The 121,896-nt window shown below is 41.6% G+C and overlaps 4 protein-coding genes and 3 non-coding genes across 12 annotated transcripts in view; 3 read left to right on the forward strand and 4 right to left on the reverse strand.

The window, feature by feature from the left end:
- LOC119729821 (platelet glycoprotein Ib alpha chain-like) overlaps positions 1-581 on the reverse strand; it is a gene marked incomplete at both ends in the record, with an annotated part of 4,020 nt that extends 3,439 nt beyond the window's left edge. The window contains one exon of the mRNA XM_038202610.1: positions 267-581. Within this exon, the coding sequence (XP_038058538.1) occupies positions 267-581 (315 nt within the window). The remainder of the gene's footprint in view (positions 1-266) is intronic.
- A 58,364-nt stretch (positions 582-58,945) lies between these two features.
- Positions 58,946-95,353, forward strand: LOC119729498 (telomerase protein component 1-like). Of its 6 annotated transcripts, XM_038202075.1 has the most exons (50): positions 58,951-59,099; positions 59,998-60,758; positions 61,866-62,000; positions 62,341-62,502; positions 63,524-63,620; positions 63,924-64,052; positions 64,092-64,257; positions 64,937-65,094; positions 65,574-65,783; positions 66,373-66,544; positions 67,103-67,271; positions 67,981-68,133; positions 69,018-69,256; positions 70,311-70,467; positions 71,144-71,232; positions 71,742-71,918; positions 72,379-72,621; positions 73,382-73,495; positions 74,037-74,157; positions 74,588-74,770; positions 75,486-75,661; positions 75,840-75,990; positions 76,539-76,715; positions 77,455-77,547; positions 78,166-78,298; positions 78,642-78,822; positions 79,081-79,190; positions 79,753-80,033; positions 80,468-80,689; positions 81,404-81,499; positions 82,142-82,266; positions 82,660-82,915; positions 83,435-83,554; positions 83,855-83,953; positions 84,359-84,622; positions 85,470-85,636; positions 85,983-86,085; positions 86,501-86,638; positions 87,486-87,593; positions 88,189-88,327; positions 88,868-89,061; positions 89,358-89,477; positions 89,604-89,695; positions 90,207-90,288; positions 90,619-90,749; positions 90,974-91,129; positions 91,720-91,825; positions 92,361-92,597; positions 93,193-93,297; positions 93,898-95,353. In XM_038202075.1, the coding sequence occupies exons 2-50, from the start codon at positions 60,051-60,053 to the stop codon at positions 94,036-94,038; spliced, it is 8,085 nt and encodes a 2,694-aa protein (XP_038058003.1). In that variant the 5' UTR covers positions 58,951-59,099; positions 59,998-60,050; the 3' UTR covers positions 94,039-95,353. The 6 variants fall into 6 exon arrangements, with proteins under 6 accessions (XP_038058002.1, XP_038058003.1, XP_038057999.1 ...); XM_038202074.1 differs by having other exon boundaries at positions 58,946-59,031; positions 63,924-64,257; XM_038202071.1 differs by having other exon boundaries at positions 58,951-59,143; positions 63,924-64,257.
- Positions 95,354-95,551: 198 nt separating this feature from the next.
- LOC119729905 lies at positions 95,552-95,743 on the reverse strand. Its single transcript, XR_005271305.1, has one exon. It is a non-coding gene; the product is annotated as a U2 spliceosomal RNA (small nuclear RNA).
- Positions 95,744-96,963: 1,220 nt separating this feature from the next.
- On the reverse strand, positions 96,964-97,156 carry LOC119729900. Its single transcript, XR_005271299.1, has one exon. It is a non-coding gene; the product is annotated as a U2 spliceosomal RNA (small nuclear RNA).
- A 1,370-nt stretch (positions 97,157-98,526) lies between these two features.
- On the forward strand, positions 98,527-98,719 carry LOC119729904. Its single transcript, XR_005271304.1, has one exon. It is a non-coding gene; the product is annotated as a U2 spliceosomal RNA (small nuclear RNA).
- Positions 98,720-100,636: 1,917 nt separating this feature from the next.
- Positions 100,637-107,368, reverse strand: LOC119729897 (solute carrier family 49 member 4 homolog). Its single transcript, XM_038202695.1, has 12 exons — positions 107,267-107,368; positions 105,807-106,533; positions 105,359-105,469; positions 104,747-104,837; positions 104,236-104,436; positions 103,673-103,746; positions 103,033-103,162; positions 102,536-102,647; positions 102,301-102,368; positions 101,754-101,872; positions 101,239-101,421; positions 100,637-101,027 (listed from the first exon to the last, which is right to left on the reverse strand). Exons 2-12 carry the CDS (start codon positions 106,051-106,053, stop codon positions 100,894-100,896), a joined length of 1,470 nt encoding a protein of 489 aa, XP_038058623.1. The 5' UTR covers positions 106,054-106,533; positions 107,267-107,368; the 3' UTR covers positions 100,637-100,893.
- A 2,149-nt stretch (positions 107,369-109,517) lies between these two features.
- LOC119729761 (solute carrier family 49 member 4 homolog) lies at positions 109,518-119,484 on the forward strand. Its single transcript, XM_038202496.1, has 12 exons — positions 109,518-109,728; positions 111,067-111,562; positions 112,026-112,136; positions 112,591-112,681; positions 112,944-113,144; positions 113,403-113,476; positions 114,018-114,147; positions 114,318-114,429; positions 114,603-114,670; positions 115,128-115,246; positions 115,612-115,794; positions 118,824-119,484. The coding sequence occupies exons 2-12, from the start codon at positions 111,298-111,300 to the stop codon at positions 118,952-118,954; spliced, it is 1,485 nt and encodes a 494-aa protein (XP_038058424.1). The 5' UTR covers positions 109,518-109,728; positions 111,067-111,297; the 3' UTR covers positions 118,955-119,484.
- The last annotated feature ends 2,412 nt before the right edge of the window (positions 119,485-121,896 follow it).

Here is a 121,896-nt window from a genome sequence, read left to right on the forward strand (position 1 = left end):
AGATCCTCTGTTGAAGATTCCAGAGTTGTACCAGATTTCTCCGTTGTCTCGAAAACTGTTGTTCCATCTGCTTGAGATGTAGGATACAATGTAGTGTCTTCCTCCTCTGTTGTAGCTGCAATATTGGTCGTTTGTGCCTCAGTTGTCGGTTCAACGGTTGATGGAATGATACTTGTAGCATCCTGATTCGTGGTAGCCTCCTCTGTCGACGCTTCTTTGGATGTTACCGGATTGGCCGTAGTACCAACCTCCGTAGTGCCTTCTATCGTGGATAACAAGTCTTGTGTTGTTTGATCGATAGTAGTTGCTTCTTGTTCAGTGCTTGTTATGACAGTGGAGGCGAGATCCTCTGTTGAAGATTCCAGAGTTGTACCAGATTTCTCCGTTGTCTCGAAAACTGTTGTTGCATCTTCTTGAGATGTAGGATACAATGTAGTGTCTTCCTCCTCTGTTGTAGCTGCAATATAGGTCGTTTGTGTCTCAGTTGTCGGTTCAAGGGTTGATGGAATGAGACTTGTAGCATCCTCATTCGTGGTGGCCACCTCTGTCGACGCTTCTTTGGATGTTACCGGATTGGCCGTAGTACCAACCTCCGTAGTGCCTTCTATCGTGGATAACAAGTCTGGTGTTGTTTGATCGATACTAGTTGCTGCTTGTTCAGTGCTTGTTATGACAGTGGAGGCAAGATCCTCTGTTGAAGATTCCAGAGTTGTAACATCCGTTGTCTCGAAAACAGTTGTTACAGCTGCTTGAGATGTAGGATACAATGTAGATCCTTCCTTCTCTGTTGTAAGTGGAACATTTGTCGTTTGTGCCTCTGTTGTCGGTTCAAGGGTTGATGGAATGATACTTGTAGCATCCTGATTCGTGGTAGCCACCTCTGTTGACGCTTCTTTGGAAGTTACCGGATTGGCCGTAGTACCAACCTCCGTAGTGCCTGCTGCTGTGGATAACAAGTCCTGTGTTGTTTGATCGATAGTAGTTGCTTCTTGTTCAGTGCTTGTTATGACAGTGGAGGCGAGATCCTCTGTTGAAGATTCCAGAGTTGTACCAGATTTCTCCGTTGTCTCGAAAACTGTTGTTGCATCTGCTTGAGATGTAGGATACAATGTAGTGTCTTCCTCCTCTGTTGTAGCTGCAATATAGGTCGTTTGTGCCTCAGTTGTCGGTTCAAGGGTTGATGGAATGAGACTTGTAGCATCCTCATTCGTGGTGGCCAGCTCTGTCGACGCTTCTTTGGATGTTACCGGATTGGCCGTAGTACCAACCTCCGTAGTGCCTTCTATCGTGGATAACAAGTCTGGTGTTGTTTGATCGATACTAGTTGCTGCTTGTTCAGTGCTTGTTATGACAGTGGAGGCGAGATCCTCTGTTGAAGATTCCAGAGTTGTAACATCCGTTGTCTGGAAAACAGTTGTAACAGCTGCTTGAGATGTAGGATACAATGTAGTGCCTTCCTTGTCTGTTGTAAGTGGAATATTTGTCGTTTGTGCCTCTGTTGTCGGTTCAAGGGTTGATGGAATGATACTTGTAGCATCCTGATTCGTGGTAGCCACCTCTGTTGACGCTTCTTTGGATGTTGCCTGATTGGTCGTACTACCAACCTCCGTAGTGGGCTCTATCGTGGATAATAAGTCTGGTGTTGTTTTATCGATTGTAGTTGCTGCTTGTTCAGTGCTTGTTATGACAGTGGAGGTGAGATCCTCTGTTGAAGATTCCAGAGTTGTAACATCCGTTGTCTCGAAAACAGTTGTTACCGCTGCTTGAGATGTAGGATACAATGTAGTGCCTTCCTTTTCTGTTGTAAGTGGAATATTTGTCGTTTTTGCCTCTGTTGTCGGTTCAAGGGTTGATGGAATGATACTTGTAGCATCCTGATTCGTGGTAGCCACCTCTGTTGACGCTTCTTTGGAAGTTACCAGATTGGCCGTAGTACCAACCTCCGTAGTGCCTCCTGCTGTGGATAACATGTCTTGTGTTGTTTGATCGATAGTAGTTGCTTCTTGTTCAGTGCTTGTTATGACAGTGGAGGCGAGATCCTCTGTTGAAGATTCCAGAGTTGTACCAGATTTCTCCGTTCTCTCGAAAACTGTTGTTGCATCTGCTTGAGATGTAGGATACAATGTAGTGTCTTCCTCCTCTGTTGAAGCTGCAATATAGGTCGTTAGTGCCTCAGTTGTCGGTTCAAGGGTTGATGGAATGAGACTTGTAGCATCCTCATTCGTGGTGGCCACCTCTGTTGACGCTTCTTTGGATGTTGCCTGATTGGTCGTACTACCAACCTCCGTAGTGGGCTCTATCGTGGATAACAAGTCTTGTGTTGATTTATCGATTGTAGTTGCTGCTTGTTCAGTGCTTGTTATGACAGTGGAGGTGAGATCCTCTGTTGAGGATTCCAGAGTTGTAACATCCGTTGTCTCGAAAACAGTTGTTACAGCTGCTTGAGGTGTAGGATACAATGTAGTGCCTTCCTTCTCTGTTGTAAGTGGAATATTGGTCGTTTGTGCCTCAGTTGTCGGTTCAAGGGTTGATGGAATGATACTTGTAGCATCCTGATTCGTGGTACCCACCTCTGTCGACGCTTCTTTGGATGTTACCGGATTGGCCGTAGTACCAACCTCCGTAGTGCCTCCTGCTGTGGATAACAAGTCTTGTGTTGTTTGATCGATACTAGTTGCTGCTTGTTCAGTGCTTGTTATGACAGTGGAGGCGAGATCCTCTGTTGAAGATTCCAGAGTTGTAACATCCGTTGTCTCGAAAACAGTTGTTACAGCTGCTTGAGATGTAGGATACAATGTAGTGCCTTCCTTCTCTGTTGTAAGTGGAATATTTGTCGTTTGTGCCTCTGTTGTCGGTTCAAGGGTTGATGGAATGATACTTGTAGCATCCTGATTCGTGGTAGCCACCTCTGTTGACGCTTCTTTGGATGTTGCCTGATTGGTCGTACTACCAACCTCCGTAGTGGGCTCTATTGTGGATAACAAGTCTTGTGTTGTTTGATCGGTAGTAGTTGCTGCTTGTTCAGTGCTTGTTATGACAGTGGAGGCGAGATCCTCTGATGAAGGTTCCAGAGTTGTAACATCCGTTGTCTCGAAAACAGTTGTTACAGCTGCTTGAGATGTAGGATACATTGTAGTGCCTTCCTTCTCTGTTGTAAATGGAATATTTGTCGTTTGTGCCTCTGTTGTCGGTTCAAGGGTTGATGGAATGTGACTTGTATCATCCTGATTCGTGGTAGCCACCTCTGTTGACGTTTCTTTGGATGTTGCCTGATTGGTCGTACTACCAACCTCCGTAGTGGGCTCTATCGTGGATAACAAGTCTTGTGTTGTTTTATCGATTGCAGTTGCTGCTTGTTCAGTGCTTGTTATGACAGTGGAGGTGAGATCCTCTGTTGAGGATTCCAGAGTTGTAACATCCGTTGTCTCGAAAACAGTTGTTACAGCTGCTTGAGATGTAGGATACAATGTAGTGCCTTCCTTCTCTGTTGTAAGTGGAATATTTGTCGTTTGTGCCTCTGTTGTCGGTTCAAGGGTTGATGGAATGATACTTGTAGCATCCTGATTCGTGGTAGATACCTCTGTTGACGCTTCTTTGGAAGTTACCGGATTGGCCGTAGTACCAACCTCCGTAGTGCCTCCTGCTGTGTATAACATGTCTTGTGTTGTTTGATCGATAGTAGTTGCTTCTTGTTCAGTGCTTGTTATGACAGTGGAGGCGAGATCCTCTGTTGAAGATTCCAGAGTTGTACCAGATTTCTCCGTTGTCTCGAAAACTGTTGTTGCATCTGCTTGAGATGTAGGATACAATGTAGTGTCTTCCTCCTCTGTTGTAGCTGCAATATAGGTCGTTAGTGCCTCAGTTGTCGGTTCAAGGGTTGATGGAATGAGACTTGTAGCATCCTCATTCGTGGTGGCCACCTCTGTTGACGCTTCTTTGGATGTTGCCTGATTGGTCGTACTACCAACCTCCGTAGTGGGCTCTATCGTGGATAACAAGTCTTGTGTTGATTTATCGATTGTAGTTGCTGCTTGTTCAGTGCTTGTTATGACAGTGGAGGTGAGATCCTCTGTTGAGGATTCCAGAGTTGTAACATCCGTTGTCTCGAAAACAGTTGTTACAGCTGCTTGAGATGTAGGATACAATGTAGTGCCTTCCTTCTCTGTTGTAAGTGGAATATTTGTCGTTTGTGCCTCTGTTGTCGGTTCAAGGGTTGATGGAATGATACTTGTAGTATCCTGATTCGTGGTAGCCACCTCTGTTGACGCTTCTTTGGATGTTGCCAGGTTGGTCGTACTACCAACCTCCGTAGTGGGCTCTATCGTGGATAATAAGTCTGGTGTTGTTTTATCGATTGTAGTTGCTGCTTGTTCAGTGCTTGTTATGACAGTGGAGGCGAGATCCTCTGTTGAAGGTTCCAGAGTTGTAACATCCGTTGTCTCGAAAAAAGTTGTTACAGCTGCTTGAGATGTAGGATACAATGTAGTGCCTTCCTTCTCTGTTGTAGCTGCAATATTTGTCGTTTGTGCCTCTGTTGTCGGTTCAAGTGTTGATGGAATGATACTTGTAGCATCCTGATTCGTGGTAGCCACCTCTGTTGACGCTTCTTTGGATGTTACTGGATTGACCGTAGTACCAACCTCCGTAGTACCTCCCACTGTGGATAACAAGTCTTGTGTTGTTTGATCCATTGTAGTTGCTCCTTTTCAGTGCTTGTTTTGAGAGTGGAGGCGAGATCCTCTGTTGAAGGTTCCAGAGTTGTACCAGATTTCTCTGTTGTCTCGAAAACAGTTGTTACAACTGCTTTTTCCGTTGTCTCGAAAACAGTTGTTACAACTGATTGAGATGTAGGATGCAATGTAGTGTCTTCCTTCTCTGTTGAAGGTGGAATATTTGTCGTTTGTGCCTCTGTTGTCGGCTCAAGGGTTGATGGAATGATACTTGTAGCATCCTGATTCGTGGTAGCCACCTCTGTTGACGCTTCTTTGGATGTTGCCTGAATGGTCGTACTACCAACCTCCGTAGTGGGCTCTATCGTGGATAACAAGTCTTGTGTTGTTTTATCGATTGTAGTTGCTGCTTGTTCAGTGCTTGTTATGACAGTGGAGGCGAGATCCTCTGTTGAAGATTCCAGAGTTGTAACATCCGTTGTCTCGAAAACAGTTGTTACAGCTGCTTGAGATGTAGGATACAATGTAGATCCTTCCTTCTCTGTTGTAAGTGGAATATTTGTCGTTTGTGCCTCTGTTGTCGGTTCAAGGGTTGATGGAATGATACTTGTAGCATCCTGATTCGTGGTAGCCACCTCTGTTGACGCTTCTTTGGATGTTACCGGATTGGCCGTAGTACCAACCTCCGTAGTGCCTTCTATCGTGGATAACAAGTCTTGTGTTGTTTGATCGATTGTAGTTGCTTCTTGTTCAGTGCTTGTTATGACAGTGGAGGCGAGATCCTCTGTTGAAGATTCCAGAGTTGTACCAGATTTCTCCGTTGTCTCGAAAACTGTTGTTACATCTGCTTGAGATGTAGGATACAATGTAGTGTCTTCCTCCTCTGTTGTAGCTGCAATATTTGTCGTTTGTGCCTCAGTTGTCGGTTCAAGGGTTGATGGAATGATACTTGTAGCATCCTGATTCGTGGTAGCCACCTCTGTCGACGCTTCTTTGGATGTTACCGGATTGGCCGTAGTACCAACCTCCGTAGTGCCTTCTATCGTGGATAACAAGTCTTGTGTTGTTTGATCGATAGTAGTTGCTTCTTGTTCAGTGCTTGTTATGACAGTGGAGGCGAGATCCTCTGTTGAAGATTCCAGAGTTGTACCAGATTTCTCCGTTGTCTCGAAAACTGTTGTTGCATCTTCTTGAGATGTAGGATACAATGTAGTGTCTTCCTCCTCTGTTGTAGCTGCAATATAGGTCGTTTGTGCCTCAGTTGTCGGTTCAAGGGTTGATGGAATGAGACTTGTAGCATCCTCATTCGTGGTGGCCACCTCTGTTGACGCTTCTTTGGATGTTACCGGATTGGCCGTAGTACCAACCTCCGTAGTGCCTTTTATCGTGGATAACAAGTCTGGTGTTGTTTGATCGATACTAGTTGCTGCTTGTTCAGTGCTTGTTATGACAGTGGAGGCGAGATCCTCTGTTGAAGATTCCAGAGTTGTAACATCCGTTGTCTCGAAAACAGTTGTTACAGCTGCTTGAGATGTAGGATACAATGTAGTGCCTTCCTTCTCTGTTGTAAGTGGAATATTTGTCGTTTGTGCCTCTGTTGTCGGTTCAAGGGTTGATGGAATGATACTTGTAGCATCCTGATTCGTGGTAGCCACCTCTGTTGACGCTTCTTTGGAAGTTACCGGATTGGCCGTAGTACCAACCTCCGTAGTGCCTCCTGCTGTGGATAACAAGTCTGTGTTGTTTGATCGATTGTAGTTGCTTCTTGTTCAGTGCTTGTTATGACAGTGGAGGCGAGATCCTCTGTTGAAGATTCCAGAGTTGTAACAGATTTCTCGTTGTCTCGAAAACTGTTGTTACATCTGCTTGAGATGTAGGATACAATGTAGTGTCTTCCTCCTCTGTTGTAGTGCAATATTTGTCGTTTGTGCCTCTGTTGTCGGTTCAAGGGTTGATGGAATGAGACTTGTAGCATCCTGATTCGTGGTAGCCACCTCTGTCGACGCTTCTTTGGATGTTACCGGATTGGCCGTAGTACCAACCTCCGTAGTGCCTTCTATCGTGGATAACAAGTCTGGTGTTGTTTGATCGATACTAGTTGCTGCTTGTTCAGTGCTTGTTATGACAGTGGAGGCGAGATCCTCTGTTGAAGATTCCAGAGTTGTAACATCCGTTGTCTCGAAAACAGTTGTAACAGCTGCTTGAGATGTAGGATACAATGTAGTGCCTTCCTCCTCTGTTGTAAGTGGAATATTTGTCGTTTGTGCCTCTGTTGTCGGTTCAAGGGTTGATGGAATGATACTTGTAGCATCCTGATTCGTGGTAGCCACCTCTGTTGACGCTTCTTTGGATGTTGCCTGATTGGTCGTACTACCAACCTCCGTAGTGGGCTCTATCGTGGATAATAAGTCTGGTGTTGTTTTATCGATTGTAGTTGCTGCTTGTTCAGTGCTTGTTATGACAGTGGAGGTGAGATCCTCTGTTGAAGATTCCAGAGTTGTAACATCCGTTGTCTCGAAAACAGTTGTTACAGCTGCTTGAGATGTAGGATACAATGTAGTGCCTTCCTTCTCTGTTGTAAGTGGAATATTTGTCGTTTGTGCCTCTGTTGTCGGTTCAAGGGTTGATGGAATGATACTTGTAGCATCCTGATTCGTGGTAGCCACCTCTGTTGACGCTTCTTTGGAAGTTACCGGATTGGCCGTAGTACCAACCTCCGTAGTGCCTCCTGCTGTGGATAACAAGTCTTGTGTTGTTTGATCGATAGTAGTTGCTTCTTGTTCAGTGCTTGTTATGACAGTGGAGGCGAGATCCTCTGTTGAAGATTCCAGAGTTGTACCAGATTTCTCCGTTGTCTCGAAAACTGTTGTTACAGCTGCTTGAGATGTAGGATACAATGTAGTGCCTTCCTTCTCTGTTGTAAGTGGAATATTTGTCGTTTGTGCCTCTGTTGTCGGTTCAAGGGTTGATGGAATGATACTTGTAGCATCCTGATTCGTGGTAGCCACCTCTGTTGACGCTTCTTTGGATGTTGCCTGATTGGTCGTACTACCAACCTCCGTAGTGGGCTCTATCGTGGATAACAAGTCTTGTGTTGTTTGATCGATAGTAGTTGCTGCTTGTTCAGTGCTTGTTATGACAGTGGAGGCGAGATCCTCTGTTGAGGATTCCAGAGTTGTAACATCCGTTGTCTCGAAAACAGTTGTTACAGCTGCTTGAGATGTAGGATACAATGTAGTGCCTTCCTTCTCTGTTGTAAGTGGAATATTGTCGTTTGTGCCTCTGTTGTCGGTTCAAGGGTTGATGGAATGATACTTGTAGCATCCTGATTCGTGGTAGCCACCTCTGTTGACGCTTCTTTGGATGTTGCCTGATTGGTCGTACTACCAACCTCCGTAGTGGGCTCTATCGTGGATAACAAGTCTTGTGTTGTTTGATCGATACTAGTTGCTGCTTGTTCAGTGCTTGTTATGACAGTGGAGGCGAGATCCTCTGTTGAAGATTCCAGAGTTGTAACATCCGTTGTCTCGAAAACAGTTGTTACAGCTGCTTGAGATGTAGGATACAATGTAGTGCCTTCCTTCTCTGTTGTAAGTGGAATATTTGTCGTTTGTGCCTCTGTTGTCGGTTCAAGGGTTGATGGAATGATACTTGTAGCATCCTGATTCGTGGTAGCCACCTCTGTTGACGCTTCTTTGGAAGTTACCGGATTGGCCGTAGTACCAACCTCCGTAGTGCCTCCTGCTGTGGATAACAAGTCTTGTGTTGTTTGATCGATAGTAGTTGCTTCTTGTTCAGTGCTTGTTATGACAGTGGAGGCGAGATCCTCTGTTGAAGATTCCAGAGTTGTACCAGATTTCTCCGTTGTCTCGAAAACAGTTGTTGCATCTGCTTGAGATGTAGGATACAATGTAGTGTCTTCCTCCTCTGTTGTAGCTGCAATATAGGTCGTTTGTGCCTCAGTTGTCGGTTCAAGGGTTGATGGAATGAGACTTGTAGCATCCTGATTCGTGGTAGCCACCTCTGTTGACGCTTCTTTGGATGTTGCCTGATTGGTCGTACTACCAACCTCCGTAGTGGGCTCTATCGTGGATAACAAGTCTTGTGTTGTTTATCGATTGTAGTTGCTGCTTGTTCAGTGCTTGTTATGACAGTGGAGGTGAGATCCTCTGTTGAGGATTCCAGAGTTGTAACATCCGTTGTCTCGAAAACAGTTGTTACAGCTGCTTGAGATGTAGGATACAATGTAGTGCCTTCCTTCTCTGTTGTAAGTGGAATATTTGTCGTTTGTGCCTCTGTTGTCGGTTCAAGGGTTGATGGAATGATACTTGTAGCATCCTGATTCGTGGTAGCCACCTCTGTTGACGCTTCTTTGGATGTTGCCAGGTTGGTCGTACTACCAACCTCCGTAGTGGGCTCTATCGTGGATAATAAGTCTTGGTGTTGTTTTATCGATTGTAGTTGCTGCTTGTTCAGTGCTTGTTATGACAGTGGAGGCGAGATCCTCTGTTGAAGGTTCCAGAGTTGTAACATCCGTTGTCTCGAAAAAAGTTGTTACAGCTGCTTGAGATGTAGGATACAATGTAGTGCCTTCCTTCTCTGTTGTAGCTGCAATATTTGTCGTTTGTGCCTCTGTTGTCGGTTCAAGTGTTGATGGAATGATACTTGTAGCATCCTGATTCGTGGTAGCCACCTCTGTTGACGCTTCTTTGGATGTTACTGGATTGACCGTAGTACCAACCTCCGTAGTACCTCCCACTGTGGATAACAAGTCTTGTGTTGTTTGATCGATTGTAGTTGCTCCTTTTTCAGTGCTTGTTATGACAGTGGAGGCGAGATCCTCTGTTGAAGGTTCCAGAGTTGTACCAGATTTCTCTGTTGTCTCGAAAACAGTTGTTACAACTGCTTTTTCCGTTGTCTCGAAAACAGTTGTTACAACTGATTGAGATGTAGGATGCAATGTAGTGTCTTCCTTCTCTGTTGAAGGTGGAATATTTGTCGTTTGTGCCTCTGTTGTCGGCTCAAGGGTTGATGGAATGATACTTGTAGCATCCTGATTCGTGGTAGCCACCTCTGTTGACGCTTCTTTGGATGTTGCCTGATTGGTCGTACTACCAACCTCCGTAGTGGGCTCTATCGTGGATAACAAGTCTTGTGTTGTTTATCGATTGTAGTTGCTGCTTGTTCAGTGCTTGTTATGACAGTGGAGGCGAGATCCTCTGTTGAAGATTCCAGAGTTGTAACATCCGTTGTCTCGAAAACAGTTGTTACAGCTGCTTGAGATGTAGGATACAATGTAGTGCCTTCCTTCTCTGTTGTAAGTGGAATATTTGTCGTTTGTGCCTCTGTTGTCGGTTCAAGGGTTGATGGAATGATACTTGTAGCATCCTGATTCGTGGTAGCCACCTCTGTTGACGCTTCTTTGGATGTTACCGGATTGGCCGTAGTACCAACCTCCGTAGTGCCTCCTGCTGTGGATAACAAGTCTTGTGTTGTTTGATCGATTGTAGTTGCTTCTTGTTCAGTGCTTGTTATGACAGTGGAGGCGAGATCCTCTGTTGAAGATTCCAGAGTTGTACCAGATTTCTCCGTTGTCTCGAAAACTGTTGTTGCATCTGCTTGAGATGTAGGATACAATGTAGTGTCTTCCTCCTCTGTTGTAGCTGCAATATTGGTCGTTTGTGCCTCAGTTGTCGGTTCAAGGGTTGATGGAATGAGACTTGTAGCATCCTGATTCGTGGTAGCCACCTCTGTCGACGCTTCTTTGGATGTTACCGGATTGGCCGTAGTACCAACCTCCGTAGTGCCTCCTGCTGTGGATAACAAGTCTTGTGTTGTTTGATCGATACTAGTTGCTGCTTGTTCAGTGCTTGTTATGACAGTGGAGGCGAGATCCTCTGTTGAAGATTCCAGAGTTGTAACATCCGTTGTCTCGAAAACAGTTGTTACAGCTGCTTGAGATGTAGGATACAATGTAGTGCCTTCCTTCTCTGTTGTAAGTGGAATATTTGTCGTTTGTGCCTCTGTTGTCGGTTCAAGGGTTGATGGAATGATACTTGTAGCATCCTGATTCGTGGTAGCCACCTCTGTTGACGCTTCTTTGGAAGTTGCCTGGTTGGTCGTACTACCAACCTCCGTAGTGGGCTCTATCGTGGATAACAAGTCTTGTGTTGTTTGATCGATAGTAGTTGCTGCTTGTTCAGTGCTTGTTATGACAGTGGAGGCGAGATCCTCTGTTGAAGATTCCAGAGTTGTAACATCCGTTGTCTCGAAAACAGTTGTTACAGCTGCTTGAGATGTAGGATACAATGTAGTGCCTTCCTTCTCTGTTGTAAGTGGAATATTTGTCGTTTGTGCCTCTGTTGTCGGTTCAAGGGTTGATGGAATGATACTTGTAGCATCCTGATTCGTGGTAGCCACCTCTGTTGACGCTTCTTTGGAAGTTACCGGATTGGCCGTAGTACCAACCTCCGTAGTGCCTCCTGCTGTGGATAACAAGTCTTGTGTTGTTTGATCGATTGTAGTTGCTTCTTGTTCAGTGCTTGTTATGACAGTGGAGGCGAGATCCTCTGTTGAAGATTCCAGAGTTGTACCAGATTTCTCCGTTGTCTCGAAAACTGTTGTTACAGCTGCTTGAGATGTAGGATACAATGTAGTGCCTTCCTTCTCTGTTGTAGTGGAATATTTGTCGTTTGTGCCTCTGTTGTCGGTTCAAGGGTTGATGGAATGAGACTTGTAGCATCCTGATTCGTGGTAGCCACCTCTGTCGACGCTTCTTTGGATGTTACCGGATTGGCCGTAGTACCAACCTCCGTAGTGCCTCCTGCTGTGGATAACAAGTCTTGTGTTGTTTGATCGATACTAGTTGCTGCTTGTTCAGTGCTTGTTATGACAGTGGAGGCGAGATCCTCTGTTGAAGATTCCAGAGTTGTAACATCCGTTGTCTCGAAAACAGTTGTTACAGCTGCTTGAGATGTAGGATACAATGTAGTGCCTTCCTTCTCTGTTGTAAGTGGAATATTTGTCGTTTGTGCCTCTGTTGTCGGTTCAAGGGTTGATGGAATGATACTTGTAGCATCCTGATTCGTGGTAGCCACCTCTGTTGACGCTTCTTTGGATGTTGCCTGATTGGTCGTACTACCAACCTCCGTAGTGGGCTCTATCGTGGATAACAAGTCTTGTGTTGTTTGATCGATAGTAGTTGCTGCTTGTTCAGTGCTTGTTATGACAGTGGAGGCGAGATCCTCTGTTGAAGATTCCAGAGTTGTAACATCCGTTGTCTCGAAAACAGTTGTTACAGCTGCTTGAGATGTAGGATACAATGTAGTGCCTTCCTTCTCTGTTGTAAGTGGAATATTTGTCGTTTGTGCCTCTGTTGTCGGTTCAAGGGTTGATGGAATGATACTTGTAGCATCCTGATTCGTGGTAGCCACCTCTGTTGACGCTTCTTTGGATGTTACCGGATTGGCCGTAGTACCAACCTCCGTAGTGCCTCCTGCTGTGGATAACAAGTCTTGTGTTGTTTGATCGATAGTAGTTGCTGCTTGTTCAGTGCTTGTTATGACAGTGGAGGCGAGATCCTCTGTTGAAGATTCCAGAGTTGTACCATCTCCGTTGTCTCGAAAACAGTTGTTACATCTGCTTGAGATGTAGGATACAATGTAGTGTCTTCCTTCTCTGTTGTAAGTGGAATATTTGTCGTTTGTGCCTCTGTTGTCGGTTCAAGGGTTGATGGAATGATACTTGTAGCATCCTGATTCGTGGTAGCCACCTCTGTTGACGCTTCTTTGGATGTTACCGGATTGGCCGTAGTACCAACCTCCGTAGTGCCTTCTATCGTGGATAACAAGTCTTGTGTTGTTTGATCGATAGTAGTTGCTGCTTGTTCAGTGCTTGTTATGACAGTGGAGGCGAGATCCTCTGTTGAAGATTCCAGAGTTGTAACATCCGTTGTCTCGAAAACAGTTGTTACAGCTGCTTGAGATGTAGGATACAATGTAGTGCCTTCCTTCTCTGTTGTAAGTGGAATATTTGTCGTTTGTGCCTCTGTTGTCGGTTCAAGGGTTGATGGAATGATACTTGTAGCATCCTGATTCGTGGTAGCCACCTCTGTCGACGCTTCTTTGGATGTTACCGGATTGGCCGTAGTACCAACCTCCGTAGTGCCTCCTGCTGTGGATAACAAGTCTTGTGTTGTTTGATCGATACTAGTTGCTGCTTGTTCAGTGCTTGTTATGACAGTGGAGGCGAGATCCTCTGTTGAAGATTCCAGAGTTGTAACATCCGTTGTCTCGAAAACAGTTGTTACAGCTGCTTGAGATGTAGGATACAATGTAGTGCCTTCCTTCTCTGTTGTAAGTGGAATATTTGTCGTTTGTGCCTCTGTTGTCGGTTCAAGGGTTGATGGAATGATACTTGTAGCATCCTGATTCGTGGTAGCCACCTCTGTTGACGCTTCTTTGGATGTTGCCTGATTGGTCGTACTACCAACCTCCGTAGTGGGCTCTATCGTGGATAACAAGTCTTGTGTTGTTTGATCGATAGTAGTTGCTGCTTGTTCAGTGCTTGTTATGACAGTGGAGGCGAGATCCTCTGTTGAAGATTCCAGAGTTGTAACATCCGTTGTCTCGAAAACAGTTGTTACAGCTGCTTGAGATGTAGGATACAATGTAGTGCCTTCCTTCTCTGTTGTAAGTGGAATATTTGTCGTTTGTGCCTCTGTTGTCGGTTCAAGGGTTGATGGAATGATACTTGTAGCATCCTGATTCGTGGTAGCCACCTCTGTTGACGCTTCTTTGGATGTTACCGGATTGGCCGTAGTACCAACCTCCGTAGTGCCTCCTGCTGTGGATAACAAGTCTTGTGTTGTTTGATCGATTGTAGTTGCTTCTTGTTCAGTGCTTGTTATGACAGTGGAGGCGAGATCCTCTGTTGAAGATTCCAGAGTTGTACCAGATCTCGTTGTCTCGAAAACAGTTGTTACAGCTGCTTGAGATGTAGGATACAATGTAGTGCCTTCCTTCTCTGTTGTAGTGGAATATTTGTCGTTTGTGCCTCTGTTGTCGGTTCAAGGGTTGATGGAATGAGACTTGTAGCATCCTGATTCGTGGTAGCCACCTCTGTCGACGCTTCTTTGGATGTTACCGGATTGGCCGTAGTACCAACCTCCGTAGTGCCTCCTGCTGTGGATAACAAGTCTTGTGTTGTTTGATCGATACTAGTTGCTGCTTGTTCAGTGCTTGTTATGACAGTGGAGGCGAGATCCTCTGTTGAAGATTCCAGAGTTGTAACATCCGTTGTCTCGAAAACAGTTGTTACAGCTGCTTGAGATGTAGGATACAATGTAGTGCCTTCCTTCTCTGTTGTAAGTGGAATATTTGTCGTTTGTGCCTCTGTTGTCGGTTCAAGGGTTGATGGAATGATACTTGTAGCATCCTGATTCGTGGTAGCCACCTCTGTTGACGCTTCTTTGGATGTTGCCTGGTTGGTCGTACTACCAACCTCCGTAGTGGGCTCTATCGTGGATAACAAGTCTTGTGTTGTTTGATCGATTGTAGTTGCTGCTTGTTCAGTGCTTGTTATGACAGTGGAGGCGAGATCCTCTGTTGAGGATTCCAGAGTTGTAACATCCGTTGTCTCGAAAACAGTTGTTACAGCTGCTTGAGATGTAGGATACAATGTAGTGCCTTCCTTCTCTGTTGTAAGTGGAATATTTGTCGTTTGTGCCTCTGTTGTCGGTTCAAGGGTTGATGGAATGATACTTGTAGCATCCTGATTCGTGGTAGCCACCTCTGTTGACGCTTCTTTGGATGTTACCGGATTGGCCGTAGTACCAACCTCCGTAGTGCCTCTGCTGTGGATAACAAGTCTTGTGTTGTTTGATCGATAGTAGTTGCTTCTTGTTCAGTGCTTGTTATGACAGTGGAGGCGAGATCCTCTGTTGAAGATTCCAGAGTTGTACCATCTCCGTTGTCTCGAAAACAGTTGTTACATCTGCTTGAGATGTAGGATACAATGTAGTGTCTTCCTTCTCTGTTGTAAGTGGAATATTTGTCGTTTGTGCCTCTGTTGTCGGTTCAAGGGTTGATGGAATGAGACTTGTAGCATCCTGATTCGTGGTAGCCACCTCTGTCGACGCTTCTTTGGATGTTACCGGATTGGCCGTAGTACCAACCTCCGTAGTGCCTCCTGCTGTGGATAACAAGTCTTGTGTTGTTTGATCGATACTAGTTGCTGCTTGTTCAGTGCTTGTTATGACAGTGGAGGCGAGATCCTCTGTTGAAGATTCCAGAGTTGTAACATCCGTTGTCTCGAAAACAGTTGTTACAGCTGCTTGAGATGTAGGATACAATGTAGTGCCTTCCTTCTCTGTTGTAAGTGGAATATTTGTCGTTTGTGCCTCTGTTGTCGGTTCAAGGGTTGATGGAATGATACTTGTAGCATCCTGATTCGTGGTAGCCACCTCTGTTGACGCTTCTTTGGATGTTGCCTGATTGGTCGTACTACCAACCTCCGTAGTGGGCTCTATCGTGGATAACAAGTCTTGTGTTGTTTTATCGATTGTAGTTGCTGCTTGTTCAGTGCTTGTTATGACAGTGGAGGCGAGATCCTCTGTTGAAGATTCCAGAGTTGTACCAGATTTCTCCGTTGTCTCGAAAACTGTTGTTGCATCTGCTTGAGATGTAGGATACAATGTAGTGTCTTCCTCCTCTGTTGTAGCTGCAATATTGGTCGTTTGTGCCTCAGTTGTCGGTTCAAGGGTTGATGGAATGAGACTTGTAGCATCCTGATTCGTGGTAGCCACCTCTGTCGACGCTTCTTTGGATGTTACCGGATTGGCCGTAGTACCAACCTCCGTAGTGCCTCCTGCTGTGGATAACAAGTCTTGTGTTGTTTGATCGATACTAGTTGCTGCTTGTTCAGTGCTTGTTATGACAGTGGAGGCGAGATCCTCTGTTGAAGATTCCAGAGTTGTAACATCCGTTGTCTCGAAAACAGTTGTTACAGCTGCTTGAGATGTAGGATACAATGTAGTGCCTTCCTTCTCTGTTGTAAGTGGAATATTTGTCGTTTGTGCCTCTGTTGTCGGTTCAAGGGTTGATGGAATGATACTTGTAGCATCCTGATTCGTGGTAGCCACCTCTGTTGACGCTTCTTTGGATGTTGCCTGATTGGCCGTACTACCAACCTCCGTAGTGGGCTCTATCGTGGATAACAAGTCTTGTGTTGTTTGATCGATAGTAGTTGCTGCTTGTTCAGTGCTTGTTATGACAGTGGAGGCGAGATCCTCTGTTGAAGATTCCAGAGTTGTAACATCCGTTGTCTCGAAAACAGTTGTTACAGCTGCTTGAGATGTAGGATACAATGTAGTGCCTTCCTTCTCTGTTGTAAGTGGAATATTTGTCGTTTGTGCCTCTGTTGTCGGTTCAAGGGTTGATGGAATGATACTTGTAGCATCCTGATTCGTGGTAGCCACCTCTGTTGACGCTTCTTTGGAAGTTACCGGATTGGCCGTAGTACCAACCTCCGTAGTGCCTCCTGCTGTGGATAACAAGTCTTGTGTTGTTTGATCGATAGTAGTTGCTTCTTGTTCAGTGCTTGTTATGACAGTGGAGGCGAGATCCTCTGTTGAAGATTCCAGAGTTGTACCAGATTTCTCCGTTGTCTCGAAAACAGTTGTTGCATCTGCTTGAGATGTAGGATACAATGTAGTGTCTTCCTCCTCTGTTGTAGCTGCAATATTGGTCGTTTGTGCCTCAGTTGTCGGTTCAAGGGTTGATGGAATGAGACTTGTAGCATCCTGATTCGTGGTAGCCACCTCTGTTGACGCTTCTTTGGATGTTACCGGATTGGCCGTAGTACCAACCTCCGTAGTGCCTCCTGCTGTGGATAACAAGTCTTGTGTTGTTTGATCGATTGTAGTTGCTGCTTGTTCAGTGCTTGTTATGACAGTGGAGGCGAGATCCTCTGTTGAGGATTCCAGAGTTGTAACATCCGTTGTCTCGAAAACAGTTGTTACAGCTGCTTGAGATGTAGGATACAATGTAGTGCCTTCCTTCTCTGTTGTAAGTGGAATATTTGTCGTTTGTGCCTCTGTTGTCGGTTCAAGGGTTGATGGAATGATACTTGTAGCATCCTGATTCGTGGTAGCCACCTCTGTTGACGCTTCTTTGGATGTTGCCGGATTGGTCGTACTACCAACCTCCGTAGTGGGCTCTATCGTGGATAACAAGTCTTGTGTTGTTTTATCGATTGTAGTTGCTGCTTGTTCAGTGCTTGTTATGACAGTGGAGGCGAGATCCTCTGTTGAAGATTCCAGAGTTGTAACATCCGTTGTCTCGAAAACAGTTGTTACAGCTGCTTGAGATGTAGGATACAATGTAGTGCCTTCCTTCTCTGTTGTAAGTGGAATATTTGTCGTTTGTGCCTCTGTTGTCGGTTCAAGGGTTGATGGAATGATACTTGTAGCATCCTGATTCGTGGTAGCCACCTCTGTCGACGCTTCTTTGGATGTTACTGGATTGGCCGTAGTACCAACCTCCGTAGTGCCTCTACTGTGGATAACAAGTCTTGTGTTGTTTGATCGATTGTAGTTGCTGCTTGTTCAGTGCTTGTTATGACAGTGGAGGCGAGATCCTCTGTTGAAGATTCCAGAGTTGTAACATCCGTTGTCTCGAAAACAGTTGTTACAGCTGCTTGAGATGTAGGATACAATGTAGTGCCTTCCTTCTCTGTTGTAAGTGGAATATTTGTCGTTTGTGCCTCTGTTGTCGGTTCAAGGGTTGATGGAATGATACTTGTAGCATCCTGATTCGTGGTAGCCACCTCTGTTGACGCTTCTTTGGATGTTGCCTGATTGGTCGTACTACCAACCTCCGTAGTGGGCTCTATCGTGGATAACAAGTCTTGTGTTGTTTGATCGATAGTAGTTGCTGCTTGTTCAGTGCTTGTTATGACAGTGGAGGCGAGATCCTCTGTTGAGGATTCCAGAGTTGTAACATCCGTTGTCTCGAAAACAGTTGTTACAGCTGCTTGAGATGTAGGATACAATGTAGTGCCTTCCTTCTCTGTTGTAAGTGGAATATTTGTCGTTTGTGCCTCTGTTGTCGGTTCAAGGGTTGATGGAATGATACTTGTAGCATCCTGATTCGTGGTAGCCACCTCTGTTGACGCTTCTTTGGAAGTTACCGGATTGGCCGTAGTACCAACCTCCGTAGTGCCTCCTGCTGTGGATAACAAGTCTTGTGTTGTTTGATCGATAGTAGTTGCTTCTTGTTCAGTGCTTGTTATGACAGTGGAGGCGAGATCCTCTGTTGAAGATTCCAGAGTTGTACCAGATTTCTCCGTTGTCTCGAAAACAGTTGTTGCATCTGCTTGAGATGTAGGATACAATGTAGTGTCTTCCTCCTCTGTTGTAGCTGCAATATTTGTCGTTTGTGCCTCAGTTGTCGGTTCAAGGGTTGATGGAATGAGACTTGTAGCATCCTGATTCGTGGTAGCCACCTCTGTCGACGCTTCTTTGGATGTTACCGGATTGGCCGTAGTACCAACCTCCGTAGTGCCTCCTGCTGTGGATAACAAGTCTTGTGTTGTTTGATCGATTGTAGTTGCTGCTTGTTCAGTGCTTGTTATGACAGTGGAGGCGAGATCCTCTGTTGAAGATTCCAGAGTTGTAACATCCGTTGTCTCGAAAACAGTTGTTACAGCTGCTTGAGATGTAGGATACAATGTAGTGCCTTCCTTCTCTGTTGTAAGTGGAATATTTGTCGTTTGTGCCTCTGTTGTCGGTTCAAGGGTTGATGGAATGATACTTGTAGCATCCTGATTCGTGGTAGCCACCTCTGTTGACGCTTCTTTGGATGTTGCCAGATTGGTCGTACTACCAACCTCCGTAGTGGGCTCTATCGTGGATAACAAGTCTGTGTTGTTTTATCGATTGTAGTTGCTGCTTGTTCAGTGCTTGTTATGACAGTGGAGGCGAGATCCTCTGTTGAAGATTCCAGAGTTGTAACATCCGTTGTCTCGAAAACAGTTGTTACAGCTGCTTGAGATGTAGGATACAATGTAGTGCCTTCCTTCTCTGTTGTAGTGGAATATTTGTCGTTTGTGCCTCTGTTGTCGGTTCAAGGGTTGATGGAATGATACTTGTAGCATCCTGATTCGTGGTAGCCACCTCTGTCGACGCTTCTTTGGATGTTACTGGATTGACCGTAGTACCAACCTCCGTAGTGCCTCCTACTGTGGATAACAAGTCTTGTGTTGTTTGATCGATTGTAGTTGCTGCTTGTTCAGTGCTTGTTATGACAGTGGAGGCGAGATCCTCTGTTGAAGGTTCCAGAGTTGTAACATCCGTTGTCTCGAAAACAGTTGTTACAGCTGCTTGAGATGTAGGATACAATGTAGTGCCTTCCTTCTCTGTTGTAAGTGGAATATTTGTCGTTTGTGCCTCTGTTGTCGGTTCAAGGGTTGATGGAATGATACTTGTAGCATCCTGATTCGTGGTAGCCACCTCTGTTGACGCTTCTTTGGATGTTGCCTGATTGGTCGTACTACCAACCTCCGTAGTGGGCTCTATCGTGGATAACAAGTCTGGTGTTGTTTTATCGATTGTAGTTGCTGCTTGTTCAGTGCTTGTTATGACAGTGGAGGCGAGATCCTCTGTTGAAGATTCCAGAGTTGTAACATCCGTTGTCTCGAAAACAGTTGTTACAGCTGCTTGAGATGTAGGATACAATGTAGTGCCTTCCTTCTCTGTTGTAAGTGGAATATTTGTCGTTTGTGCCTCTGTTGTCGGTTCAAGGGTTGATGGAATGATACTTGTAGCATCCTGATTCGTGGTAGCCACCTCTGTTGACGCTTCTTTGGATGTTACTGGATTGACCGTAGTACCAACCTCCGTAGTGCCTCCTACTGTGGATAACAAGTCTTGTGTTGTTTGATCGATTGTAGTTGCTCCTTGTTCAGTGCTTGTTATGACAGTGGAGGCGAGATCCTCTGTTGAAGGTTCCAGAGTTGTACCAGATTTCTCGTTGTCTCGAAAACAGTTGTTAAACTGCTTGTTGTCTCGAAAACAGTGTTACAACTGATTGAGATGTAGGATACAATGTAGTGTCTTCTTTCTCTGTTGAAGGTGGAATATTTGTCGTTTGTGCCTCTGTTGTCGGTTCAAGGGTTGATGGAATGATACTTGTAGCATCCTGATTCGTGGTAGCCACCTCTGTTGACGCTTCTTTGGATGTTGCCTGATTGGTCGTACTACCAACCTCCGTAGTGGGCTCTATCGTGGATAACAAGTCTTGTGTTGTTTTATCGATTGTAGTTGCTGCTTGTTCAGTGCTTGTTATGACAGTGGAGGCGAGATCCTCTGTTGAAGATTCCAGAGTTGTAACATCCGTTGTCTCGAAAACAGTTGTTACAGCTGCTTGAGATGTAGGATACAATGTAGTGCCTTCCTTCTCTGTTGTAAGTGGAATATTTGTCGTTTGTGCCTCTGTTGTCGGTTCAAGGGTTGATGGAATGATACTTGTAGCATCCTGATTCGTGGTAGCCACCTCTGTTGACGCTTCTTTGGATGTTACCGGATTGGCCGTAGTACCAACCTCCGTAGTGCCTCCTGCTGTGGATAACAAGTCTTGTGTTGTTTGATCGATTGTAGTTGCTTCTTGTTCAGTGCTTGTTATGACAGTGGAGGCGAGATCCTCTGTTGAAGATTCCAGAGTTGTAACAGATTTCTCGTTGTCTCGAAAACAGTTGTTACAGCTGCTTGAGATGTAGGATACAATGTAGTGTCTTCCTTCTCTGTTGTAGCTGGAATATTGTCGTTTGTGCCTCTGTTGTCGGTTCAAGGGTTGATGGAATGATACTTGTAGCATCCTGATTCGTGGTAGCCACCTCTGTTGACGCTTCTTTGGATGTTACCTGATTGGTCGTACTACCAACCTCCGTAGTGGGCTCTATCGTGGATAACAAGTCTTGTGTTGTTTGATCGATAGTAGTTGCTGCTTGTTCAGTGCTTGTTATGACAGTGGAGGCGAGATCCTCTGTTGAAGATTCCAGAGTTGTAACATCCGTTGTCTCGAAAACAGTTGTTACAGCTGCTTGAGATGTAGGATACAATGTAGTGCCTTCCTTCTCTGTTGTAAGTGGAATATTTGTCGTTTGTGCCTCTGTTGTCGGTTCAAGGGTTGATGGAATGAGACTTGTAGCATCCTGATTCGTGGTAGCCACCTCTGTTGACGCTTCTTTGGATGTTGCCTGATTGGTCGTACTACCAACCTCCGTAGTGGGCTCTATCGTGGATAACAAGTCTTGTGTTGTTTTATCGATTGTAGTTGCTGCTTGTTCAGTGCTTGTTATGACAGTGGAGGCGAGATCCTCTGTTGAGGATTCCAGAGTTGTAACATCCGTTGTCTCGAAAACAGTTGTTACAGCTGCTTGAGATGTAGGATACAATGTAGTGCCTTCCTCTCTGTTGTAAGTGGAATATTTGTCGTTTGTGCCTCTGTTGTCGGTTCAAGGGTTGATGGAATGATACTTGTAGCATCCTGATTCGTGGTAGATACCTCTGTTGACGCTTCTTTGGAAGTTACCGATTGGCCGTAGTACCAACCTCCGTAGTGCCTCTTGCTGTGGATAACAAGTCTTGTGTTGTTTGATCGATAGTAGTTGCTTCTTGTTCAGTGCTTGTTATGACAGTGGAGGCGAGATCCTCTGTTGAAGATTCCAGAGTTGTACCAGATTTCTCCGTTGTCTCGAAAACAGTTGTTACATCTGCTTGAGATGTAGGATACAATGTAGTGTCTTCCTCCTTTGTTGTAGCTGCAATATTGGTCGTTTGTGCCTCAGTTGTCGGTTCAAGGGTTGATGGAATGATACTTGTAGCATCCTGATTCGTGGTAGCCACCTCTGTTGACGCTTCTTTGGATGTTACCGGATTGGCCGTAGTACCAACCTCCGTAGTGCCTCCTGCTGTGGATAACAAGTCTTGTGTTGTTTGATCGATAGTAGTTGCTGCTTGTTCAGTGCTTGTTATGACAGTGGAGGCGAGATCCTCTGTTGAAGATTCCAGAGTTGTAACATCCGTTGTCTCGAAAACAGTTGTTACAGCTGCTTGAGATGTAGGATACAATGTAGTGCCTTCCTTCTCTGTTGTAAGTGGAATATTTGTCGTTTGTGCCTCTGTTGTCGGTTCAAGGGTTGATGGAATGATACTTGTAGCATCCTGATTCGTGGTAGCCACCTCTGTTGACGCTTCTTTGGATGTTGCCTGATTGGTCGTACTACCAACCTCCGTAGTGGGCTCTATCGTGGATAACAAGTCTTGTGTTGTTTGATCGATTGTAGTTGCTGCTTGTTCAGTGCTTGTTATGACAGTGGAGGCGAGATCCTCTGTTGAAGGTTCCAGAGTTGTAACATCCGTTGTCTCGAAAACAGTTGTTACAGCTGCTTGAGATGTAGGATACAATGTAGTGCCTTCCTTCTCTGTTGTAAGTGGAATATTTGTCGTTTGTGCCTCTGTTGTCGGTTCAAGGGTTGATGGAATGATACTTGTAGCATCCTGATTCGTGGTAGCCACCTCTGTCGACGCTTCTTTGGATGTTACTGGATTGACCGTAGTACCAACCTCCGTAGTGCCTCCTACTGTGGATAACAAGTCTTGTGTTGTTTGATCGATTGTAGTTGCTCCTTGTTCAGTGCTTGTTATGACAGTGGAGGCGAGATCCTCTGTTGAAGGTTCCAGAGTTGTACCAGATTTCTCTGTTGTCTCGAAAACAGTTGTTACTGCTTTCTCCGTTGTCTCGAAAACAGTTGTTACAACTGATTGAGATGTAGGATGCAATGTAGTGTCTTCCTTCTCTGTTGAAGGTGGAATATTTGTCGTTTGTGCCTCTGTTGTCGGTTCAAGGGTTGATGGAATGATACTTGTAGCATCCTGATTCGTGGTAGCCACCTCTGTTGACGCTTCTTTGGATGTTGCCTGATTGGTCGTACTACCAACCTCCGTAGTGGGCTCTATCGTGGATAACAAGTCTTGTGTTGTTTGATCGATTGTAGTTGCTGCTTGTTCAGTGCTTGTTATGACAGTGGAGGCGAGATCCTCTGTTGAAGATTCCAGAGTTGTAACATCCGTTGTCTCGAAAACAGTTGTTACAGCTGCTTGAGATGTAGGATACAATGTAGTGCCTTCCTTCTCTGTTGTAAGTGGAATATTTGTCGTTTGTGCCTCTGTTGTCGGTTCAAGGGTTGATGGAATGATACTTGTAGCATCCTGATTCGTGGTAGCCACCTCTGTTGACGCTTCTTTGGATGTTACTGGATTGGTCGTAGTACCAACCTCCGTAGTGCCTCTATCGTGGATAACAAGTCTTGTGTTGTTTGATCGATTGTAGTTGCTGCTTGTTCAGTGCTTGTTATGACAGTGGAGGCGAGATCCTCTGTTGAAGATTCCAGAGTTGTACCAGATTTCTCTGTTGTCTCGAAAACAGTTGTAGGATACAATGTAGTGCCTTCCTTCTCTGTTGTAGGTGGAATATTTGTCGTTTGTGCCTCTGTTGTCGGTTCAAGGGTTGATGGAATGATACTTGTAGCATCCTGATTCGTGGTAGATACCTCTGTTGACGCTTCTTTGGATGTTACCGGATTGGCCGTAGTACCAACCTCCGTAGTGCCTCTGCTGTGGATAACAAGTCTTGTGTTGTTTGATCGATAGTAGTTGCTTCTTGTTCAGTGCTTGTTATGACAGTGGAGGCGAGATCCTCTGTTGAAGATTCCAGAGTTGTACCAGATTTCCGTTGTCTCGAAAACAGTTGTTACAGCTGCTTGAGATGTAGGATACAATGTAGTGTCTTCCTCCTCTGTTGTAGCTGGAATATTGGTCGTTTGTGCCTCTGTTGTCGGTTCAAGGGTTGATGGAATGAGACTTGTAGCATCCTGATTCGTGGTAGCCACCTCTGTTGACGCTTCTTTGGATGTTACCGGATTGGCCGTAGTACCAACCTCCGTAGTGCCTCCTGCTGTGGATAACAAGTCTTGTGTTGTTTGATCGATAGTAGTTGCTGCTTGTTCAGTGCTTGTTATGACAGTGGAGGCGAGATCCTCTGTTGAAGATTCCAGAGTTGTAACATCCGTTGTCTCGAAAACAGTTGTTACAGCTGCTTGAGATGTAGGATACAATGTAGTGTCTTCCTTCTCTGTTGTAAGTGGAATATTTGTCGTTTGTGCCTCTGTTGTCGGTTCAAGGGTTGATGGAATGATACTTGTAGCATCCTGATTCGTGGTAGCCACCTCTGTTGACGCTTCTTTGGATGTTGCCTGATTGGTCGTACTACCAACCTCCGTAGTGGGCTCTATCGTGGATAACAAGTCTTGTGTTGTTTTATCGATTGTAGTTGCTGCTTGTTCAGTGCTTGTTATGACAGTGGAGGCGAGATCCTCTGTTGAGGATTCCAGAGTTGTAACATCCGTTGTCTCGAAAACAGTTGTTACAGCTGCTTGAGATGTAGGATACAATGTAGTGCCTTCCTTCTCTGTTGTAAGTGGAATATTTGTCGTTTGTGCCTCTGTTGTCGGTTCAAGGGTTGATGGAATGATACTTGTAGCATCCTGATTCGTGGTAGCCACCTCTGTTGACGCTTCTTTGGATGTTGCCTGATTGGTCGTACTACCAACCTCCGTAGTGGGCTCTATCGTGGATAACAAGTCTTGTGTTGTTTGATCGATAGTAGTTGCTGCTTGTTCAGTGCTTGTTATGACAGTGGAGGCGAGATCCTCTGTTGAAGGTTCCAGAGTTGTAACATCCGTTGTCTCGAAAACAGTTGTTACAGCTGCTTGAGATGTAGGATACAATGTAGTGCCTTCCTTCTCTGTTGTAAGTGGAATATTTGTCGTTTGTGCCTCTGTTGTCGGTTCAAGGGTTGATGGAATGAGACTTGTAGCATCCTGATTCGTGGTAGCCACCTCTGTTGACGCTTCTTTGGATGTTGCCTGATTGGTCGTACTACCAACCTCCGTAGTGGGCTCTATCGTGGATAACAAGTCTTGTGTTGTTTGATCGATTGTAGTTGCTGCTTGTTCAGTGCTTGTTATGACAGTGGAGGCGAGATCCTCTGTTGAGGATTCCAGAGTTGTAACATCCGTTGTCTCGATAACAGTTGTTACATCTGCTTGTGATGTAGGATACAATGTAGTGCCTTCCTTCTCTGTTGTAGGTGGAATATTTGTCGTTTGTGCCTCTGTTGTCGGTTCAAGGGTTGATGGAATGATACTTGTAGCATCCTGATTTGTGGTAGATACCTCTGTTGACGCTTCTTTGGAAGTTACCGGATTGACCGTAGTACCAACCTCCGTAGTGCCTCCTGCTGTGGATAACAAGTCTTGTGTTGTTTGATCGATAGTAGTTGCTTCTTGTTCAGTGCTTGTTATGACAGTGGAGGCGAGATCCTCTGTTGAAGATTCCAGAGTTGTACCAGATTTCTCCGTTGTCTCGAAAACAGTTGTTACAACTGATTGAGATGTAGGATACAATGTAGTGTCTTCCTCCTTTGTTGTAGCTGCAATATTGGTCGTTTGTGCCTCAGTTGTCGGTTCAAGGGTTGATGGAATGAGACTTGTAGCATCCTGATTCGTGGTAGCCACCTCTGTTGACGCTTCTTTGGATGTTACCGGATTGCCCGTAGTACCAACCTCCGTAGTGCCTCCTGCTGTGGATAACAAGTCTTGTGTTGTTTGATCGATAGTAGTTGCTGCTTGTTCAGTGCTTGTTATGACAGTGGAGGCGAGATCCTCTGTTGAAGATTCCAGAGTTGTAACATCCGTTGTCTCGAAAACAGTTGTTACAGCTGTTTGAGATGTAGGATACAATGTAGTGCCTTCCTTCTCTGTTGTAAGTGGAATATTTGTCGTTTGTGCCTCTGTTGTCGGTTCAAGGGTTGATGGAATGATACTTGTATCATCCTGATTCGTGGTAGCCACCTCTGTTGACGCTTCTTTGGATGTTGCCTGATTGGTCGTACTACCAACCTCCGTAGTGGGCTCTATTGTGGATAACAAGTCTTGTGTTGTTTGATCGATTGTAGTTGCTGCTTGTTCAGTGCTTGTTATGACAGTGGAGGCGAGATCCTCTGTTGAGGATTCCAGAGTTGTAACATCCGTTGTCTCGAAAACAGTTGTTACATCTGCTTGTGATGTAGGATACAATGTAGTGCCTTCCTTCTCTGTTGTAGGTGGAATATTTGTCGTTTGTGCCTCTGTTGTCGGTTCAAGGGTTGATGGAATGATACTTGTAGCATCCTGATTCGTGGTAGATACCTCTGTTGACGCTTCTTTGGAAGTTACCGGATTGACCGTAGTACCAACCTCCGTAGTGCCTCCTGCTGTGGATAACAAGTCTTGTGTTGTTTGATCGATAGTAGTTGCTTCTTGTTCAGTGCTTGTTATGACAGTGGAGGCGAGATCCTCTGTTGAAGATTCCAGAGTTGTACCAGATTTCTCCGTTGTCTCGAAAACAGTTGTTACAACTGATTGAGATGTAGGATACAATGTAGTGTCTTCCTCCTTTGTTGTAGCTGCAATATTGGTCGTTTGTGCCTCAGTTGTCGGTTCAAGGGTTGATGGAATGAGACTTGTAGCATCCTGATTCGTGGTAGCCACCTCTGTTGACGCTTCTTTGGATGTTACCGGATTGCCGTAGTACCAACCTCCGTAGTGCCTCCTGCTGTGGATAACAAGTCTTGTGTTGTTTGATCGATAGTAGTTGCTGCTTGTTCAGTGCTTGTTATGACAGTGGAGGCGAGATCCTCTGTTGAAGATTCCAGAGTTGTAACATCCGTTGTCTCGAAAACAGTTGTTACAGCTGCTTGAGATGTAGGATACAATGTAGTGTCTTCCTTCTCTGTTGAAGTGGAATATTTGTCGTTTGTGCCTCTGTTGTCGGTTCAAGGGTTGATGGAATGATACTTGTAGCATCCTGATTCGTGGTAGCCACCTCTGTTGACGCTTCTTTGGATGTTGCCTGATTGGTCGTACTACCAACCTCCGTAGTGGGCTCTATCGTGGATAACAAGTCTTGTGTTGTTTGATCGATTGTAGTTGCTGCTTGTTCAGTGCTTGTTATGACAGTGGAGGCGAGATCCTCTGTTGAGAATTCCAGAGTTGTAACATCCGTTGTCTCGAAAACAGTTGTTACAGCTGCTTGTGATGTAGGATACAATGTAGTGCCTTCCTTCTCTGTTGTAAGTGGAATATTTGTCGTTTGTGCCTCTGTTGTCGGTTCAAGGGTTGATGGAATGATACTTGTAGCATCCTGATTCGTGGTAGATACCTCTGTTGACGCTTCTTTGGAAGTTGCCTGATTGGTCGTACTACCAACCTCCGTAGTGGGCTCTATCGTGGATAACAAGTCTTGTGTTGTTTGATCGATAGTAGTTGCTGCTTGTTCAGTGCTTGTTATGACAGTGGAGGCGAGATCCTCTGTTGAAGTTCCAGAGTTGTAACATCCGTTGTCTCGAAAACAGTTGTTACAGCTGCTTGAGATGTAGGATACAATGTAGTGCCTTCCTTCTCTGTTGTAAGTGGAATATTTGTCGTTTGTGCCTCTGTTGTCGGTTCAAGGGTTGATGGAATGATACTTGTAGCATCCTGATTCGTGGTAGCCACCTCTGTTGACGCTTCTTTGGAAGTTGCCTGATTGGTCGTACTACCAACCTCCGTAGTGGGCTCTATCGTGGATAACAAGTCTTGTGTTGTTTGATCGATAGTAGTTGCTTCTTGTTCAGTGCTTGTTATGACAGTGGAGGCGAGATCCTCTGTTGAAGATTCCAGAGTTGTACCATTTCTCGTTGTCTCGAAAACAGTTGTTACAGCTGCTTGAGATGTAGGATACAATGTAGTGTCTTCCTCCTCTGTTGTAGCTGCAATATTGGTCGTTTGTGCCTCAGTTGTCGGTTCAAGGGTTGATGGAATGAGACTTGTAGCATCCTGATTCGTGGTAGCCACCTCTGTTGACGCTTCTTTGGATGTTACCGGATTGCCCGTAGTACCAACCTCCGTAGTGCCTCCTGCTGTGGATAACAAGTCTTGTGTTGTTTGATCGATACTAGTTGCTGCTTGTTCAGTGCTTGTTATGACAGTGGAGGCGAGATCCTCTGTTGAAGATTCCAGAGTTGTAACATCCGTTGTCTCGAAAACAGTTGTTACAGCTGCTTGAGATGTAGGATACAATGTAGTGCCTTCCTTCTCTGTTGTAAGTGGAATATTTGTCGTTTGTGCCTCTGTTGTCGGCTCAAGGGTTGATGGAATGATACTTGTAGCATCCTGATTCGTGGTAGCCACCTCTGTTGACGCTTCTTTGGATGTTGCCTGATTGGTCGTACTACCAACCTCCGTAGTGGGCTCTATCGTGGATAACAAGTCTTGTGTTGTTTGATCGATTGTAGTTGCTGCTTGTTCAGTGCTTGTTATGACAGTGGAGGCGAGATCCTCTGTTGAGGATTCCAGAGTTGTAACATCCGTTGTCTCGAAAACAGTTGTTACAGCTGCTTGTGATGTAGGATACAATGTAGTGCCTTCCTTCTCTGTTGTAGGTGGAATATTTGTCGTTTGTGCCTCTGTTGTCGGTTCAAGGGTTGATGGAATGATACTTGTAGCATCCTGATTTGTGGTAGATACCTCTGTTGACGCTTCTTTGGAAGTTACCGGATTGACCGTAGTACCAACCTCCGTAGTGCCTCCTGCTGTGGATAACAAGTCTTGTGTTGTTTGATCGATAGTAGTTGCTTCTTGTTCAGTGCTTGTTATGACAGTGGAGGCGAGATCCTCTGTTGAAGATTCCAGAGTTGTACCAGATTTCTCCGTTGTCTCGAAAACAGTTGTTACAACTGCTTGAGATGTAGGATACAATGTAGTGTCTTCCTCCTTTTTTGTAGCTGCAATATTGGTCGTTTGTGCCTCAGTTGTCGGTTCAAGGGTTGATGGAATGAGACTTGTAGCATCCTGATTCGTGGTAGCCACCTCTGTTGACGCTTCTTTGGATGTTACCGGATTGCCCGTAGTACCAACCTCCGTAGTGCCTCCTGCTGTGGATAACAAGTCTTGTGTTGTTTGATCGATAGTAGTTGCTGCTTGTTCAGTGCTTGTTATGACAGTGGAGGCGAGATCCTCTGTTGAAGATTCCAGAGTTGTAACATCCGTTGTCTCGAAAACAGTTGTTACAGCTGTTTGAGATGTAGGATACAATGTAGTGCCTTCCTTCTCTGTTGTAAGTGGAATATTTGTCGTTTGTGCCTCTGTTGTCGGCTCAAGGGTTGATGGAATGATACTTGTAGCATCCTGATTCGTGGTAGCCACCTCTGTTGACGCTTCTTTGGATGTTGCCTGATTGGTCGTACTACCAACCTCCGTAGTGGGCTCTATCGTGGATAACAAGTCTTGTGTTGTTTGATCGATTGTAGTTGCTGCTTGTTCAGTGCTTGTTATGACAGTGGAGGCGAGATCCTCTGTTGAAGATTCCAGAGTTGTAACATCCGTTGTCTCGAAAACAGTTGTTACATCTGCTTGAGATGTAGGATACAATGTAGTGCCTTCCTTCTCTGTTGTAGGTGGAATATTTGTCGTTTGTGCCTCTGTTGTCGGTTCAAGGGTTGATGGAATGATACTTGTAGCATCCTGATTTGTGGTAGATACCTCTGTTGACGCTTCTTTGGAAGTTACCGGATTGACCGTAGTACCAACCTCCGTAGTGCCTCCTGCTGTGGATAACAAGTCTTGTGTTGTTTGATCGATAGTAGTTGCTTCTTGTTCAGTGCTTGTTATGACAGTGGAGGCGAGATCCTCTGTTGAAGATTCCAGAGTTGTACCAGATTTCTCCGTTGTCTCGAAAACAGTTGTTACAACTGCTTGAGATGTAGGATACAATGTAGTGTCTTCCTCCTTTGTTGTAGCTGCAATATTTGTCGTTTGTGCCTCAGTTGTCGGTTCAAGGGTTGATGGAATGAGACTTGTAGCATCCTGATTCGTGGTAGCCACCTCTGTTGACGCTTCTTTGGATGTTACCGGATTGCCCGTAGTACCAACCTCCGTAGTGCCTCCTGCTGTGGATAACAAGTCTTGTGTTGTTTGATCGATAGTAGTTGCTGCTTGTTCAGTGCTTGTTATGACAGTGGAGGCGAGATCCTCTGTTGAAGATTCCAGAGTTGTAACATCCGTTGTCTCGAAAACAGTTGTTACAACTGTTTGAGATGTAGGATACAATGTAGTGTCTTCCTTCTCTGTTGAAGGTGGAATATTTGTCGTTTGTGCCTCTGTTGTCGGTTCAAGGGTTGATGGAATGATACTTGTAGCATCCTGATTCGTGGTAGCCACCTCTGTTGACGCTTCTTTGGATGTTGCCTGATTGGTCGTACTACCAACCTCCGTAGTGGGCTCTATCGTGGATAACAAGTCTTGTGTTGTTTGATCGATTGTAGTTGCTGCTTGTTCAGTGCTTGTTATGACAGTGGAGGCGAGATCCTCTGTTGAGGATTCCAGAGTTGTAACATCCGTTGTCTCGAAAACAGTTGTTACATCTGCTTGTGATGTAGGATACAATGTAGTGCCTTCCTTCTCTGTTGTAGGTGGAATATTTGTCGTTTGTGCCTCTGTTGTCGGTTCAAGGGTTGATGGAATGATACTTGTAGCATCCTGATTCGTGGTAGCCACCTCTGTTGACGCTTCTTTGGAAGTTACCGGATTGACCGTAGTACCAACCTCCGTAGTGCCTCCTGCTGTGGATAACAAGTCTTGTGTTGTTTGATCGATAGTAGTTGCTTCTTGTTCAGTGCTTGTTATGACAGTGGAGGCGAGATCCTCTGTTGAAGATTCCAGAGTTGTACCATCTCTGTTGTCTCGAAAACAGTTGTTACAGCTGCTTGAGATGTAGGATACAATGTAGTGCCTTCCTCCTCTGTTGTAGTGCAATATTGGTCGTTTGTGCCTCTGTTGTCGGTTCAAGGGTTGATGGAATGATACTTGTAGCATCCTGATTCGTGGTAGCCACCTCTGTTGACGCTTCTTTGGATGTTACCGGATTGCCGTACTACCAACCTCCGTAGTGCCTCCTGCTGTGGATAACAAGTCTTGTGTTGTTTGATCGATAGTAGTTGCTGCTTGTTCAGTGCTTGTTATGACAGTGGAGGCGAGATCCTCTGTTGAAGATTCCAGAGTTGTAACATCCGTTGTCTCGAAAACAGTTGTTACAGCTGCTTGAGATGTAGGATACAATGTAGTGCCTTCCTTCTCTGTTGTAAGTGGAATATTTGTCGTTTGTGCCTCTGTTGTCGGTTCAAGGGTTGATGGAATGATACTTGTAGCATCCTGATTCGTGGTAGCCACCTCTGTTGACGCTTCTTTGGATGTTGCCTGATTGGTCGTACTACCAACCTCCGTAGTGGGCTCTATCGTGGATAACAAGTCTTGTGTTGTTTGATCGATAGTAGTTGCTGCTTGTTCAGTGCTTGTTATGACAGTGGAGGCGAGATCCTCTGTTGAGGATTCCAGAGTTGTAACATCCGTTGTCTCGAAAACAGTTGTTACAGCTGCTTGAGATGTAGGATACAATGTAGTGCCTTCCTTCTCTGTTGTAAGTGGAATATTTGTCGTTTGTGCCTCTGTTGTCGGTTCAAGGGTTGATGAAATGATACTTGTAGCATCCTGATTCGTGGTAGATACCTCTGTTGACGCTCCTTTGGAAGTTGCCTGATTGGTCGTACTACCAACCTCCGTAGTGGGCTCTATCGTGGATAACAAGTCTTGTGTTGTTTGATCGATAGTAGTTGCTGCTTGTTCAGTGCTTGTTATGACAGTGGAGGCGAGATCCTCTGTTGAAGGTTCCAGAGTTGTAACATCCGTTGTCTCGAAAACAGTTGTTACAGCTGCTTGAGATGTAGGATACAATGTAGTGCCTTCCTTTTCTGTTGTAAGTGGAATATTTGTCGTTTGTGTCCTCTGTTGTCGGTTCAAGGGTTGATGAATGATACTTGTAGCATCCTGATTCGTGGTAGATACCTCTGTTGACGCTCCTTTGGATGTTGCCTGATTGGTCGTACTACCAACCTCCGTAGTGGGCTCTATCGTGGATAACAAGTCTTGTGTTGTTTGATCGATTGTAGTTGCTTCTTGTTCAGTGCTTGTTATGACAGTGGAGGCGAGATCCTCTGTTGAAGATTCCAGAGTTGTACCAGATTTCTCCGTTGTCTCGAAAACAGTTGTCACAACTGATTGAGATGTAGGATGCAATGTTGTGTCTTCCTCCTTTGTTGTAGCTGCAATATTGGTCGTTTGTGCCTCAGTTGTCGGTTCAAGGGTTGATGGAATGAGACTTGTAGCATCCTGATTCGTGGTAGCCCCCTCTGTTGACGCTTCTTTGGATGTTACCGGATTGCCCGTAGTACCAACCTCGTAGTGCCTCCTGCTGTGGATAACAAGTCTTGTGTTGTTTGATCGATACTAGTTGCTGCTTGTTCAGTGCTTGTTATGACAGTGGAGGCGAGATCCTCTGTTGAAGATTCCAGAGTTGTAACATCCGTTGTCTCGAAAACAGTTGTTACAGCTGTTTGAGATGTAGGATACAATGTAGTGCCTTCCTTCTCTGTTGTAAGTGGAATATTTGTCGTTTGTGCCTCTGTTGTCGGCTCAAGGGTTGATGGAATGATACTTGTAGCATCCTGATTCGTGGTAGCCACCTCTGTTGACGCTTCTTTGGATGTTGCCTGATTGGTCGTACTACCAACCTCCGTAGTGGGCTCTATCGTGGATAACAAGTCTTGTGTTGTTTGATCGATTGTAGTTGCTGCTTGTTCAGTGCTTGTTATGACAGTGGAGGCGAGATCCTCTGTTGAGGATTCCAGAGTTGTAACATCCGTTGTCTCGAAAACAGTTGTTACATCTGCTTGTGATGTAGGATACAATGTGGTGCCTTCCTTCTCTGTTGTAGGTGGAATATTTGTCGTTTGTGCCTCTGTTGTCGGTTCAAGGGTTGATGGAATGATACTTGTAGCATCCTGATTTGTGGTAGATACCTCTGTTGACCCTTCTTTGGAAGTTACCGGATTGACCGTAGTACCAACCTCCGTAGTGCCTCCTGCTGTGGATAACAAGTCTTGTGTTGTTTGATCGATAGTAGTTGCTTCTTGTTCAGTGCTTGTTATGACAGTGGAGGCGAATCCTCTGTTGAAGATTCCAGAGTTGTACCAGATTTCTCCGTTGTCTCGAAAACAGTTGTCACAACTGATTGAGATGTAGGATGCAATGTAGTGTCTTCCTCCTTTGTTGTAGCTGCAATATTGGTCGTTTGTGCCTCAGTGTTCGGTTCAAGGGTTGATGGAATGAGACTTGTAGCATCCTGATTCGTGGTAGCCACCTCTGTTGACGCTTCTTTGGAAGTTACCGGATTGGCCGTAGTACCAACCTCCGTAGTGCCTCCTGCTGTGGATAACAAGTCTTGTGTTGTTTGATCGATAGTAGTTGCTTCTTGTCCAGTGCTTGTTATGACAGTGGAGGCGAGATCCTCTGTTGAAGATTCCAGAGTTGTACCAGATTTCTCCGTTGTCTCAAAAACTGTTGTTGCATCTGCTTGAGATGTAGGATACAATGTAGTGTCTTCCTCCTCTGTTGTAGCTTCAATATTGGTCGTTTGTGCCTCAGTTGTCGGTTCAAGAGTTGACGGAATGAGACTCGTAGCATCCTGATTTGTGGTAGCCACTTCTGTTGACGCTTCTTTGGATGTTGCCGGATTGACCGTTGTACCAACCTCCGTAGTGCCTTCTATCGTGGAAAACAAGTCTTGTGTTGTTTGATCGATTGTAGTTGCTGCTTGTTCAGTGCTTGTTATGACAGTGGAGGCGAGATCCTCCGTTGAAGGATCCAGAGTTGTACCAGATTTCTCCGTTGTCTCGAAAACTGTTGTTGCATCTGCTTGAGATGTAGGATACAATGTAGTGCCTTCCTTCTCTTTTGTAGCTTCAATATTGGTCGTTTGTGCCTCAGTTGTCGGTTCAAGGGTTGATGGAATGAGACTTGTAGCATCCTGATTCGTGGTAGCCACCTCTGTTGACGCTTCTTTGGATGTTACCGGATTGGCCGAAGTACCAACCTCCGTAGTGCCTCCTGCTGTGGATAACAAGTCTTGTGTTGTTTGATCGATAGTAGTTGCTGCTTGTAGAGTGCTTGTTATGACAGTGGAGGCGAGATCCTCTGTTGAAGATTCCCGAGTTGTAACATCCGTTGTCTCGAAAACTGTTGTTACAGCGGCTTGAGATGTTGGATACAATGTAGTGCCTTCCTTCTCTGTTGTAAGTGGAATATTTGTCGTTTGTGCCTCTGTTGTCGGTTCAAGGGTTGATGGAATGATACTAGTGGCATCCTGATTCGTGGTAGCCACCTCTGTCGACGCTTCTTTGGATGTTACTGGATTAACCGTAGTACCAACCTCCGTAGTACCTGTGGATAACAAGTGTTGTGTTGTTTGATCCATTGTAGTTGCTCCTTGTTCAGTGCTTGTTATGAGAGAGGAGGCGAGATCCTCTGTTGAAGGTTCCAGAGTTGTACCAGATTTCTCTGTTGTCTCGAAAACAGTTGCTACAACTGCTTTCTCCGTTGTCTCGAAAACAGTTGTTACAACTGAGTGAGATGTAGGATGCATAGTAGTGTCTACCTTCTCTGTTGAAGGTGGAATATTTGTCGTTTGTGCCTCTGTTGTCGGTTCAAGGGTTGATGGAATGATACTTGTAGCATCCTGATTCGTGGTAGCCACCTCTGTTGACGCTTCCTTGGATGTTGCCTGATTGGTCGTACTACCAACCTCCGTAGTGGGCTCTATCGTGGATAACAAGTCTTGTGTTGTTTTATCGATTGTAGTTGTTGCTTGTTCAGTGCTTGTTATGACAGTGGAGGCGAGATCCTCTGTTGAGGATTCCAGAGTTGTAACATCCGTTGTCTCGAAAACAGTTGTTACAACTGTTTGAGATGTACGATACAATGTATTGTCTTCCTTCTCTGTTGAAGGTGGAATATTTTTCGTTTGTGCCTTTGTTGACGGTTCAAGAGTTGACGGAATGATACTCGTAGCATCCTGATTCGTGGTAGCCACTTCTGTTGACGCTTCTTTGGATGTTGCCGGATTGGCCGTAGTACCAACCTCCGTAGTGCCTTCTATCGTGGATAACAAGTCTAGTGTTGTTTGATCGATTGTAGTTGCTGCTTGTTCAGTGCTTGTTATGACAGTGGAGGCGAGATCCTCCGTTGAAGGCTCCAGAGTTGTACCAGATTTCTCCGTTGTCTCGAAAACTGTTGTTGCATCTGCTTGAGATGTAGGATACAATGTAGTGTCTTCCTCCTTTGTTGTAGCTGCAATATTGGTCGTTTGTGCCTCAGTTGTCGGTTCAAGGGTTGATGGAATGAGACTTGTAGCATCCTGATTCGTGGTAGCCACCTCTGTTGACGCTTCTTTGGATGTTACCGGATTGGCCGTAGTACCAACCTCCGTAGTGCCTTCTATCGTGGATAACAAGTCTTGTGTTGTTTGATCGATAGTAGTTGCTGCTTGTTCAGTGCTTGTTATGACAGTGGAGGCGAGATCCTCTGTTGAAGATTCCAGAGTTGTAACATCCGTTGTCTCGAAAACAGTTCTTACAGCGGCTTGAGATGTTGGATACAATGTAGTGCCTTCCTTCTCTGTTGTAAGTCGAATATGTGTCGTTTGTGCCTCTGTTGTCGGTTCCTGGGTTGATGGAATGATACTAGTGGCATCCTGATTCGTGGTAGCCACCTCTGTCGACGCTTCTTTGGATGTTACTGGATTAACCGTAGTACCAACCTCCGTAGTACCTCCTACTGTGGATAACAAGTCTTGTGTTGTTTGATCCATTGTAGTTGCTCCTTGTTCAGTGCTTGCTATGAGAGTGGAGGCGAGATCCTCTGTTGAAGGTTCCAGAGTTGTACCAGATTTCTCTGTTGTCTCGAAGACAGTTGTTACAACTGCTTTCTCCGTTGTCTCGAAAACAGTTGTTACAACTGATTGAGATGTAGGATGCAAGTAGTGTCTTCCTTCTCTGTTGAAGGTGGAATATTTGTCGTTTGTGCCTCTGTTGTCGGTTCAAGGGTTGATGGAATGAGACTTGTAGCATCCTGATTCGTGGTAGCCACCTCTGTTGACGCTTCTTTGGATGTTACTGGATTGGCCGTAGTACCAACCTCCGTAGTACCTCCTACTGTGGATAACAAGTTTTTTGTTGTTTGATCCATTGTAGTTGCTCCTTGTTCAGTGCTTGTTATGAGAGTGGAGGCGAGATCCTCTGTTGAAGGTTCCAGAGTTGTATCAGATTTCTCTGTTGTCTCGAAAACAGTTGTTACAACTGCTTTCTCCGTTGTCTCGAAAACAGTTGTTACAACTGAGTGAGATGTAGGATGCATAGTAGTGTCTTCCTTCTCTGTTGAAGGTGGAATATTTGTCGTTTGTGCCTCTGTTGTCGGCTCAAGGGTTGATGGAATGATACTTGTAGCATCCTGATTCGTGGTAGCCACCTCTGTTGACGCTTCTTTGGATGTTGCCTGATTGGTCGTACTACCAACCTCCGTAGTGGGCTCTATCGTGGATAACAAGTCTTGTGTTGTTTTATCGATTGTAGTTGCTGCTTGTTCAGTGCTTGTTATGACAGTGGAGTCGAGATCCTCTGTTGAGGATTCCAGAGTTGTAACATCCGTTGTCTCGAAAACAGTTGTTACAACTGTTTGAGATGTAGGATACAATGTAGTGTCTTCCTTCTCTGTTAAAGGTGGAATATTTGTCGTTTGTGCCTCTGTTGTCGGTTCAAGGGTTGATGGAATGATACTGGTAGCATCCTGATTCGTGGTAGCCACCTCTGTTGACGCTTCTTTGGATGTTACCAGATTGGCCGTAGTACCAACCTCCGTAGTACCTCCTACTGTGGTTAACAAGTCTTGTGTTGTTTGATCCATTGTAGTTGCTCCTTGTTCAGTGCTTGTTATGAGAGTGGAGGCGAGATCCTCTGTTGAAGGTTCCAGAGTTGTACCAGATTTCTCTGTTGTCTCGAAAACAGTTGTTAGAACTGCTTTCTCCGTTGTCTCGAAAACAGTTGTTACAACTGATTGAGATGTAGGATGTAATGTAGTGGCTTCCCTCTCTGTTGAAGGTAGAATATTTGTCGTTTGTGCCTCTGTTGTCGGCTCAAGGGTTGATGGAATGAGACTCGTAGCATCCTGATTCGTGGTAGCCTCCTCTGTTGACGCTTCTTTGGATGTTGCCAGATTGGACGTAGTACCAACCTCCGTAGTGCCTCCTACTGTGGATAACAAGTATTGTGTTGTTTGATCGATTGTAGTTGCTCCTTGTTCAGTGCTTGTTATGACAGTGGAGGCGAGATCTTCTGTTGAAGGTCGAAGAGTTGTAAAATATTTCTCCGTTGTCTCGAAAACAGTTGTGACAACTGCTTTCTCCGTTGTCTCGAAAACAGTTGTTACAACTGCTTTCTCCGTTGTCTCGAAAACAGTTGTTACAACTGATTGAGATGTAGGATGCAATGTAGTGTCTTCCTTCTCTGTTGAAGGTGGAATATTTGTCGTTTGTGCCTCTGTTGTCGGCTCAAGGGTTGATGGAATGAGACTTGTGGCATCGTGATTCGTGGTAGCCTGCTCCGTTGACGCTTCTTTGGATGTTGCCGGATTGGGCGTAGTACCAACCTTCGTAGTGGGCTCTATCGTGGATAACAAGTCTTGTGTTGTTTGATCGATTGTAGTTGCTGCTTGTTCAGTGCTTGTTATGACAGTGGAGGCGAGTGCTTCCGTTGAAGGCTCCAGAGTTGTACCAGATTTTTCCGTTGTCTCGAAAACTGTTGTTGCAACTACTGGAGATGTAGGATACAATGTAGTGCCTTCCTTCTCTGATGTGGGTGGGATATGTGTCGTTTGTGCCTGTGTTGTCGCTTCAAGGGTTGATGGAATGAGACTTGTAGCATCCTGATTCGTGGTAGCCACCTCTGTTGACGCTTCTTTGGATGTTGCCGGATTGACCGTACTACCAACCTCCGTATTGGTCTCTATCGTGGATAACAAGTCTTGTGTTGTTTTATCGATTGTAGTTGCTGCTTGTTCAGTGCTTGTTATGACAGTGGAGGCGAGATCCTCTGTTGAAGATTCCAGAGTTGAAACATCCGTTGTCTCGAAAATTGTTGTTGCAACTGCTTGAGATGTAGGATGCAATGTAGTGTCTTCCTTCTCTGTTGTAAGTGGAATATTTGTCGTTTGTGCCTCTGTTGTCGGTTCAAGGGTTGATGGAATGAGACTTGTAGCATCCTGATTCGCGGTAGCCTCATCTGTTGACGCAACTTTGGTTGTTGCAAAATTGACTGTAGTGCCAACCCCCGTAGTGCCTCCTCCTGTAGATAACAAGTCTTGTGTTGTTTGATCGATTGTCGTGGCCACTTGTTCAGTGCTTGTTATGACAGTAGAAGCGAGGCCTTCTGTGGAAGACTGTAGAGTTGTACCAGATTTCTCCGTTGTCTCGAAAACTGTTGAAGTTCCTTCCTCGCTCTTTGAAAGAATAAAAGTTGAGTTCACTGTAATGCCATCCTCTTCATTGCTGATGACCGTAGATGGATTGAGTGTCGAGGAGAACTGCTCCGTTTCAACTGTCATTGTAGTTGCCACTGCGAGTGTGGTAGTATATTGCGTGGTATCTTCCTCTTCCGTCGTAGCTACACTTTTTGTTGTTGGTACATCTGTAGTTGCCGTGAGGACAGAGCTTTCTTCATTAAAAATTGTTGCTGATTGTGAAATCCCTGCATCTGTTCTCGAATTACCAGTTCTATCCTGCTGGCTGGTTACCGTTAATAAACTAATGGGTTTTATTGTGCGATCATCTGGTGTTGATGGATTCACAGAAGTTTCACTTCCTAGCGTTTGAGATGTTAGATCATTTCCCGTCGGAACAGTGTCATTTTTGTGCAGCGTGGTATCTGTTTGGGTAGTTCTTACGGCTTCCGTTGTTATGTCTGTGATGGTTGTGGTGCCTGAAGTTATGGTTGATGTTGTTTGAGCATCTGCGAAACTTGATTCTGTCATTGGGTATAGCAAAGATGCCACAGCCAACACTGTCCATATTGACATTGTCGGTTTCCGCGGGGTCACAGACAAACGTCCGACATTTGGAAGCCTCCTGGAGCATTTTTGGAGGAGATTTGTTTCTTTGATTGGTGACAAACTGAATAAACATTTTCCTAACATGGTTCATTGGAGTACGATGCGCCTATGTGATTTCTTCCGTCAAATAATCCGTGGGAGGATACTGCAGGCTCCACCCTGTGGAAAATAACAGAATGTGGAAAAAGTTTTAAAGAAAGTATGTGTCGGTTTAAGTTTATTTTCTCTGAAAGTGAAATAGATATTACAAGTAACACAGAGGCACAAAGCTATAATTGCAGAAATCTTCAGGTTAAGACCCCTATATTATCAATGACTAAAACATAATGTACAAGACCTACTAGTGACCCCTTTGCTCGCCTGTCCCTCTTTCGTCACATACTAAAGAAATATCACCTGAGCAACATTTAAGGAAAACTGTATTTGAAACTTTTCAATTTTCTTGAAAATTTGGTATAGGCATACTGTCTAACTCCGTTAGGGGAAGAAAACGGGCTCACAAACTGCATTTTGAAAGTTAGCCAAGAATTTTTTTAACTGTAGTCAGACGACAACACTTCGACACTAGAGGGCGCAGCTACGCCATTAATCCTCTCCGTTTATAGTGCGAAAGTTATCCAAGTTGGTGTATTTCTGACCTCTATTTACTGTGATTATGTACCTATAGTGTCGTCGCAACTGGGCAGAGTATGGTCCAGTATTAATTATAAATAACGTTCAGTTTTACCAATATTATTTTGTGTCTTGTGTTGTGTCTGGTGTAGGTTTCTTTAAAGGACAAATTAGCGGTATTAGAGAGGTTTCGCATGCAAACGGATACGTTTAATGCGACGGATACGTCATCAGTTATGACGTCGTACGCCACTCACTATCCGCTAAACGTGCAGACGACACGCATATCTCGCTCGCTACACGTAAGTAAAAAACGGATACGGATAGCTAAACGTAAGTGTAAGCGTATCCGTTCGCTTGCGAAACCTTCCTAATATTATTATTATTACACTTACTATTATACGTGTAATAGTACCATTAAGGAGACACATTATCGTAATTTCTTCGCACGATGGGAGACATCTGTCATTAGAAAGACATTTTCATGTCTCCCTAATGTCGCAGTCCCCCCCCCCCCTTTAGAGGCAAAATTTTGCTGTCGCAATTAGATTATATTTGTTGCTCGTGGTCTAATTAGTAAACACACGAAATTCGTAGAAAAAGGACAGGGCACATTTAAGTTTGAAAAATTTTGTGCACAAAATTTCCCAAATGTCCAATCCAGGGTAATATTTGTTATTTTTATTATTATTATCATTGTTATAATTATAGTTATTTTCTTTTTGTAATCAAATTCAGTTTTGCTGTTTCGGGTGCAGATAGCGGTGGGTATGGGACAGTCGCCTCCAGCTGCACCAGCCTCCAGATAAGACACACTCAAGTAGATAAACAAGTGGGGATTGCGTGACCGCCCGTGGTTCACAATTTGTGATAAAGTCAATTTGCAGAATATGAAGCGGCAGTCAATGGCGTGGACTCATATCCAACCGTGAAGAATCAAAAGTGTCAAATGTTATCAAGGTTAAACACTGTTGACATTCACTCTCTGCATCAAGGGTCCGCTAAGTGTATGTGATTCATTTTGACATCTTTCAAATATTGCATGTGCACCACACCCGTTCTTCGCTTTATCTACTACCTTTTATTCGCTTCAGTATTAACCTCGTTGCCAAGATACTGTTACTGATTTCTTGATGGAATGTTTACCGCGCTGCACTATGGACTCAGCCATGACGGAGTATGGGGTAAATAGTGCTAGGAGACTACTTAACATTGCTCATCCTCATCATCCATCAATACAAAGGGCGCTGTTGATCGCCAAGTTTCATCGAGCTCTCATTGGATGGAGTTTGTTTTACTTGTGACCCGGGGTCGGCACTTCTTGGTGCACACGGGTTTGCACGGAGTGCACACGCAGTGGTCATGGCGGTGAACTGCCCACAATACTTTGCGGGGCCGGCGTTTCCTTCACTTTTTCAAAAGAGTTCAAGAGATCAGTTGCGACATTCGCCATAGACTGTATACGTATAGCAGTCATCTTAGAGGGCAGTGCCTTTGTTTTACTTGGATATGCATGAGTGAACCTTTTGTGCATTCCGTGTTGCTGAATTGAATAACAGATGATGCCCTCTAAGATGGCCGCTATACATAAGGTCTATTGAGTACCACTTACAATTGCTCGGTTCGACATAGGAGTGCGTAGGCGCACGTGCACTGTTACAACTGATAATGTAGTAACCAACCGATAACATGTTATCGTTCCATTTGTCAGTGCTGAAGGTCTTTTTTGAAGAAAAAAAAGTGTAACACGGGTAAACATATTAGTTTTTTAAGTACTTTTTCTGTACCTTTTTTGTCAACTTTATAACAACTTCACTGCCACACATTATCGAAGTAGTAATCACTTGTATTTAAAGATTGTATTTTTGTTATCAGAGTGTTTGAATGTTTTTGTGGTATTTTGTTAAGTTAACATGGATGAATTAAAAAGAATTCATTCCTGAACATGTTGTGCTAGCAGTTCAATTCGGATACAGTTATTTTGTAGTTACATTATCCGTCGACACGTGATACATTATCGGATACAAATTTTACTACACGATCAGTCAATGTTTGCTACGTTATCGGTTAGCGATACAATATCGATCAATTTGTGATACATTGTCGGTTGGTGATACGTTATCGGTTGGTTACTACATTATCAGTTGTAACATGCACTGCTTCGCGCACGCATGACAAAAACTATGCAGATGTTTGGGCACCATACCACCATACAAACTCGTGGTGGCTCTACGCCGTAAGAGCTCAGTGGTTGTAACTTTTGCCGTATTACTTGGATTTCAATTGAACATTATCGAAATGAAAAAAAAGAAGTCGAACTATAAAATACAGATTTCGTTCTTGTGGAAGCCTCTCATTGCAACAATAATGAAGGCACTTGAAATTTTGCAGAAGACTATAGTGATGTCATTTTACTAATACAAAAAGAGAGAATTCCTCAGAACGCAAGACGAGCTCTGGGGGAATAAATTGCACTGACTTGGGAGGTGTTCTTATTGTTATCATTATGCACTTAAGTCTTTGACCTAACACACGAATACAACGGCTTCCCATTTGAACTCGCTTAAGCACAGATGAGAAATGGAAGACAATAAACACATTCGTTGGACAAAGGAAGGCTTGCCATTACTATCTCAGATAAACAATCCTTCCAGAGGTCGAACTTTAGAACAAAATTAATCACTTTGTTTGAAAAAGGACTCCGTGCGTAGTCACGCTAAAACTGCCATTAAAGTCTCTCTCAGCTTCGTGAATCGCGAAAAGCTATATCAATACATGTATTACTAATTCAATTCTCACTGATGTTACAGATTTGTTGGGTTTATAATGTAAGGACACCATTCAGACAACCTCTTGGAAAAAGAATGCGTGGCGATAGTCTTGACTGAAACCGCAAATTACCAAATCCAAACAGCGAGTGAAACCTCTTTGAAGAACGACATCCATTATTCAAAATAGTTTTTCATCTCAGCCAAATGTAGCAAAACGAGCTGTCATTGGAATTTTGAAATCAAAGTGTGCGTACTAGACTAGTCGTTCGTTCTTCAGTTTCTATGTTTGAGTTTGTTTAATTCTTTTGAAATTCCCACTCTCCATCGGCCCACAACGACCAAAAAAAGAAAGAAAGAGATATGTGGGGAACGACTCAAAACACCTTACCATCTGCTTGTCCTTTTGCCTGAAAAAAACTTTCAAAGTTGTTGTTGCCGATAATATTCCTAAATTTACAATTCACCAATGAAATTCCCACAGAAAATCCATTCGCGAACGATACTCGATTCCAGACAAATTCAATATGATCTTATAAAGATTTTTAATTTCTGGCAGGAGCTTCTACATATTACGTGGTGGTCGGTCTTTCTGTCCCGAAAATTGACCAAAAGTATGGCTTTCCATAATGTGCCATCAGCGTTGCATTTTTCGGCGTCGCATTTTTTCAGCTTTAATAGCAAGGATCGTTTCGATCGATTTCATGCAAGACTTCCATGCCAGACTTCTTGCAACACGACCAGAGTTTATTGTGCACTCTCACTTGTTTTTATAATTCGATCGATATTTGCACAGAGGCAAGGTGTCCTGACACTTTTTGTAACACATACCCACGAATGCTCTCACCAAACTTCAAACAATTAATTCTGCTGGTGTCAAATCAAAATTCCTTGAATTCATTCAAATTCTGACATGTATTGTTTTGGAGGATCCAGTAGCCCATACTTTGATAGTATTATTAGTAATGTGAATATTGAGGGGTTTATCAAAACCTGTTAAGAGTTTCCCACATTTCCTCAAGAGACTATAGCTGTCGGATGCCACACTCCGAAATGTGTAAGAGAGTGACCCCACCCCCGAAAAATATAATAATTAAATAAATAAAAACTTAAATTAAACATAGAAAATTTCTAAAATAAACAGCGCAGTAATTAGTACACATGTTTATTGTGGATGGACTTGGTGAATTTGGGGAAGGTCATCTCATTTGATTTGTATGATAGGTCACGTAAAACACACGAATGATGCGTAAATATGCCCTGGCCGAGCAAAGCCTGTATTTCGAGAAGTAGTGTGAAATCCAATTTATTTGCTCTACTCGCGAAAGGAAGGAATGCATTGAGTGTATAGTCATAGCAGCAGTGATTAAGCGCGCATTGTGTGTAATAAAGCTTAATAAAAACTTTATGACCCTGACCCTTAAAATTACAGCTAGACTTTGGACGGGCGTGGTCCTAGTTACCTTTGTGCGGAGGGGGCTCGTAAAAGAGAAATAAATGAAGACATTTTTAAGACTTTTGGGAAGATCTCGAGGGATTCATGAGCACTTTTCTCACAGTGCAGGAGGTGTTTTGATGAACTTGGGGCAAAGCTGAACAGAAACACGATTAATTTATTGGCGCTTTGGTGGGAAATCCCAAAGACGATTCTTTGAACCGCCTTCTTTGTTTACTGTTTTCACTTCTATAGTGTTTCGTATTTTTCAGCGGGGCACATTATGGACTGTTAGAAATTCTTGCGGATATTTTGTGGAAAGAAGGGGAAGTCCCACATACGTGACTTCGACCTTTCTCCGGCAGCGGATCTGGGGGTTGGATGGGGGGGGGGGGGGGGGGGGGGGGGGTGTTAGACTAATGTTATGAAAATAGTAAAATGGGGCGAACAAAAATACATGGAATGCTAAAGTTCCTAAATTTATTCTCATAGCCTTCGAACGTAGGAGAAAGCATTGGATATTTCACAAACTTTACCCTGGGCAAGGTTCTGGACCCCTAGCAACCCCCCCCCCCCAAAAAAAAATCCACCTTCGTATCAACCCCCCTCCCGTTTCCTGAAAGCTAGATCCGCCCCTGTTCTCGTCTTAAATACTCGTCTTGTTTGAGTAATTAATTGTTTCACTTCGGGAGGAAGGGAATTCTTTTGGGGGAAAGGAAATTAGAGTTTGCGAGTTAGGAACACATTATTACAAGTTGCTTTTCTAGCAGGCGATTTCAGAGCGAGGACGGTCTTGAATGATTTGTATTGTTTCCTTTCGTATTTGTAACTCAGGAAACTATCAAAAATTGGATTGGTTGTACAACACGGGTGCATGGGGGCCTGGGTGTGGGAGTCCGAATCCCCCCATCCCCCCACCCAACTATAGAATCCAGGAAACACACATTTCATGCGAAGAAAGTGTAATGTATACGGATAACGTAATTAATACACGTACGAAGCCTGAAAGTAGGAGAACCATGCAGGCCCAACCGCGCCTACCAGGTGGTGTTATTTTTCAAAATAAAACACCGAGGTCCGTTCTGGCTATTAAACTATTTAGTCAAGTATGACGGCAGGGCATCGCGGCAATTTGTAACTGTGTACGCTGTGAACTGGACAGGGAAACGCCTATAGGATATCGCTTGAACGGTATAGGTTCCCTTTTTCCAAAGCTGCACGATTCCAGCGAATTACTATGTCAATACATGGAGTTACATCTCGCCGAATCTTTATATTCAGGAACTGTTGAGAGTTTACGTCAGCTTGAGCATATTAAAACTAAATGTACCACGGAAAACAAATCAAATATAAGCGAAGGATATTTGCCATTTTGTGGTTGGAAATTTGTTGGATCATAATCAGCGAAGAATATTTGCCATTAGTAATATATACCTCTATAAAGTTGAATCATTAATGAACGCATTTTTGTGAATTTTTTTTCGTGCAAGCAGAAGACAGTTCGACTATCTATTTTAGTTTTAAAAACCTGTAATTTGTTGAAACCATAATAATTATAACATCTTTACTTTTTCGATGTTTTATAACAGGAAATGAACTTCTAAATATTTATGAAGGCTTCATTACAAGAGAGAAGCGAACTACGGAATTCTTAAAAATAAATTCAAAATGTGTACTACACTTTTTGTTCTTACTATAATGGTTGTTCTTCACAACCAGTGATCTGACAAGACAGGCAACTAGAGCTGGCGCCAGACTTAGTCACAAGTGAGTCAGTCAGTGGGTCAGTCAATGATGTACAAAGAGGACACTAGACTAGTAGACTGGCCCCGTAGAACCATTTTTTTTTATTTTGGCCCCAGTCCCAACCCCACAACCAAATATTTATACCCACAAGACCAACGGATCGCCGAATTTCATGATATGGGATTTCCCTCGCATGTGCAAGGACTGTAACATGAGGACATGATGGGTCAGGGATCACACCTAACGAAGCCAGACCAAACTAGCATCATGGTAGACAGGGTTCCAGACCCTTCATCTTCGTTCTGACCCATATATATAGCCAGAGGGAGGGAACGGCAACTAGTCTAGCTTCGCGGTGACTTCAAGCCAATTACCACGATTTCGAGTTCAAATCATGGGCGTCGCGAGGGGGGGGGGGGCAAGGGGGGCACTTGCCCCCCCCCCCCCCCCTGGAAAAGCAAAAAAAAAGATGAAGAAGAAGAAGAAAAAAAAGAGAAAAAAGGAAAATAAAAAGAGGCGCGACGACAAAGTGGTGTAAATTTAATGAGTTGGGGGGGGGGGGGGCAAAATGTCCCTTCCCCCTCTAAAACTGATAAATCGAGAATATGTTGAGAAATTTTTGCCCCCCTCTTGAAAAAATCCTGGCGACGCCCATGATTCAAATACAGAGATTATATGACACTGTAAATAGCCATTAACCATGTATATCTCCAAAACATGCATGAAAGGTCAAGATCCTATAACATGGCGGATGGCGCAAGCAAACATTGACGAAACTAATGCTTAGTTTTATAGTACCACCTGTCTATTTCTGTGCGCTAATGGGATGAATTGCAATGAAGGTATTTTCCACTGCGTCCGTGATCTTTGCTGCGTTATGTAAATATGAGGTGATTATGATCGGGAATGAATATCCGTTTGTACTTCGTACTTTATCCTATCCTATCTCTATGTAGACTGCTGATGTATGTACATGTAATTTTGATTCGTCCAATTCATGTTTTCAATTGTATATAGCCAACTATTTTTTGTTTAATTGTAACTATACCCCGTAGCATTTAAGATAAACCTTCGAGCGAGATAAGGACATGAATTGCAGCAAATAGGCCTAGCCTTGTCTATTATGGTTGGAAATACCACGAGAATTTTAACCCTATCAGAATCGAGGTTTTTGGTGGGGGGGGGGGCCGGGGGGGGGGGGGCGCCCCCCCCCATCTTAATTTTCGTATGCAACAGCCGATTTTCCTAAAATTTGGCAGGAATGTAGGTTGGCCTATAGTATACACACTACGTCATTAAGGTTGCTTTCGGTGACTGTAAGAGGGCTCTTTATTTAGTTTCTTGCCCATTTTGAGACAAAAACAGTATTTTACGCATGCGCAATGGTTTCCCCCGCGTCGTCGGCTTGCAAACAGCGGTAGCAGACGACGCACTGAACGATTGTCTGGTTTTCATGTCTTATAGTCGGGTTGCATACGGTTGGAATCGTGACCGACTGGTCCAAAGCACCAAACTTGGCAGCATGATAGCCTGATTCTTATAGCCCCAGAGAAGATATTTAGAAGGGGTGACACCTGAAATTCTTTTGGGAAGAGTGCCTAATTTGCATAAAGCGTTATTCCCTGTCATGTAATATATCTATTCCCATATTTGGGTAGATTTTTTTATTTTTGAAAAGTATATTTTGGGAATTTACTTACATATCCTTACTTAAATAACATTTTCTAAAGAATATCGGAGACTTGAAGATTATAGGACATTATAAAGATCCATTTCCTTTTCCCTCAGATATTATCAAGTAGTTCAAAACCTCAGTATTGATGAACTTCAAATTCACAAAGTTACTTAATGACATAGTTATCCTAACAAAAATAAATGGGAAATCATGTGAAAAATTAATCATCTTGATATTTAGCCCACAAAAACAAAAAGGGGGAAAATAAGGTGTCCGTAAATTGGGCTAAAAATTACTTGAAGCCTGACGTGGAGGACTTGATCAAGCTCCCCGTTTTTGTGTTCTGGGCTAAATATCACAATGTTGTTGTCCACATGATTTTCCATGAAGTCTTAATCGAGTTACTATCCCAGTAAGCAACGGGTGAATTTGAAGCTCATCAATACTATTTGGCAAGACTACTTGGTTATATCTGGAGACAAGGTTAATGAGCGCAACTTTAGAGTATAATAGTAGACATTTTGAATCGTTACTATGTCCTCATAATTATCCAGTCAGTCTTAAATGCTTTAGAACATGTTATTGAAGTAAGGATGTGTAATCCACAAAATATACTTTTCAAAAAAAAAAATGTACTCAAATGTCGGAATAAATGTATTACACGGTAGGGATGAATGATTTAAGCAAATTTGGCACTCTTCCCACAAGAATTTCAGGGTCACCCCTTCAAAATATCTTCTCTAAGGCTATAACAACATATCTGCCAAGTTTGGTGCTTTGGACCAGTTGGTCACGATCTTATCAGAAATTGGGTCTAAGCCACCTGACTATCATGAGGGGAAAAGAATAGGCAGGAAAGTCGAAAATACAGACGCACACTTTGACACATGCTTAGCTTTGGAGAGTCCCAGACGGTGTATAATCTGTGCTCGCTCGGTCCAATATTTGAATATAATTTTGTAAGTTTAGAAGAGAAATCGGTCCTCGGATAGGGCAATCATCACCCAATGAATAGTACATGGAAGCGCACATTATCAGAAACAGTGCATACTTTGGTGACAGCATTGTCTTGGTTCTCCAAGAAGAAAGCGAGGTAAAAGACAATACATACATTCATAAATCGTAAAACACATTTGCGTTTATACTCACGTAGTATTAGTATACCGGGCGTAAATGATTTTAATCATAAATGGCATAAAGCTAATAATAATTTACTAAATTTGTAAAGTTTTGATATTGTTTATCAATTTATAATAACAAAAAATGGTTCCGGGTTATTTTGAACCGGGTACATGTGCTAGCAATGTAAATGCAGTGCCAGGGAAGTACCGAGCCTAGAGACAACTATATGCCATTACAACGCTACATAATTATTTTAACCGATTGTGACCGCTTCTCATTAACCGACGCAAACCGCAGCAGCACAAACCGACAACGTTGTGCCCTACGATCACTGCGCAAATATCGTTTCAACTGGTGTGGGTCGTTATTCCCTTGAATTTCGGTTTCATCAAAAACATGTGCATGTATTGAGAAAATCAAATCAACAACGCACACGCGACTCCTGCAGCACATGTGCATGCATGCGAATAAATAAAGCAAACTGTGGCGAGGCGTTGTGAACGAGATCCCGGTCCCCCTCCTAATTATCTATGCATGAGCATGAGCAATATCACCAATGAGTCCGTATTTCATAAAACCTAAATTCATGCTGCACCGGCTGTGGCAGGGATGAACCGTGAGGTGAAGCAGAAGCGGTAAGGTAAAGGAGATTTAAGTTATCCTCTCGAGTTTGGACATAAAAGGTCGCCTGGTTTTTTTTGCCCCGCCCACCCTCCTCAGCAAGGTTGCTTGTTCGGACTCTGGTTTCTACGCTCGATTCTTTCTTCCCCATAGGCAGGGTGTGCATGGACTTATAAAAAGCCTATAGGGTCATTTGCTTTTCATGCATATTGGTTGTTTCCAATAATAAAACGGGTAACACCACTCAAATTCTGTTGAAGTTTCAGCTCAGTGGATATTACACTTTTCGAGAAAACAAAAACAATACACATGATCGCGACACACGATTTCGTCAATAGCACTCTTTTTCAAAAGTCAGTTAATATTAACTGATCGTTGGGATTCACCTACAATAAATTTCACGGGGTGTACGGTACTAGTCTAAAGTCCAAGACTTAGTAAGCTTGTCGATAATTAGTCGATATTTACTTTTCGGATAAATGCAAATGATATATGCCTTTAACAAACGACATTGGTAACATACGAGACATTTCGATGTACGGTACTTTATCACGGATAATTATGAGGGGGAAAGTGTGGCTAAAATAAACGGAAATAAGTTTTTATTGTGTTTGATGTTTCCCCTTAAATTCTGTTTGTGTCATTACTGACCTCTTTGCGGCTGGTTTTGTATGAGAAAACAAAACTGTAGAAAGGACCAAAGGTGGGTAAAATAAACGGAAATAAATTTGGATGTGTTTGATGTTTCCTCTTAAATTCCTTTCCTGTAATGTGACTTATTCCGTTTGTCATGTAACTCCCATCTTGGCTGCTTTTTTTTTTTTTTTAAGTATTATCGATACATGTGACATGCCTCCCCTCAACATTGAAGTGGCATCATCATCATTGAATTATGTCAACACATACGAGGAAACCAAGTGAAAAGAAAATATATGTATGTGCCAACTTGCACAGTTGAGGATAGACCAACTTCATTATGTACAGTGGCGTAGCCAGGGGGGGGGGGGGGGGGGGGGGGGGGCGACAGCCTCCCCCCCCCCCATGAAAACTTGTCGCCCCCAGTCGCCCCCCCCCCCCCCACTGAGATTTTGAGTTTCTAAAAAAAATATCATTGATCTACATGACGCCCCCCCAGGATATGTTCTAGCCCCCCCCCCCCCCCCAGCGCCCCCCCCCCCAGCCCCCCCCCCCCCCCCCCTCATGACAAATTCCTGGCTACGCCACTGATTATGTATTACACATTAGGGATTAACGATTTATGCAAATTAGGCACCCTTCCCAAAAGAATTTCAGGTGTCACCCCTTCAAAATATCTTCCCTAAGGCTATAACAACATATTTGCTAAGTTTGGTGCTTTGGACCAGTTGGTCACGATCTTGTCAAATATTGGGTCTAAGCCACCTGACTATTAAAATGTATCCTTCTCAAACGTAGACCAAGTGAACAAAGTAGACCAAGTGAACAAAGATATAAATTGTCTCTACAGTGTGGTAACGGCGCTAAAAACCTTTTCAAATAAAAGAAAAATAATAATTAGGACAAAAAACGTACAAAATGAAAAGGAAAAACATCGTTCGCTTTTGAGTTTGGTTTACACATTTGGACAATTTGCCGGGTTTACCTTAGATCAGCCGTAGTACCATCGGAAAGGATGATAGATTATTTTCATTTTACAGGTGATTTGATGTAAGAAGGAAACCTGTCGCTTATAAAAATCGTCATTTTTCGAGTAAACCCATTTTGAAACCTTCGTGCACAAATACACTGGTCCCAGTGCCCTCTAGGATCGTACTTAACTGCTTTTCAGGGGCGGGAACCAGTCAGTTGTAAATCGTTTCAGTTAAATGTATACATTTCCAACGCGTCGAAAGATTACAAACGGAGCGCCGCGGCGCGTGGCGTGTGGCTAGCCATCCAGTGTTTACGGGCCAGATTCCAGGGTCTGTGTACACGTACGTGCACACTAACGTTACATTCAACGAAAAAAACGTATAACGTGAGACCTTACTTTTCTCATTGAAACGGTTTCCGACTAATTAAATTATATTTATACATCGCACTTCCCGTGGCATCCTTTACCATTTTTCAGTGAAGACAAGGGCAAGATTACCATATGCGAAGTTCACTTATTTTCCTCTGTTTTGACTAACAAGCCCCCAGATAGCAATTTCATGTCATCAAAGTCAATTTCAGCAGTGAGAAAATACAAGCATTTTCTTAGAAAACACTTAGAATTTTTCAGTCCAATCTCATAGGGTTTGTACACAGGTTGTTGAGTGAACTTCGTATATGGAAATCTTTCCAAGACAAGTTTACAATTACTCGGCAAAATTGAAAAATTATCCCCTAAACTGTCGCCTGTTTTGAATTTGTGACCCAATACTTTCGTATTACACGACACGGAAAAACAAAAACAAAATGCATCAAATACTCTGTTTTTTGCGCTAAGGTTTGCAAAAGTGACTTTGATTGCCTTAAATTGCCTTAAACTGTGGCGAGGCGTTGTGAACGAGATCCCGGTCCCCCTCCTAATTATCTATGCACGAGCATGGGCAATATCACCAATGAGTCCGTATTTCATAAAACCTAAATTCATGCTGCACCGGCTGTGGCAGGGATGAACCGTGAGGTGAAGCAGAAGCGGTAAGGTAAAGGAGATTTAAGTTATCCTCTCGAGTTTGGACATAAAAGGTCGCCTGGTTTTTTTTGCCCCGCCCACCCTCCTCAGCAAGGTTGCTTGTTCGGACTCTGGTTTCTACGCTCGATTCTTTCTTCCCCATAGGCAGGGTGTGCATGGACTTATAAAAAGCCTATAGGGTCATTTGCTTTTCATGCATATTGGTTGTTTCCAATAATAAAACGGGTAACACCACTCAAATTCTGTTGAAGTTTCAGCTCAGTGGATAGTACACTTTTCGAGAAAACAAAAATAATACACATGATCGCGACACACGATTTCGTCAATAGCACTCTTTTTCAAAAGTCAGTTAATATTAACTGATCGTTGGGATTCACCTACAATAAATTTCACGGGGTGTACGGTACTAATCAATAATCCAAGACTTAGTAAGCTTGTCGATAATTAGTCGATATTTACTTTTCGGATAAATGCAAATGATATATGCCTTTAACAAACGACATTGGTAACATACGAGACATTTCGATGTACGGTACTTTATCACGGATAATTATGAGGGGGAAAAAAGACATTTGGAGAGTACCAAGTGTGGCTAAAATAAACGGAAATAAGTTTTTATTGTGTTTGATGTTTCCCCTTAAATTCTGTTTGTGTCATTACTGACCTCTTTGCGGCTGGTTTTGTATGAGAAAACAAAACTGTAGAAAGGACCAAAGGTGGGTAAAATAAACGGAAATAAATTTGGATGTGTTTGATGTTTCCTCTTAAATTCCTTTCCTGTAATGTGACTTATTCCGTTTGTCATGTAACTCCCATCTTGGCTGCTTTTTTTTTTTTTTTTTTTAAGTATTATCGATACATGTGACATGCCTCCCCTCAACATTGAAGTGGCATCATCATCATTGAATTATGTCAACACATACGAGGAAACCAAGTGAAAAGAAAATATCTGTATGTGCCAACTTGCACAGATGAGGATAGACCAACTTCATTATGTACAGTGGCGTAGCCGGGGGGGGGGGCGTGGGGGCGACAGCCCCCCCCCCCCCCCCCATGAAAACTTGTCGCCCCCAGTCGCCCCCCCCCCCCCTCCCCCCCACCCAGATTTCGAGTTTCTAAAAAAAATATCATTGATCTACATGACGACCCCCAGGATATGTTCTAGCCCCCCCCCCCCAGCGGCCCCCCCCAGCCCCCCCCCCCCCCCCCCTCATGACAAATTCCTGGCTACGCCACTGATTATGTATTACACATTAGGGATTAACGATTTATGCAAATTAGGCACCCTTCCCAAAAGAATTTCAGGTGTCACCCCTTCAAAATATCTTCCCTAAGGCTATAACAACATATTTGCTAAGTTTGGTGCTTTGGACCAGCTGGTCACGATCTTGTCAAATATTGGGTCTAAGCCACCTGACTATTAAAATGTATCCTTCTCAAACGTAGACCAAGTGAACAAAGTAGACCAAGTGAACAAAGATATAAATTGTCTCTACAGTGTGGTAACGGCGCTAAAAACCTTTTCAAATAAAAGAAAAATAATAATTATGGACAAAAAACGTACAAAATGAAAAGGAAAAACATCATTCGCTTTTGAGTTTGGTTTACACATTTGGACAATTTGCCGGGTTTACCTTAGATCAGCCGTAGTACCATCGGAAAGGATGATAGATTATTTTCATTTTACAGGTGATTTGATGTAAGAAGGAAACCTGTCGCTTATAAAAATCGTCATTTTCCATTTTGAAACCTTCGTGCACAAATACACTGGTCCCAGTGCCCTCTAGGATCGTACTTAACTGCATTTCAGGGGCGGGAACCAGTCAGTTGTAAATCGTTTCAGTTAAATGTATACATTTCCAACGCGTCGAAAGATTACAAACGGAGCGCCGCGGCGCGTGGCGTGTGGCTAGCCATCCAGTGTTTACGGGCCAGATTCCAGGGTCTGTGTACACGTACGTGCACACTAACGTTACATTCAACGAAAAAAACGTATAACGTGAGACCTTACTTTTCTCATTGAAACGGTTTCCGACTTAAATAATATTTATACATCGCACTTCCCGTGGCATCCTTTACCATTTTTCAGTGAAGACAAGGGCAAGATTACCATATGCGAAGTTCACTAATTTTCCTCTGTTTTGACTAACAAGCCCCCAGATAGCAATTTCATGTCATCAAAGTCAATTTCAGCAGTGAGAAAATACAAGCATTTTCTTAGAAAACACTTAGAATTTTTCAGTCCAATCTCATAGGGTTTGTACACAGGTTGTTGAGTGAACTTCGTATATGGAAATCTTTCCAAGAAAAGTTTACAATTACTCGGCAAAATTGAAAAATTGTCCCCTAAACTGTCGCCTGTTTTGAATTTGTGACCCAATACTTTCGTACTACACGACACGGAAAAACAAAAACAAATTGCATCAAATACTCTGTTTTTTTGCGCTAAGGTTTGCAAATGTGACTTTGATTGCCTTAAATTCTTGTCCACGTGGAAAGAAAAAATTATCAAAGTTTGTTTTGTTTGCACCCTCATTTATAAAAAATCAAACTCCGCCCACAAAATGGGCAAGATCCAGGATGGGTCCCGATCTTAAAATGATTTCTAGCCCATTTTGACCCCACCTGCCAAGGTTCATGCTTTTACCACAAAGTGCACGATTTTGGCCAAAAATGGACCTAAGCAGCTCCACTATATAACTTAACGTGAAGAGGTTCGCGCGCGCATGCGCATATGACATAAGTCACTATCAGCCACAGCGAAATTGAAATTGTTCGTTTCACGAAGTGACCTATCTGGATAGGTCGCCGTTCGCGCGCATGAAATATGAAAAATTAATTTTCACGAAGTGACCTATCTAGATAGGTCGCCGTTCGCGCGCATAATGAGTTTTTGCCTTAAAAAAAAAATTAAAATCATAATTCAACTATCCAACTTTATCATGTATAAAAACTGAGTCAATAAAAAATTGTGTTGTGGGTGAAAGGGTGGATGCAAAAAAGGCCCAACTTCAAACGCGTTTTTCTCGAAATGACACAAACTGAGATAGGTCAGTTCGTGGTACGATCGACGAATTATATCTACAAGCAATTAAGTTCTGTTGGTATTTGTATTGGTTTCCCGTCAATTGTATCATTGTAAAATCTGTGGACAGATACCTCTACTTTCGTTCTAGAACTTCCCTGGGCCGGGTACTAGATCTTTTGCTCTCTGTGATTTTTGTCTTCGTTTGAAACGAAATTGTAAAAAGTCGCAAGAAGGGTACGTAACAAAAAATATGTTGAACTTTCGGTTCGGTTGATAATGTACATTTTGAGAAACAGAGACTGAGCCTATGGACACATTTTTTTGGATCTCGAGTGGATTCAGATAATAGCGCTTCCGATTCAAAAGTTGCCGATTTCGTTTGGCAAAATGAGACGAAACTCAGCACAGGCTGTTGTGGAGAATATTTTTTTTAAAAAAATGAAAAAATGAAGAAAAAAAAGAAAATCGAAGGGGTGATTTGTTTTCGATTTTCAGATTGATATTTCCATCTTTGATATGTCTGTGAAATATTTGTTTGCATGTTTGTGAAATATTATCCACTCTTATTTTCTTCTGTTAAAAAGGGTTATATATTCACGTTTTCGTTGACTGTTTCTAATTCTATGTATGTGAACAGATTGAACAGGAAAATTATGCATGGAGACCTCACCCCAAATACTGCATCTTGAATGTTGTATAGCTTTAAAGTGTCAGATTTAATCCCCCAGGATTTCCCACCAAGTAAAATGAACGTACATGATATGGTATAAGGACTCAACCACTTAAAATAATCAGAAAAAAACATCACCACAAATCTATAGCTGTTTCATTCAATACAACGCTTTCCTCATAAAGACGAACACGCGGAAACTAGGACGAATTACTGTATAATAATGAAATGTAATAATGAAATGCATTCTTGAAAATTTGAAATTGGAAATATAGGCTAAGGTCAAACGGTGCAAAATTTGTTAAAGCATCTTTTCATCAAACTGAAACAATAATCGGGAAATCCTGTGTAAGCCATAAAATTAAGAAAATACGCTGCAGTTATGTGCAATGGTTTGTAGATGTGCACACATTCATGAATTCTATACAAGAAAGAAAGCAGACGGTTGATCCCTTCTTGCCCAAATGAAAATTGTAATAATGAAAGGGGATTCTAACCAACAATCTTCGTCATACCGCACTATAACGTTCTACCAACATTTTCCTGTTTTCTTTAATACTTCAATACGTCGGCGAAGGGTAAAACCCATTGGTGAAACTGAAGGCCAAAACGCATTATTGAATTTACATCACTCCGACGCCAATTCCGTCTTATGAATAGTTCTGTAATACACTTTTTATACAACACTGCTCAAGTTACTCTTGCCTTGTAGCAATTTTTCCACCACTATAATAGAGTTGTTCACAAACAAATGCCCAGCTGAAAGATAGAATCAACGAAAAGAAATTACCACATCAACATTAATGTCATTAATCTGTAAAAAAAAAAATCGCTTAGGCCAAAAAAAAAAAGTCTCCGGTTTCTGGTATGCGCGCGCGTCGCCGTAGCCATGCGCGTCGGCAAAATGAAAAAGTTTTTTTTCAATGAAAGATGATGTCTCAAAACCGCCAAACTCACTGGTTTGACTGGAATCCAGCTGCTGCACAATTTTAACGTGTTTTTAGAATGGGTTATGGTCGAGAATAAGCTTTATGTGGCCTCTCTGGACTCCCATATATTTGTACTAAGTTTAGTCGGGCACCATTTGCAGTCATCAGCCGACATTTGAAGCAAAAAATCAGGTAAAAAAAAAAAAAATCCGCGTCGCCGCACCACTTTTTGGGCAAGCTCCATACCAGAAACCGAAGACTTTTTTTTTTGGCCTTAGAGTCTACCCTTTGATTCCCAAAGAGAGAAAATTCACTCCATTGGACCAGACGTTTTAGAGTGAAAATCATTCAATTAGATCGAGTTTTCACTCACATGTTAATAAAGAACATGTTTTTACAACTTACTAAATTTTCTCACTTACCGTTTCTGGTTGAAATTGTCTTAAAGTCGTCGACACGAGTACAGCTATGATGAAGTTAGATGTACTTTGGGCTTTAATTCCTTCCAGGTGTAAGACGAATTTCTTGCTTGCGAGGAGAAGAAATTATCCTCTCTTTTCAAGGCCGTTAAATTTCCCCGCAAAAACTGCTGGTATTTCTCACCCCTCGGTTTTATTGTACCGCACCCCTTATAGACTCGCGCCCTTATACGATCCTTGTACCACTCATCTGATAACAACCACAATTAATACCAAGGTTTTTTTTTCAGAGATCGTTTGCGCCATATTTCAATGAATCTGTCGGGTCCTTTTTAGACTTTGGAGGCGGCGATTTTTGAAAATTGGTCCCAAAGTCCGTCACTGAAAGGGCGGGTCCTATGTTGCTAGATCACATGTGGCTGCAGCCGAGTCCCATCGTGCGCATGTCCAGGTGACGGTGGTGGTGGTGGTTGCTAAGCACATGCGTCTGTTTCCATAGCCAGCAAGGTATGCGTGCGTGCGTGCTCACTGTCATAATTTCTGACAGCATGTGGTTTTACTGCTGAGAAATAATTATGGTCTGGACCGTGTGCTTTGGAAAACACAGGGTTTATTTGAATGAACTGAAGCAATGATATTAGGTTTCGGATATTTAGGCGTGTATATCGTCAGAAACGCGTATGTAAAAACTAGCGGAGGTTTTTACTTCGGGAGGTGTTTTGATTTATGGTGACAAACGAAGGACTTGGTGTGATCCGAAAATCGGCAGGCTAAATGATAGATACTGAGCATTTATTATTTTCCGTCGTTAAAGCTGCAATCTCGTCCGGTTATTCTTTTTGTCAAAGAATTTGCAAGACTCGGACTAGGGCTATTATATAACTAATAAGCTTACTTTATTTTTAGTCTGAAAATTTGAGGACAATTACAGTCCAGTTCTGCTGGCACAATGCAGTTTTGTGATTTATCATAGAGCAAGAAACTTCCAAAATTACAGGACACAGACCACTGATCTCTTGTCCATTGCCCTTATCTTGGTTGTAAACTCTGCTCGGGCTATCGGTGGGATAGACCCATTTATTATGTCTCCTCTTGAATCTCCACTGAACAAATATCATTAATAACCAAAATACACAAGAGTAAGTTTATATACATTTCCGATAGATAACCTTCCATTCAATCCCGCTGATTAAAAGCGCATACTTAATCAAATGAACTGTAGGTGTGAGTGGGAGCGGCCACAAAGATTTGCATTCCTTTGCGTGGTTTATTGGTTGTTCCCTTTTTAAATTTATTTCATGAGATTAGCGGCACCTCCGGTATGACCACAGCTAAAATGGAGTGGCGCCCACCCCTACTATATGAATTTCCTCTCAATTTTGAATCTTCATTGAAAACTTCGCATAAAAATGACAGTAACATAAAAAACGTAATTTAAAAAAAAAATTTTTTAACAATAATAACGTCCCTTATAGTCCCCGCCCCCCCCCCCTCCCGTGTCCCGGTATCCCCTCCCCTCCCTCCGCCTTTGAAACTTTTTCCCAGGATCCCAGGGACATTTTGTGGAGTTTGTGTTTGAGAAACGTTGAGTGTTTTGCCCAAATTGAGGAAAAAGTTCGCAGTGACGCAGTAATATTGTCTGCTGCATGAGTGGCGGGGGGGGGGGATTCAAGCCTACATTGTTAGGATCAGCAGTGATGGAACAGCAAGGCGGACAGTCGGGGTGTTTTACCAATACCGACCTGCAAACTATACACTGTAATAACATCTAGTTCGATTCTAGAAAACAGTTCAACTTGTACCCAGCTGACTACAGCTAGGGTCAGGTGGTCAGAGGGATAATCCCCCTCCTGAAAGCCAGATCCGCCCCTGGCGAGGTGGAGGGATGGGGATCGAACTATCTGATTCAATGGGGGCGCTGTTCAAAGCGGGCAATCTATTGTAAATATACGTTCTGAAAATTAAATCTACCACTACCAAGCGGGGGAGGCTATTACTAGGACCTAGTACAACAAGTTTGAACATCTGTTCCTTGCTCTATGGTTTGAAGTTGCTTGTGCTTTCATTTCCCTAATAATAATAAATAATAGGCGTTACTAGACCTATTATTTTGTAGGACGTGGCTCATCCGGTGTCATGATAATACGTATTATACTCTACTTGGAAAAAGAGTGATGAGTTTCATCCCAGTTTGGCTATTGCAAGTCTAATTTCTATTCTTATTTTGATTGTACGTCAGCTAATTGACATAACTAAGGGGTGAGGGGTTTCTGGCCTGTGCTCCCTTGCCCCCCCCCCCCCCCCAACTTGTTTCCGGCTCCATCCATTCAGCTGATGACGAAAGGACCAATAACAAGTCTAAAAGGCTTCCCTTGTATTTCAAGTCTGACACCATGAAAAAGTTTACGTGAGTTTTAGTTATGTTGTCTTAGAGAACCAGACCTCTGTTGAAAGTGGGTGGTGCAACCGCCGGCAATGCGGGTCGTTTGGTGGTGCAATACATCGTTGTCTTGGTTTTGTTTTTTACCAAATTGCAAGTCAGCAATAAAGAGAATTCATGAGACAGAAGATTCCAGAAGTGATGAGGCTGAGAATGAGATGATGACAGTGTTTGCAATTTGTCGGGTACTTTTAAGTAGCTAGCTAGGCCAGACATGCCAGATAGAGTGCGGCTGTATCTGTGACTGTGTATCATTTAATCGTCGCTTGTTGCATGCACGAAGCTGAGCTAGGAAGTACACTGCACTGTCACTAGGAATAGGATTGCTAACGTTCTGTGTAGGTAATTTTGCTTTTTCCCCCCTTCTTATTTTGCTGTGCACTAGTTCGAGTTTTATTGAAACCTACAAAATTCCTTTTTTAATATTTGGATGTGATGATCACATCGAAATGTAAAAAAAAACACAAATGATTTGTGGGAGCAAGTAAAACTAGTTGTAGGCCTAGCTAGGCCTATACTATAAATACGGTGTGCAATGCAGTTTGTAGAAGTAGCTCAGCCTCAGCTGGCCATGTCAGCCTCAGCCTCAAGCCTTGGGAAAGAATGTTGCAACCTGATTCTGCTTTATTTCTTCATATATCATGTCAATCATGTCAATAAAGGTCAGTCATTGCAAAAATGATGATAAGACATAAATCTAGGACTGAGTTAAACATTTCCAATTTTGTTAGGAAATACTTTGAAAATGTTATTGACTCTCCATAGACATGATAGACTTTGTACACAACCGCTGAAGTGGCGTCAGGTTGCAACATTCTTTCCAACAAGCTTTGAAATGGATTTATGTTGAGCATGGTTAGGTCTATGTTTAACTCAAATGTCATTCAGTATGGAGATAAACAGGAAACAATGATCATGAGTAAAGCAGCAACGCGTACATACATGAACATTACTTAAGAAAGAAAAAAAACGAAGTAAAAATGGTCTCCTAACAATCCCCAGGATGCAACTGACTCAACTTATTTTGTGTCAAACACAGGTAAATGTGCTCCTGAAGTACAAGTTGGAAGGTAGAATTGTCGAAGTTCCACCATGAAGACGGAACTCCGTCAGCGTTTAGACAATCCCCTTCTTGCGTCGAGTCTCACTGGAAAGGGAGGTCCTGGCGCAGGCATCGGAAAAAGCTCTTCTCTTTTGCTCAGCAACCCCCTTCTGCAGACAAGCAAGACCAAGGATGCACCGACCACGGGGACCAGGGACAAGAATGTTCTGGGTTCCCATGCAGCATCCAAGCCGGTGTCTGTCAGTATGAAGCAGGAGAGCCTAAGCCTTCGGCACAACCGTCTCCTGCTTGGCTCTAATCTGACCCCCTTGACGTCATCCTCTTCACTGAGTAGCACATCGTCGAAGCTAGGAAGCCTGTTTGGCAAACCACCAACATCGGCAGTCTCCAGCAAGTCGACACTTCTCTCAGCGAAGAGTCCACGTCTGCCAACAAGCAGTACCCTGACCAAAGAAGTATCTTCCAGAGCTCAGGCCAGGCTAGTAAAACATCGCCCTGTTCATCGCCAGATACCGTCACAGCATCCACGTCCAGCCCAGCATAAGAAAGTTGCAGAGAGCAGCGTACATCTAGCCGAGCTAGCCGCAGACTTTGAGATTCCTGAGTACAACTTTCACGGTGATTTCGGGGATGCGGAGGACCAATTCTGGGACTTGGATGACGAGACGTGCTTTGAGGCTGTTGATCCGGAGGTCTTGTCACTTATGATCTCATCTGAAGATGCCAAGTCTAAAAAGGTGAGTCCTCATACAGACAGTTCAGAATGTCACATCTATTTTATAATTCTTAGGCACTCCTTTATGCAGTCATCCTCCGAGAGTTATTATGAAGAGCAAATTATCCACCCAACAAATAAAAATTCATTTGAAGTTATTCTTGATGATACCTCAATGGCAAATTACAAAGTACCAAGGTAACAGGGACGGGAAAAATGCCTCACATTGGACCCTCAATTTATAGAATGGTCCCATACGCACTGTGTATTGGCACTGGACATAATGTAAGTGAATTTATGTTTTTTTACAATAAATATAGGTGTATAGAGTGATTTTGATTTGTCATTATTGAGAATATGTTCAATTAAGATATCAATATTTGGGTCAAACTCTCTACAGTTCACCCCACACTATGCATTTTTACTCTTGCAGAAAAATTAAGAAATTCCACTATATATTTTTTTGGAGAAAAATACTATTAAGAATGGACAGTGGTAGTCAGCCCACCCCCCACCCCCCCCCCCAAAAAAATCTGCCCATGAAGCAAGGCTTTTCAAAGACAAATGTATAAGTAATTTGCATGAACTTAGTCATGAGCTTCTTTCAGTATTTCACTATGTTGCATCATTGGTCACTTTTTCTGATGATGCAGCATTTATTTGCTTATCTGCACGATGAGTCACCTCCTAACCTTACAACAATACAAGCACAAGTACATGAAGTGTAGCGCTGTGTTTACACCAAGTAACCAGGCTTGGAGAACCATGGGAGAACATACATGTTTGTTTTTATAATACTACATAACATACATCAAAAAACAAAACTACCAAATTATTATGGAATACCTCACTTGACTGTAAGTGAATAATAGTCTCAAGCATCCTGTGAAATCACGGCACCTGGTGTGCTGTCATTTTCAAGAAAAGTGAAATGTTTGTATCTATTTCCAATGATGGTTGGCCAACCATCGTTAAAAAAAAAATGACTTTTTTCAAATACTACCTCCAATTTACCAAATTTAGTTACCTGATTATTACCTGCATACCTGATTATTAGGTTTTAATAATAATCCTTCCGTGAAATTCTATGTAGGCTAACTTTGTTTGTTTTTAACTCATTTCTTGACAGACATCCTTGATCAATCTCGTCAGTTCTTCCCTGGTCAACAATCCCAGCTTCAAAAAGCCAAAGGATGAAACCAGAATAGCTCTCGTGAAGAATGCAGACTCAGTCATCCAAATAGACCCTGAGTTTTTGCTGAAGGTTTGTGACTTTGGGATGTTGTTTGTTTGTTTGTTTGTTTGCTTGTTTGTTTTATGGAAGTTGCCCAATGTGCACTGCATTGTGAATAGCCTAAATTCACAACATGTGAAAAATATTGCAAACTGATGATTACAATAAAATAATAAATGATGACCCCAAGTTCCATTTAAAAGATCTCACAGATCTGCAACAATGAGTAAATTCTAATACCGGAGTCTGTGACAAAACTAGTCAGTGTCTGATACCAAGACATTCGCATGGAAAATGAATGTGAAGTTGGGAGACTTGCACACTCGTTTATTCAGTGACAGGTTTTATTTTCCATTTCCATTGTGCACAGGTTGCGTTGTACACCAGGAAGGATCTGAACATTCGTAGCACGGCCAACTTCCTGTTGGCATTGGCTTCTAACCGTCGGGAATGCCGACCCTACCTGAAGAAGTACTACAAGCTGTCCATAGCCCTGCCATCAGATTGGGCCCATGTCGCCGATCTGTACCTTGTAAGCAACACCCCCAGGTTTATTCATAACGCTTCACTACCGTTTTTTGGCAACTTCCAAGTTAAATTGCTAATTTTCTTGCAAACCTTATTACATGAGATGAGTGCATAAAGTTAAAATACAATGCTTTTGAAAGACTATTCTGAGTATCAGACTTTCACTTAAAGGGAATATACAACATTTGCAAACATCGAAAAATAAAACTACCAAGTTTTGCGAAATACCTTAATAGGATGTTGGTAAATGACAGTCTAAAGCATCCTGTAAAATTATGGCACCTGGTATACTGTCATTTTCAAGAAAAGTGGTATTTTTGTATCAATTTCCAACGCTGATCGGCCGATCAGCGTTGGAAACAACTGGCTTTTTTTTCAAATACTGGCCCCAATTGACCATTGCACTTGTTTGCAATCGATTACAAACCTATGAACGGGTACGAGCCAGCTAGACTGGTTCCCTGACCTTACAATTCCCAAATGTATGTAAACTGCTCTGTTTCTTCTTATATGGAGTCAGGGAACCAGACTACAGGAAAATGATCGTTTTTCTTGGTTTTTATAGCATTTTCGAACCCAAAACCTCCAAAAAGTCAGTGTAACTATATTTGCTTTATATTTCCAACCCCCCAATTCCATCCATTTCTGAAAATTACAGCAAAAGCAAATGATGTATATTCCCTTTAACAAGAGCCACACGACGAACGTCTGATATATCCTTGCAGGGCAAATTTTTTGCAACTCCGCGTGCAGCTTATCGGAGTCAACGTTAGAAATTGTGACGTCAGTTCGATCAGACATGTGGACTAAGCTGTTGATTGGTCAATTTGGCTACCATGTATTTGTAGTACATCAACAGGTTGCAGAGGACACTCGTGATAGAAGGCGATCAAGACGCGGTGTTCTTTTGCATGATTAAATTCCACTGGTACACATAATCTTGAGACTGTTTTCATAAAATGTAAACCCCTTTTTTTTTTATGGGATTGTGTGTTTCTATTTTCTGTTGCTTTGTTTTCCTGCAGTCATTTCAAGATAAGGAACTGAGCTACAGATCACTACCGTCTGCTCTGAGGAAGGTCATGGTGGCAAAGTTCCCGGACTTCGATACTTATCAACTGGGTAAGTAACCAAAACACACAGGCACTTCTCGTCTTTTCAAGATCACTCACATTTTTAGATTATTCTTACTGGAAAAACGCTATCTGGATTATCCATATGCTGGATGATTAGCTATTCCAATATTTGATGTATTTGGCACAGCCCTATTTGTCGTACATCCTCCGCTCAGTACGTGCAGGAATCAGCATGCATGATCCCCTTCTCCCCCCCCCCCCATTAAATTCTTGTGAAGGGTCACAAAGTGGCATCTACTGTCCATAAACGTCTTAAAAGTAAATCCCCTCCTCCCTCATCTTTATGAAGGCAAATACAACAAGACCAAGAAGCCCAAGAAGAAGAAGATCGACCGTAAGAAAAAGAAGAGCCAAAGCAAGGAGGAGGATCACCAAGACGACAAGGACGAGGACGACAGCGAGGGTGATGACGATGAACATTATAAGATGGCATGTCATCTTCCTCTTCATCATGAACATGATGAAGAGGAAGATGACGCGGAGAAGATAGAACCAGAGCCAGTGGAGGAGGACCACTATCAGGACGAGCATGGATTCTGCGACAGTTACACCCTCAAGCAGCTTATCAGGAAACTCCACGTTATGGAGCCTGTGGAGAGCGTCATGTGCCTTGTTGGCAAGAAGTAAGTGAGATATTGTTGTTCGGTGTATCTGCTTTTACATCACGTCCATTATGGCCTAGGGTTGATTTCATGACATTTATTGTAACTTGTGAACCAACATAGAGTATAGTTAAGGATCCAAAATTGGAATATTCTGTATATTCAGCACAGCCCTAATAGTCCCTGAATATGTGACCTACTGAGGCAAAATGAGGAATGTCCCCCAAAACTTTGTTTTGAGCAATCAACGCCTGAAGTCGGATATACTAGAAAAATCATGTGAAAAATCGTTTTTGATTGTTTTGTATTTTTGTGTTTTGTATTTTTGAGTAGCCAAGGTATCCAAGATTCACACTATGCATTTTTGTTGGGAAAAAATAACCCAAAAAGTGGAAAGAATAAAGAACATTTCTCACTGCCGTTGGCTGCGCAATGCATGACTTTTTTTTCAAAGCCGTTTTTCACAAAATGAGGTTAGAGAAACTTGGCAGGACACTGTTGAAGTTCCTGCGTCATATCTTTGGAATAAATTAAGCTATATAGCAATAAATTTGGTATCATTGGAAAGCCAATGATTTGCGCTTTAACATGATGTATATAAAACGTGAAAAGTCAAAGGTGAGGGTTATTCCTCATTATGCTATGGCAGGTCACATATTGCAAAATCCACCACAAACATTTGGCATATCTTATTCTCCAGGTACCCTGACAGTCTGGAGGCTTTCTACAAGACTCGCCTACCGGGGACCTGGGACCCAGACCGTGCAGGCAAGCGCATGAAACTGCCTACCCCAGAGACTTGGGAGACCCAAGTGTCACTGAAGGGAAACAAGGCCTCTACATGGGAGGACTTAATAGGTGGGTCAGAGGTCACATCTTCATTACATATATGTGAAGTTATCAGTAAACCTTGGTTAAAGACATATAGGATCATTAGCTTTTCATGCATGTTGTTCGTTTCCAATAATAACACCACTTATACCTGTTGAAGTTTGAGCTCAGTGGGTATTAATTTTCTTGGGAAAACAGTGAAAACCTTGCAAAACCTTTAGATCACGAAACGCTATTTCTTTGGTAGCTCTCTTTATTAAACAAAATCAGTCAATTGACTAGCCATTGGAATTCACCTACATTTCTTCGAAATGACAGCAAGCCAGACAATTAATTTCACCAGGCCAAGTAAGCTTTTTTGAAAATAGTTTGGTAGATTACTTTTGTGCAAGTGATCCTATGCCTTTATGGGAACCTCTGATTAATGATTAATGTAGTTTGTGCCTTACGTCAGCATTTCCAAATATCATTTCCTTAAAGACTCGATACTTTTATTTTTATTGCAGACCACAAGAAACTGCCCTTCATGGCCATGTTGAGAAACCTACGTAACATGCTACAGGCGGGGGTCGGGCCAAAATACCATGCTTCCATCCTCCGCAGGCTCACCGATGAAAAGTCTGTCATCAACAGCAGGCAGTTCCCTGTCCGATTCTTCTCTGCTTACGACGTGCTGGATACTATGCAGCTCAATCTGGAAATGCAGGAAAAACTAGGTTGATTTATTTTCTTTGTCAGTACAGCAATGAAGGATTTGTCATCTGCACTTGATACAATGATGGCGTTTTCCATTTTTGGGCTTCCAAACTTGCTTTGAAGTGATCAGGACATTTGCCTCAATGTTGCAATTTGGTCCATCGTAGGTCCTAATTAGTCCTCCAGTTTGAAGTCAAGTCACAGTCTATTCTAGTGAACTGTGACTCGGACATTCCTTTGTTATGGTTCATCATCTGTTAATACTTGTAAAAGAACTTGTGAGTTACTTTTGACCAGACTTGTGACGGAGTTGTACCGGACTCGACTTCAATTCTCTTGCCTCGACGCAGCAGTTGATTTTGGCCAGGTTCGGCCAGACTATAATCTTGGACACCATGTAATAGTCATCTAGACTGATGTAAAGCTCCATTTTGTGCTGTTTTTAGAAATGTTTAAATATGGTGCTGAATCATTGTACCATTTGCCATCAGTGAAATTGTGCACAGAAACAAATACCAACAAGTACCAACATCCTTTTTTTCCTTTTTTTTTTTTAGATTGTTAAAATTTGTTGTTGCATTTCTTTATTGTTGCATTTTTTCCCTACAGCTTCAGGTGAGATCCAACCTGAGGAGGATGACTTGGGCTATGGACGAGGTCGTGGGCGAGGTCGTGGGCGCGGCCGTGGGCGTGGTCGCGGGCGAGGTCGCGGGCGTGGTGCTGGCGGGCGTGGTGGCAGAGGTCGGGGTCAATGGGGAAACCGAAATGTTGGAAAACCAACGTGAGTAACCTGATTTACGTTAAAATCTAAGAATCTGTTAACTGAATCCAGATGTCATCCATTAGGAATCAAAATAAAAACGTGATTGTGTTCAACACAAATGCCAGAAAAATCATTGTCGTTACAAGTCACTGAATTGTGTGTAGTCAAGTCAAATCATTCTAAGGCAGCAACTCAAATTGAGTGAGTCATGTATTTTTAAGGGCTTCATGTTGATGAGCCTTTGATTCTAGTCTGTTGTTTACCGTGACTTGGGCTGTCATGTCTCAAGTTGAGTTGAGTTACCAACAAAAACACGACTCAAGTCAGAATTGAGTGAATTGAGTGACTCGAGGCTTTACAAGTTTGGCTATAATAAAAACATGTTTTTTCAATGTTATGAAAATAAGATTTTTAACAATTTGTCCCTTTCTGATTAGGGGTTAGAGTAATGCGCAATGTCAAGTATACATGTGTGTAATAAGTGATTTGAAAAACTCGCCGTGTCTATCGACCGTACAGAAAAACTCAATCATACAACCGTTTCATGACTAACTGTTTGTTTGTTTTTAAATATAGAGAGCTCAAGTACACCAAGGAGTTACTGGTTCGTTACCGCAAGGCACTGGACACTGCCGTCAAGATAGCCACACGTCACAACATCAAACCCATCCGGGGTAAAACCTACTTACTCTGTGACATCGGGCCCAAGATGGATATGTATACTGGTGGATCTGGAATGGACAAGGTACAGTGTGGTTCGCCTGTGGATGTTTGAAAACTCAGTCAGCCATGGATTCCTCATGACCTTTGAAACGGGGTAAAAAAGACCCCCCCCCCCCCGGTCAGTTGTGACGACATTTGAGTAGAGTGCCATGGCCTCGTGGTCTGCAGCATTGAATTATATTTCCATATTGTAGAGGGATCGCGCATTCTTGACAAAAAAAATGTTAATACAAGACCTGACATGTAGGAGATAACGCGAGTGCATGTAGGGCGTGCAGCCTTCGAAATATGCGCCCAGTACGCTCTGAATAGGGTCATTCTATAAATTTGGGGTCCAAAGTGTGACATTTATCCCGTCCCTGTTACCTTGGTACTTTGTAATTTGCCATTCAAGCATCATTAAAAGTGACTTCAAATGACTGTTTATTTGTTGGGTAGGTAGTTTGCTATTCATAATCACTCTTGGAGGATGACTGCATTAAAGAGTGCATCAGAATTATACAATCATAGATGTCAGATGTAACAGGGACGGGAAAAAAAGTGAACCCCAAATTTAAAGAATGACGCAATAGTCAATCAGCATCGGTTTCGTATTCTGCACAGCCAGGGGTTAGTGAAGGAACATACAAACAGCCCATGTAGTTGAGTTTGCTCCTGATGAGTAGCACAAACAATTTGCTCTGCGATATTTTCTTCTCAAGAGCTTTGGTTACTTCTTGTTTTTCTCCTAGACTAGAGAGAACGGCCTCCTGCTGGGTCTTATGTGTAAACACTCTTGCGAGGAGTGCATCTTGGTCAGCTATGGGGTCAACGACCAGAAGGTCATTGAACTGGAGAAGGGAACGCTCCTGGACAATGTCAAAAGCATCGTTGAATATGCAAAGGTAATTCAAGACAAATAAACACAATATGTGACCGGATTCCACGAAATAGGAGTAATACATTGTTCAAATTGAGTGCCTGTGGCTGCAAATTGTAAAGATGGCGATACAGTTTTCATTTTCATTTTTTCGTTTCTTTACAATATACAGGTATATATAGGTAGGTAGGAATATAATTCATGTACACATGCATTCCGGGCCCCTTCCTCCAATAGGAATACCAAAATGCATGTGCGCCTCGTCTTTAAGAACGCATGAAGCATGCGCGTGAGCGTCACACCACCGCAGTAAAAGCTTCTATGATGAGATTTGAAGGTTTGCATGGTGGAAAGATACTAAGACAAGATAAGTTTGCGGTAGCACCATGTGAATAAATCTCTTTTGTGAGTATGTGTGGTTCTGAAAAGAACCGGAGGGACTCAACGTTTCGAACAGTATGCTCTGCCCATCGTCAGGAGAATGAGGGATTCCAACGATGATGCGATGATCAGCATTCCAACATCGCATCATTGTTGGAATCCCTCATTCTCCTGACGACAGGCAGAGCATACTGTTCGAAACGTTGAGTCCCTCCGGTTCTTTTCAGAACCTCACATACTCAGGAAAGAGATTTATTCACATGGTGCTACCGCAAACTTATCTTGTCTTAAAAGCTTCTAATTCTGGTCGCTGGATTCCTCTATACATGTATGTGTAAATCAGACTTGATTGTAAAAAAATCGGGAAACTTGCTTAACTCAAACTCCGAATACCTAAAAAATTGTATCCATTCCCTTGAGATTTGACTTGACGAGAGTTTACTGTACTTGTGACTGGACTCATGATTGACTTGTTGATGAATTTGACAACAATCAGTAATGCATTAAGCATTGAGTTTTACTTCACAGGCTGCTGATGGTGACATGGAGGACCACTGGAATGCCCCGCCCAGCAAGTTAAACATGACCACCTTGTACGAGGCGCTGCGCGACCGCGTCCACATCGACAACCTGATCATTGTCGGGCAGGACTACACGGAGGACGGGACGGGCTGGAATGAGATGGAGGACTTTGTGGCCAAGTACCGTCAGCTGGTCAACCCCAACCTGATGTATGTCCAGATTGATCTGACCTCCTCTTATTCCTGGTAAGATTGTCTCTATATTTGCTCTACTATTTTGGTTTCAGACTGGATTTTGGTTTGTTCCCGAAACGCAGCACATATGTTCCCATCGTACTATGTCAAAGATCCATGTGACCGCCCGGTTTACTCATGGTCAGCCACCATTGCAGTGTGCCAGCATTTGGTTAGCAACTACGTCGTGTGTTGTGAACCAGACAGTAGGGCTTATTTTCACTTAAATATGCTAATACTTAACCAAATGGCAATATGGTCACTACGTGTGCCCTTGAAGGTTTTCATAATCATTTAGTACTCAACCCAATAAATGCTTAGCACACTTCACAGGTGTGCCTTAACTTGAGTATATCGCACATGAGGTACGCTCACAATTCCTTCGGTTCGTAGAAGCCGAGTTACGAGGCGGATGGAACCAAAAAGTCTCTAAAAGAACCAAAGAGTCAGTGGTTGAGCAGGAAGAAGACCACATGGGCCTTATCACAAATACTCAGACAATTTTCACATTGGCGAGTTTGGCCAAAAAGTATTGTTTGAAGGGAAAGGTCACAAAAAAGACACATCATTCGTATTGATCCTAAAAGTATCCTACCAAATCATTGGGTGCACCACGAACTAACGTATCGTCTGTGGACTTTGTGCACACGATACGTCACTTTGTGGTGTGACTGACGAAATTGTTATAAAAAATCGCTTTCTTGGATTAAAATCATACTGGCAATAAACACCGCATGAATTATTCCATCTGACTTGCTGTCGTTTAGGAGAAATCAAGAAGTGTAGGTGATATCCAACAAGTCAGACAATTGACTGACTTAATGTTGAGTACCGTTGACAAAATCGTGTTTTGTGATCAAAAAGTTGTGCATGATTTTTCACTTTTTTCTTGCAAAATGTAATATCCACTGATCTGAAACTTTAGCAGGTTCTTCTTTGGATTTTGAAAAGTGATATTATTGGAAATAATTGGAAAAGAAAAGAAAGCCAAAGAAAGCAACTGATCTGATATGCCTTTAAACTATATTTGTGATTTTTTTTAGACTTTTTTTTTTAAACCCTGAAGGAAGGAAAAGCCAGCTAAAAAGCCCAGCCACCCAAATGACATCAGTGTGACTGGTTACAGCGATAACATCCTGCGATTCATAGCTGAGCGAGGCGACAGCGGCCAACTGAATCACGTGGAGAACATTGACAAGGCCTATGGTCTCCGAGAACTTCAGGTATGTTCTTACTTTACATTGACACATATTGAAGTTTTCCATTAAAATGAAGCAATTTCTTTGTTATTCATAAGATGGAGTTGTTGGATTTTGTTATTCATAAAATGGAATTGTTGGATTTCTTTGTTGTTTCTGAAGTGGAGATTGTACAAACTAACATGATAACTTTTTTGAAACCACTACTTTTTTCGGTCGTACATTATTTTTAGTCTGGTTCCCTGACTGATTCCCTGACTTGCTGCTGAAACTTTTGAATGTCCTTGATGTTGACTGATTCGTCCCCCCCCCCCACACACCCTCCTACACCCCCCTCCTACACCCCCCTCCCTACACCCCCCCCCAAAAAAAAAAAATTAATAAATATATCAATAAATAAAATAAAACAAATACATACAATTAAAAAAGATTTCCTTTTGCTACAACCTTGTCCAGTTCCGTCTGATTTTGCAAGAACCTGTCATGAATGAAAAAAAAATTGCACAATAAATCTACAATCTTGTAAAACTTTAGGCAAGCTAGTGAAATGGTAAGAGATATTTGAGCACAGGGTTTAGCTGAAGTACTCAAGAAACACAGACCCTTTCACTAGGTTAAAAGACATAGGGTTTAAAGTCTGATTTCTAGATTCTGTCACTCAACGGTGTTTTTTTTCCGTTTGTGTTGTTATTCTACTCAGGTTGCAGCAATTGGACGTACTGATTCCAACCAAGCATCTGCTGCCACCAGTCCAGAGACCCCACTGCCCATTGCTGCCCCTGTACACAGGTCAGAAAATCTAAGAACTCTCTGAGCGATCCCTGTTTGCTATTTCCCAAGTTTGCGACATTGCTTATATTGCTAGCATCATGACTTTAGGGCGTGATCCCTGACTGGTTATGGTGGCTTTTCAGCGTTTATTCAGTGTGAAAGTTGTCCCTGTATAATCAGTATCCTAGTTGCTTTCTTGCAACCACCTCTTGAGTTCCCTGCAACCTTGTTAAAGAGAAAATATTTCTCATGGAATTTTGGAAAACTCAGCAAATTTTGTTTTTATGATGTGTAGGGAACCCTTCAAACAATGCACATTGACCGATATAGGTCACCACTTTTGTTCATGGTAGGCATGTCAATTTCGTGCGTTAGCACTATGAGAAATGCTCACACGCCAAAGTTGGGCAGGGCATGTAGCCAATCCAGAATGGCCCAGTGTGTGGTGTTACATGCTATTAAAAAAGATTACAGGGTAAACCAGCCCAAAATCCTGCTTGACGGTGATTCTTTTGTTTGCTTGTTAGATGGCGGACGGCTCGCGTGTTCATCTCCTCCACGTTCCGTGACATGCACGGCGAGCGTGACCTGCTGACCCGCTTTGTCTTCCCTGAGTTGCGGGCTCGGGCCAAGAAGCTCTTCCTCAATGTGTATGAGGTGGATCTGAGATGGGGCGTGACTGAAGAGGAGACGAGGCAAAACAGGTAGGTGGGCCTAAAATGGAAGTATCTGTGTTCTGCACAGATCGCTTCAGGTTGCTAGTAACTTACAGTTGACTAGAGACCTGGGCTTGATTTTATGGAACTCCATGCATAGATAGCACATTGTTCTTCGTTACCACCAATAGACCTTTATCATGCTGCCACCATTTCAGTCATGTTTTTTGTATCCAATAACAGTACTGAAGGATAATGTTTTTGTGCAAAAAGGAGCCAGACTATTTTTCCTTCCAGCCTCGCTTTGGTTACATTGATGGAGACATGGCTGCCTTATGATAATGGTCTATGGGGAAGACAGAGTGCTTGGGCACGCACATGACACATGTCGGCAGGAAGTACGCACACCTGAGTTTATAATTCCAAATGAGTGACAATGATTCAAGAATTGTCATTCCTTTACACCACTAGATAATGGCAAATTGTGTCAAACTTCTCTTACTTACAGATCGCTGGAGATTTGCCTGACAGAGGTGTCTCGCTGCAACTACTTCATCGGAATCTTGGGGAAGCGTTACGGCTTCTGCCCAGAGGCCTACACGGCGCCGGCCACGGAGGAGTTTGATTGGCTGCAGGACTACCCGGCCGGGCGTTCCATCACTGAGCTTGAGATGCAGCACGCGGCGCTGTGCGACCCGCAGATGGCTGTGGGAAGGGCGTTCTTCTACTTCAGAAACAGTGATTTTATGGCGTAAGTCATAACTGAAGGTTACTTCCTGTGCCTCCCAAAAGCACAGCACTGTGTGATATTATTGGTTCATCAAGGAATTAATACAGTGTAACACATTTTTGTGAAAGTACTAATGGGCAAAGTTGACCAAAAAAATTTCGACTCCAGAAAATTCGGATGATTTAACATACAGTGTGCTAGGAATTTGCCTTGAAGAGAACATTTTTCAATGTCAAAGTCGACATTCTGCATATATGGTCTTAACATCAGTCTCAATGTTTCACGTGGTACCATGCAAACCAAAATGCAGTTCATTTAGAAACCTCTGTTATTATCAAAAAATGATCCCCCAGGAAAAACATAAAAATCATGAATCGTTTTTCCTTTGTACAAAATAGATACCATTTGAGAAAGTATGCAAAAGAACATTGATATTTTCCCAAGAGACACTACTGGTACCGGTTTTCATATTACCAAGTCTCTCTTCTTAAAAAAAAATTGTTTATCAAAAGTATTTAACACTTTTGCCACCAAATTCTTGGAGTTTATAGTTGGAAAGTGGAACTAGTACTTTTATGTCCTTTTTTTGAAAGCCCTGATCACCATCTTCTTTAAGTTTGAGTGACATGATTCAAAGAATTGAACAGAAACGTCAAGTTACCTTGATTGTTCCCTACAAATCAAGTATTGGTTGACAAGCTAAAACAGACCATGTAGTATCTGGCAAGCTACGTTTTATCTGTGTTTTTTATTGGTTTGGTGTTTGTCCTTCATTTTTCAGTGAGGTTCCCTCTTCCTGCCAGTCAGCATTCCAAGCTGAGTCAAACGCAGCATCAGAGAAGATAGAGAATCTCAAGCAGCGAGTGCGATGCAGCGGGCTGGAGGTCTTTGATGGGTAAGATGTCTTCAATTTGTTTTTACAAATGGAACTTCCTTGGCTCCCCCCAAAAATTATTTTTGTTTCAAAAAGCCAAGGAAAAAATAACATTGGCTTCATTTTCTGTGACTTGCCAAACTGGTTGTCAAATTTTGGTCTACAGTTGTAGACTTTTTTACAAATTCAATTTGGATGTAGAAAGCTGTGGTAAACTTGTTTATGTATTTGACATTCTCAAACTCTAGAATTTTGTTTGGATCATTTAAACATCACAAACTTGAGTGTGAAGCATTTTTATGATGTATCTTCTTGCAGCAGTTCTGTTGCCAACTTGACATTAGATATTGATAAAACGAATAATAACCTCAAACTTTTTTTGAATATTTTTCTCTCATAAATTAGTTTTTTTCCAGCAAATGTCTAAATAAGCTAACAATCACATATGTTGGGAAAGTGGACAAGCCTTCACAGTAATTCTTCCTGCTAAGATATTCATAAATACCTCATAAAGACTGTCTGCTCCATTACAACATGTATCCCCATATCTCTCTCTTTCCAGATATCCGTGCCGGTTTGGTGGGGTCGTGGACCACAAACCCGTTACCACCAACTTGGAAGAGATGGGTATGCGCGTCGTCAACAACTTGTGGAACTCATTCGTCAAACATTTTCCTGAAGAGGTAAACAAGGCCAAACTTTTGTAGAAATATTTCCAATTAAAGAAAACTGCTGATTGTAGCTGATGTTTTCTTTCACTTGTAAATGCCCAAACAAAGGCCAAGAACTACTGAAGGTGAGGGTTACAAATTAAAATTAAAAAAAAGAGCAAATAGGAGTCAAAGTGACAGGATATCCTTTCAGATTGCTTAAGAATTAGCCAGTTTGGTATCTCTATGAAGTAGTCCAGGTCAAAGGTCATTCGGGCTAAAATAGCTTACGGAATGTTACATGTTACGTTATTTTACACAAATGCCCGCTCTGGTTGTAATTAACATGCGAGCGTCTTGTGCCCATCTCCCTGCGCCGTCTCTCTGTGCGTTCATGCGCATGGCATATCCTCAAACTTCTCCCAAATTATACTCACCATATCTTTGTCTTTGAATCATCCAGGAAGCCTTCTTGGACGAGCTGTCACACGAGGGAGCCCTCCATCAGGCCTTCCTGGAGGCCCACGTCGCCGGCTTCAGCGGCCGTAAGACCCAGCTGCGGCAGTGCCTGGACCTGATGGACGCCTGCCACAAAGGGCTGATGGTCATCTGCGGAAAGAGCGGCTGTGGAAAGACTGCCCTCACAGTAAGGAAAAAGAAGAAAGAATAAATGAAGACATTGCAAAAATGCCATTTACCCATTAGCACATGAACTACATTGTATGACATTGTATGACATTGTATGACATTGTACTACATTGTATGACATTGTATGACATTGTATGACATTGTATGACATTGTATGACATTGTATGACATTGTATGACATTGTACGACATTGTATGACATTGTACGACATTGTATGACATTGTATGACATTGTACTACATTGTATGACATTGTATGACATTGTACTAGATTGTATGACATTGTATTACATTGTATTACATTGTATGACATTGTATGACATTGTATTACATTGTATTACATTGCATTACATTGTATTTATTCCCTGATGAATCCATAAAACCATACAGTGCTGGGGCGGTTTGGGGCAGTACAGAGAGTAACAGGCTGGATGTTGGGGACAATTCATTTTTTTCAACCAAAGATAGGAATTCACATTTGATTTGATGAGTATTTAACAAAACTTTCACGAGCTGTTTAAATGTTTAGCCAACACTAAACAAAGGCTGGCACCAGTTACTGTGCAGTTCCACATAAGTCGTAAATGTATTCTAATTTCTTGTTGAAGTTTGAAAACACTACCTCCATTGTTTTCCCTTGTGAGTTAGTTTATGATTTATTCCCTTGATGCATATTTGTTATTTTTTTGTTTTCTTTTCATGTTTTTCCTCCCAGTCCTGCCTGGCCCAGCGCTACAAGAACAAGATATTGGAGTCTGACGGTAACCACGTCTTGGTTCACTTTGTGGGTGCAGCGGTGGGATCCAGCAACGTCCTGGCCGTGCTGCGACGCCTGTGCCTGGAGCTCAAGAAGCGATTTGCTCTCACTCTCACCATACCAGAAGACTTCAAGTGAGTGCTGTGCTCTTTCTGGTATCGTGTTCTAAATTTCAGTGCAAGTAATTCTTGCAAAATTATCCAGCGAAGGTGGTGTTCTCTCTCTAAACATAGCCAAGATTCTTTTTGTTAACTCCACAACCTGCATATTGTTCTCCAAACAAACCTGGTGTCATTATTGTTCTAATTACAGCAAACTGGTGACCAAGTTCCCTGAGTTCCTGAAGGGTGCTGCAGTGCATTGTGGGAGTTCCCCGTTGGTGATATTTCTGGACGGGCTTGATCAGATGGAGGAGGCGTATCAGGCCAACAACATGGAATGGCTGCCAAAGGATATCCCAAAGGTAGAATTCATTTTCCTTAGCTGAAACTTCCAACTTTTTTAAAGTTGCACTCTCCATGTTCTTCAACTAATTTATTTTTTTTACCGAATACATTTTCAACTTGTTTGTTTTGTTCCAACAAAAAAAAAAAATCCTTTTTTTTCTTTCTTGGACATCTGCAACCCTCTGGTGTTTTGGGCTCAAACAGATCCACTTTGCCAGCAGACTGGTCCGTACATTATCAGTTCTGATCACACATCACTGAATTATTCTCCCAAACCCACGGCCAGACTGCATCGTAGAAATACAAGTTCCATTACAGATGACACGTTCAGAGGATTAGTTCAGGCGTTGTATAAAGCAAATAATAATAAAAAAAAAAAGGTTTCATATTAGTGTGATAGAAGAAAATTAATTTCATTCGGAGACTGAAATTACTCTTACCATTGCACTAATAAACATTCATTATCTGTATAATGTACCAGCTTATATTTCAGCATAAGACACAGAATAGGCTCAACTACAAACGTGGTAAAAACGTACGATTTTGTTGTTGCTTCCCCCACCAGGATGTGATGTTTGTGGTCAGCACCGTCGTGGACAGTCAATCCCACAAGGCACTGCTTCGCCGTAACCCCTCAACTCTGACCCTTGGCCCACTTGACCTGCTGGACAAGGCCACCGTGGTGAGACGCATGCTGGCCGTCCACCGTAAGACACTGGATGAGTCCCCGTTCAACAACCAGGCAAGAACATGACTTTTTTTTATTGAGAGAGAAGAAAATGCCTATAGTGTCCCTGGAATTCAGTGTCAAATTAGGCTTTACCCTTCACCGACGTATAAACACTGTATACTCAGTGTGTTACCTCCCGAATGAAAGTTGGACAAAATCACTCGTGTGGGACTCGAACCCACGACCTCCTGCTTTCTAGTGCAGATGTCTTACCACTCGACTACCGAGCTAACAGGATCGGTTGGCTGGTTCGAATCTGATGTACATAGCAGCGGGTACTATTAACTATTCATAAGATGGAATTCAATTATCACATTTATTTCAGGGTTCCCACAGCCATGGAAAATCCTGAAAAATGCTGTTATTTCAAACTATCATTGAAGCTCACGGAAAAGTTATGGAATTTTGTTAATTTACAAGGAGTCCTGGACAGTTGATACTCCAAGAAAAAAGCCAAGGAATTCTGTAGAACCCGTATCTGATGATGTGTAATAAATGGCTGTGGCAGTCTTCCAATTTGCATTCTGGTTTACTACACTCCCTCTCTAGATGCAAATATCATGTAAAATCTAAACAAATAAATAAACATACTTATATTTATAGTTGAAGCATTGAGGGTAATTTTAATTATTACATGTAGAATAGAGTATAGCGCTGTTAAAGTCAGCAGAGCCTACAGACAACACACAAAGACAGACTAAGAATACTTGGCAAAATTCATCATTTGAACTTTTTGATTCACTCTTTGCAGATGAAGTTACTGGTTGCCAAGAGAGAAGCCAACTTACCATTGTTCCTCACTCTGGCCTGCGAAGAACTGCGTGTCTTTGGAGTCTTTGAGCAGGTAATTGAAGATAAATCACTCAAAAAAGAAAATTGGAAAAGTACTCTGTGTTCCTTAATACAACTAAGGTCTTACAGGTTAATGCCAATCAATCACATCCAGTTTCAGCTCATGTAACAAGCTGTTGAATTGTCGTAGTCATTGCTCCCCCTTGTTACTTGTAGCTGACTTGAGATTTGACCTTTCATTTTACTTATGATTTGACTTTTGACTCAATATTTGTTTCATGACTGACTTGTGATTGATTTGTGATTGACTTGTGATTGACTTGTGATTTGTGATTGACTTGTGATTGACTTGTGATTTGACCTGTGATTTGACCTGTGATTTGACCTGTGATTTGACTTGTGATTGGCTTGTGATTTGACTTGTGATTGACTTGTGATTTGACTTGTGATTTGACTTGTGATTGACTTGTGATTTGACTTCTGATTGACCTTGTCATTTGACTTGCGATTGACCTGTGATATAACTTGTAATTAAACATCAGGTAGGTCTTGTGATTGAATTTGTGATATGACTTGTGGTTAAAGTTGTTAACGAACTTGTGATTTGACTTGTTGTTTCACTTGTGATTGGACATGTGATTGATTTGTGATTTGACTGATGATTGACCAGGTATCTGAGAGGCTGAAGCGGATGTCTCACACCATCAGCGCCTTGCTGCAGGAGGTCATGCAGAGGCTGGAGATGGATCATGGCAAGGAGTTACTGGCTACAGCCCTGGCATTGCTGGTGTGTGCAAGAGACGGTAAGTAGGCATTGGTATAAATCTTATCAGTTTTTAAACTAAGAATAAGGTTTATATTTATAACTCTAAAAGGGCAATTCATTTTTCAGATCATTGCCGCTCATTATGAACTTGTGATTTGGCTTGAGATTGACTTGTGATTGACTTGTAAAGTTGTGATTTGACTTGTGATTTTACATGGTTATTTCGGGGAAGAAGGGCAAAATTAGTGATTTATTTGTGTTGACTCATTTGACTACCTCCATTCACTTCGCCTCATGAGGTCGTCAAATCAGTCAACTTTTCACGCTTCTTACTTTCTTCCAACCGTAACATGATGTTGCTTCATCACGGATTTATCCAGGTCTCCTTGAGGATGAGCTGCACAGTCTCCTGAGTCTTCACACCCTTCTGGGAGGCAGCAAGTATCGTCTTGAAGACATCAAGAACGTCCGTCTGACCGCTGAGCACATGCTGCCCCAGGCTGTCTTTGCTCAGCTGCTGAGGAGCCTGCAGGGGTTCTTGCGCCCTGTCGGGGAACAGAGGTAAGAGGGAATTAGATCTCTTTCAAAACACCAATCTGAAAAAAAGGTTGTGTCGTTTAACAGGTTTCGCATGTGAAGGGATATGCGTATGCATAGTTTTAGTTATCCGTAACAGTCATTGGCAATCCAGTTGTTCGTGTACAGATATGCAAACAATTAGATAGTCGAACCAAGCAGTAATTCAAAATTTTAAAGTGCGCTTGTTCATGGAGTCCCTGGGAAGTTAATGAATTCAATATCTCATTGTGTTTTTCACAGTGTTAACCACCTCAGCCTGGCCCACGGTGACATCAATAAGGCTGTCAGACAGCGTTACATGAAGGGCTCTGGGGCAGAGTCTGAAGCCAGACTACATGCGCTGCTTGCAGGTTAGTAGAGACTGCATTTGTGGCAAACGTGACTTACTGTGGTAATATTGATGGAAATGAATGTAATATTGTTTTGCAGTATCAGCTCCCATTGGTATCGGGAGTCGATAAACGGGCTCTTTCAGCTTCTTGGGAACTACGTCGCCAACTTCCAGTACCTCAGGGAGCTTATACCTACCCTTAGTAGCCCTGTTCTTGCTGATAAAATTGAAAGCCATCTCAGCAGTTAAATCAATCAAATGACAGTGTTTACAGTTCGGAACCCTATGCCTACATAAAGCAAGTTCGACTGGCTGTGACAGTTTATTGAATTTGATACAACTGTGCTTTGACTGTAGGTGATTGATATGCCAGTTATACCTGCCAGTTACTTGCTTTTGTCTATTGATGGAATTTAAACAGTTACAACTAAAAATATGATCTGACTGTTAATAACTAACCTGTGTATAAAGACATGGGGGGGGATTGATTAAAATTTTGACAGTCTTTGACTGCTCAGACAGCAGGAGGGTTCAGCGATGTTTAATTTGTAAAATAAGGCTGCAATTTTATTTCATTGTAGGCTACTTCTTGCAAGAGGCAGACCCTCTGCGAGACTGCTCCTGGGCCGGTCGGAAGCCGCGCGCCTTCAGCGAGGTCTCCTATCACCTCTCACGCACCGCGGCCTACGCAGAGCTGCAGTCGGCGCTGTGCAGCCTGCCGTTCATCTACGCCAAGTGTAGGATGGGTCTGGCCTCAACGCTACTGGACGATTTTGTCGGGGATAGTGGGTCTGGGGCAGCAGCAACCAACAGAGCTGCTCTTAGGGACAGGGAGAAGTTTCTGGCCAAGCCGCAGGTGCAGGTGGGTCAAGTGTATTTGTCGTTTTAAGGCAGGTTCCTTCAAGAACCATGGATAAAGGCACGTAGGAACATTTGTAATTACCTGAAAAGGAACATATGATTTTGATGAGAAAAATCTTGTTCAAAGTGAAGATAGAGATAGTACCAAATACCCTGTGAAATTATTTCGCCTAAAGCTTCAGATTTCACTTAATTTTTTTGAGATCAAGAACCAATTGTAAGGTAGTATTCTTTTCTTTCTTTTTTTAACCTGAAATGGAATAAGATTATGTAAAAAGTAGCAAGGCAGTATAACATTGAGTTGGGTTGGAAAACCTTAGCAGGGTGACATGAATGTTTTGCTGGGCATCCAGCCCGTCCCAAACCTTGCGTGAAGAGCACCATAATCTGAACTTTTTTTTCAGATAACGGGGTTTTTTTTTAATCTGTTTACAGGAATTCCGTTCCTTTGTGTCCCGCAACCTGCACATCGTTTCCAACCTGCCGGCCCTGACCTGGCAACAAGCGGCCAATGAGCCGTCGGAATCGGCCGTCTGTCAGTCCATGAAGGGCATGATTGACAGCGGGGGCGGGGCTTCTCGTCAGAGTCTGGTGGTCTGGAAGAACAAGAGGGAGGAGCAGGAGGATTGCGCAATGACCATCACGGGATTCACTCAGGTGAATACAAAACAGAATTGTTTGTATTTATATTAGTCCGTTATTTGAAACTGACTTTTGGAGTATGTAAAGAAAAAACCTTAACAGCTTCAACTGATAAAGATTGACCCCAAAACTACCTGAACAAAATGAAATACAGTGTATCTCGATAAGTCAAACCTCAAGGGAATGAGCTCAAATTTTGAGTTAAGCAGAGTTTGAGTTAGCAAATGGATTTTCTTTTTAACAATTGACGGGAATAAGTTCTTACTTTGAGTTAGCAGGGTTTTTGATTTAGCAGGTTTTGACTTATCAAGATTTCACTGTAGCACAATCAATTTTCGCTTCTGCATACTGTTTCAAATTCTTTTCTAGCCAAGAGTATGCTTGCAGTAATAAACTTGACTGTTGTGATCAGAAAATGTCTCATATCTTGGAGACAGGCTTGATAATTTTTTTCCATGAAGAGGTCAACATCTGCGTGTAGAACTGTATCGCCCTGCACGCCCAGATGCAGCTGTTTTTACTGTCTATTTTATATCGCATGAGATTAAAGTTGGAATTTTTGTGTGAAAAATGATATATTTTTTTGGTTTCAATTGTATTGTCTTAATTCTGGTAATGCACAGGAAAGCTAGGTGAATAACTGTAGGTTGATTTAACAAGGATGTCAACCATGAAGTTAAAAAGTAGATACTTTGGCCATGTAATCAGCCATAGTATATTTTATTGCAGGCTGTAACATGTTTGGCCATTTCAAGCGACGGTGCCTTTGTGGCTTGCGGTAATGAAGACTGCACAGTGAAACTGTTTGAGCGTGAGACAGCTAAGGTAAGATATCAAGGACAGATCTAACCCATTAATCCCTGCACTGCCCCAAACCACCCTGCCTCTTACCCCTTATGCCGGCCCAAACACTCTACGGTTTTCCTGATTCATCGAGGAGTAAATGCAATGTAATACAGTGTAGTACAAGCGCTAATGGTTAAATACAGTAAAATCCATACGTAATGATCACAAACAACAAAATTGTTTTCATCAATTTTTTATTTTGTATACTACTATGTGTTTGTTTGTTTGTGTGAAGTTTAATCTGCGCAGTTTCTAAGTCCAAATAAACAGTGCTGTGGTATAAAGTTAAGAAATATATATTTTTTTCTATTTCTCCAAGATATGAAATTTCATTAGCTAAAGTGACTTCAGCAAAACTTTAATTGTGCAAGCCATTATTACTGCATTTGTACATGAGACTTGTTGCGCCTTGAAAATTTGAATTTAAAGAGTGTATCAAAAGTTCCCACACTTTTAAAAGATTTTTGAAGATTGAGGAAAGTTGTCATCAAAAATGCCTAATATTTCTGCCATCATGTTCTTTGTATGTCTGTCTCAAACATACGGCAAAAACGTCAACGCTACTATCATTCCAGCATTTACTTATTCACTGATTTGCTCTGTTGTGTTTGTTTTCACCAGGAGGCCAGGAGTTTTGTGGGTCACTTTGACGCAATCACCGACTGCTGCTTTGTAGGCCGACAGCGTCTGGTCACGGCCTCTGTGGATGAGACACTCAGTCTGTGGGACGTCAATCAGGGACACAGGTACGTAATAAGCTATTGTTGTGGCCACCAAACTTAAGATTAGTATATGATTGTATGGATTCGGTGCATAACTTTAAGCCCTTCGGTTGTAAACATCAAAATATTACTGTTAAAGTAGAACGTCGCTGTAATGAACACAATTTGGTTTACAAAAGAATGTTCACTATAGCGATTGTTTGTTACAGCTGTTTTAGGCCACGGGCGTGACACTCAAAGTAAAGTGTACATTCCCTTCCATTCATTGGGAAATTCCTAACGCCAGCATGTGTCTCATCAAAATGTACTTTTATTAAATTTTATTAACCGACTGAAAATTAAGGGAAATCCTGAAGTGTTCAGGATCATGAATACATAGCAGCTGTGATATTCTGTTGATTCCATTCGATGTAATAGGATTGCGGTCATGAAGGGCCACAGACGACGCGTCAGCTCCTGTTGCCATAGCAGCCGTTGCTCCATGATCGTCTCAGCCTCTTGGGACTCCAGCCTGAAGCTGTGGGACGACAGCGACGGCAGACAGATAGGCTCACTGAGTGACACAACCCCCATCAACTGTGTGGCCTTCCATCCTGAGGGCAGGATGGTGGTGACTGGGGGCTGGGATGCTGCCATGAAGATCTGGCATGTGGAAGATAAGAAGAGACTTGGGGTGAGTGTGTGTTCCCCCCCAACCCCTGATCCCACCCCATCCCCCTGATCCCACCCCATCCCCCAACCGCAACCCCCACCCAACCCCCAACCCCAATCCCAACCAACCCCAAATCCAGCCCTACACCCAACCCTACCCTTACACCCATCCTTAACCTAACCCCACCCCCACCCCAATGCCCACTCCAACCCCAACCCTAACCCAACCTACCTGTACCTGCACCCCTATTCCTACCCAACCCCAACCCTCGCAGCCACTCCCACCCCAACACCCACACCAACACCCACACCAACCCCGCCAACCCACACGTGCCCTCACATCATTCCCCGTCCCTTCCCCCACCCCTTCCCGGCCCACTTCTTCCTGGCCCACCCCTACCCTTACCCCCACCTATATAATGGTACTGTGTGGACCCTCCTGTACCCTGAAATATTTTTGAAATGTTACTGTTACACATATTCCTCGCAATTATTATTTATCAACAGTCGGTTAAGCTTAGCTTTTTTCTCTGTTTTGTAGATCTTGCGAGGTCACAAGGCATCAGTCCGTGCAGTAGCATACTCCCCAAGCGGGGCACACATTGCTTCAGCATCTCTGGATGGCACAGTCAAAATATGGTCGTCAAAGACTGGCAACCAGGTATGTCAGCTGTATAGTTTTGTTATGGCTTCTGTGGTCTTTTACCTCTCTCAAATTTGGTTTCCTGACACAAAAGGGCATTCCCTTTATGACAAAATTGGTTTTCTATTCCTGCCTGAGTAAGAGAGATTTCCCATACTTTTTCGTTGTGGGTTTTGTGTGGGTTTTGTCAGGCTTTGAACTAGGAACTCTAGATTTCAACTTCAGAAGAAAAAAGAAGAAAGAAAGGAAAGGTTTAATCACTTTGTAAAAGTATGGCTGTTAAGATTTCCTGTTTTTGTTTCTTAAACAACCAATCAGGTTGGAGGATTGGATGGTCATGTGATGCCCATCAACCGTCTGGCTTTCTCTCCAAATGGACGCCAACTTGTAACTGTCAGTGATGATCAGAGAGTCAAGGTAAGGAATGAGTTTATAGGATTCAGATTATGAGTTTATTTTCATGTTAAATTGCCATTGGCACTATTCTGTTTGTAATTGATGCTTGTTTTTTTGCTTTGTGCACTGCTGCCACTTTAAGGATTGACATGTGAACATTTACATTTTTGCCGATTAACCTTGTGCATACGTCCATAGCTTTTTGCCTCACCTGAAGCTTGAGAACCATTTTGTTGCAAGTATTGACTGCTTCAAGTGACTGCTTCAAAAAAATTGCAGTTGTGGTCTAAAAAACTAGGCTGAAAAGCTGGGCACATTTTTGTCTTGATTGTTAATGGTAATGATATGATCCACGATAAAAGATCCAGGCCTAGGATTAAAAAACAATTTGTTGAGAAGGTTCTTTTTGTCTACTTTAAATTCCAGGTGTGGTCTGGAAACCTCGGCCGTAAACTGTCCACGTTTGGCCTGGACCGCTACGGCCATGTCACAGCGACCGCCATCAGTCCCGATGGCATGCAGGTGGCCGTGGGTTACCATGGCGGTAGCATCAGGCTGTTCGAGACAAACAGCGGGGCCGAGATCTGGGAGGTAGCACACCGGCAGGCTAGGGTCATGGGGTTACGTTGGGTCATGACCCCAGCAGGCCAACTGGAGCTGCTGGTAGGGTGGGATTCAGGAGATGTCATGGTGAGTGCAACAAGGCAATGTTTGCCTCAGTAAGGACAATTTCAATCTTTTTATATTTCTTCTTTATAAATAGGAAAAAAAATGGTCATTTGGTCATCATAAAATAAGAGGTGTCTCATTATGTGCATGTTCAATGCAAAACATAAGATATTTTGGTAGCCCTACAGGAAATATGACATAATTTTTCGCGAGTCCATATCAATTTTTTTTAAAAATTGTTGTCATGGTGTCGGCAAGACTTCAGTCTAAATACTCATAAAGGCTCAGCATTGAAAAAAAATTGTACAAGCACCTCCCCCCCCCCTCTTATATATGCTAGGTTTAAATATTTTGAACATCTTTAAAGAAGGTGAACTCGGCCTTTGTACAGCTGTTATCAGTAACTGTCATTGATTCAGCTCAACCCGCCATTTTGAAAATAGGTTTTGTCTGACTTTATTCAGAGTCAGAGAGCAAGTGTTAACATTTTGTCGTGAGTAAAAAAGCACTTCATACACCTCCAAACTAAACCCTTGACTTCTTGATAAGTTTGGCAGCGATATATGCTCTGCAGCGATAACGATTAGTTTGTAAAATTGACCATTTACAATTGGTACACTGTAACTTACACCACCTAATATGCCTGCTTAGGCAACATAGAAACTTGTGGAATAAATTGTGGACTTATCCAGTGCAAAACTTTTGTGAAATGTGTCATCACTGAATAGTTGCTCAACATTAAATGGATATATGGCTCGTTCAAAAACTGTTGAGGAGTTGCATGAGGTTTTGTGAAAATTAGCTGCAGGACTCTGTTAGGCATCTGGAGAAGTCATAAGTTGATTTACCCCCTTCTTATAAACCCCAGCTTCTGTCAGGCACAAAAAGTTCCATCAATACCACCCTGGCATCCCATTTGAAGCCAGTCACTAGTCTGGCCTACAGCACTCCAAACCGTCTGGCTGCAGTCACCTACACAGACAACACCATCCATATATGGCGTGTGCCGTATGAACGCAAGTCCAGCCAAAAAACGTAAGTGTGGACAATTAGTCAAGTTTCTTATGTTTTGTTGTTATAAATATTTCGATTCAGGGGAAGCGTTTGTTGTCAAGAAAGCATATGCAATGTTTTCTGTTGGTTATTTTTGTTTGATTAAGTAGCCGAGTCAAACCTGTCACAAATCTTAAATCTGAAAGCTGTTACTTATCATGAGTTAATGTGTTTTCTATTTATCATTGAGAAACAAAGCCAGTTGGTGTATTTAAAAAAAAATAGCGATTTGGTTTAAAACATCTTGTGATACCATGCCAAAAGAGCACAGACAGTGTAACAACAAATAGCATCCTAAATCTGCAAATTGTCTGTTTTTCTTGCACAGTTTGGAATGCCACGCTGTGATTCACGCTACATGTAACGGCACAGTGACCTGCTGTGGATTCAGCATGGATGGCACTAGACTGGCAACGGGAAGCAAAGATGCGGTAAGATCTCAACTATCAAACATTTCAATAAAACCAATCAACACGAGAGAGTTGTTGTGCTGTTTAAGCAAGGGTAATGGCAAAACATAAAGGCTGAAGACATCTGGTATGATAAACATTACAAAACATTTTTCTGACCTCTGCTTCCCTTGTATATCATCAAAAAAATTTAATGCCAAAAAAAGTTATATAGGAAATATCTTACAGCGTGGACTTTGCTTGTTTTTGTTAACAATCAAGTCTCAATGTGACTGCTCTTTTTCCACCGTTCAACTCTATGTGAAGGCTTGTCAATAAAACAACCCTTTTAATATTGGAAAACATGTTTCATTATTCATGTAGTCCTCAATTTTATTGGCTTGAACATTCATATTCATAATGCGACACGTCTATTTTATTTTTTTTCGTTGTACAGAGTCTGCAGGTTTGGAGTATGGAGAGTGACTATTTGAGTGGTGCACGAGGCAAGACGTTGAGACCATTGGCTGAGCTACATGCGTGCCATAAGGACTGGATCACTGCACTATGCTGGTCTGATAGCAATGATTTCCTGGTAAGTTCTTTATTACTCCATCACAATCCCATCACAAACCCATCACAAACACATCACAAGCCCATCATAAGGACTGGATCACTGCTCTATGCTGGTCTGATAGCAATGATTTCCTGGTAAGTTCTTTATTACTCCATCAAAATCCCATCACAAACCCATCACAAGCCCATCATAAGGACTGGATCACTGCTCTATGCTGGTCTGATAGCAATGATTTCCTGGTAAGAAACAAGTCTCCACATATCCTTACAAGTCCATCATGGGTCCATCACAAGTCCTCACTAGTCCATCGCTAGTCCATCGCTAGTCCATCACAAGTCTGTTAAGTCTGTCACAAGTCCATCACAAGTCCATCACAAGTCCTCACTAGTCCATCGCTAGTCCATCACTAGTCCATCACAGGTCTGTTAAGTCTGTCACAAGTCCATCACAAGTCTGTCACAAGTCTGTCGTAAGTCCGTCTAATCGCTATAGCGGGAATCTGCCAATATCTTAATTTCTAATTTGCATTTGCTATGAACCTTGACTAATCACAAGTCCATCACAAGTCCTCACTAGTCCATCGCTAGTCCATCACTAGTCCATCACAAGTCTGTTAAGTCTGTCGTAAGTCCATCACAAGTCTGTCGTAAGTCCGTCTAATCGCTATAGCGGGAATCTGCCAATATCTTAACTTCTAATTTGCATTTGCTAGGAACCTGGACTAATCATCCCTCACTGTTTCGCAGAAAGTTCTATGTGCTTTGGACTTTTGAGGGTCTTTAACCTCAGTATTAAGTAAGATTCAGGTTTAAACCACAGAATTCATGTTGACTAGAATATTGATTACGATTGTCCCTTTTGATAGGTGACTGCCTCCAATGACTTCACCCTGAAACTGTGGGACATGAAGACCATGAAGGAGAGATACCAGTTCATGGGGCACACTAGCGCCATCAATGCTGTGGCATACAGTGTAAGCTTTCCAGTTTGATCAAGTTCTTATTCAAGAGCCAATTCAGATGTCAAAAAATCCTGCGTTGGTCGTTATCTTTGCTCATGTCGATAGCTTTACTCTTATTTACACAAAACAACCATATCAGTCATAAATGAACAACCATATCGGTCATAAATAGGCTATGGACTCCATGCACAAGTACCCCCTCAACGGTAAGAATGAGAGAGTTGCGGGAGACCACTTGGTGGGAAAGCATTACTGATGCTGACTGATGCTCATGCTAAGGTGCTACAGGCTTGTGCTCATTAAAATTAAAATTGATTACATGTACTTCGGGCCATACCTGCACAAACCAGTACGCGCACGCAGTGTGTCCATCCTGCTGGCGCTCGAAAGTAGAGCGCCCTCTATGTTCATGCACAGAGTCAATAACGAACACCCCAGCAGCTCTTGAAGTTTATTTACAATCATACGGAGCGTTGCGACTGATAGTGGCAATAACAAATAATCGCTGTACTAAACAATCTTTTGTGGACTCCATTGTTGAAAAAATGTTCACCCACTTTGAGTCCCATTGTGGTTCATTTGTTTACTTGTTTTTTCCCCATTTTAGCAAGGCTGTGTTGTCTCGGCCTGTTTTGACGGCACTGTCCGCGTCTGGTCCCACAAGGGCATTGAGATCACCACTCTGTATGGACACAATAGTCGAGTCAACTGCTGTGATATCTTTGTGTCTGCAAAACAGCGTGAGAGTAAGTACGGACAAAAAAGTTTGATTAACAATGGCACCATGTACCAACCAAACTGCTCTCCCTGTAATTCCCTGTACCGTTGCAAACCATCCTGAGCATAGGCAAATTGGAAATCATGGCCCACGTTTTCGGAACATAATGTGACCTGTCATTATGAAATAAGCTTAAAGTTGTAAATTGCCACTTTGCTGTACAGTGGGGCAAAGTCAAAATTTGGAGGGGTGGTCGATTTTTTGTTTCCAGGTGAATCTTAATCTGTAAGTCCTGTGCTACCTTTCTCAATTTTTTTTGTTCTGTCAGACATCTTTCAAACCTATTTCATCCCATTTTTTCATGACTGGACTGTTTATTCACTGTAACACAGCTGCAGGAGTTTAAAATCAAAAATCTCAAGAATCAGTTTTACAACTTCAAATAAGTTGGTGTTCTATACTTCTTTTACTGAACTCGTTACCCCTTTCAGCCATTTCCAAAGGTACACACATTTTTTGGGGACAACTTTTTTTTTAAAGTCTTGCCGTTCATGTTGTTGTAATACAGACATCTTTGAAGACTTGGACGTGAAGGATTCAGCTGCACCCAGCCAGCCGTGGTCCAGTATGGTGGCCCAAGAAGAATGGAAGGACAAACATGAGAAGAGGAAACTGGACAAGGTGGAGATGGTGCGGCTGGAGAACGTCGTCGTAGCAACCGGCAGCGATGATGCCATGACGCATCTATGGAAACCTCTACAGGTTAGTCATAGAGTGTATTATTGTTTGGGGTTTGTGATGTAACATCAGTGAGAGTAGATGTTAAATTTTGGGTTATCACTTTGACCGTTTTGACCGAGTTCCACATAGATCCACTGTTCATTTTTCCATACTTATGTATTGAGGGAAGACAAATAATCACCTCGCATTGCATTTTGACATATGTCTCATATTTTGAGATGTGTTTAGGATCCACTTTTAGGTACTTCGGGGAACCTTAAAAAACATTGGTAGGAATCATGTGTAATGGGCATTTTTTTTTTTCATTCTGTCTCCAGGGCAACGAGATGGCATCACTGAGTGGTCACTCAGACAGTGTTGTGGCCGTAGCCGTGTCCGGTAAGGGTGACATCATCACAGGATCCCTGGACAAAACGGTCAAGATCTGGACACCCAAGGTAACAGTCACAAAACCTTGGAGCTCTGAGTTTGGATTATTACCCCTGCTAGTCCTGCCTTTGAATAATTCCTTTAACTGTGGCAAGGATGACATCTTTTTTCTGTTTTGATTTTTTTCCTTACAGTTGGAGGCCCAGATCCTGTCTGTCAGCCATAACGGAGAAGTGACATGCACAGCGTTCTCTGCCAAGGGCACATATGCGGTCTCCACAAGCCGGTACGTATACCTAATGCACAATTAGACTACTCACTAGACGGAATTATCAAGTTGTTAAATTCAGTGTATCTTAATGAGCCAGTTCAGGATCTCGTTGATGTAGTCAAGGTCAAAGTTCGTTCGGGATAAAATGGCAGCATCTTGTAATTGCAGTGTTACACGCACTCCCATTCTGCTAGTAGTCAATGCGCGAGCGTCATGCGACCGTCATTGTAATCATGCGCAGTTGAAATATCGAAGTGGCCTATTTTTACGCCAAACTGAGTGGCCTGACAACGGGCACTAGGTAGTAGGCATGTATACACATATGTTGCATGGACTGAAAGCCTTTCAAAATATGATATCACTAAGTGTTATCTAGCTGTTGCTTGCTCAGGTTATCTCTCAACTGATTTATAAATCAAGCAAATTGCTTTTAGACAGGTTGTCAAAAGTGTAGGTTTGATGACATAAGCTAAACAAATTCAACTTTTAAGGTTCCTTTTTCTTCCCAACATTTTATTTTGTGCAGGAATGGCGAAGTGATAGTTTGGAGAATGCCTGACAGACACTCATCCACCGATACGCTGCCCAAGATGATCTTCTCCAGCAAGGTAACAAATCAAATATGTTGTGTTTCCCTAAACGCTCCAGTGTTTACTCCATGGATAATTAATACATTGTTAGTTTGCCTGTCTAAAACTAAATTCTATTTGGTCGACCTTATCTTGCCCCAAATACATTTCAGGTCAGCGCAACACTGAAATAGGTGAAGTTTGCTAAATCACAGTCGACAATGTGAATCAATCATTAATATTGATGACCTAAATAGTACAGTTGATTGATTTGTAGTTTTATTATCGGCCACTTTTGTACTTCGCTTGTAGTGTTCTTCCATGTTATGTTGTATAAATGTAACTTAACACTTGTATTTTTCTTTGCAGTTGGTAGAGAAGTCTATCAATGCGGTCTGCTTCCTGGGTAATACCAGGTTTGCTCTGGGTTCTGACGAGGGTACCGTGACAGTATGGGAGATAGAAGCCCCCACCCCACCTGCAACAGTCTGGAGAGTACAGTGAGTGTTTCTACAAGTACCTATTGTCAAACCTTAAACTTGAAGAAGGCAATGGTTCTTCTTTTAGGAATCAGGGTTCCTTTTGTATTTTTACAAGACTAATCGTTTTGTACTTGTTTTTAAATTGTTTTCAAGGTGTTTCTAATCCGAGTGAGAGAAGAAGTAACTAACTTAAGTATTTAATGGACTGTCTATTACATGTTTGTTTATCTGTGTTTCCTCAGATATCGGAAGACTATGAATTCCAGCACACATGACGCCAGCCCAGTCACCTGTTTGACCTATGACCCCTTGAGAGATAACCTCTACTCGGGTCACTGGGCGGCCAGGATTTGCATGTTCCGCTGTGACTCTGGGAAACTGCGCCGGGTTTACTCCAGGTAATCTCAGTTTTCATCTAGAATTTCTTCATTTTCAGATGCAGTATAAAAATCTTGAAAAAAAAAATTAAGAGTATTTGAAACTTTGATGTTTTCATGGTATTAAGTTGTTAAAATTGCAAAGAATTGAAAACGCCCTCGTAACGTAGTTTGGAATTTTGTTTGCAATGGTCAAGGGAGTCTCATAGGTGCAACAAAACTTCTTTTTGTTATTCATATCTGTTTCAGCATTATTACTTCTTTGTAGATCCTTTTCGCTTTAGAAACTAGTCAATAGACTTATTTTGTTCCTTGCAACTATTTGATTTAAATAAGGCGGATCCAAGTGACTGTTTAAGTTGTTTATAGTTAAATAGTAAACTAAAACTTGCAACTTTTTGAAACAAGTCGAAAGAATTTTGAAAACCACTTAAGACTGAAAATATGGAGGATTTTTTCATACTGAAAATATGGAGGATATTTTCCTACTGAAGATATTACCCTTTTCATCAAGATGATAATTTATTTGCAAAAGAAAATCATGATACTTTAAAATGGTAAAAAAAAAGAGAGAAATGGAGTAATGTCATTATAAAATCTTGTTTCTTCAGAGGGGCAGAGGAACAATCAGACTGGATTCTGGATCTGAAGATACTCAGTGATAACACCCTAGTTGCTAGCTTTGCCAATGGAGAGATACAACACTTCAACAACCTGGTACGTATTTACTGTCAACTGGAAGAAAATTCCATTTTTTTAGAAATGGAAAAGATCATAAAGGAAGGAATTGCTTTTGAATTTTTTCTCATAAGTATAACTTGGGTTTGTGGCTCACAAAGTTGCTGTGCAGTTGCTGTCATATTTTTCCCTTTTTTCTTTACCCGACTACTGTTTTTTTAATGAAAACAATTTCATACAGTTTTTGTTCATCAATCATTACTTATTTGGCAGATAAATGTAGTTTAAAACTATAGTTGCCATCTTTTGTGATCCTAAATTTGTTATTTATTCTAACTAATTTATATTTTAAAATCTGTGGTGAGATTTGTCAGGATTTGTTCTCGATTTCAGGATTTTGTGTCAGAATTTTTTTCTTCTGATTTCAGGATTTTTAAAGAATCCTTTTTTCAAGCCAGAATTCCTGAGGTTTTACCGTAAAGGTCTTTTTACCTATAAAGGTTTAAATAAACCAAAAGAAAGAGCTTTTAAAAGAGGTTAAAACAAATTTCTGGTTCTGCTTTTTCTTCTTCAGGAGTTGGACAGAAGCACAAAGTTCAGCATCATCGACCCCACCACCGCGGAGCAATCCGTGGGCTACCAGGAGCCCTGTTGGGTACAGGCCTGCGCGGGAGTCCAGCTGAGAGGGGGCAAGACCCTGGGTCTAAGGGACAAGGCGACCGGCAAGAACAAGGCGGTACTGGCCGGGGATTCCAAGGGCTACCTGTCGGTATGTGACGTGGTGACAGAAGAAGTCATCGCCAGGAAAAAGGTATGCCGAAAGACCTTTGCTTATTTGGATTGCATTTCATGCAACTTTCAAGATTAGCTGTATAATATAATAATCATTTTTGTATTACTCTCAAAATTTCTCATATGATTTTTGTTTTGGCCTGTTTTGTTGTTGTTGTTTTTTTTATTGATTACTAAATCTTAAAATGCCCTTGATAAATAAAACTCTTTCATTCGTCACAATTAATGTATCTTACAATTTAATATTAATAATGGATGGAAGTGGCAAGACCCTTTTTCCCCAGTTTACTCTGCTAGCCAGCAAATTGTTATTTTTCCATCCAGGCACGAAGTAATTATAAAGAAAAGCTTACATGCATGCACATTATTTTAAGACCAGGTCCCAATGTCATGAGCGTCTAAGCAGGAAACAGTCCTAAGCAGATTGAACTGTTTAGCTTAACTCCATTGAGAACCCAGGTGATATGCACTGAAGATTGGGAGTTTTTTGGCCCATTACCTTTTTTGACTATGCACATATTTTTTGTCCTCATCAAATTTGTGTATGGGCTCAGTCACTAATTTTTTTGGAGGTTTGAAAGTTAAGCAACATGCCATCTTTTTCTTCAAAACAGGTTCACACAAGTGCGGTTCATGATATCGCTGTCTGCGACGATGTCATCTGCACGGCCTCAGAAGACAGCGCCCTCAAGCTGTGGTCTAGAAAGAACCTGAAACAGGTACGGTGTGCTTAAACTTGACCTCCCCAAATTGTGAATGTTCCCACCACTACCAGGAGGCAAACAAAGCAAACATCAATATTATAATTTTTTTCTTATTATAATCAATTAAAACAAGGGAAAGTGACTACAATCCTGGCCAAATCTTGCTGGGCCCCAAACCCCCCGGCCCCCGTTCAATGTTGTCTCTCATTGCGTGGTGTGTACTCCATCCGCTGAAGAGAACAACATTGACCGGGGGAGCGGGGGAGTTGGTGACCGTTAGAGGCTAAGGTTCTTTCCAAGTGTCCCAACCATTTTGGCCGGGATTGTAAGTGCATTATAATGATTTGAAAGTCCAACAAAGAAATTGATTGGAGCGGGGTTTGAACTTGCCACCTCCGGATTGCCGTTCTGGTGCTTTTCCAACTAAGCTATCCAGCCCTATGTTGGCAGTTCCCATTTTCTCAATGTCTTTATTCAAGGACGCTTGTCAGAAGCCATACACTTTTAGTCAATTTCATTGTCCAAATTTTAAAAAAAATTATAGATTTTTATCATAGATTCCTATTTGTCTTGAATGTTGAGAATGACTGATGTTTATAATTTTGTATCTTTCAGGTGGGACAGTTTTACTGCAAGGCTCCCGTTACTACGGTAACTGCATCCCCGGCCCCAGACAGCACGGAGCTCATATGCGGAGACAAACTGGGGAACGTCTACTTCCTGGAGTGGCGCAGCAAATCTGTAGAGAAATTCTAAATTAAAGAAGATATATAGTGTGTCATGCTTAAAACTTTATTGATGATTTGAAACTTTGAGATTTATGTTCACATAGTAGGTAGGCAACAGTGCCAACGTTTAATTATTGAGGTATTAAATGGAAAAAAAAATATTGCAAATACTTACTGAGTTTAAAGATAACTCTAAAAGTATCAAATGTTCTGAGTGTGTATCTTGTACCGCATGCTATAAGTTTCATGGAAACAAAAATATTCAAGTTTGTATTATTAAGTAGATTATGATATTTTTTTTCTTCAAAATTTGCTTTCCCGAAAGAAAAGAAGTAGTATTCTGGGTTTGTTTGGAATAGATTGAAAAATGAGTTTATCTAAAACTGTTGGTAAAGCAAAGAATGTTGGCAATTTTTGAGTCTAATATTTATTGCCAAAATGTTCAAACAGCTAACTGTGTACAATGTGAAAATTTATTAAGATCATTTTATCATACACTGTGTAACAAATGCAAGGAATTTCTAATGTAAAAAAGTTTAGGTAAGAAAGCGCACATTACTTTGTCATAATGCAATGTCAATCAGTTATCTTGGGAATAATGTACAAGATTCCAATATTTTTTGGAGTTTGGGTTTGTTTCAAGGTTTGTTGTCACAAAATTTTTAATTTTTTTTATTTGATTGGATATAATAGCTAGAATTAAAGAAAAGTGTATTTCAGAGCAGAGAAAATGTGTTTGGAGTTGAGCGTTTTATACCGCTCCACAAGGTTAATAAATATTACAAATTCTACCAAGATACCTAGATAAAGAACCGTGTTGAATGTAATTTTATCGAGATTGTAAGAAAGCACTAACAATTGAGAAATCACTGATCATGTGTTTGGGAATAATGAGTAAACTCGGATTCTCGGTATATTTTAAGAATAGTTAGGTCGTTGAACAGAATAAGAACCAACCCAAATACGTGATATAATATGTCTTCTGTATGTTAAATACGGTCTCTTTCCTTTTTCTGAATTTCATATTTTTGTGAGGTTTGTCACAATAGTGTATTAACCCGTTAAGTATTATCATTGTCTGAATAAAAATATTGGAGGGAAGAAACGAAACGCATTTTCAATAAGGTGGTCGTGGGAAATATTTTTGTATAATCTTTGTATAATTCTGGCATATTACTTTATAGCTTGTATTTTAGTCTGAAATATTACTTATGAAGTGTAGATGGATATAAGAGATCGCTATAACAATTTTATTCAAAAGAAACTACTTTTATTTCACTCTGTTGTCTCAGATGATCGCAATGTTGTTGCAATTCTATTAATAAAAAATTGATTAAGAGCCACTTTTGTCCGAGGTAGCTATTCATTTAGATTTGAGATTTCCTGTCTTGTTGGCAAAAACGTTGAAGTTTTCGAATGTTGTTGAGTGAACACATTTAAAGTTTCAGCCCTGCGTGTTATTAAATTAAAACAATGAATGCAGTTTACCTTATAAAAAGGTTTATAAATATCAATTATGTTTTAAATTCTATCTTTGGATTGATTGTGGGGCTGTTCCCAGCTACAGTGCTATACTGGGTCAACCCATGGTCAGGGAAGCAAGCTTCGCCAAGACCCGGTTACAAAAATCGCGTGAATAACATCGCAGCTGCGCTGTGGCAACTGCCGTCAGATGTTAAGCTGACGAGAACAGATACTCTCACATGATCTTAGCCAGGAGACCGAGAAGCGATACCCTGAAATGTGTTCTGCTCCCCTTTATATAGGGACAGACGAGGCAAAACGTCCGGTAACCGCAAGCACGCAACTGTAAAACGTTGAGTCAACGATCGTTCGTAGACGTCATAGCATGGTTCTAAAACGTTTTGTTTGTGGGCGTCTTCACACTTTTGACATGACACGGGTGAATGATTGAACACTAAGGTAGGTCAAATACTTTGTGACATGCGAGGAATTTCTAAAAAATCAACAACAACAAAACTTCAGGTAACAAAGATCAAGTAACAAAGCTCACATTGTGGGAGCAACTATGTACAGTTGCAATATTTGTTGCAATGTGTCTGGGTTAGTTCAAGGCTTGCTCAGGCTGCCACAAATTTTAGAATTGTTTTGATTCGATTGTTGGATATAATAGCTATAATTAAAGAACAGAGTATTTCAGAGAAAATATTTTCAGGGATAGGAATTATAATACATTCTAGCAAGATATAGATAAAGAATCATGTTGAATGTAATCATGGTTTTTTTTTTTAAATTGTAAGGAAGCACCACAAATTGATAAATCTACAGGACTATATCATGATCATGTCTTGGAGAATAATGAGTAAATTTTGTGAATCAGATTCTCGGTGCATGTTAAGGATAGTTTGGTTTAACAAAATAAAACCCACCTTAAGTGAAATAAGTTAACTTCTGCATTTACTTTGTCGCTTCCCTGTTTCTGAATTTCTTATTTTTCCGGGTGTTCGCTCATAATACTCATTTTCGGAATGAAATATGAGGAAAGAGGAGTGCATTTTCACTAAGGCTGTCATTATGGAGTATATTTTGTATAATCTTTGTAAAATTCTGGCATATAACTTCATAGCTTGTATACGAAGTGTAGATTGATGTAATTAGATTTCTCTATCGAGATTTTTGTTCAAAAGAAAATGTACTGTTATTTCATTATGTTGTCTTTTGATGATGATTGCAATCATGTAGTGGTAATTGTATTGATGATTTTTTAAAGACCGGTGAACAGCGTGTTTTTCGGAGGGATTCATTTAGATTTTAAGTTTTGTCTTGGCCAGAATGTGAAGATGCTGAAAGAACACATTTAGAGAAATTATAGGACTTTCTTAAGTTCATGCATCCTATTTTGAAAAGAAAATTTAAAAAGTTCATTAGGTTTTGTTTTATGAAAACAATATATATAATTCTTCGGTTATTTTCGTATTCTATCTTTGGATTGATTGTGTGGGCTGTTCCCAGCTACAGTGCTATACTGGGTCAACCCATGGTCAGGGAAGCAAGCTTCGCCAAGACCCGGTTACAAAAATCTCGTGAATAACATCGCAGCTGCGCTGTGGCAACTGCCGTCAGATGTTAAGCTGACGAGAACAGATACTCTCACATGATCTTAGCCAGGAAGGCCGAGAAGCGATGCCCTAAAATGAGTTCTGCTCCCCTTTATATAGGGACAGACGAGACAAAACGTCTGGTAAACGTAAGCACGCACCGCGACGTTGAGTCAACGATTGTTCGTATAGTGACGTCATTGTGCGCTTCAGAAACATTTTGTTTGTGGGCGTCACCATCCCGTAATCCTCTGACGTATGACGCGGGTGACAGAATACGTAATGAGGATGCAAGCTTCGCTGATGCAACATAACACACTACCAAACGATTGTTCTGTTGATGTATGAAATAATTCAAGTTACTTCCGACTTATTATATTCCGAAAGTGACTTTCGACAGCACCCCAATTTTGTGTATTACATGTATATGCGCACCTCAGTAAATGATACATTACAAGCGTAAACAACTGAAGCAAAGTTGACTCATCATCATCTTGGCTTGTCTTTTGGAAACGTCGCCTATAAGTCGAAAACTTTGCCTGTCGTCAGCAAGTATTCCTGCCTCCGTCACGGTCTCATTCCCAATCTTTGGGCATGTTCCCATCTCCATGTTGGGCTCCGGTCAGTCTTCGCTTTCATTTTAGCCTTGCCTCCAAGATATGTCTCTCTTATAGTAGTCATAGCGCTTCAAAATTAATGACCAATATTCTGGAGTTCAATTTGATGGTATATTCAACACCCAGTCAGGTTTAAGTTCTTTATTAGCAGTGTGTCCTCACGTCTTCGATGGTATTCCGATCATCTATGTACAGCAATTCATTTCAAAAGTTCTGATTTTTGTTGGTCATTTTCTGCTTGTTGTAATTTAGAGATCCAACTCCAACTTATCTAGATAGTCAAAGTTCAACCAACCTGTCTGTAGCCATCCTGTCCGGTTAATAATAAACAGTGAATAATTATACAGCTTGTAACAAATGTGGTTTCGGGTCACTTCTGACATTTCCACTATCTGCTCACTAACTCACATTGTCACAACGGCAACGACGAAAAGATCTACTTTTTGTGATTTTTTTAAATTTACTTTTTGAGTGTAATTATCGCATAATTCGGCACAAGGTAATATTATCTTCAATTATTCCCAAATTAAAGCCAAAGAAAATTAAAGGTTGAAAATTGAATATGCGTCTGTTTGATCTCAATATGTTGAAGAAATGTCATGGCAAAAAAAAAAAATTAAACTGAATGTTGGTGATAAATGTCCGTTGAAAATTATGAAATGCGTTTCGTTAAAAAAAAATTCAAGGTAGTTTGCACTTACGGTACAATGGGTCATCGCATCCGACGCGTGCTCGTTGCGTCAGCTTAAAACGTTCAACCCACGTCTGTATCTGTATCGTTGACAAAACGTTTAGGTCCCAAAATTCTCTATAAAAGATCGAGCAGAACCGTTCCATAGCATCGCTTCTCGGCCTTCGTGGCTAAGATCATGTGAGAGTATCTGTTCTCGTCAGCTTAACATCTGACGGTAGTTGCCACAGCGCAGCTGCGATGTTATTCACGAGATTTTTGTAACCGGGTCTTGGCGAAGCTTGCTTCCCTGACCATGGGTTGACCCAGTATAGCACTGTAGCTGGGAACAGCCCCACAATCAATCCAAAGATAGAATCTGAAAATAAGGGAAGAATTATATATATACTTTTCATAAACAAAACCTAATGAACTGTTTAAATTTTCCTTTCAAACTTGGATGCATGAATTTGAGATGCATGAAATGTGTTCTTTCAGCATCGTTCATATTCAGGCCAACAAAGAAAACAACAGCCCCCACAATCAATCCAAAGACAGATCTTGAACACTTTTTGAAACAGATTCAACCCTAATAGAGCCGCTTTATATGGGAATTGGTTTTTAGGTATTTGGCTTTAGACAGGAAAGAAATAGGAGACATTGACCGGAGATATCTACCAAGTTGACGTTTAGTTGTTGAGTAATTGCTTAACGAATTTCGAATTATTTGTGACCCGACAGTAACTCATCCGCATATTTTTTTTTGGATGCTTTTGAAGAGCAATAGCTACACAAAGTTAAACAATTTAATATTGCAGGCGTCGAAACAGAAAAAGAAGGTGTTTTTCTAATTAAAATATACAAAACGTGAATACTTGTTTAAAGAGCAACTTTTCTGCCAACCATATGATTTCATGCTTATTTTGTACTATCATTAAAATATCTGACATTTAAGTATAACATTTGAAGGAATTGATTTCCAGTGGATATATATTTTTTTCTTTGTAGTTCAGTAAACAGTTTTGAAGTTTCACAAAATTTGTCACATACGTTCTACAAAAGAAAATCCAATTAATCATAATTCAAATAATCAAAAAACACTTCTCAACATTTTACCAAAGGATTACGTCAAACTGCCTTGTAACTTGTTTACATTTAATTCAATGGCATAATGCAGAAATTTTGGAATGACAAGAAATTGGACAAAAATATAATACTTGTTTGGAATTTATAAAATATATGAATAAGATATATAGTCATTGAATATGAATAAGATATACAGTCATTGAAATTCCAGCATTTCCAATTTAAAGCATTATACACATTAATAATGAAAAATAATTTAACAAAATTATGCCCTCAATATTACTCTTTGGTTGGGACTTAGTACGCGGGAATACAAGGTTAATACGAGTTTTCAAAGATTGTCAGTCGCCCACATGTCCACTAATTATGGGGGGGGGGGGACACGTATTTTTACATTAGATAATGCTGCATTAAACTTGATATACTACAAACTACAAGGTCTACGAGGTTATATAAAAGTAATACTGTCAAAACGTGGGAATGATCGAGTCACTCCAATTCAAAAGTTAAATCAAATTATAACTCCTTAATACTGTATGCAGATTTGTTTTGTGCAACATCTCACTGGCAAGCACATAAATATATTTGATAAGAGAAACTTGTGATGATTAAAAAAAACTTCTTGCCAGAAAAAACATTGACCATGAGGCCACAGTGTTTGGAAGGGCTCTGGAGAATAATACAAATGTTTAAATATGTGATCATTAATAGAATATCCGAGTATAGCATTTATTTATTTTTGCCTCTAATATTCGAAAAATGTGAGTGGTCTGGAGAAAAAAATCAATGTGTTGTTTTAGTCCAAGTATTGTAGTTGTGCGATTTTTTGTTTGTCAGAAGCCAATGTTGCGCATGATTGCAGAGCTGCATGAGATATAATTACCTCAAATTTCTTCTTTTAAAATTGGTGAAATATCAGTCATTTTGCCACCTTTTTAAACATAATTTTAATCAAGGGCGGATCCAGGGGGGCCAAAGGGGGCCATGCCCCCCCCCCCAAAAAAAACAACAACCCGAAACCAATTTTTTTTTTTTTTATGTGACATCGCAATAAAGGCAGGCAATGAGTACACCACCATCTTTTCCTCAAAAAAACGTTGGTTAAAGTGGTCAGAAATTGCCTCAGATCGCACCACAGAGCATCTAGAATCCAACATTTTTTCGGGGCCCTTAAGCGGGCCCCGAACCCCACGCCGTAATTTTTTTGACCCACTTTTTGGGGGGACCAAATTTTTTTTTGGCCCCCCAAAAAATTGTGTTCTAGATCTGCCCTTGATTTTAATAAGCTCTTTGTCAATTATTAACAAATGCAGGCGCATACAAATCCGGATCTGCAGCCTGTTTAGGCCGGTGCACATTAAGTTTGATCAGCTCATTACGAATATTTGTCCCATTTAGAATAATCGAACTCTAAATTATTTCAAAATGCGCAGCCTTCGAAGAATACTTTATCATTTGTTATCCTCTTTGGATATACTTTCCGTCATATCTTCATCCAGACGATTGTAATGCTCCTTATACATCATGAGAAGAGGCAAGCACACGAAGACGGAACCTAGAAGGAGCCAGTTCATCCAAATCACACCTGCGAACAAAGCGGAAAATATCAGTCACGCGAAGATGATGTGGCTTTCTGAGGCACATTCATAATAAAAAATAGTCGTGCGGCGAACTTCGCATTTAAACGGGCATGAATTACGTGTATATGCGGTGTGGCCGTCCATGGGCTTTCGACAGAAAAAAAACCCATCCTGTCTTGTTTACGCAAGAAGCCCATTTCCGAATCTTGAACTTACTTAGATTTGGAATCATCGGCAGCAACAGGAATATCAGAGCAGTCACATTATTCATGAATGTCAGCACCATTGTTATGTTGCTTTCCGAGACAGGATACATGCCCTCGACCGTGATCTCAAAGTATATGGGCACGCAGGCGTTGATGAAAAGTCCAATGAAGATACATGCAATGTAGACGCTCACTGCAATCAAAAATCACCAAAATCAATCATGGGTAAATTTCCACTGAACAATTTCCTCAAACTAACATTCAAAAGAAGTTGTAATGTTTGTCTGGTATGACCTTAAAACTTGGGCGAAACCTGGATGACTGTCATATTTCATTTTGTTGTTGGAGTTACTGCTACAATTTAACAATCTTTCCAGACAATAAAAGAATATATCCACTCCATTGTTGAAAGGAAAATTTGGACCTTACGTTACTTGTGGAGATTGTGTAACCATGGTGACATCATGGCCACAAAAGCAAAACTGTGCATTACATTGTTTTACAAGACTATCTCATGTTACTCACCTAAACTGTATGAGATATACTTCATTGAGAGTAGAACACACCATACACAGCTAACGAAGGCTGCCAGGGTGAGTGAAATCAATACTGCCTTCATCCTACCGCCAAGGATGTCTACAAGTCTGGTGAAGTCACACAAAGAAGGAGAGATAAAATAGTCAACAAGAGTTTAAGACCAGAATTTGTCAAAAGCTATGGTCTCACATCCAGGGCCTCTACCTCGTCCCCAATGCTTACTTCATTCCCGACTTCGTTTCCAATAGGCCCTGGACAGGAAACTTTCTTCCTGTATCCTAATTCGTTACCACAATTGGAAAGCAATGGATTTATATCGTGTATTTGGTGTTGTTATTTCCAACGTGCATATTTCGTGTTTTCACGTTCATTGTATAATTATTTCATCCACACCTTCTTAAAAATATTCATTTCCTTTCCAATTTTTTTCATATTAATATGAAATGTGATACTGAATATTGTCTGAATAAAGTGCGAGTAAAAGAGTATAATATTTCTACTGAAATGATATCGTTTACGTTATTCTATCACCCACCTTGAAACTATCAAGCCTCCCAGCATCCCGGCAATATTGGAGATGAATCCAATCCAACCAACAGTTTCCTGAAATAAAACAAGACCAAATTATATTAGAAATTGAACTTTAAGCACCAATTGAGCAAAACTCAACAAACACATAACATTTAACATGATGGCATATTGGACAGGGGCACACCTTTGCTCGGCCAAACGTACATCAATTAAGAACATTTTAGTACTGGGATTGTTACCTGTCCTATGTTCAAAGTAGTCTTGAAAATTGTGTCTAGTTGCGTATTCCAGCCATCGTAAACTCCTGTTGATATGCTGTAGGCTGCCGCAGGAAGCCAAAAATGTATGTTCCTTCAATCAAATATTTAAAAAATATTTGTTTTACTCGTGAGCTGATAAAGAGTTAACGGTTGTGATAACATAAAATAAAAGAAATGGACAAAAAGGTCGGCTATCCTGACTTGAAATCAGAGGATCAGGGGTTTACAATCAGCTAATTCACGCTCAGCACATCAACTTCCTTAACAGTTTTCTGTCTGCCCAGGGACATTCAAACGGACAGTTTACCAATTCCTATAGGTCAAGAGCCAGTCACGTGGCCGAACGTAAACGGTTGATAAAACACAGGCTGGCTAGTCCTAGACACTGCGCCACATCGCGCAGCCAGTGTGCACAACGCGCTCCAACTTGTCTCCTTATTTTTCACAGATTTTTGGACAGTTGTCTCAAGACTTACTTGATTATCTTCAGGGCTCCATCTTTGAAGCTTTCCCGAGGTTTGGTGGCAGATAAGCTGGGTGAGGTTGGCGGCTTCTCAGGGAAGTACAGTAGAGCCGCGATGACCACGACGGCCACAGCTCCACATTCTGGAAAAAAAAACACACAAAGACTAGAGCAATATGTCTGTTCATGAACAGAAACTACTGGCTTTTCCGTTAAAGGCCTACATGTTCACATTTAGTGCTATTGAGTATTGATGATATCATAACGCCGGACAACTTGCTCACAATTTTAACATTGACATGCCGAACTTATGGTAAACAAATCAGTATGTTCTGTTTGTATTATATGGTGAAAAAATATTGAAATTAAAAAATCCATCACAATAACAAATTAGTTGATGACGTCACCATGATGTCATTTCAACTTACACATTAACACCCTATTTACGTTGTACAAGCAAAGAAAGTTTCAATGCAGTCGGACTTCTCTCGATATAATATGAGACATTAAAAAGTGCGCCTTGAAGGTGACATCACTTGACACGTGATTGCCTGGATTGACATGGAATATAGTAGGACCTTTGTTCCAGCAAAATTCTGTTTGCCTTAACAGAAGTCCTCTGACGTTTTTGAAAGACAATAGTAAGTACATACCTATGTACATTAACTTCATTATTTCTTTGAAGTACAGTGCTTTCTCCTTTGGGTCTATGGATTCTGCATTTGAACTGAAATAAAATTAAAGTTGGTGTGCATCATTTGTCATTTGTGCAGTTTGTTTTCGTTTAAAGCGACAAAATCTGAAGAAGGGTGCTTACTATCTTTAAACCAAGTATTTTCGTCAGTTACTTTTTTGATAGCTGCAAATGACTCTGCCTTTAAACAAGTATGGTGAAAGTGTCGGGACCTTCAGTGGAAAAGTTTACTAATAATACTTCAATCAAACATAAATACATCATGCAATGTGGTAGATGTGTTCTGTTTCTATTGATGAACAAAACACACATTGTAACTTTATGGATGAAGGGAATCGGCCAATTAAAAAAAATAACACAATATGCTATTTTAAAATACAATTGAATTTACAAATATCCATTTTTTCGTAAAAAGAAATTAACTTTTCATAACCAAAAGACAACTTTAAAAAAAAATGTTTTCCTCTTTCTCATAACCTATGGCTTCAAATACAGACCAAATAAAATGAGAAAAAAAATTACCTTGAATTTGGCGGAAGACTTGTGACTACTAACGGCCCCACCAGATACGACAAGGACATGCCAAAAAATGCTGAGGTAGAAGATATAGCCGTGGAGGTGGTCCGTTGGTGAGGCGGGAACCAGACCGCTGATAATTCAGTTGGTGCTGACATCATAACGGGACCAGCTATGCCAATTAAAATGTGGCCAGCGTTCATTGTCCTGGAAGAAACAAACTGGCCTTAAATCTTTGAAAACAATAGTAAAGGTAGAAGTAGCATGGCCTAAAATCACCTCGGCCGACCCGACAAGCTCGGTGGTCGAGTGGCGAGACGTCTGCGCTACTATAGCAAGCCGGGTCGTGGGTTCGAGTCTCGAGTAAGTTTGTAAATTGTTTTTCGCCAGCCCGAGGACAACACAAAGTGTTTATTATTATTACCATATCGACTTTACATGCATCTTCCTTAAAAAAAAAAAATCATATTTAAGAAAACAAAAACACATCTTTTTTGCCTTGCCTAATTTTTCTTACCACTTCACGTTTTCTATACCGACAGGAATGCACCGAATAGCGACTCCCATTAGGAAGATCAAGGAACTGCATAAGACGCAATACCTGAGACCTATAAAGGATGAGAAAATGAAACAAATGTTTTACAAATTATCTTGCATTAGTTCTGTTTTTTTTTGCTTAAAACATGTTAAAACAATTTAATGTCTTAAATCTGCACTAAAAAAAAAATCGTTTTCAAATTTACCCAAAACAAAACACACATTCTTGTTCCGTAACTGTGGGGACTACACACGAGTTGTCCCATGGTACTATGGGGACCGAAGACGCTATGGGGACAGCAGAAAGTCCCCACAACTCGGTCCGCCTGGCAATGAAAAACTTCCCCCATAGCCCCCACCCACCCACCCACACACGTTCACCCACGGTCGTGTATTACTATATATATTTCTGAGGACCTTTATTGTTCCCCTTTCTTCCCAGGACTTGGGCTCAGGTCCTAGGGTTTATTGTTATTGTTGGTAACCCACTTTCCTGAAAGTCCTCAGACGTATAGGACAACAAAATCACGACCAAAAAAATTACAAAACAACACATGAAAAACATGAGATCATCGTGCGATGGTTTTCTTACCTTTGATAAGAAATAGATAGGAAAACATAAAAGCGGTGATAATGAATGTGATGCAACCCCAGTTAGCCAACAGGGCTATGTCACCATCCGTCCAGTCTAGTACAACCTTGGCTGGAAATCAGATGAAAAACAAAGAATTACTGCTCCAGATCCAATCATCAACTATAATCTTTCTATGGTGTCTACAATTATTGAGCACTCCTGATATTAAATTATTATAAATTCAATTCTTAATATTTCTCTTTCATAAAGCTCTTAAAGAGCTTGTCATGGTTATAGCGAGGAATTTGGCGTACACGCACAATGTACATCTCAATGCCGTAACTTGACTAAGGATTTTGTGCTTACTGGGCTAGCAGAGTGATTGTAAGCGCGGATTTCTGTGGTTAGTAGCGCCATGAAATTGGGCCTATCATTGCATTCTATCTCATATCTGCAAGTGACAAACCTGTGTCGGCGATGGGACCCCATGTGTTCCACGCTGCTGCTTGCAAAACACAAAGTAGCGAGAAGACGGCCAGAATGAACCATCTTGCTTTGTACACTACGTGTTCTCCTGCCATGGGCTTTCCATTCTTCAAGCTTTTCGTCGGAAGAGATGGGTTCTCCGCACTTAGGATGTCTCCGTTGACAGAATCACACTTGTTGATGCTTGAGTTTGAAACTCTGGGCAACAGGGGGTCGGTTTCAGCCATGGTTTCTTGGTCAGTGATGTGCAAACTTAGTATCTTGATGACCGGTCTCTTATCATGCCTGAAATATGTTGATTCCCAGGACTAGTGCACCTTAAGCAGGGAGGGTGATCCGTGCCACTTATTAAGACGCACCAGTTTGCAGAGGATATTTTGTTCTGAGATAAACGTGATAAATGTCTGTGAATGTCCAACGTCTGACAGTAATTTCACCTTTTGAAGAGAACGTAACGAGTTGAACTAGTCTGGGTTCTGAAAATGACACTTTTACCAACCAATCAGTTTCTGGTTCAGGCCTATTTGACAAGGCTTCATAGGCTTGTCTATCAGGCTACCAATAGCAAGTTTTCAGCTCAGATGACCATGCTCCGATGCTCCATACGCTTTGCTGACTGACGTACATAAGGACTGTTTAGGCCTAGTTTAATGTTGCACATTGTTGGAAGTGCTGTCGGCAGTTCCGATCCATTACACCAAGTGGAGCTAAGAGGAAAAGGGATTATTAAATTTTAGAACAATTTTTTTTTATCAAGTTCACACTGGCTGGTTAGTGCGATTGTGTACGGACCCCTTAAACTCAGCCAACTATATTCTATAGTCAGCAATATTTAAAGCCAACAAAAATATCGTGGATACTAGGGCAGGGTTTGGATATTTTGAAGGAAATGTTTGGGTAAAACGACGATGCAGATGATAAAATGTAACACGAAATTAAAGATGATGATTATATACCGCGACAAACCTGAAATATATATCATCTAGACCATGCAGGTATGAGGCGCTATAAAACTATAGCTACAATCCCGGCCAAAGTGTTTGGGACACTTGGAAATAACCGTAGCCTCCCACGGTCACCCACTCCCCTGTTCCCCCGGTCAATGTTGTTCTCTCCAGCTGATGGAGCACACACCGCGCACTGAGAGACAACATTAAGCGGGGGCCGGGGGTTGGGGGCCCCGCGAGATTTGGCCAGGATTGTAACTGCTATAGCTGGTACAACCGACCAACATGACCAGAGAAAAATATAAAAGCAGTACATGCGCCCCAGTTAATTACTGAGTCTAAATTATAATGTACAAAACCATAGATTCGCATGCTGTCGACTGAAAAAAAAATATATTACATTTTCTAACAAAAGATTCTGTTCAAAATTTCAAATAGGCCCCCTACGTGCCCTTTGGAATGTAGGTTCATTAAAAAGAATACTTATTTTTACTTTAGGTGGCAGAAGTCATTCTGGAGTGAAGGACCAAAACGACGTGAGAGAAGCCCACAGCTACACAATCGCCCAGGGTGTATCACGGGAGAGGCAGGACAGTAAAAATACTTATCTGTTCATTGTGCTGTGTTATTTAATATTGACTTTGTGAATGCGGACTTCGTACTGTAGGCAGAGGGGGCAACTCCAATATAATAGTGCATGATGAAAATTGTACGTGTACAAAACTGGACTTAATCGTCCCAGATCGCCATATGATTCCATGGTCCGTCACGTGCAAGTTATTTTGAGGTATTTTATCGTAATAAAAACATTGTATTTACGGAACTTGTGGTTAAGAACATATTCTGCAGCTTTTATTTGTTTTGGTTCAATACGTGTGAAGAGTACGCTTTTTTAAGGAAAACTTTGTCGTTTCTTGGGCTGACCGGCCGAACGGACGCACACATTTAATCTAGCAGTGGGCTGTGTTTTGCCTTATTTGGGCCATCCCATTTACATGTGCATTAATTGCGCTCCGTGAATTATGGTGAAACTTAAACACCGATTGTTACACTAACAAGAAAAAAAACCACAACACATCAACTAGAAATCAATTCTTTCACATACTACTATGTTTTATTTGAATGTGGAACGCCGCTATACCGAACACCGCTATACCGAACATTCGGCTATACCGAACATCATCCTTGGCTCCCGGTTTTAATGTACAAAACGTACAGAACATTGTTGTTGTAAAAAGTCAACAGATTAACAAAAAAATCTACCGGTTGTATTCAACGTTATTTGGGCCACTTTTAATGCCTGAACATCAAACGACCCATAGTTATATATTGTGTTTGAATGTTGAAGAGCGATAGATGGCTAGTGTTTCCCCAAGGAATAAAAGGGAAAACCACCCGTTGGTCGCGTGCAGCCGCGGGATGTGAGAAATGCTAGTTCACTATTGGTTAAATAGAAATCGCTATACCGAACGATCGTTATTACGAACACTTTCTGTGGATCCCGTGATGTTCGTTATAGCAGCGTTCCACTGTACTACCATGTTTTATTTGAATGTCAGTTTTTGTAAGGATAGTCATAAATTAATACGACTCACACCGGGCAGAAAAGTGATTGTACTTTAGTATTATATCACAAATTTGACATAATTAGCCTATCGTTGTTTATTGTCATAACAAGAGAAAAAGAAAAGAAAATAAGATTCCATCCAAATGAACTCAACGCAGCCATTGTTTAATATAACAACAATTTATAACATTTTTTAACACCTTGCAAAGCCTTAGGCCCCTAATGCCGTACATTTTTCTTAATTTTGTGCTCGAGAATTTCACTTTACTTATTAAGTAAACGCTTCAGATTTCAAATATGCACTTGTTATTTTTCGAGGCTGGGTTGGGGCAACCTTGAAATTATGAAGCAAATAATTCTGCGCAACTAAAGTACTGCATTTATTAATGTTATTCGCGAAAAATTAATATTAACAAAGTTCATATAGTACAAATGATACCAGTTGGTATGAATAAAACATGGCCATTTGCTTTTACTACCGAAATTTCAGCATTTATGCATCAGTTCTGTATGAGTACGTTGTAAATTTAAGCAAACACTTTAATCAAAACCATTTGCTAAAATCTGATTAGTTTGCTGCACTATTAGCGTTTACTTCGTTTCGTACGAATAATAAAAAAAGGAGTATATATTTGCTGCAGAGTTCAACTAATATATTTCAAAGCTGGATTGTGGCTTCCTTGAAGATATAAAAGCAAATACTTTTGCGCAAAAACTACTACGTTTAAAAATGTGGATCGCGAAAAATTAATATACAAAAGTTCATAAAGTACAAATAATACCATATATCGTATGAATAAATACTGGCATTTGCGTATGCACGCGCTGCTGCTCCTGATCGGATGAGCTGTAGTATAGAATCGATTTGAACAAAAATGAATTCGATTTGTACTCCCAGTACCAGTACTGGAGCCGAGTACCGAGTCCAAAACCAACGAGTCCGTGCCAAAATAATCGAATACGGGCCGAGTCCAAATAATTTTCGAGTAGGCCGATCGAGTGCTTGCGTGTAGTACTCGAGTTGTACAACACTGCTAATTTTTGGGCAACCGCTTGACATTGAGCAATCTCACCCATTTAATAATGGGATGGTCCAACTATTAAAGATACTAGTGGCAGCATGGCAGGCGCGGCGCAGGCAGCACGGTACAGCACAGGCGCGGCTGTGTGAGTGTTGATCCGACCATCCGACGAAATGTCAAAGTTTTCCGTCATTCAAATAGTCATACTCTTTCCACACATTGAACTAAAATAACTGCTAAATGTGTTTTGTAACCAAAGCTTCGGCAAATACAATATCTTATTACAATTAGGGGCCTACATGCAATTAATTATTTGTGAAGGACGGTGGAATCGCAGGGCGGCCTCGGACTGGTTTTGTACACACGGTAGGCCTACGTACTGCTGTTTGGCATGTTTAGATGATGTGCTATATTCTGTACGAATCTCGTGATCCGGCCATTCAACCTTTTTTTAAGGCTGTTGTGCCCATTCTTGAAAATCACGCATTCTCGAGAATGGGCGCGCATTCTTAAGAATGAGCGCCCATTCTTAAGAACGAGCACGCGTTCTTAAGAATGAGTGCTCATTCTTAAGATTGGGTGGGAATATCACGTGCACAATTTATGAATTTTGCCCAATCTTAACAAACATTGCACGACATAATTATGTTAAATGAATTGTATAGCGGTTAAAAGGGAAACAATTCATATAAAGAGGAAAGAAAATGTTCTATGCTTCTGTACTCGTAAAACTACGATAATTTGAATCAAATTAAACCTGTTATTATTGCTTTTTTTCTGCCCACTATGGGAAGTTTTGTAATAACGGAGGACTGGGAACTAGTCTGGGAAGTGCTTTGTTTAGGCTAAACAAGTTACAAGTCCCTGCATGTATCATATGCGTGCCACGAAAAAAAAACGATGTCCAGAAGCTGCCAAAATTGCTCTTTTGACTAGATAGAATCCAGCTCTGCGACGTTATGGTGGGGTGTGAACAATAAATTGGTGGCAATTTAAATGGGAAATAGCATTAGCACTATGGGATGTCGCAGTATTCATTCTCATTCTTCACATTCTTCATTCTTACGTCCCCCCCCCCCCCCCCCCCCCCCCGCTTTTATTATCCCAAAAATCAGAATTCTTCGAACTAGTATTATTATGTCTCTTATTTTTTCCCGCTCCCCCCCCCCCCATATCAATACGCCTTTAGTTATCATATTCCACTCTACTTTTCAGCGCCTTGCGTTGCAACAGTATAATTATTGAGAATCAGTGAACGAGGATTCAGCTAGACTTGCCAAGCGCAGCCGGTGCTCGGCATCGACAAGACCGTTATCTTGTCGCGCATACTCAAGAATGTGCGCTCAATCTGGAAGAGTTATTTTTTGCCAAGATTGAGCAAGGATCCAGTTGCACATTCTCAAGAATGTGCATGCCCATTCTCGAGAATGCGTGATTTTCAAGAATGGGCACAACAAGGCGATTGTGTAGGCCTAGGCGCAAGGCTATACATGTATAGTTATTTCATCATAGTAGTACAGTGCAGTGTCCACCGGCCCCCTCTATCTTTTGGTCCTAAGACGACTGTGCCAACATGCACGCCTAGCATGTCTGACTAAGCCTGACTTGCTATTGCGGCTTAATTTCCTTTCCTTAAATTGATCTTTGTTTTGTTCTAACCGGTTGTTTACATTTTAAAACTTTCTCCAATTCTTTCAGTTTCAGCTCAGTGACGTGCCATGCGTGTGGGTGGTAATCAGGTTATGAACTGCCCACCTCTTTCAAGGGTCCTGCAAAAAGGATGTGGCAGGCTGCAGGCAGAGGCAGTCGCTACGTCTTAATTAATGTCACCCTTGCTGCATCTGGTGCAGATGTCCTGATATTACCAACAAATCCCACGCAGGTTGAGAGACCGCTAGTCACGACACTAGTTTTAATTGAACACATCAAGTAACCATGGCAGAAACCGACGCCCTGTTGTCGTACGTATCACCCAAGGATTCACACCCAAGCTTGACCAAATACAATACTGTCAATGGGGACAGCCTTAGTGCGGAGACCCCATCTCCTGTGACGAACAGCTTGAAGAATGAGAGGGGAAAGCCCATGGCAGCAGAACACGTGGTGTACAAAGCAAGGTGGTTCATTCTGGCCGTCTTCTCGCTACTTTGTATGTTGCAAGCAGCAACGTGGAACACATGGGGTCCCATCGCAGACACAGGTTTGTCACACAATTTCACCAGTCTGTGCTGACAGGAGAGTTGTAACCAAGTCATTTTTGTCCTAGTCAAGTCAAGTCACAAGTCACATATTTTCAAGTCAAGTCAAGTCTCAAGTCATTTTTTTCCAGAGTGAAGTCGTCTCAAGTAAAAAAAAGTAGTGACTTGAGTCCGACTCGAGTCCAAGTCAGCGACTCGAGTTAACAACACTGGCTGACAGCGTTAGCAGAAAATGTCTGATCTAACCCAGTAACCGCAGAATCCTTCGTTACGGGATGTAAACATGTGTATAATCCAAAATTCCTCTCTAACCCGTAAAAATAATTTGATTCCTTTTAATTCTAGGACCTACCTATAGATCTGGAATTATATTGTGTACATAATATCAGATTTTCGATTTACTTATAAGCTTCATTGATTGTAATGCATGATTTTAAACCTAATTCTTCATCATCTGATTTCTAGCCAAGGTTGTGTTGGACTGGACGGATGGTGACATAGCCCTGTTGGCCAACTGGGGTCCCATTGCATTCGTAATCACCTGCTTTTTCTTTTCCTATCTACTTCTCATCAAAGGTAAGAAATTGTAGCACAATAATCTCATGGTTTTCATGTCGTGTTTTGTGAAATTTGTTGTTTTTATGAGAGCTACCTTGTGGGGTACTTGCACAAATGGAACAATGGTGCCGTATTTGTGTCTGCCGGTTGTTGTCTAACGGTGCCCAGAAGGGAAATTCTAAAGAAGAAGAATAAGAGTAGAACAATGCAAGACCCATAAGCCTCATCTATAAGGTTGGGTGTAGGCCGGTGCAGGGGAGGGGGGGGGGTAGTTTGGGGCAGTATAAGGTGTTAACATCCCTCCCTCCTAAAACAGACAAAATTTGAATGGAAAAAAAAAAACGCACTTCCCTTTGAAAATAATTTTTAGAACACATGCTTTAAAGACATTATATAGCGTTAACATGTTTGAAACTCACGGAAATAGTGCAAAATAATTCATCAGCTATCTGTTTCTTTTCGTGTCCTGCAGGTCTCAGGTTTTTCGTATTATGCAGTTCCTTGATCTTCCTATTGGGAGTCACTATACGGTGCATTCCTGTCGGTGTAGAAAACGTGAAGTGGTAAGAAAAATTATGAAGGCACAAATTGATTAATTTTCTATTTTTTTTATGAGATGGAAATAGATTCTGTTTCGTCCACGGGCTGCGAGAAACTAATCATTAGCTTACTTAGGTGGGACTTGAACCCAGGACCTCCTGGACTAGTGCAGATGTCTCAACATGACTACGTTGTAGTACCATATTCAAACCATGGAATATTCATTGTCACATTGTAAATTGTCGTCTTAGATTCATTAAATACCTGTTTTGTGTTTTATCCAAGGACAATGAATGCTGGCCACGTTTTAATTGGCATAGCTAGTCCTGTTATGATGTCAGCACCAACTGAATTATCAGCGGTCTGGTTCCCGCCTCACCAACGGACTACGTCCACAGCCATTTCTTTGACCTCAGCAGGTTTTGGCATGTCCATGTCGTTTCTGGTGGGGCCATTAGTGGTCACAAGTCTTCCGCAAAATGCAAGGTAGTAACCTTACCTATTTGGTTAGTTTCACGTTTGATCTTTTTTTAGAGCAACTGATCTTTGGAAAGAGAACTAATTGAAATCAATTGTCTCTTTTGACAATGGAAAAGAAGGTTTACTTTTGTTAAATTGAAGAATTATGAATTGTTAAAATGTTCCTCTTAATATCGCTAAGCTGTTACCAAATAATGTTTTTGTTGAATAAAAAAAAGAAGAAAAAAAAGACACTGCATTGTAACAGTGAATATTTGGTTTCAGTTCAAATGCAGAATCCATAGACCCAAAGGAGAAAGCACTGTACTTCAATGAGATAATGAAGTTAATGTATATAGGTATGTACAAACTGTTGTCTTTCCAAAAAGTTACAGGGCTTAATGTTTTGGTCGTAGTAAAACTTCAGTTAAGGCAAACAGAATGTTGCCTGTAACAAAGATCTAACTGTATTTCAGTAAGTAAGCAGTCTGCAGCAATTTAGTCTTTTAAATATTCGTTGTCAGATTTGATTCCAAAAAGGGAGGCTTCGTGATTTGTTTTTAATTTTGTTGAAGTTGAAAAAAAAACCATAAAAGACTTCCCTGAAAAGTCATTTGACTGTTGAACCCACTGCTGTTCCGGATTTAAACCAGCCGGAAACCAAACCAACCAAGGTGGTCGAGTGATTAAACATGATTGCGCTTTTAACCAAAATGTTGTTGGCTCAAGTCCCACCTGAGCAAGCTTGAGGCTTTTATTTTCTGACTAGTCGCCAGACAGTGTTTAGTGTATATAAATTGCTGCGAGTGCCTATTAAATAACATTGGGGAAGGGTGAAACCTAATGTAAACAATAGATATTACACACATTTGTATTATTTGTTTTCATTTGATGTTTCAGAATGTGGAGCTGTGGCCGTCGTGGTCATCGCGGCTCTATTGTACTTCCCTGAGAAGCCACCAACCTCGCCCAGCTTATCTGCCACCAAACCTCGGGAAAGCTTCAAAGATGGAGCCCTGAAGATGATCAAGTTAGTCTTTAGACAACTGTCCAAAAATTGAAAGAAGAAAACTTCATTTTCAATTTTTTAAGAAACATGCTTTAATTCAATCAAGTGTCAACACGTATTAATCATAATCCTTAACTCTGAAACAGCTAAAGATTAAAAGAGTCCCATTTTTGTTGAATATTTGATTAAAGGAGCACCCATTTTTGGATTCCTGCGGCAGCCTACAGCATATCATCTGGAGTTTACAGTGGCTGGACCACGCAAATGGACACAATTTTCAAGAATACTCTGAATATAGGACAGGTAACAATCACAGTATTCAAAATTATTTATAATCGCTGAAAGTTTTGTTTAGTACAAGTGCGGCACTGTCCAATATGCTATGCTATGTCTCTGTTGAGTTGTGCTTAGCTGTGTTGTGTGATTTAGCCATGTTAGCGGATGAATTTCTAATATTTGGGTGGGGTTTTTTTCAGGACACTGTTGGTTGGATTGGATTCATCTCCAATATTGCCGGGATGCTGGGAGGCTTGATAGTTGCAAGGTGAGTGGTGCAACAGTGTCACAAAAGTTTCACTTCAGTAGAAAAAATTGCTCCTCGTTGAGCTTTGGTCCCAATGGAGGATCAAGGAGGGCGCTGGGGGGGGGGGGGGCTTAGTCCCCTTAAACTCTCCAGTAAGGTTAAAAAGTCTGGATCTTAAGCTCTGACATTTTGTAGTTTACATGTATGTGCCTGGGTTGGTCTACCTTTCCACTCCCCATTTTATAAAATGTACCAGTCCATTGACCTGTGTGGTTAGATTAGGTGGGTGATAAGGCATACAGGATCACCAGGTCAGTGCCACGCTCATGTAGATGGTCACACAGGGTGAAAGTTTTCCATATGGTGGGTTAAAAATCCTCGAAAAAATCATGCATTCAGATGCTGATCTGGATCACTTCCAAATGAAATTAACTATTATTAACTATTTTATCTCTCCTTGTTTTTGTGACTTCACCAGACTTGTAGACATCCTAGGCGGTAGGATGAAGGCAGTATTGATTTCACTCACCCTGGCAGCCTTCGTTAGCTGTGTATGGTGTGTCCTACTCTCAATGAAGTATATCTCATACAGTTTAGGTGAGTAACATGAGATAGTGTCGAAAAAAATGTAATGCGCACTTTTTATGTAAGTCGTGTGTGCTTCAACTTCAAGTTGAGATTATCTGAAAGATTGTGAAATTGAAGCAGATACGGGCAAATTTCTAACAGGGGTGCAGAGTTTCGAAATTTTCAGGTTGTTTTATTTATCTTAAAAAGCTTCATAAGAAAATGTGAACACCCCTAATAAAAAAATATGAAATATGACAGTCACCCAGGTTTTACAAATGTTTTAAGCTTATATCAGACATACATTGCAAGTGTTTTCAATGTTTATTTTTGGGAATTGTTTATTGGACATTCACCTATATTTGATTCTGTGATTTGTTTCTCTTTGGTTGCAGTGAGTGTCTACATTGCATGTATCTTCATTGGACTTTTCATCAACGCCTCCTTCCCCATATACTTTGAGATCACGGTCGAGGGCATGTATCCTGTCTCGGAAGGCAACATAACAATGGTGATGACATTCCTGACCAATGTGGTTTCTGTGATATTCCTGTTGCTGCCGATGATTCCAAATCTAAGTAAGTTCAAAATTCTGAAATAACTGAGGCTGCTACCACCGTCACAATGGACTCAGTGCGCAAACAAGAGAGGGCGCTTTTTCTACCACTTTTGAGAGCCATGTGGACGGGAGACATCATGTGCCCGTTCTGGTTCATGCACCTGCAGCATGAAGGAGGCATGACTAGTTTTGTTTTCAGGGGCTGATCCAGAACACAATTTTTTTTGGGGGGGGGCCAAAAAAATGTTGGTCCCCAAAAAGTGGGTCCAAGAATATAACTGTGTGGGTTTTGGGGACCGCTTAAGGGCCCCCCCCCCCCCCCAATTTTTTTTTGGATTTTAGTGGTGTGATCTGTGGTGCGATCTGAGGCAATTTTCTGACCACTTTGACCCAATTTTTTTGAGGAAAAGATGGTGGTGTACGCAGTGCCTGCCTTTATGACCCCCCCCCCCCCCCCCGGATCTGCCCTTGTTTATTTTGAATATGCATATAGCAGGGTTCGACCTTAGCGGTGGTCCGCTGGCCAAATGCCAGTTGAATTGCCGGCGGACCAGCTGAAACACCTTGCCAAGTGGTCCGGCTGGCCAGCTGAAAAAATCTGCGTCAAAAAAATGCTTGTTGTATTTATTTGGTTTCTTACTTACATTCGCTATTTTTTCAAAAGAAACCTCTGTTATTTTTACAAATTTGCTTCGCGATATGACGACTTCGCAATTCGATGTCACGGTGACTATAATCATGTGCGTAATCCAGCCCAATGCGGCGATGACTGGTTCCCGCCGCGCCAATTTAGAAGACATCATGATGAAAATGCGGTAACTATTCTGTGCACGGCTATGCGATCGATAGAGCATGGCTATGCATCGTGCTCTGTCAACTGGTCGGATTCGACATCGAAAAAATGCCAAGAAAACACTTATGGAGAAAGAACATTTTTGCAAGTTAATTTTATACAGAATTGAACTAGCTTGCCTGTGTATGTATTTTCTGTGTTCAAGAGTTCATTTTGAGAACGCATTACTCGTATTTGGAGTGATACATGCCGTGTGTTTCCCGAAATTTTTGACCGTGAAAACGGGTCTGTCGGCCCATGGTGGGCCGCTTGCCACACACGCACGCATCACACACCTCGGAGTTTTGGCCAGCTCCCCACGTCTTGACTAGCATTGTGCATATGGTGCGAACGACCTGAATTTTCCATTATTTTTTGGGTAATCCTTACTTTTAGGACCCCTTTCCTATATAAGGTTAAAAGACTCACCAACACAGCTGACTAAATGACACTCAAAAGTGACATTCTGTTATTTCTTGGCACATTTGAACAGTTGGCAATGACACCTCTTGAATATCAGCAGGTTTGATTTTGTAGAAAGAGGGCAGGGTTTTGATTTATGAGGGGACGATGACAAACAGAAAATAGATTTAAAAAGCAAGATGGCGAACTGCAAAAAAAGGTAGGAAAGTCACTTTTTCTTTCAAAATAATAACTAACATGAGTTTGTTAGAAGAAAAAAGACTTCTTTAGCCTGCAAAAGTCACTTTGGTACTGGACAGTCATCTGCAAAAGTCAGTTTTGAACAGAACTCGTACAAAATAGAGGTGTCCTAAAAGTAAGGATTACCATTTTTTTGAAATTATCGAACGTAAATATATTGACAATAATTAAAAGTAGGTTTTATTCACTTTTTGTCGCCATTTCGTGTATAGCTTTCGTAGTGCAATGAAAATAGTTCAGGCTAATACTTCGCATATAAATAATTGAATACCCCATTCAATCTGCATTAAAAAAATTGGCAAAAAAAAGAATACTTTCCGACCAACCGACCCTATTTTTGAAAGGCATGTAATCGGAAGCAGAACTATATTTTTTTGGCCTAATTAAGGTAGGTTTTATTCACTTTTTGTGGCCATCATTTTGTGTATAGCTTTCGTAGTCAAGGGCGGATCCAGGGGGGGGGGGGCATCCCCCCCCCCCCAAAAACGAAACCAATTTTTTTTTTTTGTATGTGACATTGCAATAAAGGCAGGCAATGAGTACACCACCATCTTTTCCTCAAAAAAAAATTGGTGAAAGTGGTCAGAAATTGCCTCAGATCGCAGAGCATCTAGAATCCAAAATGTTTTCGGGGCCCTTAACCCTTAATACCAAAACGAAACCAATTTTTTTTTTTTTTTGTATGTGACATTGCAATAAAGGCAGGCAATGAGTACACCACCATCTTTTCCTCAAAAAAACATTGGTGAAAGTGGTCAGAAATTGCCTCAGATCGCAGAGCATCTAGAATCCAAAATGTTTTCGGGGCCCTTAAGCGGGCCCCGAACCCCACGCCGTAATTTTTTTGACCCACTTTTTTTGGGGACCACAATTTTTTTTGGCCCCCCCAAAAAATGTATTCAGGATCCGCCCTTGTTTGTATTACAATGAAAATCAATCAGGCTAAAACTTCGCCTACTGAGGCCTAATTGAATACCCCTTTCAAGCTGCATAAAAAAAAATTGGCCAAAAAACCCCCAAAAATCCGACCGACCAACCCTATTTTTAAAAGGCATGTAATCTGAGGCAGAACTTTATATTTTTTTTGCGGCCTCAGATCATGGAGGAAGAAAATAGACCTCTATTGCTCAGGTGACATGGGTGTTGACTATAGTCTAGTTATAACTTATGTGAAACTGATTAACTGGTGGGTACACGCTGTATAAGACGGACCAGTCAAAAACCTGGCAGACCAGTCAAAATTCTAGCCAACTGGTCCGGCTGGCCAGTCAAAAAAAAAGTTAAGGGCCATGTCATCCCGCATGAGCGTCAGGCGTCAGCAATGCATTGGAATGTCTCTCCCAGTGGTCTCCCCCAACTCTGCCCTTCTTACCGTTGAGGGGGTACTTGTGCACAGAGCCCGTAGACTCGCCCATTATGCCCTGCCCAATTTTGTTTCAACCAATCACAGCCTTAAAGTCTAGCAACAAGTCCAATAAGTCCTCAGCAAATTTTTGTACTGAGTAGCTGTATGAAATTGTGTTGGTCATTGATATTTTCCTCTTTGTTCGCAGGTGTGATTTGGATGAACTGGCTCCTTCTAGGTTCCCGCTTTGTGTGCTTGCCTCTCCTCATGATGTATAAGGAGCATTATAATCGTCTGGATGAAGATATGACGGAAGTATCCAGAGAGGATAACAAATGATATTGTCCTCTTCTAGGGCTAATTTCATATTTGATTATTCTAACTTGGATTGATTGAATATTCAAATATATGAATTGCACCGATCAAAATTAACTGGCACTTGAATTATCATGTTTTTAATTCATAATTTTCTCTCATTAACTAAGTTATGAACTTGCCAATGAGACGTTGCACGCAAATCTTCTGACAGTATGACGGTTAAGTTTGAATTGGAGTGACTTGCTCCCAAGTTTTGACAGTATTTCTTCTATATCCCCCTGGACTGTGTGGAGTACTAAGTGTAATACAGCATTATTACTTTTAAAAAGTACAGTTTTTTTCCCACAATTAGTGGGTATGTGGAAGACTGACATACTAACTTTGCAACTCATATTTGCTTGTATTCCCACATCTTCTCAACCAAGAAGTATTGAGGGCATTATTTCATTTAATTGTTTATTTTGATAGTTATTCACCAAAGTAAAATTAATTTTGTTTTAAAATCAACTAACTTGTAATTAATAGAATGTTTTGAAGCATTAGGGTTGTAATGGGATTTTTGGATTTTTGTTTTGTTTTGTTTTGTTGTTGTTGTTTTTTTGGGATTTTGTTTATGATTGTAAAGCGCCTTGAACGTCAATTTGAAGGATTTGGCGCTATATAAGGATTTAATTATTATTATTATTATTAATAAGAAAACGGTGCAAGACATGACTTTTGACGGAATGCTTGCCTCAGAGAGACATAGATTGTAATTTTGCTTGAACACCTGTGCAAGTTTGTTGTATTGTTATCTCACCAGCTCATGGAAACCACTGAATATATAATGAGTAAATAACAAAGATATTTAAACTTACAAGATATTTTCACATCAAAGGTGTATTAATATTAACATGTAACATGTATCACTCAGGTCACCTGTAAAGTGAATATAATAATTACATAATGTACATAGGTCTACATATTAATATTACAGGCAATGTTAACTTTTAATGAGGCTTTATCAATGCTATTGCATTTCCGATAACATTAAGAGGTGTTCAAGGCAGTGCTTATGTATCGAAGGTGGTTCGTTCTTAAATTTATACAAACTTAAAAAAAATAAATTTTCCAACAATGTACATTGATAAAGATGATACTCGTTTTTCGTGTGTATAATGCTTGAAATTATACACACGAAATAATGCTACCATGACTGTAAATTTAATTGGTATATTTTTTAAATTCAAAACAAATAGTCGACTTTTATCCAATTTCTCGTCACCCCAATCATGATTGCTGCCTTATGCCATTGAATTTAAACTAAACTTTTTTCTAGACGGTTTGACGCAAGTCTTGTAAATATGGGTAAAATGTTGGTGGTTTTTGTTAGATGATTATTTGAGTTATGATTAATTGTATTTCCTTTTGTAGTACATATATGTGGCAATTATGGTGAAACTTCAAACCGATTGTTGCACTAAAAACATTTGTTATAAAAAAATATCAATAGAAACCAAGTCTTTCACATACTGCCATGTTTTATTTAAATGTCAATTATTTTAAGGATAGTCATAAATTAACATGAAATCATACGGTGGGCAGAAAAGTGATATTGTACTTTATTATTATATCACAAATTTGACATAAGCCTATCGTTGTTTATTGCCATAACAAGAGAAAAAGAAAAAAGAAGATTCCATTCATGCGACTACCGCAGCCATTGTTTAATATAACATCAATTTATAACATTTTTAAACACCTTGCAAAGCAATAATGCCGTACATTTTTCTTAGTTTTGTGCTGGAGAATTTCACTTTATTTATTAAGTAAACGCTTCAGATTTCAAATATGCACTTGTTATTTTTCAAAGCTGGGTTGGGGCAACCTTGAAATTATAAAGCAAATAATTCTGCGCAAAATTACTGCATTTATTAATGTTACTCGAGAAAAATTAATATTAACAAAGTTCATGAAGTACAAAATAATGATACCAGTTGGTATGAATAAAACATGGCCATTTGCTTTTACTACCAAAATTTTAGCATTTTTGCATCAGTTCTGTATGAGTAAATTTTAATAAACGCTTTTAATGAAAACCATTTGCTAAAATCTGATTAGTTTGCTGCACTGTTAGCGTTTACTTCGTTTCGTACGAATAATAAAAAAGGAGTATATATTTGCTGCAGAGTTCAACTAATATATTTCAAAGCTGGATTGTGGCTTCCTTGAAGATATAAAAGCAAATACTTTTGCGCAAAAACTACTACGTTTTAAAATGTGGATCGCGAAAAATTAATATACAAAAGTTCATAAAGTACAAATAATACCATATCGTATGAATAAATACTGGCATTTGCGTATGCACGCGCTGCCGCTCCTGATCGGATGAGCTATAGTATAGAATCGATTTAAACAAAAATGAACTCGATTTGTACTCCCAGTACCACTCCTGGAGCCGAGTACCGAGTCCAAAACCACCAACGAGTCCGCGCCAAAATAATCGAATACGGGCCGAGTCCAAATAATTTTCGAGTACTCAGAGTCGGGCCGATCGAGTGCTTGCGTGTAGTACTCGAGTTGTTCAACACTGCTAATTTTTGGCAACCGCTTGACATTGAGAAATCTTACCCCTGGACTTTTCCATTTCACGATAGTGAGGTACCTTAGTGAAAAAATCGTGACACAGTGGACAAAAGCACCATTTTTTCACCAAAGCATCTCCATGGTATACCTTTTCGAAAAAAAAGACGGACGCAAAAAATTGGATGAAAAAATATAAATTGATAATAATCTTCAGAACTACAAGCATTACAACAACAAATGTGGTATCAAATTAAAGGGGACAGCAAGCTCTTTCATTTGAGTGGTATGTCATGGGGATGGAATATAGTTAAGGGTGATTTTGTGGGTCAAACAGACCCCTTTTTGGGGTCAAAAGACATGTTTTTAGGCTAAAATCATGGATTTTGGGTAGTCACATT

Source organism: Patiria miniata, unplaced genomic scaffold, assembly GCF_015706575.1.
Source record: "Patiria miniata isolate m_02_andy unplaced genomic scaffold, ASM1570657v1 HiC_scaffold_21, whole genome shotgun sequence".
Classification (NCBI taxonomy): Eukaryota; Metazoa; Echinodermata; class Asteroidea; order Valvatida; family Asterinidae; genus Patiria; species Patiria miniata.

Excerpts from the sequence above, each read along its gene's own strand:
- LOC119729498 (XM_038202074.1), top strand. The coding sequence starts at position 60,051 with ATGAAGACGGAACTCCGTCAGCGTTTAGACAATCCCCTTCTTGCGTCG. Across the intron at positions 63,621-63,923 it reads CTTCGATACTTATCAACTGG|GCAAATACAACAAGACCAAG; the intron begins GTAAGTAACCAA and ends ATCTTTATGAAG. Across the intron at positions 91,826-92,360 it reads TACAACACTTCAACAACCTG|GAGTTGGACAGAAGCACAAA; the intron begins GTACGTATTTAC and ends TTTCTTCTTCAG.
- LOC119729897 (XM_038202695.1), bottom strand. The coding sequence starts at position 106,053 with ATGGCTGAAACCGACCCCCTGTTGCCCAGAGTTTCAAACTCAAGCATC. Across the intron at positions 104,838-105,358 it reads CTATCTATTTCTTATCAAAG|GTCTCAGGTATTGCGTCTTA; the intron begins GTAAGAAAACCA and ends CATCCTTTATAG. Across the intron at positions 104,437-104,746 it reads GGTATAGAAAACGTGAAGTG|GACAATGAACGCTGGCCACA; the intron begins GTAAGAAAAATT and ends TGTTTCTTCCAG.
- LOC119729761 (XM_038202496.1), top strand. The coding sequence starts at position 111,298 with ATGGCAGAAACCGACGCCCTGTTGTCGTACGTATCACCCAAGGATTCA. Across the intron at positions 112,137-112,590 it reads CTATCTACTTCTCATCAAAG|GTCTCAGGTTTTTCGTATTA; the intron begins GTAAGAAATTGT and ends CGTGTCCTGCAG. Across the intron at positions 113,145-113,402 it reads AGTCTTCCGCAAAATGCAAG|TTCAAATGCAGAATCCATAG; the intron begins GTAGTAACCTTA and ends ATTTGGTTTCAG.